The following is a 121,996-nucleotide window of genomic DNA, read 5'->3' on the forward strand; positions in this document are numbered from 1 at the left end:
GGAGGGGGGGACCCTTTGAGTGCTGCATGCAATGAAATTTCATTTTAATGTTTGTCGATTAGTGTACATTCAAAGTGACAATAAAGCTATTGTATTGTACTGTATTGTATTCTATTGTGTTCCCTATTCCCTATTCCCTTTTCTGTTCTGTTCTGTTCTGTTCTGTTCTGTTCTGTTCTACTCTACTCTACTCTACTCTACTCTACTCTACTCTACTCTACTCTATTCTATTTTATTCCCTATTCTATTCTATTCTATTCTATTCTATTCTATTCTTCTCTTCTCTTCTCTTCTCTTCTCTTCTCTTCTCTTCTCTTCTCTTCTCTTCTCTTCTCTTCTCTTCTCTTCTATGAAATTTTGACATTTGGGAGAGCAATGTTCAATCCAGTGCTGTTTCCAAACAGTGTATGTCAAAATAATCTCCTACAAGCCCTTTAGCAGTAGAAATAGATTTAACAGAATAACAGAGTTGGAAGGGACCTGGTAGGTCATCTAGTCCAACCCCCCACCCAAGCAGGAGACCCTCCACCATTTCTGACAGATTGATAGTCCAGTCTCTTCTGGAAAGCCTCTAGGGATGAAGGTCCCAAAACTTCTGAAGGCAACTTCTGTTCCATGGGTTGATTGCTGTCACTGTCAGAAAATTCCTCCTTATTTCCAGGTTGAATCTCTCCTTGATCAATTTCCATCCATTATTCCTTGTCTGGCCTTTAGGTGCTTTGGAGAATAGCTTGCCTTCCTCTTCTTTGTGGCAGCCCCTCAGATATTGGAAGTCTGCTATCATGTCTCCCCTGGTCCTTCTCTTCCCTAGACTAGCCAGGCCCAGTTCCTGAAACCATTAATCGTACATTTTAGCCTCCAGTCTCCTAACCATCCTGGTTGCTCTTCTCTGCACTCTTTCTAGAGTCTCAACACCTTTTTTATAGTGATGTCTGGATGCAAATAGAGACTTGTTTCTATAACTGACATTGGTTTTTTGGGATATCTTCTAAGTAGCCAACCTCAAGCAAGAAGTGGTTGAGGTCTCAGGGGGCCTCTGGAAAGAGGCTGATGAAAACCTTTGAAAGTCACCTCAGGTTCCCTTCCCTGGTTGACCATCTGAGTGACCATCATTCCATCCTTGTGTCCACCTTCTTCCTTCTCCAATCCTGTAACGATACTATAAACATTTGGTAGAACACATAAGACTTTCCTGAAATGTTTGTTATTTCCAGAGGTTTACCGGTGAGTCACTGTGGGGCACACTAACTTTTTTGTTACCTGGTGTGTACCTGGGGCCAGCTCCAAGTTTCTGTGGGCCCACCATGAGAGGCGTCTCTCCACGAAAGCTCACCACTTGTGCCCTTACTTTGATGTTTTCCCACTCTCCCTTGCGGATCCCCAATTTCTGTAGAAACAGCTGGCCGGGTGGGCAAAAGCCTTGCTAGAAGGAAAGCAAGCTGAGAGATGGTGAATGGACTCACAACTCAGACAGGATCAGGCATCCAGCCTTCAACATCTAAACAGAACAAACAGAGTTCAGTTCTCTCCTCACCTATTTGATTGGGCAATTCATTCATTCATTCATTCATTCATTCATTCATTCATGTCTACCTCTCTTTTCTTCAGAATCTTCTTTGCCACTGTTGTTCAATGAATCACTGCAGTTGTTCAGTTAGTAACATGGTTGTTAAGTGAATCTGGCTTTCCATTTAAATTGCTTCTCAGAAGGTCACAAAGAGTGATTGCATTACAACATATTTAGCTGGGCAATTCATTCATTCATTCATTCATTCATTCAATTGTTCATCCATCCATCCATTAATTTATCCATCTATTCATTTAATTGTTCATCTGTCCATCCATCCATCCACCAATTCATCCATCCATTCAATCATTCATCCATCTGTCCATCTATTCATCCATCCATCCATCCATCAATTTTTCATCCATCCATCAATTCATTCTTCCATCTATCCATTCATTCAATTGTTCATCTATCCATCCATCCATCCATCCATCCATCCACCCATCAATTTTTCATCCATCCACCCATCAATTCATTCATTTATCCATTCATTCAATCGCTCATCCATCCATCCATCCATCCATCCATCCATCCATCCACCCATCAATTTTTCTTCCACCCACCCATCAATTCATTCATCCATATATCCATTCATTCAATCATTCCATCCATCTATTCATTTAATCGTTCAATTCATTCATTCATATATCCATTCATTCAATCGTTCATCCATCCATCCATCTACCCATCCAGAATAGAGCTGGAAGGTGATCTTGTAAAAAAGGCTCAGGAGTTCTGGTATAAAATTTGGACATGGCTTGAGGGAATAACGGGGCTAAAAATTTTTCACAAACCAGAGATGTTCTTCCTGGGAATAATGGAAGAGAAATTTAGCAAAGCTGATACCTATCTAATTATACATGTAATCACTGCAGCAAGGATGATATTCACCCCAAATCGGAAAACAAGTGAAATCCCTAGTGAGGAAATTACAATTGGTAAGATATTACAATGCGCCGAAATGGATAGGTTGACTTTAGAATTGAAGGGTCAGGATGAGTCAGAATACCATAAAATAGGGAATAAATTTTACTACTGGAGGGACGCAAGAGAGAGTTCATAAAATTGAAATATGAATTTAAGGTGAAATAAGCAAGAGATGAGGGACCTCCTATTTGAGGATTAATGAGAAAAAATTAAAAACTACAACATCTAAATGTATATATGTATATAAATCTACATAACTTCTGTATCTTTCTAAATGCAAAATGTACTGATGGAAATGTGTGTCAAAGAAGACGACCACGTTCAATGTTTTTCATATTTAATACTCAATAAAATTTATTTATTTTTTTAAAAAAGAACAGAACTAGAAGGGACCTTGGAGATCTTTTAGTCTAGCCCCTATATACCTATATATACCATAGATCCTATATACCATAGATGCAATCCTAAAGCCATTTCTGCAAAGCAGAGATATTGGAAAAGGGAACAGGCAGAAGGGAAAAAAAAAACGGAAAAAACCACGGTCCAAAATTTCTCTGAAAGAATTGCCGGTGGACAGCTGTGAGAGCTCGTCATTTTGCAAGGTCTGAGGACCTTCCAGAAAAATCCTTGGCTTGAAAGCTTGAATTCTACTGCCATCGTGTGGGAGGAAAAAAAAAAAAAGGTTTCGTGGGCATCGCTTCACAACTTTTGGTCGCTGCTTGGCTCGCGTTTGGTGGCTGGCAGGTTTCATTGGGTGAATTTAGGGAAACTACCTAAAACCCTTCCACGCTATTTAAGGTTGGCTTCCCAAGCCAACAGCTGCGTAGGGACGGCTGGAAGGAAACCAGCGAGACGATCCAAATGGTTGCAGGACTTTGTCGGTGTTAAGGCTAGGCCAGCATGTGTGTGGGGATGGTTGTCTGTCTCTCTCTCTCTCTCTCTCTCGGTGTGTGTGTGTGTGTATGGGTGTGATGGAGAAACAACTTGCCTATGGCTTCCTGGGAAAGAGGAATCCAACTTCCTGCTTGGGGAATTTCCCAGTCTCTTAGAAAGGGTCTCACGATTGCACAGAAATGGACAAACTTACCCTAAAATTAAAAGATAAGGAAGAGCCTCCAGCCTCCCGGGGCTCCGAAGGCTCTCTGGAAGCTGGAAACGGGCCCATTTCCGGCCATCCGGGAAGGCCTGTGTTTTGTCCTACCGAGCCTCCGTGTGCCGTGCACTTACCTGCATCCAAAACGGGTCACCTGGGGACTCCTGGGAGGGGAGGGGAGGGGTGGGCAGGGCCAGAGAGGAATGGGATTTGGGGGTTCCCCACACTGCACAGAATCTTAGTGACGGGGCTCTCCTGAACCCCTGCGAACTCCCAACATCCCACCTAGGATCATAGAGCCGGATGGAGTGGAATTTCCCCCTTGCCAGTTTGGGCTCAGGAGATCCAGATGGGAAGGTTTCTCTGACATCCTCGGTTCACTTTTACAACACAGGCAGTCCTCGACTTACAACAGTTCACTCAGTGACCGTTCAAAGTTACAACGTCACTGGGGAAAAAAAGGGACTTATGGCCGTTTTTCACACCGACGGCCATTGCAACTGTGCATTTTTCACACTTACGACCTAGGTTCGTGGGATTTACCTTCGGACGCTCGACAGCCGACTCATATTTATGACAGTTGTTGCATCCCGGGGTCCTACGTTCCCCTTTTGCGACCTTCTGACGAGCTGGATTTGCTTAAGAACTGTGTTACTAATGTAACCATGGTGGTGATTCGCTTAACAACCATGGTGAGAAAGGTTGTAAAATGGGGCAAAACTCCCTCAACCATTGTCTCACTTAGCAATGGAAATTTTGGGTTCGGTTGTAGTCGTAAATCCAGGATTATCTGTAATCCTTGCATGGTTAGGTAAGCACGGAAAATACAGGGAACGTCCAGGTTGTCCTCTGCTGCCCCGTCTTCCAAAAATGGAACTCCCAAAAACTGGACAATGTTTAACTTAACATTCCTTAGTAGGATAGCTAATGGAAAGGCAATTTTGTTTTTTGAGAAGGTAATTTTAAAGAGTTCCTCTGTATTCTTTGATTTAATTAAATAATTGCCATCGAGTCAAACAGATCCGGAATTAAACATTTGAAGGAATTTATGAAGCATTCAAATGTTTAAGTTTTTAAATTTTTAGCAAAAAAAAAAAAGTTTAGGACAATGTAAGGGTATAATATATTTCTTTACACCTTTATAATAAGGTGCTTTTCTCTTCACAGTTGCAGTAATATCCTAGGAAATATTTTCTTTAGGTTGAGGTGCTTGCCTATTACCATAAGTAACAGTGCAAAATATCATCAATATTTGAGCTGCAGTGGTGCAGGGATTATAACGCTGCACTGCAGGCTACTTCTGCTGCCTGCCGACTGCCTGCAATTTTGCAGTTCGAATCTCACCAGGCTCAAGGTCGACTCAGCCTTCCATCCTTCCGAGGTCGGTAAAATGAGAACCCAGATTGTCTAAATGTAATGCAATGCAATTAAGCCTCTGAAGGAATGACACAGTGGCTCAGTGGCTAAGACGCTGAGCTTGTTGGTCAGCAGGTCGGCGGTTCAAATCCCCAGCGCTGCTTAATGGAGTGAGCTCCCATCACTTGTCCCAGCTTCTGCCAACCTAGCAGTTCGAAAGAAACTGTAAAAAATGCCGGTAGAAAAATAGGGATCCCTTTTGGTGGGAAGGTAACAGCATTCCTCTGTGCACCTTTGGTGTTTGGTCATGCCAGCCACTTGACCATAGAGACGTCTTCCGACAGCGCTGGCTCTCAAAAAGGCTCTGTCACAGAGATGAGCACCGCCCCCTAGAGCCAGAAATGATAAGCACGTATGTGTGAAGGGAATCTTTACCTTTTACCTTATTTTTCTTAAAATAAAAATAAAATAAATAAACCATGTTACCTTTTTTATAGACTCCTCCTTTATGCAGATATTTCATCTAACCTGTGGTGTGTGTGTGTGTGTTTTTAAATCTGGGATATTATAAATCATTACAATTCTGCACTTAGCGAAATTGTTTTTTTTTCAGGCAATTAATAGAAGTCAGGCACGTCAACGTTTCAGCCGACAGGTGTAAATATTCATTCCGTTTTGACAATGGGGCTGACGGAGAACAAGAGGGGGAAAAGAAAAAAAAAAGAGAATAATATCAAGGAACAAGGTAATCAATCTTGACGTGCTTATATAAACAAAACAAATGACCTAATTTGTTTTGGGTTAGAAAAAGCGGGCCTCTAACAGGAGGGGATTTGCGAATTTATATAAGAAAACATTGCAGCACCGACACCAAATTACATCTCAATCAATGTTAAAAGGCAACTGACATTTTCATTTTGATTTATGGATTAACCTTTACATCTAATGCAATCTTAGAATTTATTTCCCCCACCTCCCCATCAGCAGCTGGTAGTACAGCAACTTACAGTTCATTGTGAGGAAATTCACTAATTTAATAACTTCCAGCCACACTGCAAACACCGTGGTGAAGCAGCTCACACCGAGATTCAGATAGTCTGTAGACTCTCTCTCTCTCTCTCCACACACACACAGTGGTGCAGTGGTTAGAGTGCAGTACTGCAGATTACTTCTGCTGACTGCTGGCTGACTGCAATTTGGCAGTTCGAATCTCACCAGGCTCAAGGTTGACTCGGCCTTCCGTCCTTTCAGGGTGGGTAAAATGAGGACCCAAATTGTTGGGGGCAAGAGGCTGACTCTGTAAACCACTTAAAGAGGGCTGTAAAGCTCTGTGAAGTGGTATATAAGTGCTATTGCTATCTATCTATCTATCTATCTTCCATCCACTCACCTATTTATCTAAATTTTATTCTTTTCCCATCCATCCTTCCGTCCATCCGTCCATCCTTCCATCCTTATCGTCTGTCTGTCTGTCTGTCTGTCTCTCTCTCTCTCTCTCTCTCTCTCCCTCTATCATCTATCTATCTATCTATCTATCTATCTATCTATCTATCTATCTTCCATCCATTCACCTATTTATCTAAATTTTATTCTTTTCCCATCCATCCATCCGTCCATCCTTCCATCCTTATCATCTGTCTGTCTGTCTGTCTGTCTGTCTGTCTGTCTGTCTCTCTCTATTATCTATCTATCTATCTATCTATCTATCTATCTATCTATCTATCTATCTATCTATCTAATCTATCTATCTACAGCATAGAAAATGTTCATCAGGTTTAGTAAAACCAGCAGATCTGAAACTTTTCCTTTAGCAGGAGATATGCCTGAAAAAATCTTGATTTTATTCATTTCTATACGAATAAAAGGACGTCTGCGGGTCAAATTAAAGTTACATTTGTTTTACTCCAGATAGATAGACCAATGGGCACACTAGGAGATGCTTAGATATAACAAGACACACATTTTTAATGGCCTGGTAAAATGACTTCCCCTTGTTTGTTATTAATCTCTTATAACATAAATTTTAACTGAGTGAGTTCCCAGTTAATTTTGTTTTATTTTATTGTTTCTTTGTAGTTTGGCTTTTTTTTTTGTAGATGTAGCCTAAAGCTTAAAGCAGAAAATAGTTCAGGAGAGAGAGAGAGAGAGAGAGAGAGAGAGAGAGTGAGAGGTATATGAGAACATCTAATTTATAAGCTGTGGTTATCAACACACTGCAGAGGTTTCATTTTGTTCAAAGGAAAAATAGTTACTTAAAACAACAAAGCCATTGCCTTGTTTTTGTAATTTACACATACCATGTTTGGTATTTAGAGGGATATAAAAATATGTAAGTTTGCAAATATTTGGCCTTCATTTAATTTCATCTGCAGCAAAACAAGGCTGTAGGTAATATGCAAAGGCCCCTATATTAGTATTTACTAAAAAAAAAATCATTCCCTTTTGGATTTATTATTTAAAGAGAAATTAGGCACTGTACACGGAAAACCGAATCTGGTTGAAACTGCAACTTCTCTGATTTTTCACTCCATTTGAAAAGGAAAATGAGATTGTTTATCTGAATAAATAGGGAGGGAAGGAGATGGGTGGTTAAGAAATAGTAAGCATAAATAAGTAAATAAGTGGATTTTGGATCCTCCCAAATATAGATAGATAGATAGATAGATAGATAGATAGATAGATAGATAGATAGATAGATAGATAGATAAAAGAGTCGGCAAGCAATATGAACATGGCATGGAACTTGGAAGTATATTTTATTATGGGACAATCCATGCCCCATGGGATCATCGCTTCAGAGATATTTTCATACCTAAACAGAGAAACAGAATAACCACAGGTAGCAAAAAAAACCCCAAAACCCCAAAACAATAGGTGCAGGAATGACTTTAGACTTTCTGTGGGCTTCCACATTGAGTTTTCTTGTTAGAATCTGGCAGGGAACATAAAAAACCCTTCCTTCCTTCCTCCCTCCCTCCTTCCTGCTCTCTTCTCTTTTCCTTCCTTCCTTCCTTCCTTTCTTCCTCCCTCCCTCCCTTCTTTTCTCCCTCTTTCCCTCCCTCCCTCCTTCCCTCCATCCTTTGTTCCTCCCTCCTTTTTTCTTTCTCCTCCTTCCTTCCTTCCTTCCTTCCTTCCTTCCTTCCTTCCTTCCTTCCTTCCTTCCTTCCTTCCTTCCTTCCCTCCCTCCCTCCCTCCCTCACTTCTTCCCTCCCCTCCTGGAAGTCTAAAGGTCTCCTGGAAAACAAGGGTGAAACTAGAAGCTTTTACTTGACTTTTCAGCAAAGCACTTTCCCATCAGTCTCTGTTTTGCATTCAAAGATGCCTTCCAAAACTCAAGTGGGATGCATTACGAGCACCTGGGGACACAATCCTACCTTTGCAGTGCCACATTGCTGATCCCAGATCTGAATTAACACCCATTGAACGATCCCAGGTTTTAACATTATGAAAGACAATAACAGAAAAGTTGGCAGGGTCCTTGGAGGTCTTCTAGTCCAACCATTGGTTATTCTTAAGAATAGATTGGTTGTCCAATATTTTCTTAAGAATAAAACAGAGGGGGGAGAGGGAGGGAGGGAGGGAGAGAGGTGGAGAGAAGGAGGGATGGAGGCAGAGAGGGAGGGAGGGAGAGAGAGGGAGAGAGGAAGGAGAGAGAGAGGGAGAGAGAGAGAGAGAGGGAGGGAGGGAGAGAGAGGGAAGGAGAGGGAAGGGGAGGGAGAATGAGGGAGGGGAGAGAGAGGGAGGGAGGGGGGAGAGAGGGAAGGGGAGAGAGAGAGGGAGAGAGATGGAGAGAGGGAGGGAACTAGAGAGAGGGAAGGAGAGGGAGGGAGAATGAGGGAGAGGGAGAGGGAGGGAGGGAGAAGGAGCGGGAGAGATTTTATGTCCTTGGGCTGAAGCATAGCAACTAGGAATGGAAGGATAACTCCTGAGTCCTGAAAAAAAAAATAATAATCTGGAAGTTTCTTCTCTCCTCCTTCATCTTTATTCTGACGTCAAGGCCACTTACTAACGGCTTGTCCATGACGTGCTCCCCCACGGTGCCTCGCATCCTCCTTAATGGAAACCCGCTGATCCGTAAACCCTTCTGAGGGAGCCTGGCGCTCAGGGGCAGTGTGATATTAATGTTCATATCAGTGATTGATCAAAAAAGGATTTGCAAGGAAAGCATAAAGTATTTAATTATAATTAGACCAGGAACAGCTCCGTAATGGTGCCGGCATTTCAATAAGGTCACGTTTTGCCCAATACACCTTTCATATTAAATGCCATTCGTTTCAAGGGCCTGAATTCGTTTTGGAAATCGTCAGCGTGCAACACACCAGGTAAATTAAAAAATGTCCCTGGTTTGGGGTTTTTTTTTCTTTCTTTCTTTCTTTCTTCTTCTTTTTTTCCCCCTTCCTGGGTTGGAAAGATGATTGATGTCCTTTGAAAAGCAAACACGGCAGCATCCGGTGGTCCCTGAATGCCTTTGAGAAGAGTGTCAGGGATGTAAGAACTTTCCCTCACCTTTTGGACATAAATCGGGTCAAACAATAGCAATACCTCAACGTAGATTAGATTCATTTCTTCAGAATGGAGATGGATGTCTCCGCTGAATGTTAACCTTTTCCTTTTGTGTTGTTTACTCCCCAACCCAAATCAATGAATAAAATAAAATAACCAGAGACTGATCTCACCAAGGTAAGGGAGCCAAAGAAAATTACGTGCAAAAAAAGGAGACAGTAATTTGGAAGGGTCAAAGAGAATCAAAACTCCAGAGTCTGGAGATAATTTTAATCCTCGTTTTCCTTCCGATGTTTCTGCATTTGCGTAATAATTGTGCATCAGGTAATTATGACACGAGTGAGCTGGGAATAATAACCACAAGCAAATAATGTTGTGGTTTGCCAGCAGCTTGTGTAGACGGCAGCGGAATTGGACGGTGGGGAAGAACGGGGACCAGTCAGGGAGTCTGAGGAGGATTCGGGTCCTGCATTCAAAGCAGAGATGGGGCCAGGACCATCTGAGAGTTGTGTGCTGACTCTGGAGCCTCCAGAATCTGGCAGCAGCAAGGCAGAGGAACAAAGGGAGCCTGTTCCCAGTGGGCGTGTGCACAGAGCTGCTAGAAGGCAGGAGCAGCTGAGACAAAAGGGGAGACTCAAGAGTAAGGCTGGGAGACGATTGCCCCTCCCCTAAGGGATAAAGGACAGGCAAAGGTAGAGAAACCTTTGTAGGAAGCAACATTGTTCGCTCTGTTCAGATTAACCCTTGAAGCTCTGTGTGGACTTTGTACTTCAGTTGTTTTTTTTACACTTTATTTGGCACTCTAGTTGTCGGCAGCAATTCAAAGGAGAGAAAGGTGGGTGCTTATCTCGAGGGACTGTTTGGGACTCATTACTGGCTGGGAATGCACATAATTCCCAGCGCTGAAATAAAACAAGAGTTGTTTGGACGAAGAGTGTGTTTAATTACAATCTCAGGAAGCCTTGGTCAGAACAAATAACTGAAGCATTGCGTGTGTGGTGTAGAACAGCACAACGATAAAGTTGGAGTAGAGATGTGTGGCCGTTTAGTAAAACAAGAATTTACCCCAGGAAAATTGGAGAGGGTGCCAAAGAAAATCAAGAAGGTCTTGCCTTGATTCTCTTTGGCATATCCTACAGCTAGTCCTTGACTTAAGCCATCATGGAACCTGACATTTCTGCTTCTAAGTGAGATGTTTGTTGAATTTTGCCTCAATTTAGGACCTTTCTTGCCACCGTTGTTGAGTGAATCACTGCAACTGTTAAACTACAAAACACTGTGGTTGAGTGAATCTGGCTTCCCCGTTGACTTTGCTTGTCAGAACATCGCAAAAGGGGATCAAGTGACACTGCAACCATCATAAATAGGAGACAGTGGCCAAGGATCTGAATTTTGGTCATTGCGGGGATTCTGCCCATGGTCGTAAGTGCCATTGAAACTTTGAATGGTCACTCAATTAACTCTTATAAGTCAAGGACCAACTGAATGGAGAGGAGGGGAAAAGATTCCCCTTCAAAAATGCCTACTCATGTTTGAACCTGCTGTCATTTGGGAACAGATACAATCCGGTTGCTGAATCCTGCTATAAAGCAATATTTTCCCATTTTTTTACAAACAGAGGAAATGGAGTTTTCCCATTTTAGTTTTTAGCTCGTAAACTGATCTTCCAAGGAAGCAGAAAAGTATGGTACAACTCCCACGTTATCTTCTGAGCTGGGATGCCCTTGCAAACTCCCTCCGTGCATTTCAATAAATTTTAAAGTGTATAATTTTAATATATAGCTTTATTTATTCACAATCCATAAGTCAATGGGATGGGATTACCAATAAATTAGAGGTGGGGAGAGCAATCTGCCTGTCCCAAACTCATTTCTAGAACTGGGCCCACAGACATACTCTCCTAAAATTAATACTTACGTTAGGTTTAAAAAAAATATCAAAGAAGCAAAAAGGGAAAGCGTTTTTTTAAAAAAACTGGGGTAAAATGCCTACAAAACCCTCATTGCGTTGAAGATACTGGTTATTCTGCAATGAGGGAGAAGTTGCAAAAATGTACAAAAAATGCATATTTGAAGAAAAAGTGCACACGTACACACCAATACGAAACATTCGGGTTGACTTAAGCACACTGGGAAAAGGGACATCGACTTGCTGAAACCTCAAACTTTAATCAGTTAACCATTTAAACTTTTGTCCCTGATTCAACTTAATGGTGTTTTTTTTCTTTTCTCGAGTCAGATTGTTATATTGGCTGATCATTCTGGAGTTTGAGGAAGGGAAGCCATTAAAATGAGACTCTTGTCAAATTGGAAGCACAGCAACCTTGTGGCTCCCACAGGAAACGCCACACATCCTGGAATTTCCATGGAAGAAGGGTCTACAAAGTCAAGATGGCAGACAAGGGGCATTATAAACATTGGTATTTGTTTTGGGGGCCGTGTCTAATTTAGAGCCATGGTTGAAGGAGAAGATTCTTTAGAAAACATAAGCAGGCCATTTCAGGCATGAAGAAAAACACGTGAAGGAAGGAAGGAGAAGGGGATGGAAAAGAGGATGGAGGGAGGGAGAGAGGGAGGGAGGAAGGGAGAAGGGGATGAAAAAGAGAGATTGAAGGAAAGGAAGGAAATAAAAGAAGGGGAAGGGAGGGAAGAGGAAGAAAGAAAGGAAAGACGAAAGGAAGGAGAAGGGAAGGAAAAAAAAGAGAAGGAGGGAAGAATGGATGGAAAAAAGGGAAGGAAGGAAGGCATCTAGCTTTATTCAAGAAGGAAGGAAGGAAAGAAAATAAGGAAAGAAGAGGAAAGGGGAGGAGGAAGGAAGAATGGATGGAAGGAAGAAAGAAGGAAGGATCTTACTATATGTAGGAAGGGAAGGGAGGCATCTAGCTAGATGTATTTAAGGAAGGAAGGAAATAAAATAAGGAAAAAAGAGGAAGTTGGGAAGAGGAAGGAAGGATGGAAGGAAGGAAGGCATCTAGGTAGATGTATTCAAGGAAGGAAGAAAACAGGAAGGCATCTAGCTATATGTATTCAAGGAAGAATCTTGCTATATATATTCAAGGAAGAAGGAAGGGAGGCATCTAGCTAGATGCATTCAAGGAAGGAAGGAAGGAAATAACATAAGAAAAGAAGAGGAAGGGAGGGAAGAGGAAGGATGGATGGATGGAAGGAAGGCATCTAGCTAGATGTATTCAAGGAAGGAAGGAAGGAAGGAAGGAAGGAAGGAAGGAAGGAAGGAAGGAAGGAAGGAAGGAAGGAAGGAAGGAAGGAAGGAAGGCTTATATTCTAATGTTCCAAGTCAATATTAGGACAGCATCTGGTCTCCTTGATAACATTTTGGACCCCATTATCTGTGTAGGGTTTACCATTACTGTTCCATTCACCTTTAAGAATTTCATTCCCTCCCAGAATTCAAGCAGTGTTAGGCAGTTGGATGCCCCCGTGTCACCAGACATCATGAAGCAAGACCATCCAGAGTACTACTGTCTTCTCCAACAAGCCCCAACCCCAATAGATGGTTTAAACCCCGGGGTGGAAGGTGCAGGTCCCCACAAAACTGAAATTCGCCTTATTGCAAGTCATTTTGTGTTTTTTTTGTCTGTCCCGGCTGCTTCACAATGTCCAAAACTGAACCTGTTGAACATCCAAGAGGTGGTATTTATTATCTTGCACATGGTATGGGGATCGCAGGACTGGCAGTGGGTCTGGAGATGAAAGAATGTAATCAATGCTAAATTTAATTTCGGAGTCAGATTTTCCGATGTTTGGGCTCTGTCGGCTGGCGGCAGCTCTTGGAAAAAACTCACCGGGCTCTGAAGATTGGAGCGGTTGGGATTCCAAACTCTCCCCAGGGCAGGAGATTTCGGGAAAGACGGCATCGGCGGAAGACAAAGTGGGCAAGACAGCTCTTTCTCCAGCCATCCTTTGATCCCTTTTCACACTCCGCCTCCTTCGCCTCCTGTAATTCCCATTTTCAAACAAATCCAGCATGGATTCACACCCGGTGGCAAAACTCCAGTAATTTCCTTTGCCTTTGTCGTTGCCTTCGGCTCGGGGAACCTGCGTTCGTTCAACCAAAAACAGCAATACTGTCAATTAAAAAGGATCTATCCACCCTGTCTGGAAACTCTCACGGTTTGAGATCTTCAAACATGAAAGATCTGAAGAAGGTTGGGCTCTACAATGGGTTTCCGTAGGGAAGCTCCTTTGGACACGCGCTGGAGCTTGGAGGAGGTTAGGCCACCATGAGGATGGTGACCTCTGAAGGTTAATGGCCAGCTGTACAGAAACAGGTTGTCCACCACTGCTGCCCATTTAGCTTTGTGGCCCTGACCTCTCAGCACGTATGCTGTGAATGTTGCGTTCTCCACATCTGCCTTCACTTAGATGTGAGGCTCTTATAAACAGCTATGACACATTGCTGAAATCCAGGCTCTCTAATTATAGAAATTGGAGGTAAATATACCCTTCAGTCTGCTACAGAGTCTCTCTCTCTCTCTCCCTCTCTCTCCCTCTTCTTCCTTCCTTCCTTCTCTCTCTCCCTCTTTCCTTCTTTCTTTTTCTCCCTTCCTTTTCTTTTTTCTTTCTTTCTTTCTTTTTTTCCCTTCCTTCCTTTTCCTTCCTTCCTTCTCTTTCTCTGTCTCTTTCTTTCCCTCTCTTTTTCTTTCCTTCTCTTTTCCAGCAAAATGGCTGAACTTATATTTTAAAACATCTCCACTTAATGGCCCTTCCTTCCTTCCACCTCTTCTTCAAATGAGGACAGTGGTTTTCTCCAAAATTACCATAGTTTAGTTTTGTTTAGCTTTTTTTTTTTTAAAATGCCATAACCAGGATTGGAATGTTCAAATTCATCATCTCTTGCTTATCATCTCTAATGTGGTTTTTCTTTGGTCTGTTTTATGATTTCCTTACTTCTTCACTTGCAAGCTACTCAGGGTAGTTTGGAGTTGAGGGACCTCTTAATTTAATCAACCAATCCACTAATATTGCACCGATGATGTTCCCTACTTGGGTCATGGAACGTTTGCGAGAAAACCACCAAGCTCAGAGATCACCAAGGACCCCACACTCCTCCTCTTCCTCCTGCACTTTGCAAACCCAACTCCCTTCTAAGCACTGATGGTGTTACCTAGTTGGGTCATGAAACGTCTGCAAGAAAATCACCAAGCTCAGAGAGCACCAAGGACTCCACAGTTCAGCCCTGAGCTACAACTATTCTCTTCCATCAATCCAATAATAACTTCACCGAAAGTAATTTGAAAGACTTTCTCAGACAACCAAGGCTGAGCCAACGCATGTCCGCAACTGCAAATTGTAGGAATGACCCAACCCAGAACAGGATGAGTACATGGATGGAGAGCACATGTTTGCAAAGGTGTGTCTTGAAGGCTTACCTTGACAAAACAGCTGTTGAGAGACAGGTTGTGACGAATGGAATTCTGCCATGCACGTTGATTCGTCCGATAGTATGGGAACTTCTTCATAATGAAATCGTAGATGCCAGAAAGAGTCACCTTGTTGGAAGGGCTCTGCTGAATGGCCATGGCGATTAAAGCTATGTAGCTGCCCAGAGAAAGATGAACAAATGAAGAACATCAGGACCTCATTGGGTGCAAAGGGGAAGACAGAGAGAGACATTGAAAATGGGATAATTCAGTAGACTTTGTAGCGCAGAGGCTGCTATCTTCAACGTGTTCAGTGAAGACTTAGGAAGTCTCTTCAAACATAAGGCACTGAACATTTTGCAGCAAACCGTTATTACTTTTAAGTTTGATCTGCTGATTAAAACACAACTGTGACCATATAAATAGATGATAGATAGATAAGGATGGATGGCTAGATAGATAGATAGATAGATAGATAGATAGATAGATAATAACAGTATAGAAACTAAACAAATTACATTCTACCTTTCTAACACAATGTGTGAAAACTATCAGTGGTGTGTCTATATCTATATATATCTATTACATCCACCATCTATCCATATCTATCCATCTATCCATCTCTATCAAGTATCTATCTCTATCTATCTATCTATCTATCTATCTATCTATCTATCTATCTATCTATCTATCTATCTATTATTGGATTGATGGAAGCAAATATTTGTAGCTCAGGGTTGAACTGCCATCAGTGCCATATTATTGGATAGATTGACAACCCCAAACTACCCTGGGTAGCTTGCACATGAAAAAAAAAACAATTGAGGAAGAACCATGTATCATTATACCCAGAAAAATGTACCTTGTAAGAAATGTGCAAAGGCAGCCATTCTCTTGCTTGGTGTCAGTGCCCTGTATCTAGGTAGAAATCTGATTTTTAAGTTTTATCCCTAATACAGGTGTCTTGCGTTCTCTCTCAGTCCACATTGCAAGCATGATTAGTCAGGAATATTGGCCAAATGGAAGCAACAGCTCTGAAATAATTTAATTTTTTTTTAAATAAGAAGCAAATATCCTGCTTATATTTTCCACAGATATAAAGTGACCACGATCACCCTCTTCGTTCTGTTATAGAATCTGTATTTTCTTCTCCGTAGGGAAGGGGAAAAAAATGATTATTTTAAAATGCTTAGACACAGTCACTTCATCAACTCAAAGTTTCTGAGAGCTGTAACTTCTGTGAGCTGCAGCAGATTGTGACTTTTAGCCTGAGAAGTAATTATTTGGTGGCTATTTTGCAAGGATTAAATGCATTTTTTTGGTGGGGGGGGCAGAATTTGGGTCAGATTCTGCACCCATGACTTCTATGGGAGTTATTTGCATAGAAAGCAAAAGTGAGTTACAAATAAGCTAAATTCACTCCTTGGGTATTTTTAATCAGGGTCAGGATGAATAAATCCATTTAATGCAAATATCTCACCTGGTGGAACTTAACAACCAAGGGCACCCTTTCTTTCATTGTTTTTTTAAAATTTATTATTATTTTGTTTTCTTCTTAGGGCGTTCATCCAAGAGGAAGTTTAATCATAAAAGCAACATCTAAAGAGTTAGAACAGTGGGTGCAGCTCATTTTTGTCTGGAGAAAAATCAGAAAATCCCTCTTTCTTCTCCAAAATGAAAGACGGGGCAAATTTAACTCAGGGTGCAAATTTAACCCATCAGAATTCATTGGAGGGGACCTATCAGTTGCAAAAGTCTAAAAGTAACTGAACAAAATGGGATTTAAGAGATATAATTAAGATACCGGTTTTCAGACTCAACATCCACAACCCCATTTAGATTTGGGGGTGCACATCAGCATGAAATTCACTCTTTTTTGACCTAACGGAATGAGAAGCTTCGTCTAAGGTTTCCTATCATTTTCTTTTTCCTACCAAAGAGCTATTTTAAAAATATTCAGGGACTGGTTATTCCTCTACGGAAAGAAAAATCTAAAACCCGATCAACTTTCTAATCTTGCCTCCTACTCCTTGCTGAGATCTTTATGAAGGGCAGGGGAAGAAAGAGAGAGAAGAAAGAAAGAAAGAAAGAAAGAAAGAAAGAAAGAAAGAAAGAAAGAAAGAAAGAAAGAAAGAAAGAAAGAGGGAAAAAAGAGACAAGAAAGAAAGAAAGAAAGAAAGAGAAAGAAGGAAGGAGGGAGAAAAAAGAAAGAAAAGAGGAAAGAAATAAAAAAGAAAGGAAGAAGGAGGAAAAGAAGGAAGGAAGGAAGGAAGGAAAGAAAGATCGAAAGAAAGAAAGAGGGAGGGAGGAAGAAAAAGGAAAGAGAGAGAAGAAAGAAAGAGGGAGGGGGAAAAGAGAGAGAAGAAAGAAAGAAGAAGGAAGGAGGGAGAAAAAAGAAAGAAAAAAAAATAAAGGAATAAAAAAAGAAAAGAAGAAAGAAGGAAAGGAAGGGGAAAGGGAAGGAAGGAAGGAAGGAAATATTTTCCCAGGCTCCAAAATTACGCACATCCAGCTTAAAAAGTTCAGCTTACCTGTAAGCAGGTCTGGTGAATCTTTTTTCTTCATCTGAGGTGCAGGCTGGGTAATCCTCTCCATCATAATTAAAGCAGTTATAAGGGTATTGTGTGTTATCAAACATTCTTTTTTTCCCCTTGGATTTCTTTTAGCTCCTGAGAAGGAGGGAAGAGGTGGGAGAGCGATGTTTCTTTATGAATGCTCCACTCCTCCCTTGCTCCCTCTCTTTCCTTCCAACCCTCTCCCCCCACCCTCTTCTCTCTCTCTCTCTCTCTCTCTCACACACACACACACCGAGGACAATTCTACCCCCACTCTCTCACTTTCCTTAGGAGTCTCCAGTCCCAGGCAAAATTATTCCCCATAGGTTGGTTTCGTTCCATCCTCCCTGGCGTTCAACAACGTGCCAGTAGAAAGGCACCTTTCTCACCCAAGTCAGAGGCGGGTGAGAATCTATCTTGAACCTTTCAAGAAGGTTCAAAGCTTTTCGGAAAGCTTTCAACTTAGCGACTTTTTACCCTGGTAAACCAGGCACGGGGGGGGGGGTCGCAGGGGGTGGGGGGGAATCTGCTTGGGTGGTCCCAAGCGAGCAAGGCACTCTCAGGCGTCGCCTGTGTGGAGCAGGCAAGGTTAATAGGCTCGAAAAGATGGGGTTGCCTCTTCTACCTTGGCTGCTTCTTCTGGGTTTTCGGTCCTTGAAGCGGAATGGCCCAGGAGGGGTGGGCCTTGAGTTCCTTCAAGGGTCTCCCTCCCTCCCTCTCTATTTCTCTCTTTGTCTCTTACTGTTTCTCTCTTTCCGTTTGTTTACTTCTTTCTCTTTCAGTCTTTCTCTCTCTCTCCCCCCTCTCTCTCTCTCTTTCTATTTCTCTCTCTCTCTATTTCTTTACTTCTTTCTCTTTCAGTCCTTCTTTTTCTCTTTCCCTCCCTCCCTCTTTTTCTCTCTTTCTTACTATTTCTCTCTCTCTATTTGTTTACTTCTTTCTCTTTCAGTCTTTCTCTCTCTCTCTCTCTCTCTCTCTTTCTATTTCTCTCTCTCTCTATTTCTTTCCTTCTTTCTCTTTCAGTCCTTCTTTTTCTCTTTCCCTCCCTCCCTCTTTTTCTCTCTTAATCTCTCTCTCTTCCTTTATTTCTCTCTCTCTCTATTTCTTTCCTTCTTTCTCTTTCAGTCCTTCTCTCTCCCTCTCTCTCCCCCTCCCTCTCTCTTTATTTCTCTCTTTCTTACTATTTCTCTCTATTTGTTTACTTCTTTCTCTTTCAGTCTTTCTCTCTCTCTCCCCCCTCTCTCTTTCTATTTCTCTCTCTCTCTCTCTATTTCTTTACTTCTTTCTTTTTCAGTCCTTCTCTCTCCCTCTCTCTCCCCCTTCCTCTCTCTTTATTTCTCTCTTTCTTACTATTTCTCTCTCTCTATTTCTTTACTTCTTTCTCTTTCAGTCTTTCTCTCTCTCTCTCTCTCTCTCTTTCTATTTCTCTCTCTCTCTCTCTATTTCTTTACTTCTTTCTTTTTCAGTCCTTCTCTCTCCCTCTCTCTCCCCCTTCCTCTCTCTTTATTTCTCTCTTTCTTACTATTTCTCTCTCTCTATTTCTTTACTTCTTTCTCTTTCAGTCTTTCTCTCTCTCTCCTCTCTCTCTCTTTCTTTATTTCTCTCTCTCTTTCTTTACTTCTTTCTCTTTCAGTCCTTCTTTTTCTCTTTCCCTCCCTCCCTCTTTTTCTCTCTTTCTTACTATTTCTTTCTCTTTCTTTACTTCTTTCTCTTTCAGTTCTTCTCTTTCTCTCTTACTACTTCTCTCTATTTCTTTCCTTCTTTCTCTTTCAGTCCTTCTCTCTCCCTCTCTCTCCCCCTTCCTCTCTCTTTATTTCTCTCTTTTTACTATTTCTCTTTCTCTCTTTCTATTTCTATACTTCTTTCTCTTTCAGTCTTTCTCTCTGTCTCTCCCTCTCTTTCCCCCATCTCTTTCTCTCTTACTATTTCTCTCCCTCCCTATTTCTTTACTTCTTTCTCGTTCAGTCCTTCTCTGTCTTTCCCCCTTTTTCTCTCTTTATCTCTCTCTCTCTATTTCTCTCTCTCTCTATTTCTTTACTTCTTTCTCTTTCAGTCCTTCTCTGTCTCCCCCCTCCCTCTTTTTCTTTCTTTATCTCTCTCTCTCACTATTTCTCTCTCTCTCTATCTCTTTACTTTCTTTCAGTCCTTCTCTCTCTCCCTCCCTCTTTCGTTCTCTCTTTCTCTCTTACTATTTCTCTCTCTCTCTCTATTTTTTTTACTTCTTTCTCTTTCAGTCCTTGTGTGTAAGCGTGTGTGTGTGTCTGTCTGTCTGTCTGTCCTCTCCTCTCCTCTCCTCTCTCCCCCCCTCCCTCCCTGCCTCCTTCTTTCTCGCTTTTTAAGAACTTAAAATCCTGGGTCACCATCAAAAACTCTTGTGACAATTCTGTATACGGTGCACCTATGGTTTAAAACAAATTGGGGATGACAATTGAACGGAGGGTGGGGCGGGGCGGGTGCTTTCAAAAGGAACCACTGTCAGAGAGGGAAAAGGGTTTTTTCCCCCCAAAAAAAAGAAAGAAAGAAAAAAAGAAATTCAAAGCATAATAGCTGGAGGCAAGAGAGCTCCATGTGTGGGCTTTGATCTAGAGGATGAATTAGCTAATAACTGTGTGTGCTGGCATCAAGTCCTGTAACAATTTTGATCGTTTTCCTTCTTGTTCTCGGTTTCATTTCTCTCTCTCTCTCTGTGTGTCTCTCTCCTTCCATTTCTAATTCTATCCTATCCTATCCTATCCTATCCTATCCTATTCATTTCTGATTTCTCTTCTCTTCTCTTCTCTTCTCTTCTCTTCTCTTCTCTTCTCTTCTCTTCTCTTCTCCCTCTTTCTCTTCCTCTTCCTCTCTCCTTCCATTTCTAATTCTATCCTATCCTATCCTATCCTATCCTATCCTAACCTATCCTATCCTATCCTATCCTATTTATTTCTGATTCTCTTCTCTTCTCTTCTCTTCTCTTCTCTTCTCTTCTGTTCTTTTCTCTTCTCGTCTTTCTCTTCTCCTCTCCTTTCTTCCCCTCCCAATTTGGATACCAGGATTGCCACTTGCCCTCTCTAGAAAACAGGTTAAAAATGGCAATTCAATAATTATTTATGGTCTCTGAGACCCACACAAGGCTTGTAAGAATTGCAGGAAATTTTGCCCCATACATATTTGAAATAAGTGAAGAGAAGCATTGATAGAATCTTATCAAACTATTACCAAAATCCATAATGTCTTGAATTCTACCACCGGAAGACCTGAAGTCTCTTTCTGCTGTGCTGGCTATTTAAGGTAACACCCCTTCACCCCCCCAAATAAAGAAATAACTTTAATACTTCAATTGCACTTAGCAGATTTCAAGTGTTTTGCAGAAAAAAACCTGACTCATTGTATTCCTTTAGCATTCTGTTTGGCTGTTATAATTTTATCAATGTCACTGTAACCCAGCCAGGCTGTGATGGTAAAATTAAGATTTTCTTTTCTAGGCTGTTTCACCTTCCCTTTCCTCCTTCTCTCCTTGCCTTTTTAGAATGCATATCTCCGGAATGCAAAGCTATAAAAACCATTTGATCTGGGCGATTAAGCCAATGATAAAAATGTCGTGGAAGATTTGTTTTTAATATTTTTTTGTTAAAACAACATGAACCCAAATGGAAGGAAAAGCTTCACGTGAAATTGGGATGTTTAATCATGATGGCAGCTTTGGAAAGGACTTTTCAACCTGCCGCTGTTATCTGTTCACAAAGTTGGATTTATGTGTATGTGGGCATCATTTCATAATTGTTAGCAAAAGGGAGAGGAAAGAAAGAGAGAAGAGAGAGAGAGGAAAATAAGGAAGGAGGGAGGGAGGGGAAGCAAGAAAAAAGGAAGGGAGGAAAGAAGAAAGAAAAAGAGGAAAGGACGATGGAAGGAAGGAAGGAAGGAGAGAGGGAGGGAGGGAGGGAGGCAGAAAAAGGATGGAAGGAACGAAGCAAAGAAGGGAGGGAGGAGGGAGGGAGTTTGGATGAGGGGGAAGAGAGGGAGGAAGAAAGGAAGAAAGCAAAAAGAGGAAGGAAAGATGGAAGGAAGGAAGGAGAGAGGGAGAGAGGGAGGCAGAAAAAGGATGGAAGAAAGGAAGCAAAGAAGGAAGGGAGGAGGGAGGGAGGGAGTTTGGATGAGGGGGAAGAGAGGGAGGAAGAAAGGAAGAAAGCAAAAAGAGGAAGGAAAGATGGAAGGAAGGAGAGAGGGAGGGAGGGAGGCAGAAAAAGGATGGAAGAAAGGAAGCAAAGAAAGAAGGGAGGAGGGAGGGAATGTGGAGGAGGGGGAAGAGAAGGAGGGAGGAAGAAAGGAAAAAGAGGAAGGATGGAGGGAGGGGGAAGAAAAAAGAAGGGAGGCAGCTTTGCTATGAAACCCAAAACACATGTTATGTCAGGGATCCTATATTACATATTCCCAAAGTCAGCCCAGTATCCTGTCTCTCTGTGAGCTAGGAAATGTTGGTTACTACATTATAAAAAAGATGTAGAGACTCTGGAAAGAGTGCAGAAAAGAGCAACAAAGAGGATTAGGGGGGTGGAGTTTAAAAAACTCATGAAAAACCATTGCAAGAATTGGGTATGGCTAGTCCAGAGAAAAGGACTAGGAGCAACAAGATAGCAGCCTTCCAATATTTGAGGAGCTGCCACAGAGAAGGTGGGGTGTCAACTTATTCTCCAAAGCACCAGAAGGCAGGAGGAGAAGCGACGGACGGAAATCAGTCAAGGAGAGAACCAATTTAGAAATAAGAAGAAATTTCTTGACAGTTCGAACAATGAATCATTGGAACTCAAGTTGCCTTCAGAAGTTGTGGTGCTCCAACACTGGAGGCTTTCAAGAAGAGATTGGTCAGCCAATTGTCTGGAATATTATAGGGTTTTCTGAACAGGGGGTTGGACTAGAAGACCTCCAAGGTCCCTCCGCACTCTTGTTATTCTGTATATTCTGTGAAAATGCAAACCTCTCCCATGGCCCTGGCTGGAAAAAATAAATAGGAATCCTTTTTTTCTCCTGTATCTCTGCATCTCCTGTAACCTTGTTTATTCCTAAATTTCTGTCACTGCAAGCCAGCCAGGATCCTGCATTTCCCACAAGGGCCCTAAAGTAGCATTTGCTAGCCTTTTGCTCCCGGGAGGGGAACCGCAGTAGAAGCATCACTCCAAAAACCCAGAAACAAATATTTCGAGAGAAGCTCAGCTTACATTCACTTGCTTTCCTGTAGAGGGTGCAATCTGATAAGAATTTGGTTTAGCAAAGCCTCGCCTTGTTTCTAGCAGGATCCCCCTCAATCACAGCCCAAGAGAAGGGGACTCCTTTATAAGGATGGGCAGAATACTAACATAACTTTTGAAGAGAAAAGGGGGAGAAAAGATAGAATCAAGAACAAAGAAAGTGAGAGAATCGCTGCTGCTGGGGTTGCTCATAATAAAACTCTATTCCCTCCCACCCGCCATCTCAAGAAACTACTGGAAAACGTCTTCTTTCCTTGAAGGGAAAAAATGGGGTCCTTCAGACAGTCATTCGTGCCCTGGTCAACTCTCAGCTTGACTACTGCAATGTGCTTTATGTGGGGTTGCACTTAGAGACCATCCGGAAAATTCAACCAGTCCAAAATGCAGCGGTGCAGATAATCCCTTTTCTTTGTTTTTTTTGTTCCAATCTGGATTCTTTCTTTCTTTCTTTCTTTCTTTCTTTCTTTCTTTCTTTCTTTCTTTCTTTCTTTCTTTCTTTCTTTCTTTCTTTCTCTCTCTCTCTCTCTCTCTCCCTTTCTCTCTCTCTCTTTTCCCTTCCTTCCTTTCCCTTCCTTCTTTCTTCCTTTCCCTTCTCCTTTCCTTTCTTTTCCTTTCTTGTTTTCAATATATTTATATCGATATTGCCCTCAACAGTCTGCGTCCTAATTTTACCAACTTCGGAAGGATGGTAGGCTGAGAATCAACCTTGAACTAATGAGACTTGAACTGCCAAATGGTTGGCCGTCAGCCGTCAGAAGAATGAGCCTGCAATACCGCATTCTAACCACTGGGCCACCACCATTAAATAATATATATTTAACATTTTGTAATCTGCCCAGAATCCCTGGGAGTTGGGCCACCTATTAATTGACTAAATAAATAATGAAATAAGAGGGTGAATGAAGTCCCTCCATTTCTCTCCATCCATGTCCCCGGTCAACGATAAAAACGCAAACCGCAACATCGCAAGACAAATTCTCTCCTTTCTGCCCAGCGGTGCAACATCCCAGTATAACTTGGGATAAGACCTTAAGCTTAGTGCACAGAATTGTCTGCTACAACGTCCTACCTGTCAATGACTTCTTCAGCTTCAGCCACAATAACATACAGGCAAACAGTAGATACAAACTCAAAGTAAACTGTTCCAAACTCGATTGCAGAAAATACGACTTCAGCAACAGAGTGGTCAATGCCTGGAACTCACTACCTGACTCTGTGGTTACATCCTCAAACCCACAAAACTTTAACCTTAAACTGTTTACCACGGACCTCACTCCATTCCTAAGAGGTCTGTAAGGGGCAGTGTACAAGCGCACCAGCACCGCCTACCATCCCTGTCCTACTGTCCCACTTATTTGTACTCATTTATTATGTATATACTTAGACCTGTTTATGCTTATGTGTTGGTATGTTATGTTCATACTTACACTTGTTTTCTCTTACATGCTTGACAAACTAAACCAAATCAAAAATAAATAAACCCAGCCTTGCAAATTTGAAATGGGACCTTCATCCCATGAAGTCACAGTGCCCATTTCATTGATCAGCCACCTCTGCAGTTAGTAACGGACGCCAGTGTGTCCCTTTCCCTGTCACTCATCATTTTCCAAAAATCTGTTTCCAGGGATAGGAGAGTGAACGTCTCAAGCCAACGATGTTCTAGGTTAATCACTAGGAGGAGCTGCAGCCTAGTTGGAACCATGGTGTGTTCCATGGGTGGGTATGAAACCAAAGAGCACATCAACACCCTGAGGTCTGAAACAGAAACCCAGGAAGGGTGCCGTTTTTGCACCCTTTCGCTAGAGACAAGAGATGGGGAAACGGGCTTCATCCAAAGAGGGAGACTTTCAAAAGTTTAAAGGTTCGATTTTATAATTGCCTGCCTTGCGAGGTACTCCAGGGAAGAAGCACACCCAGGAGTAGTAGCTGTGACTATGTTGTAACGTTGCATTAATAGAGTCTTGCAAATCTGAAAGTACATCTCCTCTCCTGATCTTTACTGTCCAAGAAACTAGGGAGGGCCTTTTCTGAGATGTTTACAGTGTCCATTTGCTTCTGAAGGCTCAGCTGCCTCTTATCTGACCATTGTCTGGCCTGTGTCTTTTCCTTCTGTCTCCAAACAGTGATTCCCACATACCATTACATTATTAGTATAACATGGCTAGGTCCCTTGTGAGTGGTGCAGTGGCCGAGAGGTGGAGCTCTCACCTCACAATCAGGAAGCTGTGAGTTCAATCCTAGGTGGAGGCAGATATATATCCGCTGAACAAAACTCCACCTTGGCGACAGGAAGGGCATCCGGCCAGTAAACGCTCGGCTCTATTCAGTTGCCCAGACTCCACCCCATAAGGGATTATGGGGTCATTAAAAGGAGATGAGGATGGCTAGGTCCCTTGTGACCACCAGCCACAGAAGAAAAGGTCCTGGGCTCCTGAGAACATTCATATATGAGTCACTCATTAAAGAAAACATTTCAGTTCTTCTGCTAGGACTTCAAACCTTTAACCACCAGTATTGCAAACAGATGGAAGGGAGCTGGAATTTCTCAACCCATTGCTCAAGCTAGGACTGCAGTGGTTTTCGGTCCCTCCTGGAAAATTCGGAGAGGCTGCAAGACAGCAGCGTTCAAAGATACATCTGGAAACATCCTCTGATGGAGAAACTCGGCATATGTTCAATTCTTCTTTTCCCTCTCTTGCAATTGAAGGCAGTCTGCCCTTGGAGGGCTGAAAACATCACAATCAGAAATGGGAAGTTGCTTTTAAAAAATGTATAAGCAGGGGACTGAAGGGCTGCTAGCCTTCATTCATAATTCACCAATGTTTAAGTAGAAAGATTTGATGCAAGGAGGGGTTATTTGTGTGTTTGCATACCAGGTAAGTGGACCTCAAACCCTTTTTATATTCACCATGAATATATGATGATCTCAAGTGGACCAGAGCTCAGAAAGCACAGTTAACGTGGAATTTCTCCTTCCTCTTCCTCTTCCTTCTCTCTCTCTTTTTTTTAAATTTTATTGGTTTTTAAAAACAAACATAAACAAACAAAACATAAAAATATCAAGCTATCTTCCATAGATGTACATACAGTGTGCCGGTTGGTTTACAAATTGTTTTGTGCTTCCATTTCGTAGTCTTCAATTACAATTACATTACATATCATCTCATATTGTCAATCAAAAATTAAATACCTTAGTATTGTTATTAATCAATCATTTGACTATACTTTTATTCATTCATGTTTTACAAGATAACCAGAATTTACTTTATTTTATAACAGTTCATATTATCTTCCCAAATCTATCCTAAAATCATTTTTGTAGATATAAGAAAGAAGTACATCTTTATATATTGGTTATTTTCTAAAAGTCTACCTATTTCATTACTGTACTTTATTGTCTAACCATTGATAGAAAAGATCCCAAATTTTATAAAATTGTTTATCCCCTTGTTCTCTAATTTCAAATGTCAATCTACTCATTTCAGCACATTCCAATATTTTCTTAATGATTTCCTCCTGTGATGGTATTTTCTCATTTTTCCAGTTTTTAGCAAATAAAATCCTAGCCTCTGTTAATACATTTACAATCAGGTATTTCAAGTCTTTACTGTATATTTCAGGTAAAATTCCCAATAAAAATATCCCTGGTTTCAAGTCTATATGTTTTTTGTCATTTTTTCCAACCACATGTGGATTTTAGTCCAGTATTTTTTACCATCCGCACAAGTCCACTACATATGATAATATGAACCAGGTGTCGGATTTATTCTTGAACATTTTTGCTATTCTTGTCAGGGGAAAATGCCACCTGTAAAACAACTTATACAAATTCTCTTTATATGCTGTTGACATTGTCATTTTATAATTTTGAGACCACAATTTTTGCCTTTTCTCTAAATCGATCCCATATCCAAAATTCTTCCCCCAAGCAATCATAGTTTCTTTAACTTGTTCTTCTAGTTTAATTTCTAATAAATATCCATACAATTTTTTAATCACCTTTTCATCAGTACCTGTCAAAATCTTATCTAAGTCAGTCAGTTTATCATAGAAACCTTCTGTTTTAGAATCTTTATCATATCTTGAATGTATTTGCGCATATGAGAACCAATTCATCTTTATACCTTGTTCCTCTAGTTTTTGCATAGATTTAAGTTCACCCCTTTCATTCAATATTTCACCATATTTAACTGTTTGTTCCTTTTTGTATATTATAGGATACGAAAATGCTTCAATAGTCGATAACCAGACTGGAATTTTCAAATAACATTGTCTTTTAATCTTCTCCCAGTTTAACCACAGAGACTCCTGTATATAATGTTTTTGAAAATACCCCTGTGTTTTAGTTCCTTTGTACCATAAAAAAGCATGCCACCCCAACAACAGATCACATCATTCTAATGTCAACAATCTAGCATTTCTTAGTGTTATCCATTCCTTAACCCACATCAGATTTGTAGCTTGGTAGTACAATTCCCAATTAGGCAAACCAAATCCTCCTCTAATTCTAGCAACTTGCAAAAGTTTTAACTTTATTCTCGCTTTCTTACCTTGCCATATATATTTCAACACAATTTTATTTAAATCTTCAAAGTAGTCTTTTCCAAGCTTAATTGGAATTGTTTGAAACAAATATAAAATTCTGGGTAATATATTCATCTTGATTGTTGAAATTCTCCCTATTAGTGACACTTGTAAATTTTCCCATTTCACCAAATCTAGCGCTATCTGCTGTTTAAGTTTAATATAATTATTCTCTTTTAATGTACTACGTCTTGCTGTCAAATATATCCCCAAGTAGTTGATCTTATTCATGACCTGAATTTTCAATAGATCTGCCGGTTCTTCCTTTTGTCTTAATAGCATATTCTTTGTCAAAATCTTTGCCTTATCTTTATTTATTTTCAAACCAGCCACCTTTCCATATGTCTCTATCTTTTCTATCAATTTTGATGCTGTTTCTAAAGGGTCTTCTAAGATGAAAACCAGATCATCCGCAAATGCTTGCAGCTTAAATTCTTCCTTTTTGATTTTCATTCCTTTTATATTCTTTTCATCTCTAATATTTCTGTTTAGCACTTCCAAAGTTAACACAAACAACAAAGGTGATAGTGGGCACCCTTGTCTTGTTCCTTTTCTTATATTAATAGAGTCTGTCAGTTCTCCCTCTATCATTATCTTTGCCATTTGCTTATAGTATATAGCTTCTATTGCTTGAATAAATTTTCTAGCAAAACCCACCTGTTCCAACAGTAATAACATGAATCGCCAATTCACATTATCAAATGCCTTCTGTGCGTCTAAAAATATCAGAGCCATTTGTTTTTCAGGATGTGCCTCGTAGTATTCCAAAGTATCCAAGATTACTCTCATATTGTCTTTAATTTGTCTCTTTGGCAGAAATCCATTTTGATCAGGATGGATAAAATTATTTAAATATTTTTTAAGTCTTTCTGTCAATATTTGGCCCTTCTTCAGTCCATGACTAGCACTTTTCCTAATTCAGCAACCAAACAGAGCTAATACAGCATTTCTCAAGCTTTAACGGGTGTAAGGCTGCAACTCCCAGAATTCCCCAGCCTCCCATCTTAAAATTTCCCTGACATGCTGGCTGGGGAACCCTGGGAGTCGAAGTCCAAATTTCTTGAAGTTTGAGAGGTCTCTAGCAGAAGACGGGAGAGACAAATGGGCAGGCAGAAATAGAGAAAGGAGAGAGGTGTGGGATCTTTCCATTCTTAAGCCATTGCTGAATAGAATTTCAGCTGCGTTGCCTCACCTCCTTGGAATCAATATCGCATGTATTGCAAAAAGTTCTAATGCTTGTGTTAATGAGTTTACCAGTCCCTGGAGGCAGAGGTGGTATTCAGCAGGTTTTGGCTGGTTCTGGAGAACCGGTAGTGGAAATTTTGAGTAGTTTGGAGAACTGGCAAATCCTGCCTCTGACTGGCCCCGCCAACCCCATCTCTTCTCTGCTTCCCATTGAGTCCCAGCTGGGTCTCCTTTTAATGCCCTGCCCAGGAGAACGGAGCTGGAAAGCGGGTTAGTGGGGTGGGGGAGGGAAGTGAGGATTTTGCAGTATCCTTCCCCTGCCACGCCCACCAAGCCACGCCCACAGAACCAGTATTAAAAAAAAAATTGAATCCTACCACTCCTCTGGAGGTTTGTGTTGCAATGAACACTGGATCGTGATTTCTTTTTCTTTTTCTTTTTGCATACCTTGGGCTGTTTCTGTCATTCCATCTTTTGCAGGTCTGGAAAGACTTACATATTTGCGTCAAAGCGAGGGAATACCTGGCATTTAACGAGCAAAAGCCCTATCCTTAAAACTAAATGAAAGAAAACAAAACTGCTCGGTCTTAAGACTCAACCCCCCCTTCCTATCTCCCTTCTCAAGGATCTGCATCCACAAAACTGCGGGGATGGTGGGTGGAATTAATCTGCCTTACTGGTTTTTCAAACCCTTCGAGCGCTTTTGCCCCTTGTGACTTCAAAACTCTCCCTTTACAAACTTGGCAGGCAGGGTGTGTGTGTGTGTGTGTGTGTGTGTGTGTGTGTGTGTGTGTGTGTGTGTGTGTGGCAGGAGCGAGGGGATCCCCAGGAAGAGAAAGAGGGCATTGATACAGACGCTGATGCAGCTTGGCTCAGCAGGTTCCTCCCATATCTGTTCCCCTGCACGTATCCAACCGAAACCTGTCACTCACCACTTGTAATTAGAAGGGCTCTTGCAGCTGGCAGCCCATTCAGGTCAGCTTCTGCACCCACACCTTCCTGGGCTTTGCTTCTCTGTTTCATTTTTAAATACAGGCAGTGCTTGACTTATGACCATCAGTCTTCCGTCCTTCCGAGGTGGGTAAAAGGAGGACCCAGATTGTTGGGGGCAAGAGGCTGGCTCTGTAAACCGCTTAGAGAGGGCTGTGAAGCACTATATAAGTCTGAATGCTATTGCCCTTCCTTCCTTCCTTCCTTCCTTCCTTCCTTCCTTCCTTCCTTCCTTCCTTCCTTCCTTCCTTCCTTCCTTCCTTCCTTCCTTCCATTGCTTATTGCTGATTGCTTATTGTACCTTATGACTATCATTAAGTGTTGCACCTTATGATTCTTGACTCTTGATGAATGTATCTTTTCTTTTATGTACACTGAGAGTATTTACACCAAGACAAATTCCTTGTGTGACCAGTCAATAAAGAATTCTATTCTATTCTATTCTATTCTATTCTATTCTATTCTATTCTATTCTATTCTATTCTATTCTATTCACAGTGCTTAGAATACAGTATTTCACGCTAACTCTGCCCATATACCAGGAGTTTGATCCTGACCAGCTCAAGGTTGACTCAGCCTTCCATCATTCCGAGGTCAATAAAATGAGGACCCAGATTGTTGGGGGCAAAAGGCTGTTGCTGAGAGGGCTGTAAAAGCACTGTGAAGCGGTATATAAGTCTAAGCGCTACTGCTATCCTTCCTTCCTTCCTTCCTTCGTTCCTTCCTTCCTTCCTTCTTTCCCTCCTTCCCTTCCTTCCCTCTATTCCCTTTCTCATTCTCCTTCCTGGTGGTGCAGTGGTTAGAATGAAGTATTGCAGGCTAACTCTGCCCACTGTCAGCAGTTCGAATCTCACCAGGCTCAAAGGTTGACTCAACCTTCCATCCTTCCGAGGTGGGTCAAAGGAGGACCCAGATTGTTGGGAGCAAGAGGCTGACTCTGTAAACCGCTTAGAGAGGGGCGGGACCAGCCAGGAGTGGGATTTGGGTGGGTTCTCCAAAATGCACAGAATCTGAGTTAGGAGCTCTCCTGAACCCCTGCGAACCCTCAGCAGCCCATCCCGGGTGATGCAGCGAATTTGGCCCCCAAAGTTGTAGGCTTCAGCCCCAGGAAAGAATACGAGGGTGTTAAAGAGCGATCAATTCTCACGTGAACCTGGAAAAAAAAACGAGTGACAAGGGAAGGAACGCAAGGGACAGACCTGACCAAGCAGGGCAAAAAAGAAAGATTTCTATAGTCAGAGAGGCGCCGTGGAAAAGGCCATCTGTACAAGCCAGAGGCATCTGGGAGAATTAATGGGACTTAAGAGGCTCCTTCTGAGGCAGGTTTAGGCAGGTCAAGGTGGAATGAGCTCCAACTCATGCTTCAGAAAGAGAGAGAGAGAGAGGGAGAGAGAGAAACAGCCCTGGGCCTTGAGACGGTGCAGGTTTTTCTGCCGGAATAGGTGGAATCATGGAATCATGGAGGCCACGTATTTGCCATATCTTTATTGCACTGGGACCACACTGCAAACAAATCCACGGAAAGGAGGAGAAAGAAAGAAAAAGAAAGAAAAAGAAAGAAAAAGAAAGAAGGAAAGAGGCAGGGAGGGGGGAAAGGGAGGGAGAAAGAAGAAAGGAGGATGGAAAGAAAAGAGGGACGGAGAAAGAAGGAAAGAAGGGAAGAGAGATGGAAGGAAAAGAGGGAGGGACAGAGGGATGGAGGGAGGGAGAAGGAAGGGAGGAGGGAGGGAGGGAGAAAGGAAGGAGAGAGGATGGAGAGTGGGAGGAAGAAAGGAAGGAGACAGCATGGAAGGACGAGGGAGGGAGGGAGGAAGAAGAAAGGAAGGAAGGAAGGAAGGAAGGAAGCCATAAAATTCTACTGCTGCTGAAAGCAGCTTCTTGTTTTTTTCCCCTTTAATCTGTGTGTGTTTTTTTTTTAAACTGGGATGTGTATATATTTACATAAAAGTAAACTATCAAAAGCAGACTTGAGAAAAAAGCAGCAGCTCAGCTTCAGCAGTCCAGGAAGAGAAGAAAGAACTGCTACCTTTCGGATGGATAAATAGTACAATTTATCTGTGGCTGTTTCTTTTTGTTTTTTTTTTAAACATCACTCTGTAAAACCGCATTCAAGTATTCTCGCCGGTGCACGGATTGTCCCGCTCTCCTTTTTTAACGAAGCTGCTGCAGAGGGTTGTCCTTTCTGGGGTGGGGTTTGTTTGGGTTTTTTTCTTTTTGCTTTTGCCTTAGCCGTAGATGGATCAGTCTTGGAAATGTTGGGGAGCAAGTGGGGGGCCTTTGGCAGCCCTGAAGGAGCAAGAGAAAAGGAGGATACCGCCTTCAAAGTAGACACAAGGAAGTATGATTTCACCGCCACGTTGAAGGAAACATCCGTAAGCGTGGCCTTCTCCATTTCTGACCCTTCCTTCTCTCCCTTAGTTAGGGAGAATATATATATAATTATATATTATATTTTATATATATATATATATATAGTTTAACCTTCCCCATAAAGCTCTTTCGGTGCGCAGGGTTCCAAAATTCCTAATCCCTTCACCTCTTTCGCTACTCCGACCACCCACAAACCCAGGTTCAGATCTAGGATAGCTTCAAGGTGGGATTTCTCTTCTTTGGATTCCTCTTGGAGACCACCTCGAGAGTGGTAAACCTCAGTCAATCCCTTCCTCGTCCAAAGGTAGCGTTTTCCGTTTATTAAAAAAAAAGAAGGAAGAACAACACAACACAACCGTCTCCTCTATAAATACAAAATATTAAATAAAGACCGGCTTTCTGTACAAAGGAAAAGGAGGGAAGGAATGAAGAGGGTTGCTCCAACCAGTGAGACGATCCCGTTTCACAATCTTCCATATATATATATTTTTTTCTCTCTCCTCGTTTGATAGGATCAGTTTGGAAAACTGCGATGAGGACAAGTGGATGTCTTTTTCCTCCAGATGCAGTCGGCGTCCAGGATAGGTGGACGGGCTTTTTGGCATTTCCTACACGAGATCTTTTCAGCAGGGTGTCGCGCTGAAGGATTGGGGCGGAGAAAGAAGGGGTGGGGGCACGAAATCACTTGCCGCTCAGAGAAATGAAAGCTCAGACAGGGGAGAGAGAAGGTGGGGCTTGCCAGAAGCTCCGCCCACAGGTGGACTCCAAAGCCCTCGTTGATGAAGATGGGGAATAATTTAGAAGCTAAGGCAAGCGAGGCTGGATGGAAAAAAAAAAAAACCATGGCAGGTGGATGGACCACGTCCACTTGAGAACACGTGGATTGCCCCGAGGGCTGTTGGCGGCCGAGCTTCCTGTTATTCTCAGTCTAATCTGTTGCAGAGTCTACACCTTAGCTACTTGGAGAACAATTAGAAGAGCAATTTCTGAATTCACTGAATTCAAATGTGGCCTACACACAGTCTTTCGCGAGACTGTTGGGATGGTGGCTTGGTTGACGTGTCGGTCTTCTTCCGTGGCGTTGAAGGAAGTCTGCCCATTTCACTACCTCTCAGTCGTGACGGTGCTCCTAGGGGAGGCAAAGTCATTCTCCACCACCTTGTTGTAACTTTCTTTTTCTATACAGTCCCTGACGGCCTGGAGGACTATCCGGAGCCTCCGATCCATCGCTTCGAGGTGTAGTTTGTACAAGATGGGGGCGATTTTGTCCTCCAGCAAGGATTCTTCCATCAGCTGGCTCAGTTTGTACTCCTCTTTGGCCAGGAGCTGCAAACGCAGGTAGGTGGACTTCCGTATTCTATGAAGAAGCAAAAATTGGAAGGTGAGAGGTGGAGCGTGTTTGGGCTATGTTAGTTTTTTTTTAAAAAAAAAATAATCCTGTGTTTAGCAGAATTGGTTTCTGGAAGGACTAATTCTGGATTCCAACTACATGGGCTACCATGATTCAACTCTGAGCCGCTGGTTTAATCCATACAGAAAATTCTGTCTGTCTATCTCCCATCTATCTATCTATTATCTATCCATCTGAATATCATCTCTCTCTCCTTCCCTCCCTCACTTCCTCTCTCTCTCTCTCTCCATCCCTGTCTGTCTGTCTGTCTATCTATCTATCTATCTATCTATCTATCTATCTATCTATCTATTTATCTATGTATCTATCTATCTATCATCTATCTATCTCTGCATATCTATTTATCTATCTATCTTTTTATCTATCATCTATCTATCCCTATTTATATCTATCTATCTATCTATCTATCTATCTATCTATCTATCTACCCATCCACCCATCCATCCACCCATCCATCCATCCATCCATCCACCCATCCACCCACCCACCCATCCATCCATCCATCCATCCATCCATCTATCTATCTATCATCTATCTATCTATCTATCTATCTTTTTATCTATCATCTATCTATCTATCTATCTATCTATCTATCTATCTATCTATCTATCTATCATCTATCAATTTATCCACCCATCCACCCACCCACCCACCCACCCACCCATCCATCCATCCATCCACCCACCCACCCACCCACCCACCCACCCACCCACCCACCCATCCATCCATCCATCCATCCATCCATCCATCCATCCATCCATCCATCCATCTATCTATCTATCTATCTATCTATCTATCTATCTATCTATCTATCTATCTATCTATCTAATCTAAATATCTATCTTCCTTCCCTCCCCTTCTCTCTCTCCCATCTATCATTTATAATCCTCCCCATATAATCCTCCCCATGAAGAGAAGAAGAAGAAGAATAAATAAATGCCAAACATACCGGCAACACTGATTTAAAGGCACCAAGATAGACAGTTCGTCGTGAGAATATTTCCCAAACCTACAGGAAAGAAGAACACAAGAACCATTCACTAGAAATATACTTTCTGTCTCAAATTCTTGGCGAAAAGTCAGGGCAGAAGCTGAATGCGCTCTTTATTGCAATGGTTTGAGCCATGGGCTGAGCCAAAGAGGTGTTTTTGTAGGAAACGTGGGCAGCTGTCCCGAAGCCTCGCCACAAGTCTTCAAAGAAAATATCGTGTTTTTTTTCTTGACAATCTTCACAGGTCTATAAAGCAATGGAAAGTTGAACTGCACTCCTAAGCAGAGTGTCAGGGCTCTGACAATCTACCCCCATTCAGATCACGAGTCTCTAGCTGCATCTTTCAGAGTTTAAAAAATAATAATAATTTATTAGGTGTGAACATGCCGGTGCTACCTGGGTTTAGCTGACTGTGAGACACATCATTCATCTCACCCTTGACCCTGGTCTTCCCCCACCCCCTGGATGTATATTCTCCAATGGGACACATCCATAGCCAAGAGTCATCAATCATGCTCTCCAGTAATAATCTGGTGTGCCAGAAGCTTCGGCTGCCTAGCAATTATCTATGAAAAATATTTAAGATATGCATTACTCCCCGACTCCCTTTCTGCTGTCAACTCTAAAAGACCAGAGAAGTATTTTTGAGTTGACACACGGTCATGGTTTCACTTCGCTTAATGACCGAGTTGCCGGTCCCAACTGTGGTCACTAAATGAGGATGACCTCTATAGGTTGCCGGTCTCTGAGCTAGAAAAAAAAACTAGTGCTCTGGTTAAGTGACCTATGGGCAAATTTATGCCTTTTTTCAAGCAAAAGAAAAGTGGTGAAGAATAACCCAGAATAAAAAGGAAAGGTGTAAGTTATGATCAACTGAACCCTCCCATAATTACCCTCTTCCATTGTCTAAGTGGATAATAAAAGTATTATTTCCAAACTTCTCAAAGGTCTCGTAATGGTGTCGATCCATATTACCTGGAAAGAAGAGGAAAAATAAGAAGAAAAAAAAGGTTTAGCAGAATGTCCGATTGGAGATCTTAAGCAAATTATAGTATACGAACACAGAACATAGAATAATAGGTTTGGGAGGGCCCTGCTCCTTGCTCAAGCACCATTCTGGCTGCCCGATGTCTTTCAAGAAGAAACAGGGTTACCTTATGATCCTTCATCCCATGATCAAAATCAACCTAGAACTAAGAAGGAATTTCCTGGCAGAGGAATAGATTAGGGGAAGCCTTCAGAAGTTGTGGGTGCTCCAATCCTGGAGGCTTTCAAGAAGAGACTGGACAGCCATTGGTCTCAAATGGTGAAGGGTCTCCTTCTTAGAGCAAGGGGGTTGGACTAGAAGACCTCCAAGGTACCTTCCAACTCTGATATTCTGCTATTTGTGTCACCTAAGAAGGTCATTAATGTTGTGCCACTGCCAAATAAGCCAAGGCAACAACAAGCAGCAAAAAAAAATATGTTCCACAAATTCTACATGTTCTACCACGAAAGGTAAAAGGTAAAGGTTCCCCTTGCACATATGTGCTAGTCGTTTCTGGCCTCTAGAGGGCACTGCTCAGCTCCGTTACAAAGCCGAAGAGCCAGCGCTGTCCGAAGACGTCTCCGTGGTCATGTGGCGGGGCAGGACTACCAAAGGAGTCCCTATTTTTCTATTTGCATTATTTACATGCTTTCGAACTTCTAGGTTGGCAGAAGCTGCTGGGGTGAGTAACGGGAGCTCACTCCATTACGCAATGCTAGGGATTCGAACCGCCGCACTGCTGACCTTCCTGATCGACAAGCTCAGCGTCTTAGCCACTGAGCCACTGCGTCCTACCACTAAAACTGCCCAAATTCTAAGTTTCAGAAGGTGACGAACATACCCATCAGGAAATCAAATATGGTCATGTCCATTATATCCAAGATCCTGGTTCCCCGATCGTAAGGCGGCGTTTGCTTAACCTCTTCACAATATTCAGGGTCAACTTCCCACCTGGATGAGACAGAGAAGAAAAAAAATACAGATTGGGAAGGTTAGCCACCAACAGTGCTCTACGTTTTGATTGAGTGGGTGAGTGTGAGTTTAAAAGAGGAAATATGCCCATCTATATTTTAAAGATGTCACCCTCCTCCCACTTATGATCTTGTAGAAGGAGCAGAAGGTTGCTGAACTCCCACAGGGGAAAATAAATTTTTAAAAATGCCTTGATAATGAATAAGAGTATCTTGAAAGGGCTCAGAAAAAAAAAAGTCTATATTCCTATCCCACTATCTGGGCTGGACTATAACGATACACAAAGAGGGGGAGGGGGCTTCCTTCCTTGCCCCTTCTGTTAATTCTTAAGTCAATTTTAGCATTCATATTTGCTATTTGAACACATTAATGTTTTCTCCGGTTGTTTTATCGGTGGTTAGCTGCCCAGAATCCTCCCTACGCAAGACAGACGGCCGATAAGTTTAATGAACAAATAAATAAATTTATGACCTAGGGTTGGTTAACCGGCTAGAGTGGCCTTCAACCAGGAGATGGTCAGCAAATAAAGTTGATAATATTAATAGAAGGAATGAATAAATGAATGAATGAGAAACTTCTTAACAGTGAGGACAATTAACCAGTGGAACAGCTTGCCATCAGAAATTGTGAATGCTCCATTACTGATGGATTAGCATCTACTAATTGTGGATGCTACATTTTAAAGAAGAGATTGGAAAGTCACTTGTCTCAAATAGTACAGATTCTCCTGCTTGAGCAGGGGGCTGGACTAGAAGACCTCAAAGGCCCCTTCCAACTATTCTATTACTTAAATTCAATTATTAAGTCTCTCTCTCTCTCTCCCTCTCTCCCTCCCCCCCCCCTCTCTCACACCGCAGGTTTGAATAATCCTGCAGAACCAAATAGATTAGACTTAGAGGCAAACACTTTCTGAAGTTGACGTATGTATACGGGAAACAAACCCTATTTGCTTCTTTACTTATTTTCTATTCTTCCATATTCTATTCTATTCTATTCTATTCTATTCTATTCTATTCTATTCTATTCTATTCTACTCTACTCTAGAAACAATGAATGAATGAATGAATGAATGAATGAATGAATGAATGAATGAATGACAGGAGAAAAAAATGCAGGAAAATTATTATTTCTCCCATACTTGCAAAATAAGTGCAAAATAAGTTGGATTCGAGTTTAATTAGAGAAAAAGCTTTAGTCCTACTGCATGAAAACCCAGAAGTTCTGCTGTTTTGGTTTTAGAGTTTAGAACAAACCCGACATCTGGGTTGAATGATGGCGCGGGCCATGCAGATAAAGCTCAGCCTCTGCTCTTCATCTTCCCACTGTGTCTCTTCTACACGCTTTGGCACGCTGATGACTTCGCTCTGCTCAGCGGTGGTGGGATTAAAAGTCTGGCTAGGCAACAATGGTGAACTGACAGCTTGCTGCGTGGGGGTTGCAGCGGAAGCAGCAGGACCCCTTTTAGCCACAAACACTTACTCGGCTTTCTTGCGTTTATGGTAGGAACGTCGCCATGGGTTTCTCCAGGTTTTCCGTTTGGCTAAAGACAAGTCGGGCAAAAAGGCAGCCATGGAGCCTTCAATCTGGTCCGGTTTGCCACAAAGGGCGTGCTCTGTTGAACAGTAGTAGGAGCATTCTCCGTAGAAGCAGATGTTATTGGCTGCAGAAAGAAGGAGAGACATGATGGACAACTGATACGGGTGGAAGAGAACATCTGTGGTTCAAGGGGTCCTGGGTGCTCTTTGAGTTGGGTTGTTTTTTATGGATGCTTCATGACCCAACTAGGTAACATCGTCAGGGTTGGAAGGGGATAGAGACAGGGAAAGGAGGAAGAGGAGAGCTGCGAGGTCTTTGGTGCTCTCTGAGCTTAGTGGTTTTCTTGCAGATCTTTCATTACCAAACTAGATAACATCATCAGAATCCTCCCTACGCAAGACCGATGGCTGATAAGTTTAATTAACAAATAAATAAATTTATGACCTAGGGTTGGTTAACTGGTTAGAGTGGCCTTGCTTCCAGCAAGGTGCTGTGTGCAAACACCCTTTTTAAATCCTGTTTTCCCAGCTGCAGCTAATGAAGGGAATCAGGGCCCTTTTCTCCCCCGTAACCCACATTGCTCCCTTCTCCATTCCTCCCTGCATGCCCTAGGATGAAGAAGGGGTGGGCCTGGGCCTTCCTCTGAATGCCCAGCTGGACTGTGCCCTTCCCCAGTTTCCTGCCCAGCCACCGGAGCTACACTCCCACTCCCTGTCAGCTACTCAACTTCCACGTCGGAATCAGGTTCCAACAGGGGCATGACAGCGGGCCAGGGAGCGAGTAGAACAAGGAGAACCTCTGAAACAGTTGCTACAGATCACAGAAATATCCTTGGACCTATCGAAATAAGAGCTTTCGATCTGATCGTTAAAGAACGAAAACCATCTTCCCGTTGTCCCCTTGCCAAGGTCATTTTTCTGGGCTCGAGGGGATGATTTTGTGACTTGCTGAGAACTGGCTGACATGCCTAAGCCGACTGTTTGATTTCACTTTTTTATATTTGCCCAAATCAGCTTTTTCAACAGTTGCTGACTCAGACAAGCAAGTGTGAACTCAGTCCGCTTTCAAGCTGGCACCGGATGGTGAGAAAACTCTGCCAGCAGCGCGAAATCTGTGAATGAGGGCGAGTTGTGAACCAACTGTCATTATTTCAGCTCCTGCACGCTGGCGTTTCTCAACCGCCAAGTGTGGTTCCAGTCACTGTAAGTGCTGACACTGGTAGCACTGGATTTACGACCACAAAGGAGCCCCCAGATTTCTGTGGTTAAGTGGGACATTTGTGAAGCGAGTTTCACCCCATTTTATGACCCTTTCTTGCCACAGTTGCTGCAGTTTGATTAGTGAGTCACCCAGTGAATCTGGCTTCCTCCCACCCATGGACTTCGCTTGTCGGGAGGCCGTGAAAAGGGATCACGTGGCCCCGGGAACTGTGCCCGTCATAAACAGGAGTCTTGACTTCACTTGTTTGAAGTTGGTTGGCGCGACCTTGGGACACGGCAATGGTCGTAAGCACGAACCAGGTTGCCGAACGTCTGAATTCGGATCGCACAATCAGGCTCCAAAGGTGGTAACTGTGAAAAAGGGGCGCAGGTCACATTGTTCAGTGCTGTTGTAAGTGTGAACGGTCGCTAAATGAAATGTTGTCAGTCTAGGACTGCCTGTATATGTATGATTAAAAACGGGAAATTTATATGGTGAATGGTGTGGTGGCCTAGAGGCAGAGCTCTCACCTCACAATCAGGGGGCTGTGAGTTCGGTCGTAGGTAGAGGCAGACATTTCTCTCTCTGGGCACTCTGCTGAAAAAAAACCTCTGCATTGGTGACAGGAAGGGCATCCGGCCAGTAAAAACTTAGCTCCATTCATTTGCCCAAGACTCCACCCTCCAACCAAGGGATTATGGGGTCATTAAAAGAAGATGAGAAACCTGATAATTTCTGAATTTAAATTCCCCTAAGGGCCAGTCAATCTCTCCTTTATGTCTATTTTACACTTAAGACACATCTCCTCAGGGGAAGGATTCAAATTTCTTAACCACCGGTTCTGTGGGCATGGCCTAATTTGTGGGCGTGGCTTGCTGGTCAGGTGACTGGCTGGGCGTGGCTTGTATGTAAATATTGTAAATATTTATGTAAATATTTATTTATTTCATTAAGAAAAGAGCAACTTTTACCCAAAATCAGGCAAAGCAGGCAGGCAGATTGAGTTGCTCATAGAATCACAGATTCATTCAGAGATCTATCTATCTGCCATCGGCTACCTGAGTCTGCACTGAAAAATAGAAACTTCGGTCCTAAGGAAGGTTCAGCTCTGCTTTTAGATTAGCTAGAAAGCTAATCTAGGTAGAATCCCACCCCTGCATCTCCTTCAAATAACATCTCTGGGGCCTAAATACAGGCAGTCCTTGAGTTGCAACTGTTCATTTCCAAGTTACCCACCCCCACCCCCAAAAGACTTCCGACCATTCCTTGTATTTACAATCATTGGAGCAGCATCTCACTCACACGATCAAAATTTGGACACTCGGCAACTGGTGTGTATTTATCGACAATTGCACTGTTCCTGGGGTCACGTGGTCGCCATTTGCAACCTTCCCATCCAGCCTCTGACAAGCGAAGTAAACCAGGGGGGACAGACGGGACCTGGATTCACTTAACGGCTGAGTGATTCACTTAACATTGTAACATTTCACGCAACTCACTTCACAAACAATGGCTGCAAGTCGAGAACGACCGGTTTGACTGACGTCAATTCCCAGAAACAATCGTTTCTCTGACGTCAATTCCCATACCATTTGAAACAATCGTTTCTCTCTCTTGGTGATAAGGACAATTTAACAGCTTGTCGCCTATTCTTCCCTTTCCAGCGTCAGAACCTGGGGAATGCGAATAATCCTGAGCACGTTCTTTAAAAAAAATTTAAAAGAAAATTTTAAAAAGGTGGGAAAGATTCTAATCTCCCTTTTTTCTTTCAAGCCAGTGAAGCAGAGCTGCTATTGTCAATTTCCCAGAGGGTGGGTGGGGGGAATGGGGGAGGGGGAACGACAGGGGTGGAAATCCATAAACCTCTGTGATTGGTCAAGAGGAACAAAAGTCCCCAGAACTCGCATTGATTTTCGGCAAATGATTATTTCGAAAATTACAGCCGGAGTTATTGAAGTTTTCTCTCCCACCTGAGTGCTAACAAATCATTCCTTTGCGCCATTCTTTCAGGCAAGCGGAGAGCTAGCAAGATGTAGAAATGCATTTCAAGGAATGACTGGTCTATTTCCATTCATTGCACTGGGTGCAATGTTTTCTTTCCTTCCCTCTCTCCCTCCCTCTCTCCCTTTTCCTTCCTTCCTTCCCTCCCTTCCTCCTCTCTTCCTTCCTTCCTTCCTTCCTTCCTTCCTTCCTTCCCCCTTCCTTCTCCAACATCTCTCTCTTCCCTCCTCTTTTCTTTCCTCTCTGCTCTCCCACTCCTCCTTCCCTCCCTCTCTTCCTTCCTTCCTTCCCTCCCTCTCTCCCTTTTCCTTCCTTCCTTCCTCCCTCTCTCCCTCCCTCCCCTCCCTCCTTTCTTCTCTATCTCTCTTCCTTCCCTCTTTTTCTTCCCTCTCTGCTCTCCCCACTCCTCCTTCCCTCCCTCTCTTCCTTCCCTCCCTCTCCTTTTTCTTCCTTCCTTCCCCTCCCTCCATTCCTCTCTCCTTTCTTCTCCAACATTTCTCTCTTCCCTCCCTCTTTTTCTTCCCTCTCTGCTCTCCCCACTCCTCCTTCCCTCCCTCCTTCCCCCATTTAAACATTTAAATCCATTTTAAAAGTTCATTTATCAGTGGACTTTTTCTTGTTTTGACGGGGAACAAGAATTATGCTTCCCCGATTCTTGTCTTTATCACGAGAACTTTCCAGCAAGGTCTCCTGGATATAGTACCGAGAGATTTGAGCTCAGCAGCATCAACCAAGCAGCAACCTTGCTACTAAAACGGAGTGAAAGGTTCCAGCCTCTTGGGAGACGCAAAACGCACTCCGAGGTCTACCTGGAATGGTTTCCAAGACAGAACATCACCAAAGCAACTGTGGATTTTCAGAGGCATGAAATGCCACGCTGGGGTTTAAGATCCCTTTCCTCTCCAGAAGCTGACATAATTCAGGTTTTGCACACACACACACACACACAACACTATCTCCTTTTGGACCATGAGAGGCAGCCAATCAAGCCTTTCGCCTGGCTGTAAATTGGGATTTGATTCAAATGTTTACACCGGCACCACCATCTTCTGGGTTTAATTTCTGGGGTTGCTGCTGTTGCCGTTATTAACTAAAGTCAACGGGGTTGTCCTTGCCAAAGCCCCCAAGCAGATGAACGTAACCAGAGTAAGGAACGTTGCTTTTCGGTAGCAGCAATTCAGACGCAACCACAAAGCGACAAAACAAAGCAGAAGTGCAGGAACAGGAAGGTTAGGATCCAGTGGGAAGCCAACATTTCCAGTTGGATCCTGCCCACTGGATCCCTGGCTTCCCTCTGGATGGAAATTATTCCTCGATTTTGCTGAATGCATCGGAGAGACTCAATCATGAGGCTGACAAATTGATAAGACCAGGATGGCCACAAACTTTTTTGGTGGACCTGAACATTGATAGGTGAGATAGTTGATGTTCTTCGTTTTAATTGCTGCCTGTCACCTGGAACCTATTTTGATGCCGGGGATATTATCTAAGTCTTCCCATACCTGGTGAGATAAAAAATGTCCTCCATAGTTTCTTGTCGCGAGTAACGTCCCTTATTTCTCTGGTCATGTTAACCAGTCTGCCTGCAACTGGTGGGACACGACGGAAATCCAGGATCCTGGAAGAAAAAACAGGAAGAGATGGTTTTAATCTGCTAAATCCCACAAAACAAAATCTTCTGCAGGATGGGCTTTAAATATCGTAATGGGTTAGTCGGTTAGACCTCATAATAATGAGCCAAAAAATAATGCAAAAAAGAGCGGGGTTGGAATAAGTCAAGATTAAAACCTGGCTTGTTCATTCTGCTTGTTGGATTTATTGAGATTTGAACACATGGGGGCCTTAAAGAACTTGAGAAATGGTCTAGTGGGAACCACTCCTAGGATGTACCAGTTCAGTCCTTCAGACTTTGGGACAAGGTTTTCTTTTGAGTGCTACAGATAGAGACAATTTATAGGGGATTGTTCACCACAAGGATAGGTCTCCCCAGTGCTAATATTCACATGGTGGAACTCTCTACCTTTGAAGGTATATCAGAAATCACCATCAATTCTACTTCACTGTGGACTTCCATGTGAACTCACATGGAGGAGGAAGAGGAGGAGGAGAAGGAGGAGGAAGAAGAAGGAGGAGAAGAAGGAGGAGGAGGAGAAGGAGGAGGAAGAAGAAGGAGGAGAAGAAGGAGGAGGAGGAGAAGGAGGAGGAAGAAGAAGAAGGAGGAGGAGAAGGAGGAGGAGGAGAAGGAGGAGGAAGAAGAAGAAGGAGGAGGAGAAGGAGGAAGAGGAGAAGGAAGAGAAGAAGGAGGAGGAGGAGAAGGAAGAGGAGGAGGAGGAGAAGGAGGAGGAGGAGGAAGAGAAGAAGGAAGAGGAGGAGGAGGGGGGAAGAGAAGAAGAAGGAGGAGAAGAAGGAAGAGAAGGGGAAGGAGGAGGAGAAGAAGAAAGAGGAGGAGGAGGAGGAGAACAACAACAGCAGAATGACCTCCTACACAATTGTGTTGCAAAATACTGAAAATCTGACTCAATTATTTGGACGTCCAAACACTGCATTCAGCTCACTCCCCTGCCCCCATTTTACCCCTCTCCCCCTCCTACCATTTACCTGTCCAGGTGAAATGCTGCAATCTCAGCATTGTGTCTCTCGTAGTCGGAAAAATAAAAGAAATCAGGGGGTGTTTCCTGCTCTCTCGTTTGCCTACAAAGGAAAGAGAAAAACAAAACGCTCGGGTGACATAAAATGGCAAAGAGGGCATCCCTGATTTATATCCGTCCCTAAAAATGGGCGCAACTTGTATTACTGTGGAGATTTTTGGGGAAAAAAACTGTACAAAACATAGCCTTGCCACGTTAATTTGGGAGATCCTTTTGCTCCCTATTATCACCTCCGGGTTGGGGTGCAGAAGTCAGAGGGTCACCCAGATGCCCCCAACCAGAAACTGAGTTAGAGAGAGGCACAGAGAAAAAGAAGAAGAAAAAGATTTAATTTACATTTTTCAATACACGCTGGCTTAATTCATCCTTTCCCCCATCAAATATGCAACCCACAACCGAATTTTCCTTCGGTTCTCGCACACCCGCTGAATTTCCCTCTTGCTTTTCTGAACAATTAGCCCGCCTAGGGCTGGCTTTGTGAATAAAAATTCTCCGCTAGGAAAACAGCACACAACAAGGAAGACATTCAGGAAAATTGCTTACACGGTGGGGAAATTGTGAGAAAACACGTGGTTTTAAGCATGCAGGCTTTTTATAAAGCCTTGCACATTGGCGTAAAAACAAGAGAGGGCCAGGGTGTGTTTGGAAAACAAACAAACCAGGGGGGAAAAAAAAAAGAGAAAGCAAAATATTTTAAAGTCACAAGATGGAGGGTGTGTAAGTTTTTCCTGGCTGAAGGCAGACACACAGCCTTGAGGCTAACCAAAGTAAGTAGGATTAGGACAAACATCAATATCGTCGGATTTTGTTGAACTTGAACATGACTTAAAATCAGCTTCGATGCATACCACCGTCGCAAAATTTGTTGTATGGTCTTTTGTTTTTTAAAAGAGGCATTTATGTTCACAGCGATTTAATCTCAGTGCACCGATTAGCTAGCTTTATGTGAAGGGACAGGCTGTATACACACAATAACTTTCTGACCTACAATGGGATGAAAGCCAGATTTGAAGGAAAACCCACGTTTGGAATGCATGTGAGTGGTGTTGGAAACATTAGATGTTAGTGTAATGGGTACAAGAGAATAGTTGTAGCTCAGGGTTGAATTATGGGGTCCTTGGTGCTCTCTGAGCTTGGTGGTTTTCTTGCAGACGTTTCCTGACCCAACTAGGTAACATCATCAGTGCTAGAAGGGAGTGCGGTTTGCAGGAAGGAGGAGGAAGAGAAGGAGGAGGGCCTAAAACTCAGAGTAGTCCCTTCTACTCCCTTCTAACACTGATGATGTTGCCTAGTTGGGTCATGAAACGTCTGCAAGAGAGCGACCAAGTTTAGAGAGCACCAAGGACCCCACAGTAGCCTTTCTCCTCCTCCCCCTCCTCCTCCACAAACCCTACTCCCTTCTAACACTGATGATGTTGCCTAGTTGGGTCATGAAACATCTGCAAGAGAACGACCCAGTTCAGAGAGCACCAAGGACCCCACAATTAGTGCAATCATCGAGTCACAGCCTTGTCAGATTTCTGGAGATTTTTTTATGAACATTTATTTGCAAGTTTCTCTGCTATTGATGAAAAGAACGGCTTCTTCGCTGGTTCCCAGACAGTGGTGCAAAGAAATGAAATTCCCCTTTCAAATATATCCAGGGATGAAGTTCTAACTTGGAAATCAGCTCCTTGGCTAACATTTCTGCAAAAAGCTTAACCCTTCCACCTTGGGAAATCTTAAGGAAAATGTCATAAGAACCTTGTTTGGGAAAACTTCCTCTTTGCTGAGTCAGCTGCCCACACAAACACAGGCTCCATAACCGAGTTAACTCATTTCCTGGGATTGCACAATGCACCAAACCACCATCATTCACCCCAGGGGTGAGGCTTCCCAGCATGCTAAGCTCTAAAGATGAATGTTTAGCCAAACATTACATGTTTTGGGATTTGTGGAAGGAGACTGAAACTCCATTGTAAATCCACGTAAAGCCTTGGGTTGTTGTTTCAGTGCTGCTCCTAGAAGTACACAACCACAATCTGGTTTTCCCACAGACAGTCACATTCGTGTCTTGCAAGCCAGGGTTACTTCTTCTTAGAAAACTGGCCCCACCGAATGACGAATATTTGGGACGCGCTTGGCTTGAAGCCGGTCTAAAAAAGTGTTTGGGTTTTATACCAATGTGTGCAGCAACACAAGGGTTGGGGACAGGGGAGGGATTTGATTGGTTTGGACCGGTTCAAGCGAACTGGATGTTAAATTTGGCAAAAACTGGTATCGAACCAAAACAGCTAGCCCAGCCCAGCCCTCCCCTCCACTTCCAGGAGCCCAGGGTCTGTACGGAGGTTCTGGGAGGGAGGAAAATGGGCCTCCCAGAAGTACTGGAAGTCCAGAAATGGGCCTGTTTCCAGTTTCTGGAAGGCTTCCAGAGCTTCCGGTAGGCCACACCCACCATGGCCACGCCCACTCAGCAACTGGTTGCTGGGATTTTTGAATCCCACCTCTGGTGGGGGGGTTTAATCTCCTTCGTGTGTCAAACTTTGTGTGTGCATGTGTGTTTAGTCTAGAGAGAAATAGTTTCAGTGAAATTTTTTTCACTTAGCCACATAAATTCTGGGCTCAATTGTGGTCATAAGTCCACGACCACCTGTACTGTCATTTGGACTTATTTTCTGCTACAAAACACACATACACACACACACACACACACACACACACGGATGCACAATCCAACCATCCCATTCTTCTCCACGACCTTAGCATCTCGTTTGATATTGTTGGGTCAATTGGCTTGGCTTTGTTTTTAATCTTCTCTGTCAAAAGAACCCCGCAGACTGATAGCTTTGACAAAAGCTACGCTGGCATCCTTTCCTCAGCTCCCTTAGAGGGTAAACTTATCTGCAACGAAAGAAGGCCGGGGGGGGGGGGCTTAAAAAAAGACATTTTGGAGGGGAGGGGGGAACTCTTGCTTCAAGGGCACAGCTTTTCTCTGGAAAGCAACCGTTAGTCCTTCTCGCTATACACGAAGTGCTCATTATATCTCCACGGGAAGGGTGCATTGTCAGAAATTTAACTTTTTCTATTAATTCCCTGCTGAACCTAGCCAGCCACAGATTACAATTCTCTGCAGTAAATGTGGTTTGGCGTTCCTACCCTGCTGTTGCTCTGGTTGATTGGATTTAAGTTCATTACATTTCCATGCAATCATCTGTCTATCTATCTATCTATCTATCTATCTATCTATCTATCTATCTATCTATCTATCTATCTATCTATCTATCCACACTCACACACATTCATCTGGATGGCTGGGCTTACGTTCATTGCATTTTTATAGATTCACATCCATTTATTTAAATAAATAAATAACAATAAACATCCATCCATCTGGTTGGTTGGGCTTAAATTCATTATAATTTCATGCATTCAACTCTCTCTCTCTCTCTCTCTCTCTCTCTCTCTCTCTCTCTCTCTCTCTCACACACACACACACACACACACACACACACACACACACACACATCCATCCATCCACTTACCTATCATTCATTGCATTTTTATAGATTCACGTCCATTTATATAAATAAATAAATAACAATAAACATCCATCCATCTGGTTGGTTGGGCTTAAATTCATTATAATTTCATGCATTCAACTCTCTCCCTCTCCCCCCCCCTCTCACACACACACACACATACACACACCATCCATCCATCCATCCATCTATTTCCCACATAATCACATTGTACTCACCTGGTTGGTTTGGCTTATCTTCCTTGAACTTTCTTAGATTCATATTCATTGATATAATTAAGAAGAAATAAAAGTTCATCCATCCATCTATCCAGTCATCTGGACATCTAGTTGGCCTTCAGTTTATTACTTCCCTTATGTTCACATTCACCCTATCCATTCCTTCACCTCCCAACTCCCTACTTATCTACCTATTCATCAGTGTATTCCTTTAGAAATTACATCCTTCAAGCTGCCACTTCCTTTATCAGCCTTTCTACCCATGAGGCCAACCAACTTCAGATAATATCCTATAGCAGAAGCAAAGAAGAAGACCCAACAATGACAAACAATCTTCCCAAGACCACTGACAGCTTTTGGAGGTATAAATAATAATTTCTCTATCCCAAACCACTTCTGCTTAGTTACAGTTACTCAGAAAAACCTAAGGGACAATTCTTACTATAGCGGGTCTCTGCATCAAAGACTTGTTTCTTTCATTTTTCCTTCTGAATGACCTGAATGGAAAGTCCTAAGTGACATCAATCATTATAGCAAACCTGATAACAAGCTGATGTCTAGGGTGATCTAATCATACAGTCCTCAAAGCTAAAAGGCACCTCGCTGCTTATAAACTTAGAATATTCAATCCAACAAACAAGGACATACATTCAATTTTGCAGCTACTAAGACTGTCGAACGAGCAGGTACAAAAACAGCCAGGGAAGCGATTGAAGCCTGGGAAATGGGCCCCTTGTCAGTCAACAGGAGTGCTGATTTACCACCAGCTTATCAAGTACTTAGGAGCCAAGGATGTGACAGCAAAACACAACCAAACACCATATATAAATACCACAAACAGAATTAGGCCAAAGCACACACTCTGCTAGACAGAAGTTCCCTGAGGATGGACTCCAAAAAGCTCAGAAGACAGAGCCTCTGTTCCATTGACTGGCTCAGGCTGGATATCCTGCAATATTATCCATTATTTGCCTTCATTCGTTATGTGCAGTACAAATGCAGTGAGCCATGTGCAGACCTGTACATTGGGAAAACAAAACAGCCACTTCCTAAACGCATGGCACAACACAGGAAAACAAACCCATCGTGACAAGAATCAGTGGTCCAGTTGCATTCAAAAGACAAAGGTCACTCTTGTTCTGACCAAAGCTTCCTGAGACCGTAATTAAGCACACGCTTACTCCAAACAACTCCTGTTTTATTTCAACGGTGGGAATTATGTTTATTCCCAGTCTGTAATGAGTCCCAAACAGTTCCTTGAGATAAGCACCCACCTTTCTCTCCTTTGAATGGCTGCCAACAACTAAAGTGCCAAATTAACAGTAAAAAGCCAACCAAAGTATAAAGTCCACACAGAGCTTCAAGGTTTAATCGAGAGTGAACAACTTTGCTTCCTGCAAAGGTTTCATCACCTTGACCTGTCCTTTATACCTTATGGGAGGGGCAATCACCTCCAAGCTTTCCTCCCGAGTCGTCCCTTTTGTCTTAGCTGGCTCTTGCCTTCTGGCACCTCTGCGCACATGCGCACTGGGAACAGGCTCCCCTGAGTCCTCTGCCTTGCTTCTTCCAGACTCTGGAGGCTCCGGAGTCAGCACCCCACTCCCAGATGGTCCTGGCCTCATCTCTGCATCGGACGCAGGACCCTCGTCCGAGTCCTCTCCAGAGTCCCAGATTGGTCCCTGTTCTTCCCCACTGTCCGATTCCGCTGCTGTTTGCACAGGCTGCTGGTGAACCGCAACAACTGTTTCGAAGACAGCAAAGTCCACCTTTTGGACAGAGAGGCCTCCTGGTTTGGAAGAGGGGTCAAAGTGGCCATCTATGCCAAATTTGAACAGTCCTCTCTCAACGGAGGGGGAGGGATACAACATCATCTATCTCCAATCTACAACACAGTCCTTTCAACAATTCCAAGAAGGCTCCACACACATTTGCACCACTCAGGTAACCCTGAGGACACAGACAAACCTCCAGGCGGCCTCAACAACCTTCTAAATGGATGCAAATGACCAGCTGTCCGCAAGGAACACAGATCCTTCCATTCCCCACCATCCAGCCAGAGGTGAAACTTCTCTGAACGTCTTCAAAGAAAAGAAAAGGAAAACCAGAAAATCCAGTTGTCTCTTGAAAAAGCACCTTTTCATACTTTTGAACTTGGTGCTTGAAGTGGAAAAGAATGAAAATTTGATTTGGGGTTTCACCAAGTAGATTGACAGATCTTTACAGAAATGGCTGGTTCATATTAATACAAAAATAAGAAATGTTGTGATTTGATTTAATGCCTTATTTTACTGCAACAGAGACATTTCTTTTTTCTTCGTCTTATCCTTCCTCACTTCTCTTCCCCCTTTTTTCTCCCCACTGCTTTTCTATTTACTTTTGTATTTTATAATAGTTTATAACTCAATTAAAAAAAAAAACACCGTTAAACAGAAAAAGCACCTTTGGGACAGCCATGACGTGGATGATGGACAATCTCCACAGATTGCATTCGCTAGAATATTCACATTTCTATTATGTCCCAAAATCTCCAGCAAGAGATTGAAAATGTGTGGGGCGATCCGAAAGATGCTCTCAGTGGCCTGACCCACTTTGGCTGAGCTAAGAATGGAAGTGATAAACTAGAACTGAAACTGACATAAGCCACGAACTTTTGCATTGTGGCAAATTATTTTAAGACCGATCGGCCCATCGCTAATAAAAATAGGGGTGTTGATTCTTTAAAAGGAAACAATACACTTCTGAGCAAATCTGTTTTATGCAGGTGAGGAGAAATGGCTGATTTAGGGAAACGGAATCTAATTAGTTTCTGAGATTTTGAGCTTGGCAACCCATAAATTAACCTGAAGTCCATTTTTCACAAAATGAAATATAGGTTTCCTTTGACTTTCAACCAGAATGGAGCCCGACCGTTTCCATTGCTAAGTGAGACAGGGGTTCAGGGAGTTTCCCCCCCCCCCCTTGGACCACTTTTCTAGCCACCGTTGTTAACTGGATCACTGCAGCTGTGAAATTAGTAACCCATTGGTAAGTGAATCCGGGGATTACATGACCCCTGGATGGGGCAACCGTCATAATGTGAGTCAGTGGCCAAGAATTTGGCCATGTGACCTTGGGGGTGCTACAATGGTCATAAGTGTGAAACAGCCCTAAGTCACTTTGTTCAATGACTTTGAACTGTCACGAAATGAATGGTTATAAGTTGAGAATTCACTATACTACCTGGGTCTACCATTGACTCCAACTATCCCATGAATGGAAGAAGGAGGTCAACTTATTCTCCAAACTTATTCTCCATCTGAAGGCAAGAAGTGGAACAGTTGCTCCATCACTAGAGGTTTTTAAGAAGAGATTGTATAGTCACTTGTCTGAAATGGTACAGGGTTTCCATGCTTGAAGAGGGGGTTGGACTAGAAGACCTCCAAGGTCCCTTCCAACACAGTCATTCTGGGTCAACCTATTCTCCAAAGCACCAGAAGGCAAGAAACATTGGATGGAAACTGATCAAGGAGAGAAGCAACCTGGAATTAAGGAGGAACTTCCTATCAGGGGGGACAATTAACCAGTGGAACCAATTGCCCCATCACTGGAGGCTTTTAAGAAGAGTCTGGATACCAATGGATCAGAAACAGGATTAGGTCTCCTGCGAGAGCAAAGGGTTAGGCTAGATGACCTCTTTCCAGCTCTGTTACTGAATGAAAGGAAGTTCCTATTTTCTACGGAGAATTGCATGAAATGCCTAAAGACTGCATGAAATTGGCTAGAAACTGCATGAAATCAGTCAAGAACTGCATGAAATTAGAGGCAATGTCTCTTGGCGCCGGAAGGTAAGCACTGTGTCCATCTTTGTGGTCAGAAATGCCTTCATCAGGAAGACAAAATGCTGTTGATTTCCATGGGCCTGCTTGTCCTCAAATGTCCTCCCCAACGGTTTTCTCCAAAACATCTATTTCAGCAACTGTAAATTGGCGGTGCGATCATTTGCTATTATCCTGCTCCTAGCTTGACCGTCAAGGAAAATCTTTCATTTCTCTCTCTTTTTCCATCCCTAGGTGCCTGCATGGCCAGGAACCTTTGGAAAAAAAGAGAAGAAAGCTTTGTGGGGAAAAAAAAAACATTAGGCAGGATGAAAACGCACACTCGCGTGTACACCCATGCAACAAAACACACAGGATTATTTATGTGGCAAGTGTTCAAAAATATTGTTGCCTTCTTGGTTGATAAATAAGTTCATTATGCAGATGACATTCCCAAAATGCTGGGCATGTCACTGCAGGAATTTAATCACCACCTGTAAAATATATGTCTGCTCCTGGATGTTTTGCTGGGGGAGCAAAAGGACAGGATGATGAGATGCTTCCTCCGAATATACCCAACTCATCCAACAATCTTTGACGTGTTATGAATTATAGAAGCCCCAATGAAAGACCATGATGGGTGTCATCAAAGATAGTTAATCAAAGGAGAATTCTCAGATGGTGCTTCATAACATGAAGATTTTGGAACACAACTTCATGAATCAGAGACAACAGGACGCCTTAATGAGTAGGCGTGCAAAAGTTTTGAGTTAACAGAAGAGCAGAACTGGCAGGCCTTCTACTAACCCGATCCCCTACACAAACTGTGAAAAGATTTAATTCTCCCCAGTGGAACTTTACATATATTCCCTTCCTTCTCTTCTCTTCTCTTCTCTTCTCTTCTCTTCTCTTCTCTTCTCTTCTCTTCTCTTCTCTTCTCTTCTCTTCTCTTCTCTTTCTATATTCAGAATTACAGAGTTGGAAGATCTTTGAGATCTTCTTGTCCAATCCCTGCTCAAGCAGGAGAACCTATGTTATCCTGGACAAATAGTTGTTTCCGATTTCTTCTTCAAAACCTCCAGGGATGGAACACCCACCATTTCTGGAGGCAAGTTGATTTATTGTTCTAACTGTCAGGAATTTGTTTCTTTATTTCTAGGTTGCTTCTCTCCTTGATTAGCTTCCATCGGTTGCTTCTTGTCTTGCCTTCAATGGCTTTGGAGAATAGGTTGATAGTCAAGGATAGTCTTTGAATAGTCAAGACCTTGTTGATGACCCCAACCATGTCAAGGACCTTGGAGTTCTCATCTCTAATGTGCTAGAGCCCACTGTAACTACATAGCCAAAAAGGCATTAGGAGTTGTTAACCTAATCCTACGTAGCTTCTTCTCTGGTAATATCACACTACTAACTAGAGCATACAAAACATTTGCAAGACCAAACTTGAATACAGCTCATCAGTCTGGAACCCGCATTACATAACTGATGTTAACACAGTTGACAAAGTCCAGAAATATTTCACATGAAGAGTTCTCCACTCCTCTACTCGTTGCAGAATACCATGCCACCAGACTCGAAATTTTAGACCTAGAAAACCTAGAACTACGCCGCCTTTGGTCCAATCTAAGTATAGTATATAAAACCATACATTTCAATGTCCTACCTGTCAAGGAATACTTCAGCTTCAACCACAACAATACAAGAGCACACAATAGATACAAACTCAAGATTAATTGTACCAAACTTGACTGCAGGAAATACTCCTTCAGCAACAGAGTGGTCAATGTCTGGAATATTCTACCTGACTCTGTGGCTTCTTCCCCAAACCCCAAAAACTTTAACCTTAGACTGTCTACTATTGACCTCACCCCTTTCCTAAGAGGTCTGTAGGGGGCGTGCATAAGTGCACCAATCGTGCCTACCGTCCCTGTCCCATTGTTTCTTTTTATTTTTCTGATATGTATCCATTTCATGTATTCATAATTATGTCTATACTTATACCTGTAATCTTATAATTGCTTGACAAATCAAAATAAATAAAATAAAAATAAATAAAAATAAATCCTCTCTTCATTGTGGCAACCACTGAGATATTTGAACACTGCTTGAGTTGGTCAATCTCTACATTTTTTATTGTTCTTGACTTTTACACATAACCTGCTCAAAGACGTTTGGAGTTGAGTCGTCTCTGCAGCTAATAAATACATGGGTTAAAAAGGAATTGAAGAGAAATAAGAGGTGCTGCCAGCTCTTGTTCACAGATATATTTTGGCTAGTTAATACTCGAGACCTTCAGCTAAGGTTAATATATAAAAATGATCAATCATCTCTTGAATTTGATCTTCCTTGTTTATATGACCTTTTTATCTCCCCTGCCCCCGCAAGGTAGCTCATGTTGTATTATAGATACTTTACTTCCTCCTGGTAGATTTTTTACTATAGATATATACTTTACACCGGTTGTTACCTTTTCAAATTATATCCATTGCTTTTTTGAGGAAGAGGTTGTAGACAAGCTACAACCTCCTAACTCATTTTGATAGAGTGTCCAGAACTGCTTTCTTCAGAGCTCCTAGTTAACCACAGCTATAACAATCAGTATATTTCAAATATTTCCTTTGTGAGGTCTCTTTAATCAAACTGACTTAATTGCTCCCTGGTGCCATTAAAATTCTGCCGTTGCATTCCTTCGAATTTGGAGATACAGAGCAGGAAAAAGAAACTCTCCAAAAACATTTGCACAAGGGTACTGCAATGTATACAAAGAAGCCTCTTTCAAACAAAGACGCATTTAAAAACACATGAATTTTTGAGCATTTCTTTAAAAGCTCCACAAATCCTTGCACAAATGAAATGGGATGGGCTTGTAAAAAGAGGTCAAATATATGCAGACTTCGACTTAGACAAAGCCAACATTGTATTTGTTTGTTTTGCTGAACAGCAGGTGAAATCGTGAAGGCTTTTCATGCTTTGAAAAATAATTCAGAAAAAAAGATAAGAGAAGCACAAACAGGCCTTTCTTTGAAGGTTGTTTTTCTTTTAATGAGCAAATTGGAAAAGTGAAGTGGCTGCTTTAACGGCCACATTCGAGAAGGAGATGCTTTAAGGAGCCAACTCTTCAAAACATCTGCCCTACAAGGAAGCCTGAGAGAGGTTGTGCTGGGCTTTGCGCTCTTGCACAATTCTGAAAGATCTCTTTTGTGCTATCCGGTCATTAGGTGAGGATGATAGATTGATGACAGAAAGACCGACGGACGGACGGATGGATAGACAAACAGATGATAGACAGAGAGATAGATAAATGAAGATAGATAGATAGATAGATAGATAGATAGATGATAGATAGATAGAGTAGGTAGGTAGATGATTGGATGGATGGATGGATAGATATGATAGGTGGGTTGAAGGAGAGATAGCTAGATATAGATACAATCGCTAGCTAGCTATGGATAGAAAAGAAAAGAAAAGAAAAGAAAAGAAAAGAAAAGAAAAGAAAAGAAAGAAAGGAAGGAAGGAAGGAAGGAAGGAAGGAAGGAAGGAAGGAAGGAAGGAAGGAAGGAAGGAAGGAAGGAAGGAAGGAAGGAAGATAGGAAGGGTGGGGGATGGATGGAAAGATAGATGGATAGAGATACATACATATACATACATAACTTTTATTTAAGTGATAGGTGGGTGGATGGATAAATAGATGATAGATTGGATAAATGGAGAGATAGATTTTTTTTCTCTCTCTCTCCTGAAAATGCCCTTCCCTAAGATTTTGTAAATTTAGCCTCCCCTGTTTGAGAGAGTCTGGGCCCAGGACTTTGTTAGGAGCTGCCAAGCAATCTTTTCTTCTCAGTCCACAACACCCTGTAATTTCTGCCTTTGCTTTTTCTCGCTTTCAGTGGAGCTCAGCCACAATTGCAGGGTGCACCTCAGGCTGCAAACAGACTCGAGACAACACCCCAGTTCCTCTTCTTTCGACCCAGGGAAGGAGGCATTTCTTGGTAGGAACGTGGTTGACCTTCAACTGGTTGACCCTTTTGAAGACAGCAACCTCAACACTCAACGTCTGGCAGGCGTGCGCCTAACTTTCTCGACTCCGCTTCCAGGATTAACCCGCCATCTATGTTTGCTGTTGGGTTACACCTCGATTGTGGCCAGAGTCGCGGGCATCTTAAATAAGCAACGGAAATGAGGGGATAGTCAAGAGCTTGAAGGGAGGAAATGTGGGCTGAGAGTAAATAATGTCCTAAAGAGGCAAGAAGCAGACGGGTCCAATGTGGGCGAGGCCATGGAGAAGGACCAGGAGAATTGAATAACAGAATGCATAACAGCTGGAAGGGACATCGAACGTCTTCTAGGCAGGGGTGGGATTCTACAGGTTTGCACCTATTTGCTAGAACCGGTTGTTAACATTCTAAGCAGTTCGGAGAACCGGTTGTTAGAAGAAATTACTGGCCTAATCCTGTGAGGAAGGCAGGAAGGAAACATTCTGGTGTTGCTTACAGAAACTGCCTCTCCATTAACCCTTATTACATTCTTGGCAGGACTAGACTTCCTGTCTCAGGAACTTCTCTGGAGTTTTCTTTCCTTCTTTTGCTGGTACTTTGCTTGTGTGGAGGGACCATTTAAAGTTACAATGGCACTGAAAAAAGTGACTTATGACCCTTTTTCACACTTACGACTGTTGCAGCATCCCCCCAGTCATGAGAGGCCAGGCGAGGAGATGCGTGCCTCGATGTGAGTGATGTTGAGTTGGCCAAGCCCAGCCAGTCACATGACCAGCAAGCCATGCCCACCAATTAAACCACACCCATAGAACCGGTTCTTAAAATATTTGAATTCCACTCCTGCTTCTAGGCCAACCCCCTGCTTGAGCAAGAGATCCTATACCAGTGGTGGAGATCCTATAGGAGATCCTATACCAGATCCTATACCCTTTTGGGCTCTTGTGCCAAAAACTGTGCATGCACTTGCACGCTTGCACTCACGTGCCAGCACCCAGAAGCCAATGCACACACACCCAATGCCTCCTTCGCACGCATACGCAATCACCACCCCACCCACCCCGCCACCCCCTTACCTGCACTTTGCCTCCCAGCCGATTTTTGGGCGTTTGAGGCCTTTTTCGGCCTCCCAGAGGCTTGAGGAAGGCTTCTGCAGGCTTTGTAGGCCGAAAACTAGCCCGTTTCGTCACGTCTGGTATTTTCGGAAAAACAGGAAGTGACAAAACAGGCCTAGTTTTCATCCTGCAAATCCTGCAGAAGCCTTCCTCAAGCCTTCAGGAGGCCGAAAAAGGCCTCAAACCATCCAAAAATCAGCTGGGAGGTGCACGCATGTGCGGTGAGGTAAGTTTTCCTGCAGATCGTGTGCTGGCACAAATGGCTCTGTGTGCCACCTGTGGTATGTGTGCCATAGGTTCACCATCGTGGTCCTACACCATTTCAGGCAAATTTCAGTATAGGCTTTCCTACTCGAGCAGGGGTTGGACTAGAAGACCTCCAAGGTCCCTTCCAAAGTTCTTATTCTGTTAAATGGTATAGGGTTTCCTGCTTGAGTAGAGGGATGGATTAGAAGGCCTCTGAGAATCCCTTCCAACTCTGTTATTCTGGTAAAAAAAACAACCAAGAGGCCATCACCCAATGGCTGTTAGCATTTGACTACAGTTCCCTTTTTGGTTTGTGTTAAGTTAAGGCTGTTCTTGTTGGTTGAAAATAATTCATGGAACCTGGTAGAAGGACCACACACACAAACACACACACACACACACACACTACTCTCCTGGGTGGCCATAAACGAGACCTTAGACAGGAGATACTTCCTCCAACATCCGTAGTCCAACCAATTAAACCCCTAATGTGATAATTATTGTGCCATCAGCTATTTGTGGGAAAAAAAAAACATTTCCACCCCATCAAGGCCCACAAAACCCATCAAGCAGATAGCTAAACGGTTGTTTGGAGCCTCCAAGGAAGGAACAATGTGGTTGTTCTCAACAACAAACCCCAAAGGCTGTTCTTCCCAACCAGGAGAGGCATAAAGAAAGGCCCAAGCATTCACGTCATCGCAATGAAATCTAGAATTGCCCAGTGGCCAAGAGATGAAATTAATTCGAGCAGCATGGATGCACAAAGCGAGAAGAACGACAGTCTTGGGTTTCATACAGCCCCAACTTCGGTGTCCAGGTGTCTCCCGAGCCCAGAAGAACATCAACTGAAGTCTTCAAAACAATAGGAACCTAGCACTTTTCAGCCTGTTCAGTGTGGGCGGACTCCATCTCCCCCCTGGAGGAAAGTTGGTGGAAAGGAACGGAAGCTTATAAATAAACTTGGCGTGTTATTAAGATGACCATTCCCTGGGCTGTGGTTGAAAGGATGCACGTCTCAACCTCCATGCAATAATTTGTTTGTCTTTTCTTGGCTTTGTGTGGGAGAGATGCTGCCCAGAAGATGTGAAGGAGCAGAAAATAATATATCTGGTTTGGAGAAAGCTTGGGAGTGATGAGATGGAACAGCATCCTTTTCCTTTACTTTTGGGGACAAAGGATGACCAAACCGTCATTCCAAATCCCAGATGTTTCTGGGATCTATTTGCAGGTTGAAATAGTATAAGTTCTCCTCAGGGGTGGGATACAAATTTTTTAACAACCAGTTCTGTGGGCGTGGCTTAGTTGGTGGGCGTGGCTTGGTGGTCATGTTATTGGCTGGGCATGGCCAACTCGACATCACTCACATCGAGGCACGCATCTCCTCCCCTGGCCTCTCATGACTGTGGGGATGCTGCAACAGCCGTAAGTGTGAAAAAGGATCATAAGTCACTTTTTTCAGTGCCATTGTAACTTTAAATGGTCCCTCCACACAAGCAAAGTACCACCAAAGGAGGGGGGGAAAACTCCAGAGAAGTTGCTGAGACAGGAAGTCCAGTCCTGCCAAGAATGTAATAAGGGTTAACGGAGAGGCAGTTTCTGTAAGCAACACCAGAATGTTTCCTTCCTGCCTTCCTTACAGGATTAGCCCAGTAGTTTCTTCTAACAACCGGTTCTCCCAACTGCTTAGAATGTTAACAGCCAGTTCTAGCGAATAGGTGCGAACTGGTAGAATTAAAAATAATTTAATGAGGGCAATTGCCAGAACCCTGACACCCCCTTGTGCAACCTTCTGGCAAGCCAAAAGTGAAAGAGAAACCAACTTGCTTGCTTGCTGAAAACTAGAACTCTGCTCTGAACCTGAAACATGTCTGCTTCTGTTTGAGTTCGGTCCATGTTGGAGAAATCTACAACTGGTATTGTAAAATTTACTTGATCTGTTTATAAAGAAGTTAAATGAAGCCTCAGCCATCTGTGTTTACTTTTCTGGTGCTGAATTTATGCTGCAATACTCTGAACATGCTTTGCAACTGTATTACTAACTTAATCGCCGCGGGGGGGGGGGTCTTCACTTAGGAACCATGGTGCAAAGAGTCGTAAAACAGGGGGCAAAACTCCAACGTCTCACTTGGCAAGATAAATTTTGGGCTCAGTCGTGGTTGTACCTTGAAGTCATACCTGGATGGATTCTGGGAATTATTTTGTAATAAGTGGTTCTATAACCTGGGGGCTGGTGAGAGAGGGGTGTAAAAGGCAGGCTACGATCTATTAAAAGCAACCATTAACAAACCAGATCATTATTATTTTTTTTTTTAAAAAAATTCTTCATAGGATCACACTTCCAAGGATGGGCTCAACTAGCATCCTGGCCTGCTGATATTGCTGTACTACAAAACCCAGCAACCCCAGCCAGTTAAGGAATGGGCCGGAAGGGTTCCACATACCTGCTCTGGCTAGTTGTACGATTTTTATTTTTTCATTTTTTGAGTTTTCCAGTGGTCTTGCTAGGGACAAGGAAAATACATTCACCTGTTATTTGGCAGGGGAGATGGAATATTAAGTAGGTGCTCAAAAGTCACTTCTCTTCCTCCCTCCTGAGTTCTGCAGAAGCACTTAAAAGGAAATAATAATTTTGCTCTCCCGCAGCAGAAACAAAGCGAGGGAACAAGCTTATTATTCGGGCGATGACTAATGCCAGTTCTGAATGGCTCGGTTAAGCCTCCGGGAGCCTGAAGTGACTTTGCTAAAATGCGGCTCAAACACCGCTTTTCTTTCTTTCTTTCTTTCTTTCTTTCTTTCTTTCTTTCTTTCTTTCTTTCTTTCTTTCTTTCTCTCTCTCTCTCTCTCTCTCTCTCTCTCTTTCTTTCTTTCTTTCCCTTTATTTATTTATTTATTTTTCTTCCTCTCTCTCTCTCTCCTCCTTCCCTCCCTCATTTCTCTATCTTTTCCTCCCTCCCTCCTTTCTTTCTCATCTTCTCTTCTGTCTCTCCCTCCTTTTGAATCTTTTTCCCCCCCATCTTTTCTCTATCTTTTCCTTCCTTCCTTCCTCCCTCTCTCCCTCCCTCCCTCCTGTTTCTATCTTCCCCTCCCTCCTTTTGCTTTTTCCTTCCCTCCTTCTTCCTTCCCTCCCTCCTGTTTCTATTTTCCCCGCCCTCCCTCCTTCCATTCTTTCTCTATCTTACCCTCCCTCCTTTCACTTTTTCCTTCCTTCCTTCCTTGCTTCCTTCCTTCCTTCCTCTTCCTTCCTTCCCTCCCCTCTTCCCTCCTTTTTCTATCTTTCCCTCTCCCTCCCTCTCTTCTCCCTCCCTCCCTTCCTTCCCTCCTTTTTCTATCTTTCCCTCTCCCTCCCACTCTTCTCCTCCCTCCCTCCTTTTTTCCTTCCTCTTCCTTCCTTCCCTCCCTCCCTCCCTCCTGTTTCTATCTTCCCCTCCCTCCTTTTGCTTTTTCCTTCCCTCCTTCTTCCTTCCCTCCCTCCTGTTTCTATTTTCCCCGCCCTCCCTCCTTCCATTCTTTCTCTATCTTACCCTCCCTCCTTTCACTTTTTCCTTCCTTCCTTCCTTGCTTCCTTCCTTCCTTCCTCTTCCTTCCTTCCCTCCCCTCTTCCCTCCTTTTTCTATCTTTCCCCTCTCCCTCCCTCTCTTCTCCTCCCTCCCTTCCTTCCCTCCTTTTTCCATCTTTCCCCACCTCCCTCTCTCTCTTCTCCTCCCTCCCTCCTTTCTTCCTTCCTCTTCCTTCCTTCCCTCCCCTTCCCTCCTTTTTCTATCATTCCCCCTCTCCCTCCCTCTCTTCTCCTCCCTCCCTTCCTTCCCTCCTTTTTCTATCTTTCCCTCTCCCTCTCTCTCTTCTCCTCCCTCCCTCCTTTTTTCCTTCCTCTTCCTTCCTTCCCTCCCTCCCTTCCCTCCTTTTTCCATCTTTCCCCTCTCCCTCCCTCTCTTCTCCTCCCTCCCTTCCTTCCCTCCTTTTTCCATCTTTCCCCACCTCCCTCCCTCTCTTCTCCTCCCTCCCCCTTTCCTCCCTCCGTCCCTCTGTCCCTCCCTTCCCTGCTAAGCCTACCTCGATGCACCAGGCCTTCATCCCACCCTCCCTCCCTGCCCTTTGATTGCTATTCTAACCCTCTGATTTGGAAGGACAATGTCCCCCTGGGAGCAGTCAGAACAGAGGGCAGCCCACCGCCTTTGTTGCCCAGCAGGCTTCTTCCTCCTGGCCCCCCTACATTTCCAGGAATGCCTGCTTTACGCAGAATCTAATCCAGATTTGCTCATTCAAAGCTTGAATTCACGCCTTTCCTTCCATCGAGAGCAAACAAGCCATCTCACAGCCCAGAATTGTGTGTGAATCCAGACCCAATGAACATCTAATGTTCTTCCTAAGCAGAAACTGGATCCTGGTTCCCTAGTCCAGAGGTTGGCAACTCGTGACTCTGGAGCCGTATGTGGCTCTTTCATCCCTCTGCTGTGGCTCCCTACCGCGTCTGTCAGGGCTCCGGTAGTTACCCCCTCTAGCCAGATTTTCAAACTTAAAGATTTATTAGGAGTAAACCTGCCGGCGCTGCCAGGATGTAGCCAACTCTGAGACACATCATTCATTGTCACCCTTGACCATGGTTTTTCTCCCACCCCCTGGGTGTATCATAATTCATATTCTCCAATGGGACATGTCCATAGCCCAGAGTCATCAATCATACTCTCCAGTTAGAATTTTGGAAGTTTGGCTCGAGACTCATGATTTAAATGGGGGTAACTGCCAGAATCCTGATAGCTAGCTAGCCACCGCCGAGACACATAATTCATTGAGACACATATATTTCGTTGTTTGGTGGATCCCGACTCATGGTAGTCCACCATTGGTTATTTTCATAGCCAGAGAGGCTGCTCAAGGAATTTCATAAGGCAGGCAGGCAGACAGACAGACAGACAGACAGATTCCCAACTTACTTCATTGGCTTGAACAAGGCCTGTCCATAATTCTGGAATGTCATGATGAGTTTGAGCTGGGTTCCTCCCGACTTCATGGCTAGGGAAAGAAAACAGGAGGAAAAGTTTCAGGGGAAAACAAAAACCCATAAAACTGCACCATATGGTTTGGCTGACACCTAGTAACGTTAACGGAGAAATTACCCATCTGTGGAGATACGTTTATTTATGTTGCAATCAGTATAAAAGGAGAAAAAGGAAGAATGGACGGAAACTGAACCAGGAGAGACGCGGCCTGAAAATAAGGAGAAATTTTCTGACAGTGAGAACAATCCACTGATGGAACAGAAGTTGCCTTTGGAAGTTGTGGGAGCTTCATCCCTGGAAGCTTTCAAGAAGAAACTGGACTGCCATCTGTCAGAAATGGTGTAGGGCCGTGATGGCGAGCCCACATTTGTGTGGACGTGCAAGCCCCAGACTAACTTACCTGCACTGCAGTCTCAGGAGGCCAAAAAACGGACCTTCCGGAAATACCAGAACTGCCGAAACGGGCCCGTTTTTCGGCCTCCAAAGACTGCAGAGGCTTCCCTTGAGCCCCCGGGAGGGCGAAAATGGCCTCAAATGGGCCAAAAATCAGCTGGGAGGTATGTGCATGTGCAGCATAGGTAAAAGGGTGGGGTGGAAAGGGGGGTGTTGCGTGCGCATGCTCAGGGGGGCGCATTGTATTGCGGGTACTGACACGCAGGTGCTTTCAGCACACCCCAACAAAAAAGGTTTGCCATCATTGGTGTCATGTCTCCTGCTTGGGCAGGGGGTTAGACTAGAGGACCTACAAGGCCCCTTCCAACTCTGTTCATCTATTAAAGGTCTTCGAGGTTGCAAAATGTCTTCCAAGGAAAACCAAGTCCAGTTGCCTTTGGAAAAAGCGCTTTCGGGCCTTCTCTGTGACAGCCCCTCAAGTCCTGGAGGACAGCTATCCTGTCCCCCCACCCAGGGGAGGGGATTAAAATTGATTTACCGCTGGTTCGGCATGGCTCGGTGGGCATGTTTTGCCTGATGCGCACAAGCAGCTTTTCCGCCTCTCAGCTGATCGTCGGCTGTTTTTTAGCCAAACCGGTCCAAACCAGTAGCATACCATCACTGCCCCACCTCACCCCAATCCTTCTGGGATGTTCATAGCAAGAGACAAAAATGTCAAGACAGCATCTGTGACCAATATCTGATTACCATAATACAGGTTAAAAAAAAAAAAGGTGTGGAACACGAATCACACACACACACATGCACAAACACACCCCAAAAAAGGAAAGAAAGGCTTAAAATCTGAAATCCGGCCAGTTTATTTTGCATCCTGATTTGCTTTAGACTTCACCCCCTTTCCTTTTGCCCATTTTATCTCACCCTCAAACTGCAGCTATTAGCTATACATTCCTTTAATTACTCCTTCTGGTGTAATCTTTTTTTTTTTTCCCATGCTATAAAATGTTATGCAAATTTGGTCCATTTAATTACTCTTCAGCTCCGGGGGGAAAAAAAAAAGAGAGAGAGAGAGCAAAAGAAAGAACTTCCAGCTTTGGGGGGTTTTTTTTCTTTTTTTTTTTGCTGATCCCAGCTTTCTCTCACATTTTACTCAACTTCTCCTACGGGAAAAAAAAAAACGAAATTAGAAATTAAAGGCCGTCCAGCAATCTGTGCTGAAAACGGCCTGGACGGAGCATGGAGATTTCCTATATTAGATTAAGCTGATGTGCCGAGTAGGCTAATTTTTTGGGTGCGGGGAAGGCTAGACAAACGCACCATCAATCTTTTCCTTTCTTTTTTTTTTCTTTTTGAAAGAAAACAACAACTCCAGGAGTTTGCTAGGTTTGACTCTTAGCTCTCTGGCAAATTCACAGTCGCTTGGAGCACTGGCTCAGTTCTGCCTTCATCCCTGAGACATGCACAAAAAATAGATTAGACATTAAAAAAACATGATAGAGCACACTCGGCGGGTGGAGTTGCTAGAACATGTTTCCAGCCTTCTCGGAAAATGTAAGAGGTGGCCTCGTTTTTCAACCGGAGTTGACTGAACAGGCAGCAAAGTTTGGGAGAGGTGGAGGAGAGAGGCGGGGGAGGGGTCCACCCCAGGGGCAGCTCCAAGTAGCTGCCAAAGCTCCCTGAGAACCCAACACAGATGGCCAACATCAACCTTAGGGCTTCTGTCCCCGCCCCCCAAGTCTGAATCAGCCAAGGGACAACTGAGGTCGTCTTGGAAGCAACTTGGAGAGGGAAGCGGGAACGGCCTTGCGGAAAAGATAGAAGAGTTACTACATGAGAAAACTTCTTAGACAAGAGCAATGACGATAGCAATAACATTTAGGCTTATATGCCACCCCATAGCACTTTCAACAGAGGTGGTCTTCAGCCGGTTCTGACCAGTTCTGGAGAACCGGTAGTGGAAATTTTGAGTCGTTCAGAGAACCGGTAAATCCCACCTCTGACTGGCCCCACCCTCATCTCTTCTCTGCTTCCCGAGTCCCAGCTGATCGGCTGGGTCTTCTTTGGTTGCCCTGCACAGGAGAACGGAGCTGGAAAGCAGGTTAGTGGGCTGGGGAGGGAATGGGGATTTTGCAGTATATCCTTCCCCTGGAGTGGGGTGGAATAGAGATTTTGCAGTATCCTTCCCCTGCCATGCCCACCAAGCCACACCCGCCAAGCTATGCCACACCCACCAAGCCAACAGGTAGCAAAAAAAAAAAAATTGAATGCCACCACTGAGTTTAAAGCAATCCCTGGGTAGTTTACAACATAGAAGCATCTTTCTCCCAACAATCTGGTTCCTCATTTTACCAACATCGGAAAGACGGAAGGTTGAGTCAATCTTCAGTTCCGTCAGGATCAAACTCCAGGCTGTGGCCAGAGTTTGCCTGCGATGCTGGACTTTAACTATTGTACCACCACAGCTCTTCTAGGAAGACGGGCACCAAGAGTCCCTACGGGTCACTAAAAAAAAAACCTTAATTTTCATGAAGATAAAGGGAGGAAGGACGCACATTCAGACTTGCAAGATTCGCTACTGGTACACCTTGATGTACAACTGTTTGCTTTACAGTTGTTCCAAGTTAGCCTGGAACTCCCTAGAGACATTTTTAGACTTACAACGACCACAGAACCCCGAAGTTCACATGATCACTGGGCTCGAACCAGCTCACCTTTACAGCTATTTGCAACATCTGCAGTTGCGTGATCACAATCTGTGACTTTTTTTTTTGCTGGTTTCTGGCTGTGACTTCCTGTTTCCAGCAAAAAAAGAAAATAAGAAAAAGCCCAATGGGGAAAATTTGTTTAACAACTGCAGCATTCACTTAACAAGCATTGTAAAAACAGCTGTAAATTCAAATCTGGTCGTCCGAATGCTTCGAATTATGATGTCTTACGGCTGTCATTCCAGGCCGAATGAGGGTTGTAAGTCAAGGCGGACATGCGTTGTTGTACCGTAAAAGCGATTTGACCTTCATGACATTGAATTCCAAGTTTGATCTCCCTGAAGGGTTGAATGGCCATTTAGAGGATTTCCGCCAAGATCCAGGAATGGTGGTAAACTGGCACATTCTGGGATGACTGACACTTCCACAGCCGAGCTGTTATTAGAGATGTTTTCATGCCTGCAGCCAACCGGGATCATATATTCTGATTTATTTTTATTTGCTATGTTAAGCACTTTGAGGTCATCCATCAAACGGGGCCTCCTAATGAGTTAGGCCCATTATCATTCACCCAGTAACCAATCCTCTCTCTTTCTCCTGGAAGTTAATGGGTTGCTTGTGCTACCATCTACCCAAGTAACTCAGAAACCCTCTGGGGATACTTAAAAAGAGAAAAACCCAAACGAGAGGCGAATCTGAATGGAAAGCCGAGTTGAAATCGCTAAGCTTGAAATCCAAAAATAAAGAGAGAAGAAAACCAACTTAAGGCACAAATTACGGTCATAAATTAGCATCAAAAACTCCTTCAGTTGCTCATGTGCAACCTAATAAAACTAGGAATGCTGATGTCAACTTATGTAAAAGGTGGAAATTTTTCTAGGTCAAAAAGGGGATATATAGAGTGGTGGGATTCAGCCAGTTTGCACCTCTCCAGGAGAACCGGTTGTTGAGTTTCTGAGCAGTTTGGTGAACTGATCGTTGGAACAAATCATTAGGGCAGAGAACTTTAATTAAAAGAGAACTTTTAATTGTTAAATTATTTGAATCCCACTGCTGGGTATATAGCTAAGATAAACACAGAATAATAGAGTTGGAAGGGACTTTGGAGGTCTTCAGGTCCAACCCCAGGGACATCCTAGACCATTTCGGACAACTGGCTGTCCAGCCTCTTATTAAAAGCCTCCAGTGTTGGAGCATAGTACAACTTCTGGAGACAAGTTGTTCCACTGGTTAATTGTCCTCACCGTTAAGAAATTTCTCCTCCGTTCCAAGTTGGATCTCTCCATTGAACCTGCACGATCTGGGAAGTGTGAGATGACTCAAAGAAGAATGCAAGGGCAGGGTAGCAGAATATAATTAAAGGCTTGGCTCATAACCGGGGAGAGTCGTGGAAAACACTCCACCGTGCAATGCTGAAACTCTTCCAGCATTCTTTTCAGCCGAAAGGAGCAAAAGAGGTAAAAAGTCAGCTGAAATTCAGATTCCTTCTTCTTAATGAGCTTTTCCTCTGCAGAACTTGATCTCGCCTGATCTTGGTGGAAGTTTGTCATTTGCTTGGGTTAATCATCGTGTAAGATGGCCTCACCTCATTTCTGTTTTCCATTCACTTGGCACGGGGGGGGGGGCTGCTGAGATGCCTACAGATTAAAAGGATCATTTGCATCTTTATGGGATTTCAGGATGGCGTAAACAGTCCTGGATAATCTTTAGCCTGAGTTAATCATACATACCGGGGCCCTCTAAAGTTATGTGGTGTGTGTGTGTGTGTGTGTGTGTGTGTAGAGAGAGGGAGGGAGGGAGAGAGAGAGGGAGAGAGGGGAGGCACCCAGATTAGCCTAAAGTTCAAGATTTAAATTCAAATGAATAGACAACAGAATAACCGAAGGGACTTGGTGATCAGGAAAGTATAGGCAGGAAAGCCTGTACTATTTCAGGTAACCAGCTATCCAGGTGTGCTTAAAAACCGACAGTGATGGAGAACCCACAACTTCTGGTTTCTTGCTTTCACCATCCGGAAATTTCTCCTTGGTTCTAGGTTGGATCCCTCCTTGATCAGTTTCTATTCTAATCTCAAAAATAGGCCCTGTCCAATTGAGTTTTATATCCAGATGTTTATCAGCCATTTCGAGACCCTTCCACTTCTTTCGTAATCTAAAGAAAGTGGAGTCAATCAGTAAATCCATCCATCCATCCATCAATAATATTTATTCAGTCAATGACCCGCAAAATGTAACATTTATTCGGCTAGTGGTCAGCATGTTATTGTATTTATTTGCTTCGCTCCGTTTTTGCTTTTTCAAATGTTGCCCTCCATCCAATGGGCTTCGCCTTTTTAAAGGGAAATAGTTAACATCATATGGTTTTGCTTTTCTGACAGTGGTGGGATGGATGATGAACCTCTAATTCCTGTGCTGATAAGACATTAGATTCCAGAATGTGCAACGTTTCAACTCGAAGATGTGACTCCAAGCCAATTTCCTTGATTCGCTGCATCAAATCAGCTTTTCTAACAGTAACATCTAATCAACAGGTTGGGATAAATGCCTTTCAATCAATCTGACAGTCCCGAAGATCGCTTTACTTCTCTCTCTCTCTCATCAAGTTTTCAAATCAAATCAAAGCTCTGACTTGACTTATGAACTGATGTGAAAATACTAGAGTGGCGCTGAGCTACATCTTTCGATCGGGATTCTAGCTCAAATCTCAGGAAAGACTTGGGTGGAAAAGAGTAAGCAAGAGGTGTGTGTAAAATGCCTACTTTATCTGCCTATGGAGGTTCTCAGACATCCAGTTTTAAAGGTGCTTTTTCAACAAGCAACTGGGCTTTGTTTTTCCTTGAAGACTATTCCAAGAAGGTTCCACACCTATTTTGTACTATCCAGCTGATCCTGAGGGCCCAGATAAACCTCCAAGTGGCCTCAATGATTCTCAGAGAGAGTGCTAAAGACCAGATGACTACAAAAAATATAAATCCTTCCATCCTTCACCGTTCGGTCAGAATTGAAGAAGTTTCTGGGATAAGAAACGAGATGTCTTTCAAGGAAAAGCAAAGAAAGTCCAGTTGCCTCTTGGAAAAAAAAAAACACCTTTGGGACATGCCTAGTTTATCATTCAGAAAATCTCAACTTCGTATCTGAACATCAGAAGCAGAAACAAATCATATTTCTCTACTTCCACCGCCAAACGTTTTCTGCATCTAGAAAAGACGAACACCAAGGACAGAATTACAATCAGACTCTTCTTATTTAAGAACTGTTAGAGTGCTATAAAAGGGAGAAATCAATGTAGAATTCTTACTTGAAACACAAATGACCAGGCTCACACAATCTTACTTTCGGCACATTATGCAATGACCCAGATCTCTGAAGAAAGATCTGATGCTAAGAAAGATGGAAGGAAGAAGAAGGGAAAAAAAGATCAACAGCACGGTGGGTGGACACAGCTACAGCTGCCATGAGTGAACTGTTGGAAGATCCGAAGGACCAAGTTAGGGAAGATTGTAATCAAGAGAATCCATTGATGTGGTTGCTAAGAGTTGACCACAACTTAATGACACCTAATCAATACAACAAGAGGAAAAAGAAAGGAATAGTAGAAGAAACCACCTCCAAAAGGATAATTAATCTAGTTAGCTCAATGCTGATGAAGCACATGGTGCTAAGTTATCACATGGTATGTCTAGTTTTGGTTTAGTAAAATGTGAGAACGTGGGACTTTTGGCCTGCAAAGGCCTAAGTTCTAGTCTCTCCGCTAGCAATAGCAATAGCCCTTAGACTTATATACCGCTTTACAGTGCTTTTACAGTCCTCTCTAAGCGGTTTACAGAGTCGGCCTCTTGTCCCCAACAGTCTGGATCTTCATCTTATCCACCTCGGAAGGACGGAAGGCTGAGTCAACCTTGAGCCTGGTGAGATTTGAACTGCCAAATTGCAGGCAGCCATCACAAGCAATACTGTACCACCACACTGCGCTACCACGGCTGAAGATTCTAGTCCTTGTGATTCTGAATCAAAGATTAAAACAAGAACATGGATAATTCCCTTCTCCTAGGTCAACCTCTTTCTTCATTTTGCCCATAATTACCAGCCAATATTAGCAACTGTTCTGCAGGATTTCAGACAGGACTTTTCTCCAGCCTTGGACCAAATTGTAGGACTACTTCATGAGAAGAAGCTGGATGACCTAAACATTCATCATGTCACCTGTAGAACATTTAAGTCATCCAACCTTTTCTGGACTCATTTTCTGGATGTTCTCCCAGATAATATCCAATATTTGAGCGGCTGCCACAGAGAGAAGGAGGGGGTCAAGCTATTCTCCGAAGCCCCTGAAAGCCAGACAAGGAACAATGGATGCAAACTGATCAAGGAGAGATTCAACCTGAAAATAAGGAGGAATTTCCTAACAGTGAGAACAATCAATCCATAGGACAGAAGTTGCCTTCAGAAGTTGTGGAAGCTTCATCCCTGGAAGCTTTCAAGAAGAGACTAGACTGCCATCTGTCAGAAATAGTGTAGAGTCTCCTGCTTGGGCAGTGGGGGTTGGACTAGATGACCTACAAGGTCTGCATAATGGTCTATGCAAAGTCCTCATCCTTCCCATAACTCTACAGTACCTTTTTAAAAAAAATTACACGACCCACCCAAGCGGAAAGTGCTTGAGATGTTAGAAATGAACTGATTCCATTTATGGGCTCATTCTGGCCAGGTAGGACGATAAAAGAAGACTTGCAGACAATGCCATTCCTTAGGAATCAAGGGTGATCCTCCTAATTTTAATAAGGAAAAAGGAGCGCCTGGAATTATTAACATGTTGCGTCTTGATGCTGTGTACCATGCAGAGCTTCTAATTAAGGAGCTTGTTGGCTCACGCAGGTGGCATTATTAGAGATGCAAATTTTCAACTGCACAAAGAAAATGGCTAATTATGGTCACTTCTGTACTTTAGTTCTGTAATTAGAGGCACAAAACGCCCCTCACCTTTCCTTGAGCCAAGTCCTGCTTGCCTTTGGTTGAAACCTTGAAGAGATAATTAAACCTCTGAAGAGAGTCGTGCCGAGTGAAACAAAAAAATAATAAAAAAAAATGGAAAAATGGGTTTTACAAGGGACAGAAACATGTTCTAATCCTTCCAAAGTTCAATCTACTACAGGTTTGAGACGTGCTGTAGGGACGCGGTGGGTCAGTGGCTAAGACGCTGAGCTTGTCGATCAGAAAGGTCGGCAGTTCGGCAGTTCGAATCCCTAGCGCCGCATGACGGAGTGGGCTTCCGTCACTGGTCCCAGCTTCTGCCAACCTAACAGTTCGAAAGCACATTAAAAATGCAAGTAGAAAAATAGGGACCCCTTTGGTGGGAAGGTAACAGCAGGTGCCTTTGGCGTTCAGTCATACCGGCCACATGACCACGGAGACGTCTCTGGACAGCGCTGGCTCTTCGGCTTTGTTATAGAGATGAGCACCGCCCCCCTGGAGCCAGAAACGACTAGCATGTATGCGCGAAGGGAACCTTTACCTTCAACCTTACAGGATGGGGAGAATTTAGATTTAGACTAACTTCATTGTCACTTTGAATGTACACTCACCGGCGTACATTAAAAATGAAATTTCATTGCATGCAGCTCTCAAAAGGCTCGCCGCCTCCAATATACACTACATCAGGGGTCTCTAGCCTTGGCCGCTTGTGGACTTCAACTCCCAGAATTCTGTGGGTATGTGGAGAAACAAAACAACTCCACAAGGAGCAGCCAAAAATGTTGGAAATATTAAAAGACACCAGGCACCTTCTTTCATATGTGGTGGTTGTGCTCTAAAGCAAGGAAATTTTGGAACAAAATAAGGATTTGGCTGCAAGAAATAACTGGGGTAGGGGGTGGGGAATAGAACTTAAGCCTGAAATATTCCTATTAGGGATAATTCGAGGTGATGACAAGAAAGAAATTGAATATATAATAATACACATATTGACAGCAGCTAGAACAATGTATGCTCAAAACTGGAAATCAGAGACTAGTTCTATATGAATATGGAAAAGCCGATGCCACAACGTACTGCAAAAATTGTAAATATGATTTGTTTTTAAAATTGTAAAACTTTAATAAAATTATTTTTTTAAAAAAAAGAAGTGTAGACTTCAAGTCCCAGAATTCTGTGGGTACAAAACAACTCCACAAGGAGCAGCCAAAGGCATAGCGCTAAATAAAGAAGGCAGAATACCTGTTATATCCTGGAGATAAAGTGGAACATAGTTTAATGTGTTTGGCTTAGCCTTGAATGAAAACATGGGCGGGGCGAACTGCATTCTGCCAACTTCCATTTTAACTGAGACAGAAGCCCAGTAAACTTCATTCAGACACAGAGTTGACCTATAACTTATGGGTTGGCCTAATTAACCTCTGGTCACTCACCTTCACCTGCTTTCAGATGGGAATGTCACAATTCTGCAGGCCATGAGCTTAATGGCATTGAGAAATAGCACTGTTGGTCTAAGACAGGAGTCTCCAATTTTAAGACTTCTGGACTTCAACTCCCAGCATTCCTCAGCCAGGCTGACTGAGGAATTCTGGGAGCTGAAGTCCACAAGTTTTAAAGTGGCCAAATTTGGTAACCCGCCCCTCGTAGGTCAACTCTGTATCTGTATGAGGTTCTAAGACCAGAAGGAGAAACTCAACAGTTGCATTGCAAAGGGGGTGTGGCCAGAGGACCTAGGTGGAGCTAAGGGCCAAGGTGGGTGGGACAATGCATTAAAAAAAGACTCTAAATATCATAACTATAAATATAAACGTCACCGACGGTCAAATTCAACTCCTGCAAAAGAAGCATCTCCCAAGCCAGCCATAGAAGACACAGTTGCACCGACACACAGATGGCAACGGTAGTTGAAGCGGCAACCTACCAACACTGGTGATTTTCTGGGTAGCCAAATCGTGCAGCAAGGTGCCAATCGCTGGGTTGTGCCTGGAATACAGCTCGTACCGGTTAATGCTAATGTGGAATTTGAGCCAGTTTGGGTAGGAATCGACGGATGTTTCACCCGTGGGTAGGAAGTCCTCATCTTCGTTTTGCCTGCCAAAAACAAACAAGAAAGATACAATAGAGAAGGTTAGGTTTTGTTCACGGGCCAGCAACTGATTTTGTAATCCTTTGGGGACATGGATGCCAACCTAGTAAGATGTTCCAAATAGGTCAAGTGGCATTCTTCTCTACATTAGGAATCCAAGCGATAGACTGGGTTCAAGAGAGACCATGGTCAATCTCACTGTTTCTCATCCTTGGCAACCTTGGAAGATGGGTGGATGTCAATTCCCAGAATTTCTCAGTCAACCATGGTCTGTCTCACTGTTTCTCAACTTTGGAAGATGGGTGGATGTCAATTCCCAGAATTTCTGTCAACCATGGTCTGTCTCACTGTTTCTCAACCTTAGAAGATAGGTGGATGTCAATTCCCACAAGTCCTCAGCCAACCATGGTCTATCACCCTGTTTCTCAACCTTGGAAGATGGGTGGACATCAATCCCCAGAATTCCTCAGCCAATCTATCTCAACCTTGGCAACTTGAGGATGGATAGATGTCCAAAATTGAATTCTCTGAGTTAATGTCCCCACCATCTTCAAGTTGCCAAGATTGAGAAATGTTGGTCTGTCTGACCTAAGTGGCTCATGCTGATTGTTTGTTCATTATGGACCACCGCTTCTTCTACACTGCAACCACTACGTAGGGCTTTCCACCAACTGCACAAGGCAGCCCACCAGTCTCCTAGCAGATGTAGGAGGTAGTCACGCTACTATGAAGGCTTCTCCATCTCTCGAGTTTTTAAGAACACAGCCACTTCTCATGGGTGGTTGGACATGGTTTTGATGACCATCTAGGCTGAAGGCTGGCTAGTTGACCTTTAGCAACCGTCCAGCACCATAATTTTATGTCTCTATTTCTTCTCAACATACAGGAAGAACATTGCTCACTTATTTACAACTTACTCCATTCCCATTTGCAGTCTAATGAAGCTCAGCCCACTTCAGAAGAAGTTGTACGCCTGGACACCACCTTAAAATGTCAAGGAATACTTGCTAGAGGACCTGCAGGAAATGACCTCTTGCTAAACCTAGATGGGATTGTCTTGTAAGGGATTAAACTGGCATTAAGAAAAGGAACACAAGGAAGAAATAAGCAGCTGCCCCCAGACTAAGGTCCTTTCACCCGCAAGGAGCTGGAAGTCCTTGTGAAATCATTTCAGAGCCTCATGGTTTGCATTTCTCTTTAAAAAAAAAAAGATTAACAACCATCTCACCATTTCAGCTGCTTCGTGCCCTGCCAAGAGACTGTAAGCATGTTGGAAACAGAAGAGTCTCAGTTTCTTAGGAAGAGTAAACGATTATGTCAAAAACATTCATATTTGACAGCAGGCCAAGTACAGAGCAATCCAAATCTTTCTCTCTCTGTGTGCGTATGTTTACACTGAGACAGAAGCTCCTAACAACCCAACCCCAAACCTCAACCGTACCCTGGAGAACTCTGGTGGTCAGGAATCCTGAGAGGAACCCCTTTCAGGCAAGCGAGCAGCAGATGCGTTCACACGACAGGTCAAGTTGAGTGAGGGGTCCTTGGTGCTCTCTGAGCTTGGTTGCCAGGACTAGCCCTGATGATGTTACTTAGGTTGGGTGATGGAATGCTTGCAAGAAAATCACCAAGCTCAGAGAGCACCAAGGACCTCACAATTCTCCTTCTCTTTCTGCACTCCACAAATCCCACTCCATTTTAGCATCGATGAGGTTCCCTAGTTGGGTAATGAAACGTCTGCAAGAAAACACCAAGCTCAAGGACCACCAAGGACCCCACAACCATATTACTCCTCCTCCTCCTCCTCCTCCTCCTCCTCCTCCTCCTCCTCCTCCTCCTCCTCCTCCTCCTCCTCCTCCTCCTCCTCCTTCTAGCACTAATGTTGTTCCCTAGTTGGGTAATGAAACCACCAAGCTCAGAGAGCACCAAGGATATCTTATTTCAGCCTTTATTGGTAAGTTGGGTGAGATTTCATGTTGGTTAAGTTTCTCATCATCTTCTTCAGTGGTTTAAGATACTCTTTACAAAGACCTGCTCTTCTAGTTGAAGACGCAGCACATTTTGCAAAACCAGAAAATTGGTTTCTTTAGGGTGTGATAAGAATTTAGCCACAAACTTAAGCAATCCCTGTGCTTTTTTTTTTTTTTAAAGTGACCTTTGATACCTAACTTCCTATTTGCAAGGGGGAGTTAATATTTGACTGTTCTCTCCTTCCACCGGCTATTTTTTTACCTATGTCTATTTAACTTGGGAACAAGAGTTCACTTGGTTAGTTCTGGAATTTTAATGGCATTGTGTTGGAAAACTCCAAAGTATCTGTAGGAACCGACATACACCACAACCGGATGTGTAGTGTCATCCACATTACGGAGAGTGGGATGAAACAACTTACAAATATCACAAGAGATATTTGGAGGTGACTTGGAAGTTATATCAGGTAGAGAATGTGGTGGCCACATTGCCTGAGGCAACCCCAGTTTGACATCACTGGATTGACTGCTATCCTGCTTCTGAGTCCAGCTCAAAGAGTTGGTTAGGTACCCATTAAGGCCATAGACACCACAGCAATAAGTTATATCAAAAACCACCTTGCCAAATGTGACTCAGCTCCTCCAGTCTGAACATCTAGAGAAGATCTTCTGAGGGTTCCACCTCACAGGAGCTACATGGTCTCTGACTCAGGGTTCGGTCTTTTCAGTGGAATCCTCCACACTGTGGAATATACCCTGCCCCATGGAGACATGCTCAGTTCTGATGCTCCCCGTATTTCAGAGGGAAGTGATGCTCACGCATCACTTTAACCTATGAGGCTGGTAGACAACCATCAATTTATTGCATTGGGTTGTATCTGTGTCAGCTTTATCAGATAGACCAGACAGGAAACAGGACCAGATAAGCTAATTCTAATTTATTGTAAAGCTATGTTAACAGAACCTTGCAAGTCTGAAAACACAATTTCCCCCTCCACACCAGTGGTGGGATTCAGATTTTTTTTTGCTACCGGTTCTGTGGGCGTGGCAGGGGAAGGATACTGTAAAATCTCCAGTCAGAGGTGGGATTTACTGGTTCTCTGAACTACTCAAAATTCCCTCTACTGGTTCTCCAGAACTGGTCAGAACCTGCTGAAGACCACCTCTGTTGTTGTAGTGACGAGGCAGTCAAGTTGTCTGATCATGAACAACTGAATCATGATCATCTTTATTGGAGTCTAGTCTTGCATTTATACACATTTTTAATTATCCTCCATCATTGGTTAACTTTTGTTACTGCTTAACTTTCATTACTGTTTAGCACAGTAATTAATTATCTCTAGTTAAAGTCTAACATGTGTTTACTTCCTCTCTCTAATCCTCCTTTAGATTAGTGACTTTGTTTACCTGAGTTGTATTTGCTTGGAAACATTCTTTATCTGAGGTTGGCCATCCGAGATTGGAACGTTCCTGCAATTACAACTCTACACTCTGTCCCACTCCCTTTACAGCACAGGAAACTAGTTTCTCTACCCATTATGCAGCTTGGGCTATGCTGTCTCTTCTTTCATCAGTCCTTGGGCAGCATCTCCTTATCTTCCAAGACTTTCTCGGACACCATTATAATCTGGAAGATGTTGAATTTACATTTTACCAACAAAGAAAGAAAGGGAGACTAGGATAGATCGATTACAAGCTATTTAGCTCTCGTCAACTAGCCATAACCTTTCTGGGATTCAAACCCAGGCAGAAACAGGATGCTCCATCCCATATTTGGTTGCCCTGATAGACCGGTCTCACCGGAAAAAAGCACTTAATCTGGAAGGTGGATTTTTTGCTTCTGATATTGTTTGGGATTTGATTCTATCGGTATCCATCATCCAAATTGGGAGAGATTAAAAATACAGGTAGCCCTTGGTTTATGACCACAATTGAGCCCAACATTTCCGCTGTTATGTGAGAGCTTTGCTTCATTTTATGCCCTTCTTTGCCATCATTGTTAAGTGAATCACCGCAGTCGTTAAGTTAGTAACATGGTTGTGGAGTGAATCTGGCTTCCCCATGGATTTTGCTTGTCAGAAAGTATCAAAAAGGGGAGAATTGCATGGCCTGGGGACACTGCAACCGTCATAAATATGAACCCAGTGCCTGAATTTTGATCCCGTGACCGTGGGAATGCTGCAACGGACGTATGTGTGAAAACTGGCTGCGAGTCAATGTTTCGGTGCCAATGTAACTTCAAACGGTCACTCGAGGACTGGCTGAAAGCTGAGGAGTATCTATACTACACCAATCAGGGGTGTCAAACTCAAGGCCCATGGAGTGCTTAGATCTGGCCCATGAGGCTTCCCCCAAAACAGTGAAGGACCGGCCCATAGTAACTCCATAAGCAAAAATGGAGACCGAGAGGCCCTCCCAATAGAGGTGGTATTCAGCCGGTTCTGACCAGTTCTGGAGAACCAATAGCAGAAATTTGGAATAGTTTGGCGAACCGGCCAATACCACCTAGGACTGGCTCTGCCCCCATCTCTCCTCTCCCTCCCAAGTCCCAGCAGATTGGCTGGGTCTTCTTTTGTTGCCCCACACAGGAGAATGGAACTGGAAAGCAGGCTAGTGAGGAAATGGAGATTTTGCAGTATCCTTCCCCTGCCATGCCCACCAAGCTATGCTCATCAAGCCACACCCACCACACCCACCAAGCCACGCCCACAGAACCGGTAGTAAAAAAAAAAATGAATCCCACCACTGTCTCCTGAGCTCCGTTTTCAGCTGCCATGGCCTGCAATTATCTGCCAGCGAAAACAGATGTTGATTTTCGCTGGCAGAGCACCTGGGTCACCACAGGTGCCTCGGACATGAGTGACGTCGAGATGGCCATGCTCATCTGTCCGTTCCCCCCCCATCTTCCTCGAGGTCAAACACAACCCTGACGCGGCCCTCAATGAAATCGAGTTGGACACCCCTGACACAAGTGAACTAACTAAATAAAACGCCACCTGTTGTTTCCGAACATTTACCAAATCGCCAAAGGAATTGCGCCATTGACCCACGGTTCATCGCTCCGTTGTTTTCCTCTGTCACTTTGCTGTGTCCAATTGGACACCAAATTGCCTGCGGGGATCAGCACAACAGCATAACAGCTAACAGGCCCCATTTGGCAAACGGATTCAAACGCAAGGCGGCATTGGGTTTGTCAAAGCTGCCTGCTTCATTTAAAGGAAATAAGGTTATCTGTGCGCTTCCTTTTGGAATTCACGTTGAATTTGGTGGAAAGAGACAGCATGTCCTCCGCCTTTTAACCAAGTCAGGTTTGAAGACTAATCAACTCAGCAGGGTGAACGCCAAACCTGACGACTAGAGTCAACGGTAAGGATCGGTGGTGGTATTCAAATTTTTTTACGACAGGTTTTGTGGGCCCGATGAGGGTGGTGTGGCTTGGTGGGCATGGCAGAGGAAGGTTACTGCAAAATTCCCATTCCCTCCCCCACCCCACTAACCTGCTTTCCAGCTCCGTTCTCCTGTGCAGGACAACCAAAGAACACCCAACCGATCAGCTGGGACTCAATGGGAGGCAGAGAAGAGATGGGGCGGGCAGTGGTGGTATTCAATTTTTTTTAACTGTGTATGGCTTGGTGGGCATGGTGTGGCTTGATGGACCGTGGCCAGGGGAAGGATATATGGTAAAATCCCCATTCCCTCCGCACCCCACTAACCTGCTTTCCAGCTCCTTTCTCCTGTGCCCAAATGATAACGAAAACTATGGTTTCCACCATGATTTATTTCTAAAGGTGGTAGCACCTGGTTGGCTACATCTGAAGCTAGGAAAAGGTTGGTCCTGATAGAGTAACAGAAACTGGAAGGGACCTTGCAGGTGTTCTAGTCCAACCCTCTCCTTGAGCTGGAGGCCCATTTCAGATCCTATACCATTGCCTCCAGAAGTTGTTAATGCCCCCAACATTGGATGTTTTTAAGAAGAGATTGGACAATGGTATGTCTGAAATGGTAGAGGGTTTCCTGCCCAGGGAGGGGGGTTGGGCTAGAGGACCTCCAAGGTCCCTTCCAACTCTGATATTCTATTCTATTCTATTCTATTCTATTCTATTCTATTCTATTCTATTCTATTCTATTCTATTCCTCAATTAGTTCGTTCATTCATTCAATCATTCATTTTCTCCAGCTGCCTATGTCAATGGATGACTCTGGAGAGCTTACAGTTAACGGTTTACAAACTTGCAAAAGCTTCTACCACCCAACAGTAAAACTAACCCAAATCCATCGTGGCTTAATGCTGGAATATCAACCCACCGGTAGGCTGATGCCACCAACGGAGAAGTAAATTTCCATCTCCTCGATCTATTCTAATGCTCTAAATTAGATGAATTTCCTTTCAGCGCGGACCTCTTAGTAAGAAATGAATCTGCTTTGGAGTTTTCTGGAACCCAGCCTTGTCAGAGACAGCGAGAAAAGCGAGTCTGCTGTTTTTTTTCTGCTGGTTTTAGGAAAAAGCCAAAGGCCTAAAATAAACAGCAGACAATGGCCGGTCAGCTGATCTTAAACTAGGCAGAGTTATTATCGCTTTAACGCCGAGGCTGCCCCAGGGAAGGGCTGGGACTCTCTTGCCCAAAGGCATCCAATGAGATTTGGAAGCAAGGAACAAAGGAGAGATTGACAAGCCGCTGAAAGAACAGAGCCAAAGGAATGGTCAATGCCGGCTATCTTTTCTTCAAAGAAGCTCAGTGACGGGGAAGTAAGCTAAACATTAATCTCTTCTGGCTTTCTTTTTCTGCTATTTGGAGGTACCTTGCCTCAGAATAGGGAGGCTCGACTTAAGGATAAGAATATAAGCCTGGAGTGCTTCAGGCAGGCCCTTTAGCACCTCACCCACTCCTCATTGGTGTGGTCACCTTCCTTCCTTCCTTCCTTCCTTCCTCCCTCCCTCCCTCCCTCCCTTCCTTCCCTGTTCCTTTCTTCCTTCATCCCTACCCTATCTTTTTTTCATCACTCCCTCCTTCCTTCCTTCCTTCCATTCCTTCCTTCCTTCCTCCCTCCCTCCCTTCCTTCCTCAATCCCTCCTTCCCTGTTCCTTTCTTCCTTCATCCCTACCCTGTCTTTTTTCATCACTCCCTCTTTCCTTCCTTCCTTCCTTCCTTCCTTCCTTCCTTCCTTCCTTCCTTCCTTCCTTCCTTCCTTCCTTCCTTCCTCCCTCCCTCCCTTCCTTCCCTGTTCCTTTCTTCCTTCATCCCTACCCTATCTTTTTTTCATCACTCCCTCTTTCCTTCCTTCCTTCCATTCCTTCCTTCCTCCCTCCCTCCCTCCCTTCCTTCCTCAATCCCTCCTTCCCTGTTCCTTTCTTCCTTCATCCCTACCCTATCTTTTTTCATCACTCCCTCTTTCCTTCCTTCCTTCCATTCCTTCCTTCCTTCCTCCCTCCCTCCCTTCCTTCCTCAATCCCTCCTTCCCTGTTCCTTTCTTCCTTCATCCCTACCCTATCTTTTTTTCATCACTCCCTCTTTCCTTCCTTCCATTCCTTCCTTCCTCCCTCCCTCCCTTCCTTCCTCAATCCCTCCTTCCCTGTTCCTTTCTTCCTTCATCCCTACCCTATCTTTTTTCATCACTCCCTCTTTCCTTCCTTCCATTCCTTCCTTCCTCCCTCCCTCCCTTCCTTCCTCAATCCCTCCTTCCCTGTTCCTTTCTTCCTTCATCCCTACCCTGTCTTTTTTCATCACTCCCTCTCTCCTTCCTTCCTTCCTTCCTTCCTTCCTTCCTTCCTTCCTTCCTTCCTTCCTCAATCCCTCCCTCCCTGATCCTTTCTTCCTTCATCCCTACCCTATCTTTTTCATCCCTCCCTCCCTCCCTCCCTCCCTCATTCCTTCCTTCCTTCCTCCCTCCCTCCCTCCCTCCCTCCCTCCCTCCCTCCCCCCTCCCTCCCTCCCTCCCTTCCTTCCTTCCTTCCTTCCTTCCTTCCTTCCTTCCTCAATCCCTTCCTCCTTGTTCCTTTCTTCCCTCATCCCTACCCTATCTTTTTCATCACTCCCTCTCCCTTCCTTCCTTCCCCCTCCCTTTCCTTTCTTCCATCACCCCTCCCTCCCTTCCTTCCTCCCTCCCTTCCTCCCTCCCCTTTTTCCTTCCTTCCTCTCTTCATCCCTCCCCTCCCTCTCTCTCTTCCTTCCTTCCTCCCTCCCCTTCCCTGGCACTCCTCACTAAATAACCACCTTGTTTGATAACAGAAATTCTGGTCCTAATGCTCATAAGCCAAGGACTATCTGTAAATCTTTGCCAGCCGCATTTATCTCAACATTTATTATTTAGGATGCGGCCTTAGGAAATGAGAACCAGTTTCTCTAGTGGTTACAGATGCTGGGTTAAGAACAGGGAGACCCAAATTCTAATCCTGCCTTAAGCAGGAAGCCAGCTGGTGGATTATGGGCCAATCTTCTTCTCTCTCAGCCCTGGGAAGAAGGCAAGCAAAGCGCTTCTCTTCTGAACATCTTCGCCAAGGAAATGTCATCATGAATCAAGATAAACCCGAAGGAACGTATCAACAACAGCCTCAAGAAACAGCCACCAAGAGGCATAAACAAAATACAATTTTGTTCTCCAAAGTTCAGGGGAAACGAAAAATCTGCCGGGCCTCCCATAAATCCAAAGGCTTCATCTTCGATTCAATTTTATTCCACCGGCTGCCTATCAATACAGAATGATGGATAGGTCTCCAACAGACACACACTCTGCTAATCCATTTACATATGATTAGAGTATTAGGATTCTGAAATAAAACAGAAAAATTCACTACCTCCACCATTATGCTCCTAGGATTCTGGTCGCTGTCCTATTTTCACACTGCAGCCCAGCAGCTACGAATCTCAAGGTTGCAACGGATTTGCCTGAATCAGTAAATAACATGAATAGACTCTCTCTTTTTTTTTTCCATCTCTTTTTTTCCGAGACTAAACTTCCAATAGAATTAACTTCAGAGGAAAAATGGGGAGAACTGTCCCTCTGGGGTTGCAATATTTCTGCATGGCAATATTTCAAGAGAGGGGTGGGGGGAAATAGAGAGAATTACCAAAAAAACAACAACCCAGCATTGAACTGGCTGGAATTGCTAGAAGCTAGAGACCCCAGGTTCATCAGTTTAAGTAATCCTTGATTTATGACCACAAATCACCTTCTTTTAACAACAGGGACGGTAGGCACAATGCACGCCCCTTACAAGGTTATATACTTATAAGTCAAGGGCTTATATACTTATATACTTAGAACAGGGGTGTCCAACAGGCAACTTTAAGGTGTGTGGACTTCAACTCCCAGAATTCCCCAGCCAGCACGTGCTGGCTGGGAATTCTGGGAGTTGAAGTCCACACACCTTAAAGTTGCCAAGGTTGGACACCCCTGACTTAGAATAACAAAGTTGAAAGGAACCTTGGAGGTCATTTAGTCCAGGGGGTCACCAACCGTTTGGACCTCAGGGACCACCAAACTCATACTTTTTCATCTTGTGGACCATTAATATGAATTTTGACTGACGGTGGCTTGCTGACGTGGGTGGGAAAGTCGGTCCCCTATTCCAGAGCTGCAGGAGTCACAGGACTGACCCTTTGGTCATCCCAGAGCAGCTGCTCCTCCACCCGGGTGCACCGGCCTGCCATGGACTGGAGGAGCTGCTCTGGGATGACTGAAGGGTCAGTCCTGTGACTACTGTGCATCCTAGATTAATTGCTTTGGGGGAGGGACATTTTTCTGCAGGCCACCAACATTTTCTCATGGACCACCAGTGATCCCTGGCCCACTGGTTGGCGACCACTGTTCTAATCCAACCCCCTGCTCCAAGAAGAACCCTGATATATCGGACAAATGGTTGTCCGATGTCTCTTTTTGAAACGACTTATTTCTTTCCTTCTCTTCAGGTTATCTTCCACACCCACTGAACGTATTCCATCCATTCCTCCTTTCACCCCCATCACCCCCATTCAAAGTCTGTGACGAGGAAGGAAGTTACGAGGGAGTCTTGCAACAGCGACACCTTTGTAATGTCTCCAAAATTGTCCGTTCTTCCCTTGGATATCGGGTAACACACTTTTGTGTGCATAAATGCTCACCGGGGAGAAAAGGACTTTGCGAATGGTATCTAGAACGTTTTGGCATCCTGATCCAAAAACACTTGAAACAGATATTTTCGGGATAAGTGATGGCAATTATTATAACCAGTTGTGAAGGAATTGTCTTACAAGCTGGACAATTGTCAGCATTCCAGTGAAACTCCCCATTTCCATTCAGCACTCAGAGACAAAGTCAGTGGTGGGATTCAAATAATTTAACAACCGGTTCTCTGTCCTAATGATTTCTTCCAACAACCAGTTCACCAAACTGCTCAGAAAGTTAACAACCAGTTTTCTAGAACTGGTGCAAACTGGCTGAATCCCACCACTGGACAAAGTCCATCCAAGTAAGAACTTATTAAAGAGGTCATATTGGCACATCTGGGAAAACCCGAATCAGAGAGTTCCAGGTTTTCTCTTCCCCAAGAAAAATTCAAAATCCATCCCCTATACCCATCAGTCCATCACATGGCCCAATCAAATCTTAGTCGCAACTGGAGACATCCCTTCAGTCTCTCCCCTCCAGGTGCAGGGCAACATGTCCTTGACTCTCTGAGAAAGAATGTTGTTGAGTCTAATCTACTACTCACTCAGAATTCCCCCCTCCCAAATTCCCAGGCACTAAACCACGGCAGCCTCGAAGCTTCTAAGTAAAATATGACTTCCATGCCTGACACAATTCCTTCTCTTGTACCACCAGCTAAAATCAGAGAGCTGTCTTCAGTAGGTGGCCACCTGTACTATACCTGTGAACTCTGGAGACAATGAATTATTTTTTTAAGCAGATGCATCTTCCCTTTAGAGACCTTTTAGAAAGTTGTGGAAGCAGGAAGGCATCTTTGGCCTGCTTTCTGAAAGAGCTTTTCATAAAGTGGAATATTTGAGTCCCTGACCCACCAACTTCATTTCCATCCTAGCTGAAAAACATGAGACCTATAATCAAACAACGTCAGTGGGGCCAAGCTCAGAGGACAAGACCAAGAGAAATATATTTCAGCTCTGGTTCTGAAGTTTACAAAAGTGGGACGAAGTCCACCTGGGGTGGTTAAGATAACTAGCATGAAGTTGGATTAGTTGAAAAGTTTTTAAAGAAGGCATTTTTTCTTTCCAATAAGATTTATTTCGCTGTTTTCCAAAGTCAACATTTCGGACATTGGAACAAAATACAAAAAAACAAAACAGCCCTGAAAAAGAACCGCTTGGCTGCTTAACCAAGACAAAAATATTCTTCATTTTTATGAATGAAAAAACCTTCTGGGCCAAGACAGAGATCAAGGAGACTATTCTTCCTTTGGCTTTTTAATTATTATTTTTGGTTCCCCTGTAGTTGGGGAGGAAAAGCGTTTAAATATTTTAAATGCTGAGATAAAGTTTTGTAGGCTGCTTTGTGGAGTCTCTCGTTCAAAAGGCCAGCTATGCATTTCCATTCATAAATAATAAGAGACGGTTGGCCCCCAGCAAGAAGGAGAAATTGACTTATACAGTCCTGTTGTTATTAATGTTATCGAAGGAAGGGGGCAGCCTTGGATGGACAATCACATCGGAGGTGCCTTTGAACCCGAAACACCTGAAAATCCATCCACCCATAAATGGAAAGATGCGAGTCACTCTTGGTGTCAAGATTTCAAGATGGACTCAACTCTGGAAGAGGTCACAGGTTTTGGAAGTCTACCTGGGGTGGTTGAGATGTTTAGCATGAAGTTGGATTAGTTGAAAAGTTTTTAAAGAGGGCATTTTCTCTTTCCAATAAGATTTATTTCGCTCTTTTCCAAAGTCAACATTTCAGACATTGGAACAAAATACAAAATACAAAAACAAAACAGCCTTGAAAAAGAACAGCTTGGCTGCTTAACCAAGACAAAAATATTCTCCATTTTAATGAATGAATGGGCCTTTGGGGCCAAGATAGATATCAAGGATTTTTTTATTTTTTTTTGCCAATACTAAGAAATGATTTTCAATCTTCTAGTCTAGTTTACAGGCTAGAGAGATCCTAGTGATTCCATCCAGGAATTAAGAATATCCAACCCCGATTTCCTTTCCAAGCTCAACTAAGGTTTTTGGACTTCTGCCTTATGGCCTACGTAGACAACTGCCATGGTCTGGTTTTAATAGGATCACAGATTGTTCAGCCCCATTTGAATAAACCACAGCTGGTTGAGTTCAGACAACACCAAAAGTGTTGTTTACAAGTCACAAAGGCTGGATTCACACAGCATGGCAAAAAACCAACGTATCTCAGCAGGTTGCGTGAATCCAAGTCAAATGTAGCTCTTCAGAAGCTCATGAGATATTTTTAAGAAGTCAAATTCATGGGCTATACCTTCAGATCAGGGTTGCTGGTGTTTTTACGGAAGTTTTGGGAGAACATAAGAAAAGTCATAACATGGTTTCTCTCTCTCTCTCTCTCTCTCCCATTTTATCTTGGAAGCTGACGTCAACAAGATCCTGTCATAAAAACCATGGTCATTTAATGAGATGTTTGTACTTTTAGAAACGGTGGGGTGGAGATTATACAACCACAAGGATCGTAAGAGAGAACCTGGGATGGGCTAAAAAGAAATGCTTTATCACATTGTTTTTATTCCTGCTTTTGGGGTGGAAGATTTAGAGAAAAACTAAGATGAGAAAGGACTCACCATCTGTCTACCTCTTCTAGGAATTAAGTGTCTTGCCTTATCTACAATAGCTCTATCTTTGCAGAGGTGGGAGGGGCAAACTATTCCTTCTTATTCTTCCCTGATTTCATCTTTCTTTTTTTACTTCCCACCCCATTCAAGGATTTCATTCGTCAATTTCATTCGCCAATTTCATTCGTCAATTTCATTTGTCAATTTCATTCATTGTCCTGCTTCTCATATTATTCCACTACAATTCTACCACGATGCTTGGAAGACTAACCAGCCCAAAGTCAGCCAATGAGTTCAGTGGATTGCAGTCCAATTCTTTTAACCTACCAAAAACACAGCAGCTTTTTTTTCCTTTCTTTTGGTTGAATTCACTTCTCCAGCTACCTCAAAATAAAATCAATCTCTCTAACAATCTTTTCCAGGTTCTTTCTTGGGTAATGTCCTGTTTGACAATTACCAAAATTTCCTTGCCTTCCTAACGTGGCGCTTTCTTCAATGACCAAGGCTATCATGTCTGTATACCCTGGACAGCTTGGCTGAGGATGATGGGGTTTGCAATCTGGAAGGCACTGAGAGGAAGAGAGAGCGAGAAAGAGAGCGCGAGAGAGGTAATGGGAAAGGGAGAGAGAAAGAGAGGGAGAGAAAGGGAGGGAGGGAGGGAGGGGGAAGGGATGGAGATCTTCCTCTTGTATATCAATCAAAAAGAGCTGATTATGTTTTCAAACACCATTTTTGGGAGACCAGTGCAAGACCAAGAAAGTAACCCAGTCTTTGATGGAGGGGAGGCTAACCGGTCACAATAAACCCTTCTGTTTAAATTTTGGACAAGGGGGTGCTTAATTCATTCAACTTTTTTTTTTTTTTTTAAAAAGGCAAAACCAGAAAGAGAAGCAAAACGGGAGCAAAAGTCACCCAGGGTTAGCTGAGTCTCAATCGAAGCACATTTTGCAGGCGTTTTTTTTTTAACTTAAGGTGAGGAGACAATTGGCTTGAAAGCAGATAGAGAACGTTCTGACAACCTTTGTTATTGCAAAGGTTGCGGGGAAATGGGTGTCAGCCAACAAGAAGCAATCCTTTCTCGTTCAGGGAAGGGGAGCAAGGACTGAGAGCCCATTTTCCTGTATAAAGCAACCCACCCCCCTGGTTTTATAAGGTGGGATGGGGGTGGGATAGGACGATCGATCCAGGCAGAGCTTCTGCTATTTTTTAAAAAAACATCTTAAATGCAGCAGGAATTGGAGAGAAGTGATTTGCCTTCTTCCTAGCCTTCTCTCCTCTGGTTTTCAGTAGGGGCTGTTTTTTGGTTTTTTTAAGGAGAGGGGTGTTCCCAGCTCATCCGTGCCTCTGTTCTGTCTCTTCCACAGGAGGAAGGGGGGAAAGGAGAGGTAGAAAAAGAAGAACATTTTAATTTGATAATCCTTCCGGGCTAATGGAAGAGCACTCAACGCCAATTAGTCTGCATTCATGGTGTATTTTTTGTTTTTTTTTAAGGCCGACTGTCCACCCAGCACCAATGTCAGCCGTTCAACATCAGCCACGCTTCGTCCTTCAGAAGGAACATCTCCATTATGTGAGGAAGGAGAGTTGGGTGGGGGTGGGTGGAAGGTTCCTGCTTCCCCCCTCCCTTGAGCTGAATTTGGCTTTAAGGTTAAGGATCTGACTTGGACATCCCTCAAAGGCCAAAGACCACGGCTTAGTGAATCAATTGCAGTTGGCTTGTGAACCTCCCAAAGACATCAACCTGGCCATAACTAGGTCACTCTATATGCCGGTGTTGGGTTCCTGCAGGACCACAGATGTCTTCAGCCCTAAGGGACTGAACCATCATGGTGTGAGGGATGGACTCCAGGCAAAGATTGGATTGGAAATCTCAACCCGTTTGGGTTGAGATTGGGTTGGGTATTTCAACCCATTTGGGTTGAGATTGGGTTGGGTAGCTCAACCCATTTGGGCTGAGATTGGGTTGGGTATCTCAACCCATTCGGGTTGAGATTGGGTGGGGTATCTCAACCCATTCGGGTTGAGATTGGATTGGATATCTCAACTCATTTGGGTTGAGATACATAAACTTGGGCTGATCAATCACATGTCTTGGCTTCACACACCCAACAGCATCCATCTTGGTGGACAAGCCACAATTTTCTAGGTGCTCATCACATTAAAGTCCAGCATGGCCAACCGGCTCATCATCTGGGAGCCTTCAAACCTCGGTGGGCGACTCCCAACAGCTTGCATTCCCCAGACCACACCTGAAGGACAACAACACAACAACTTGGGGATGATGAAGAACCCTCAAGTGTGCTCTCCCACCGCCCAGCAACCCCTGGATTCTCTACTCTGGGCTTATGCAAGCCCTACAAAACCCCCATCGAGGTTGAGCCGGTCGTGTGAAGCCGAGCTCACGGCCCGGATGCCAAGTAGGGCGTGCCATGCCCGTCTTTGCAATGCTAACCCCCACCTCCCTCGTCCTTCCCTTTCCCCAACCTTATCTTTGCCCCCCACTCACTCACTCACTCACCACTCGGGATTCTCCACCGCCTTGGGGTTAAATCGGATGTCGCTGTTGACGTTGAACAAGAGGTCGGCCTCGTCCAGCGGCGGCGAGGCCAGCTGGTAGAGCGGGTGGGCGAAGAGCGAGGCCAGGCGGGAGCCGGTGCCCGCGGGCCCCGCCGCCCCCGCCGCCCCCGCCGCTTCTTCCTCCTCCTCCTCCCGGTAAACCGGCAGCAAAGGAGGCGAGTGGGGCTCGTTCTGCAACCGGCCGGCTCCTCTCGTTTTCCCCTTCGCGTGGAGCGCCGCGGTGCTGAAGGTTCGCCGCGGCGCCGCCTCTCCTCCTCCTCCTCCCGGCTCGGCGTTGGCGTGGCTCGGCCCTTTCTCTCCGGAGCGCGAGCTGAGGTTGGAGCTGGGCTCGCTGCTGAAATCCTGCAAGAGCCGCAGCGTGTGCTTGCTAGGCCAGCCCGCGGCTGCCGCGGCCGCCTCCGAGGCGCCGGGTTTGGATCGGGACGGCTCCTCTTGCGCTCCAGCCGCCGCCGCCGCCGCCGCCGCCGGAGGAGGCTCCGGCTCCAAGGAAGACGGCGGCGGCGGAGGTTCCTTGGGCCAGCCGCGCCGCTCTTCCCCCGGCTGGGCTACAGCGGCGGCGGCGGCGGCGTGCGAACAAGAGCAGCCCGGCTTGGCATCCGCCGCTCCAGCTTCGGCCCCCGAGGCTCGCTTCTCCAGCTTGGGCAAGAGGTCGATGAGGATGTGCAGAGTGCACGCCACTAGGAAAACCAGCAGGATGAGAACGCGGAATTTGCGCACCAGGATTAGCTTCATGGCTCCGGGAGAATTGAGGGAAGGGGGTTCCTCCCCAAGGCAAGCTGGAAAAGCGACCGGCGAGGTGGGCGGCTCAATTCAGCAGCCTGGGCTCGGAGAGCGGGAGAAGCGAGGCTGGGAAGGGGGTGGGTGGGTGGGTGGTGTCTTTGGGGCAAGCGTTGGTTCTTGTTTTTTATTTTTTTCTTCTTCTTCCCTTCCCTTCCCTCCTCTCTTCTTTTATTCACAATCCAGTCGTCTTCCACTCCGACTGCCACGTTCCGTCCATCTCGCGAGAAAGGCCTGGGTAGTTCCTCCCGGCCTTCTTTGGCCGCCGTTGTCTCCAAAAGGTTCCTCCCCGGCTTTGGGCCGAAAAATCAAATCAAATCAAAACCAAAATCGAAAGAAGGAAGGAGAGAAAAGGGGGCTCCTGAGCCAACCCCCCCCTCGCCGGAGCTAACCAGCCAGCCAGCCAGCCAGCCAGAGATCAGCTAGGCGAGCCTTTCCAAATGGGACGCCGCCGCTTCCAAGCTGGCCAACGCAGCATCGATCGCCTTTGGTCCGGGGGGGAGGGGGGTGAGGGGAGGAGGAGGAGGTGGGGGGCTCAAGAACAAGCCCCCCAAAGTAGAAAAAGGTCCTCGGAGCGCCCCAGGGTGGGGTGGGGGGTGGGGGGCTTTAATTCCCGGAGGAAGGGGGTCGGCGGGAGGTCAAAGCAGCTGCGGCACTTCTGCGCCCCTTCCCCGACGTGGCACCCCCCAAAGCGCCCCGTCTCCCGGAGAAGCAGTTGGGCATTCGGTACCGGGGGCTCCTCCAGAACTAGCCAGCCCGGTTTGTTGCCGGAGCCTTCCTTGCCACAAGCCAAAGAGGGGAGCCGCAAAGCCCATCCGCCGGCCGCTTGGCTTGCTCCCTCACCACCGCCGGCACGAAAGGAGAACCGCCACTACCCGGAGAAGCTGCTGAGGCCCGGTTGGGAGGTCCTCGCCTCCGGCTCGCCTCGTCTCCAAACGCGAACCGGCCCGCCTGCTCCCTCTCTCTCTCTCTCTCTCCAGCCCTTTCCGGAGGCTGCAGCTGCTGCGAAGGCTGGAGCGCAAGAGCCGCCGCTTGACAGCTAGGAAAAGCGGGGGGTGGGTGGGAGGAGGAGAGAGGGAGGAGGAAGAGGAGGAGAGGGAGGAGCGGCGGAGAAGCAAAATTTCAACTCCCCCCACTCCCCGCCAGCCCGGGGGAGGAGAGAGGGGGGGCGAGAAGGAAAGAGAAGAATCAGCGCCCTGCAGTTCCCATCCTTTCTTTCTCTCTCTTTTTCCTTTCCAGAAAGAAATGTTCGCGCGCCTCCTCCCTCTTCTCGGGGCAGCCCCGAGCCGCCGAGGTGACCCCAAACCCGAATGCAAAAAAAAAAGGGGGGAGAGGAGGGATAAAGGAAAGGAGCCCACCCACCCACCTATTCCCTCCCCCTCCCCTTTCAAAGGTCAGTTCCTGACAAGGCAGGCGGCCAGCAGCCAGCGGCTGCAGCTCAGCTGGCTCCGATCGGGTTTCGCTGGAAGGATGGGGGGAAGGAGGGAAGGTGGGGCGCTGGCAGGTGCAGCGGGGCTCCCCCTCCCCTCCGTTTGCAGCCTCGGTGAAGGCGGCGGCGGCGGCGGCTCGCGCGTTGGTAGGCAGAGAGAGAGAGAGAGAGAGAGAGAGAGAGAGAGAGAGACAGAGAGAAAGAGAGAGAGACGTTCCTGCCTCGCGGTGGGTGTTAAATATGAGGAGGCAGCAGTTCGCCCACACGTCACTGATAAAGACATTGGCTGGAGGCTACCGGGAGAGTAAGAGGAAAAGCTGGCGCTGTCCCCCCCACCCTCCCCATTTCACTCCCTCCTTTCTCCTTTCATCCTCCCTTCCTCCGGTCTCTTTCCTCTTAATTCTGCTGCTGAAGAGAAGAGAAGAGGTTGAGAGTTGGTGATTCCCCTGTGGGTGGACAAGAAGGGGGCAGAAAGAGCCCCCACCCCACCCCAACTCTGGGAAACAGCTGGTGGTGGGCTCAGGAAAATAACAGGACAGCAAACCTCATGGCTAGCTTGGAAACTCTCTCTCTCTCTCTCTCTCTCTCTCTCTCTGTGTGTGTGTGTGTGTGTGTGTTTGCTAGGTCTTTATTTATTAGCTTTGAAAGGCTTAAGCTGGTGCTGGGGAAGACTCCGGTGAGTCCCTTGGACTGCAAGGCCATCCAAACGGTCAGTCCTAGAGGGGATCAACCCTGGCTGCTCTTTAGAAGCAGAAGATAAAACTCAAAGACTTTGGCCACCTCATGAGAAGGAAGGACTCCCTGGAGAAGAGCCAAATGCTGGGAACGATAGAGGGAAAAAGAAGGAGGAGGAGGAGGAGGAGGAGGAGGAGGAGGAGGAGGAGGAGGAGGAGGAGGAGGAGTGGGGGACGTCAGAGGAGGGGGCTGGATGGAGTCACAGAAGCAGTGAGCTTCAAGGGACCCCAGAAGATGGTAGAGGACAGGAGGACTTGGAGGAACGTTGTCCATGGGGTCACGATGGGGTCGGATATGACTTCGCCACTAACAACAACCAAAGGTTAAGTGGTGTAGGAACTTGCACTTCCTCTCTTAGTGCCCAATGGATTTTGGGGTAGGGGTAGGGAAAGCGGAGCTTAACTTTCGGCCCCTCCCGTGCAGTTTTTGTGGTGGGGTCACAGAAGTGAAGGGCTGCCGCTGGCATCTTTCTCCAGCTTCCCAGTCTGCCCTGGGATTTCACTGTGGTCTCCATTCTGAGTGTTATCCAGGTCTCCTCGGCTTTGCCCCAAGAGATAAACCAGGGTTGGCCAAGTGCTGCCATCTGCTGGGCAACGTGTTTTTAAAAGATCTATTGATGTCTACATCTATAGCCTCTTTGGATAGTGAGAAGAGCAGCATATAAATTAAATAAAAGTGTCCATCCATCCATCCTGTATATTGGTCAACTCGACGCAAACGTAGCTAATAAACTCCCTTTTTTTATGACCCTGTCATTCCTTAATTCGGCGTAGAGTCGCCCCGGGGGCGACTGAATAGAGCTGAGCATTTACTGGCCGGATGCCCTTCCTGACATCACATGGAGTTCGCAGCAGATATATTTTTTTTCTTTGCATCCTAGGAGAGAAAATTTTGCGGCTACCTAGGATTGAATTCTCAACCTTCCAAAGGGGAGGCAAGCATTTTCGACAGGAGGCCGCTAGAATACCTAACAATTCCCCTGCTTTTTCCCCCAACAACAACCTCATGAGTTGATTGGGCTGAGAGAGAACGAACAGCCTAAAGTCACCCACCCTGTCTTCATGCTTACGGTGGAACTAGAACTCACAATCACCTAGTTTCTACTCCCGCACCTTCACCGCTCTACCAAACTGATTCCATATGCAGAAGTCCTTTACATCGGAGTAATAATAGTCCTGACAATTTCACTAGATGCCCCTCGCTGCTCCAGAGAGGAGGAAGACCAAAGCAATTGTGTTACCCAAGGCCACATGAGTGGGAACAGGGATGTGCTGGATAAATCACTTTCTGACATCACACCCACATTAGCATCCTGAATAGCTTTTGCACATCTGGCTGCACATTCATCAGCCTCCACAGAAGCGGGGACTCTGGTTTCATGGTTTCCCTTAGTAGGAAAATTGTAAACAGATCTAAGGAAGTCAAAGCAGGACCAACTATCTACTCCAATCTTGCAGAGGTCAATGTGGATCTCTGTTCAGTTGGCCATTTTGCTGGAAACAGAAGAATAGGAGGGCGTAAGATAAATTGAGGCTCTCTCCTTTTATCACTTGCATATTCACGTGGACGGGTTAAATTGTGCCCAGAGAAGAAATTCATCTTGGGGAAATTGACACATTTCCTGAAGAGGAAATTCATCTCGGTGAAATTGACCCATTTCCTGAAGAGGAAATTCATCTCGGTGAAATTGACACATTTCCTGAAGAGGAAATTCATCTCGGTGAAATTGACACTTTTCTGACGGAACATGTTGCCTTCTGCTGGTACAGAACAGAACAGAGTGGGAAGGGACATTTGAGGTCTTCTAGTCCAACCCCCTGCTCAAGCAAGAGACCGTATACCAATTCAGACAAATGGCTGTCCCATCTCTTCTCCAAAACCTCCAGTGATGACACACCCACAACTTCTGAAAGCCACGTCTGTTCCACTGGTTAATTGTCCTCTCTGTTAGGATGTTCCTCCTTAATTCCAGGTTGGATCTCTCGTTGCTTAGTTTCCATCCATTGCTTCTTGTCCTGCCCTGAGGTCCTTAGGAGAATAGGTCGACCCCCTCTTCTCTGTGGCAGCCCCTCAAATATTAGAAGACCGCTATCACGTCCCCCCAATCCTTCTTTCCACTGCTCATTTGTCAAGAAATTTCTCCTTTAGGTTGCTCCTCTTCTTGATTATTCCCATCTATTACTTCTTATCCTGCATTCAGGGGCTTTGGAGCAGGAGTCACCAACCGTTTGGACTTCAGGGACCACCAAACTCATAATTTTAAATCCTGTGGACCGCTAATGTGAATTTTGACTGACGGTGGCTTGCTGACGTTGGTGGGAAAGTCGGTCCCCTATTCCAGAGCTGCAGGAGTCACAGGACTGGCCCTTTGGTCATCCCGGAGCAGCTCCTCCAGTCCACGGCAGGCAGGTGCACCAGGGTGGAGGAGTAGCTGCTCCGGGATGACCGAAGGGCCAGTCCTGTGACTGCTGCAGCTCTGGAATAGGGGACCGACTTTCCTACCAAGCCAACCTGGGGCGGATTTCCCTCCCCCACCATTGGTCTTACCTTCTAGTTCCAGCTTGCATGGTTCTACTCAAGGTAAGGTTTGTGCTCGGCCGAAGGGTGGGGGCCAGCGGGTGGGCGGAACCATGTGGGTGGCGCAGCCTTGTATTCCTGTGCAGCCTGGCTTAATTGCTTGGGGGGGGATGACATTTCTCTGTGGACCACCAAAATTTTCTCGTGGACCACCAGTGGTTCCTGGCCCACCGGTGGTCCCTGATGGTCCCTGGTGGTCCCTGGGCCACCGGTGGTCCCTGGTGATCCCTGGTGGTCCCTGGCCCACCGGTGGTCCCTGGTGGTCCCTGGGCCACCGGTGGTCCCTGGTGATCCTTCGTGGTCCCTGGTGGTCCCTGGCCCACCGGTGGTCCCTGGTGGTCCCTGGTGGCCCCTGGCCCACCAGTTGGCAACCACTGCTTTGGGGAATAGATTGACCCCCTCTTTTTTGTGGCAGACCCTCAAATAATGGGAGACCACTAAGAGATGAAGTAAGAGATGGGAAGCACACTTGTGCATGCTACTTTCCTGGGAAGGGAAGGGGGTGTTGCACCCCTTTTAGATGTTAGCAATAGGTAGCCTATACTGCAGCAGCTGTAAACTGAGCTTAATGTGTTGCTTATTTTAACAGAGTCTAGGCGTATGTTTTCTTCTTAACATTTTCCCAAGGGTAATGCTTCCAAGATAAAACAACTCTGATTTTTTTTTTTTTTTTGGTAAAGTAAGAGGAGCAAAGAGATAAGCAGAAAGAAGCGTAGCTATTAAGGAGACAAATCCTGAGCCTTCAACCCATCGTGGTTGAAACACTGAGACAATTCTGGGTTGGTTCAAAGGCAGCATCATTGACAGTGACGGTCACCTGCTTGGATTATTGATACATCCGCTATTCATCCTATTGATAGATTTCACCTTTTTGAGGATATGTGGCCTATTGGCGACCGGCCCCTCTAGCAGCTGAATCAGAGGAGGAGGAGGAGGTGTGGGTCAGCATCCAGGCAACAGAGAGAGGGGATGAGAGGGAGTGGGAGAGGGAGAGAGGGAGCCTGGGCCGTCCGTCAGACCTCAGATGGAGAGTTGACAGTCCCTGGGTCTGGAGGTGGCTGATGAAGAAGTGGAGGAACAGCTGGGTACAGTGCCTGACACGCAGAAGACAGAGGAGAGGAGAGCAGTGGAAATCTATGGGCTGGTCCTTGGGACGGAAGAGCCACCGCTGCTAGCAAACCCCACCCTAGTTCTGGGGATAAAAGGCAGGGGCCTGAGATGAATAGATGTGACAGACAACTATTTATCTTCCTGCTGGATGGACTTGTTAGTCTGGTGAGTCAGACTTTTACAGTTGTTTACAGTTTTAAATTTGGGGCTAACTTACTGCTGTGCCAGAATGGTTTTTTTTTCATCCTGATTGGTTGGGAGTCTTGGTCTGTGTTTATTGGTCTTGGAGTTTGCTGTGTTCTGCTTGATTGGTATTTCTAATATCTATTTTTCTGTTTTGTGGGTTTTTTTGTCTTGGTTGGCTGGCAACATTGTGTTCCTGTATTGGAGGCTTTTAGTGCAGCTTGGCTCTGAGTAAATGGACAGCTATCATTTGTTAGGAAGCTAGGTTTCATCTGGGTGCCTGGTTGGGGTGTGTTTGAGCTGGAGGTATCAGGGGGGATCTGTTTGTGCCCAGGTGTTTGCCTGGCTTGTGGTGTGGAGATTTGTTTGTGAGCGCAGGCTTCCAAATAATAGACAGTCTTGTGGAATCATCTCTTCTATTCATGCTTTCAGGTCTTTTTTCAATGAATAAGAATATATCTTGGTGACGTTTTGGTGAGGTCTTGTGCTGTAATCTCCTGGGTCGTTTGTTTTGTAGTGATCTTTTTTCATTAGCCTCCCGTGTTTTAACGGCTTGGGTAATAAGTTGTGTGATGGGCTTGCGAGTTCTTTTGTTGTGGTATCCTGGGTCCTGCATGGTAATCTCTTCGGTCATTTGTGTTTTGATCTCTTTTTTTGTGGAGATATCCTGGATTTTGTGCTGTAAAGTCCTGGAGATTACAGCACAAGATCCAGGATATCTCCATAACAAAACTCACAAGGCCATCACACAGCCCATTATACCAACATTAACTCTATCAACCAATCAAGAGGCAGCAGCGCAGCCAACCAGCCCAACACACCAGCTTCCACCACCAGTATTTATAGAGAGACGGCAGCTCCGATCACACACTGCTTGCACTGGCATGAAGCCGAAAGCACCAGCCTGAGGATGGCAGGTGGGACCTTGCTGAAATGTCACCAAGATACTCTTAATCTTACATGGGAAAAGACCCGAACACACCTATACATATATATATATGTACTAATGCTATTCAAAGGGAGTGGGTTTCCACCATCCTGTGAAGCATACCGAAGGCAAATCAACATGAAAATAGAACTAAAGTCAGGATGTTCTGTGAAGACAGATGCTGTGTGCCTTTAATTGAACTAGTAACCCCTCTTGTGTAAAAACATTCTGTGCGTAAGTTCACCGGTTTATGCAGCTTTAGGGTGGTTGTACTTCCGCTCCTGTGGTTTTTAGATATATCCAAAGCAAAGCAGTGATTCACTGCTTGGAACCCAAACCTTCTGAGTCACGGGTCAGAGGAAAAGGAGAAAGAGACAGACAGACAGTCAGAAAGACAAGGACGGAGGGAAGAATGGATAAATAAATAGAAAGAAAGAATGAAAGAAAAAAAGAAAGAAAGAAAGAAAGAAAGAAGAAAGAAAGAAAGAAAGAAAGAAAGAAAGAAAGAAAGAAAGAAAGAAAGAAAGAAAGAAGGAGGGAGGAAGAAAGGAAGAAGAAAGAAAAAAGAAAGAGAATAGAGTAGAGTAGAGTAGAGTAGAATAAATAATAGAGTAGAATAGGATGCAGAATAGGATGCAGAATAGAATAGAATAGAATAGAATAGAATAGAATAGAATAGAATAGAATAGAATAGAATAGAATAGAAATACAGAATAGGATAGAATAGAATAGAATAAAAATACAGAATAGAACAGAATAGAAATATAGAATAGAATAGAATAGAAATACATAATAGAATAGAAATACAGAATAGAACAGAATAGAAATATAGAATAGAATAGAATAGAATAGAATAGAATAGAATAGAATAGAATAGAATAGAATAGAACAGAATTCTTTATTGACCCAGTGTGATTGGACACACAAGGAATTTGTCTTGGTGCAAATGCTCTCAGAATCATCAGGTACAACACTTAATAATAGTCATAGGGTACAATAAGCAATCAAATCCTACTAGGAAACAGTCCATATAAATCGTAAGGATACAAGTGACAAAGTTACAGTCCTACAGTCACAAGTGGGAGGGGATGAGTGATAAGAGGTGATGGGAAGATTAACAGTAATAGTAGTGCAGACTTTTTTTTTGAGAACATCTTTTTCTTTCTTTCTTCCTCCTTTATCTCTCTCCTTTCTCCTTCCTTCTTCCTTCCTTCCTTCTTTCTCTTTCTTTCTTTTTCCCTCCTTCCTTTCTTTGTCTCTCCTTTCTTTTCTTTCTTTCTTTCTTTCTTTCTTTCTTTCTTTCTTTCTTTCTTTCTTTCTTTCTTTCTTTCTTTCTTTCTTTCTTTCTTTCTTTCTTTCTTTTTCTCTTTCCTGACTCCTGTCCTACTAAGTTCTCTCCTTGATCCTCATCGGCAAACCAGCCTGACCACACGGTCCGTTCTTCCCAGCTGGCCAAAAATGAACCAGTCATGTGAGTCACACAAGATCTGATGACAGGCTGTTGGCAAACTTGGATCAGTGAAGAACGGAAATGTGGACGCGTGGAAGACACCTTGTGGGTGGGAAGCATCCGCTTGCAAAAGCCCAGATGAGGTCATCTTCTCTGCCACATGCAGCTGTCTTCCTCTGAGCAGTGGGGGAGACTTCCTTAGCAGACGGGGTTGCAAGCTGCCGAGCCACAAGTTACCTCCTTCTGTAAATATTCACCTCTCTGGCTTTGATTCTGGCTCAGGATACTTAAGATCCCTGGGCAACTGTGCTGGATTTGGGGGAAGGTGGACAGCTTGATAATTTCCCATCTGACCTCACTGCTTGAGCTTCTGCCGTGAGAAAGTTGGCAGGCCAACGGAGAAAGGGAGGAGGATAGGATAGGATAGGATAGGATAGGATAGGATAGGATAGGAAAGGAAAGAAGGGAGGGAGGGAGGGAGGGAGGGAGGGAGGGAGGAAGGAAGGAAGGAAGGAAGGAAGGAAGGAAGGAAGGAAGGATTCTAATATGTTGGAAGGAAGGAAGGAGGAAGGAAGGAAGGAAGGAAGGAAGGAGGGAAAGAAAGAAAGATAGAAAGGAAGGAAGGAAGGAAGGAAGGAAGGAAGGAAGGAAGGAAGGAAGGAAGGAAGGAAGGAAGCAGAAATCTAATATGTTGGAAGGAAGGAGAAGGGAGGAAGGAAAGAAAGAAGGAATCTAATATGTTGGAAGGAAGGAAGAGAAAGGAGGGAGGGAAAGAAAAGGAAAAGGAAGGAAAGGGAAGAAGGAAGAGAGAGAGGAAGGGAGGAATCTAGTTATATGTTGGAAGGGAGGGAGGGAGGGAAGGAGGGAAAGAAATAAGAGAAGGGAGGGAGGGAGGGAGGGAGAAAGGGAAATGGAAGCAAGTGAAGAAAGGAAGAGAAGAGAAGAGAAGAGAAGAGAAGAGAAGAGAAGAGAAGAGAGGGGAAGGGAAGAAGGAAGGAAGGAAGGATTCTAATATGTTGGAAGGAAGGAAGGAGAAGAGAGGAAGGAAGGAAGGAAGGAAGGAAGGAAGGAAGGAAGGAAGGAAGGAAGGAAAGAAAGAAAGAAAAAGGAAGGAAGGAAGGAAGGAAGGATTGATTCTAATATGTTGGAAGGAAGGAAGGAGAAGAGAGGAAGGAAGGAAGGAAGGAAGGAAGGAAGGAAGGAAGGAAGGAAGGAAGGAACTACTACAGCTGGGTGAAATAAAAGAGCTGAACCAAAACTATTTGATGCATAATTGATGTTTCTCTTCCACAGAGGGTCCGGACAAAACTTCCTTCGCTAAATGTCGACTTTTCACTGGAGGTACAAACTTCAGCAACTTACTACGCCGCTTCTCTTCCTTTCCAGTTTCAGGGAGTTCAAGAACAGTTGCCTGTGATTCAATCCCTTCCCTTTTGGGGGATTCTTTGTAAAGCCTTAATTAAAGGCCAAAAACACTCTCAGGAGGTTGAGCTTGACTGCCAATGACGTACGCGCAGACTTCGCAGCAGTGGTTTGTGGTGTCTTCGGGGATCTTAGTTGTGATTTCTTAGTCTAGCCTGAAGACCTAAAAGACCATCTGATGGTCTCTCACCCAAGTGCTAGCAGGGACCAATCCTCTTTGGTTTCCAACCTCAGCCAAGTTTGGCCAGATACTGCCAAGTTCCAAAGCCAATTCTTTACTGGAAGGAAAAGAAAAAAGGCTCAACGACTTACGGAATAGAGAATAACAGAACTGGAAGGGTCCTCGGAGATCTTCTAGTCTAATGCCCTGCTCAGGCAGGAGCCCGATCCAGTCTCTTCTTGAAAACCTCCAGTGATGAAAGACCCACAACTTCTGAAGGCAACTTCCATTCCACTGATTAATTGTTCTCCCTGTCAGGAAATTCCTCCTTAGTTCTAGGTTGCTTCTCCCCTCCCTTCGTTTTCATCCATTGCTCCTTGTCCTGTCCTCAGGTGCTTTGGAGAATAGCTTGACTCCCTCTTCTTTGGGGCAGCCCCTGAGATATTGGAACACTGCTATTGTGCCTCCCCTAGTCCTTCTTTTCATTAGACTAGACAGACCCAGTTTCAGCAACCATTCTTCGTATGTTATAACCTCCAGCTTCTTAATCATCTTGGTTGCTCTTCTCTGCCAGGAACACAGATCAACCACGATGATACAAGATAAAGTCAAGTTTGCTCCCAACAACTTGCTGTGCGCAGCTTCCTCTTTTATACACTGTGTTCCCAGCTGCAGCTAATGAAGGGAATCAGGGCCCTTTCCTCCCACGTAAGCCATGCAACTCACATTGCTCCCTTCTCCATTCCTCCCTGCATGCCCTAGGATGAAAAGAGGGTGGGCTTGGGTCTTCCTCCGAATTCCTTCTGCCTTGCTCTACCTCTCCCCTGCTCTGCCCAGCCAAACTTTGCCCTTCCCCAGTTTCCTCCACAGCCAATGGAGCCACACTCCCACTCCCTGTCAGCTGTTCAGCTTCCCCCTCCGAGTCAGATTCCAACAGGGGCATGACAGTAACTTCTTCTAAGTTATTTCCTGAAAGGATGTGGAAGATTTTAGGATTCGGGCCATTTATGGTCATAAGTCGTGACAGTTGTAAAACAGGTCATCCTGTGGCCAATTGATATTTATTTATTAATGTATTTATTTATTGGATTTCTATAGACACCCAACTCAGCAAACGATTCTGGGTGGTTCACAATTCAAAAACGTACATTACGTTTTTGAATGGTGGGGATGTATTTGCTTTCTTCTCTCCAAGAGCCTGTTTCTCCATTCCTCATCTAGAGAAATATAATATTCTGAAATACATTTTTTTAAATATTCCTCAAAACATTTCCTTCTTCTAGGGGGTTGGGTGCTGACTTTCTACTCATCTTATCTGCTTTTCGTTTCTTATTTTCGTAAATCTAAAATAACGCCGAGTCTCTGTTCCACATTTGAGTCTAGTTCTCTTTTTTTCCCTCTTTTGAGGAACTGAAAGGCTGAAATAAATGTGCTGGGAGGCACACTGTCTTAAGACAGAGTGGTGCAATTTTTTTTCCCCCCCACTTGAAATCTGCATTTCACCTTTCAACAGTCTGTCAGAGGTGACACTTTAGAGAAGAACTGGGCGGGACCAGGACAAGAAGCTGAATTTGCCTTGCTGTCATTTTCTGTTAAAACTGAATTCAGATGATGTTTAAACCAACAGGGATGGAAGACTGCATCCAGTTTTGCTCACCATGATATTAAAAAAAGGATGTTTAAACTCTAGAAAGAGGGTAGAGAAAAGCAACGAAGACGATTAAAGGCCCTGGGGATGAAAACGTATGAAGAACGGTTGCAGAAATTGGGGAGTATGTCTAGTCTAGTGAAAAGAAAGACATGATAGGAGTATTCCAGTATTTGAGGGGCTGCCCCAAAGAAGAGGGAGTCAAGCTATTCTCCAAAGCACCTGAGGGCAGGACAAGAAGCAATGGGTGGAAACTCATCAAGGAGAGAAGCAACTTAGAACTAAGGAGAAATTTCCTGACATTTCCAACCATTAATCGGTGGAAGGGCTTGTTTTTAGAAATTGCGGGTGCTCCAACACTGGAGGATTTTAAGAAGAGATTGGACAACTGGACAACTGGAATGGTATCAGGTCTTCTGCTTAGGCAGGCGGTTGGACAAGAAGATCTCCAACATCCCTTCCAACCCTGTTATTCTATTCACTGTTCCTATAGCTAAGGGCCTTCCATAAAGAAGGGGCGGGGTCAACTTATTCTCCAACGCATCAGAAAGCAAGACAAGAAGCAACAAATGGAAACTAATCAAGGAGAGAAGCAACCTGGAACTAAGGAGAAACTTTCTGACAGTGAGAACCATCAACCCGTGGAACAGAAGTTGCCTTCAGAAGTTGTGGGAGCTTCATCCCTGGAGGCTTTCAAGAAGAGACTGGGCTGCCCTCTGTCAGAAATGGTATAGGGTCTCCTGCTTGGATGGGGGTGGTGGTGGACTAAATGACCTACAAGGTCCCTTCCAACTCTGATTATCTGTCATCTGTAATCTTTGCATTGGGGCAAGGGTGTGTGTGAGTTGCTCAAAGTTCCGCTGAACGTCCCTTTCGAAGAGTCCGCCCATCCAGTTTTCTTTGGGCTGAAATGGATGCTCTATTTAGCATATCTGCAACTTGCGATAAACAAAATTATAGTCTGTGCTACAGACGAAGCAGTATTGCTAATGTCCCTTTGGGGAACAGAATCCATTAGCAGTGTATAATATGGCCTGATACATAGATTTGTCTCATTAAATTCTTCCTCCTCCTACTCACCCTCCTTCTCCTCCTCCTTCTCTTCCACCACCATTCCTTCTCCTTCTCCTCCCCCTTCTCCCTCTCCTCCTTCTCCCTCCTTCCCTTCTCCTCCTTCTCCTCCCCTTCTCCCTCCTTCCCTTCTCCTCCTTCCCCTTCTCCCTCCTTCTTCTTTCCTCCTCCTCTCTGCTTCTTCTCTTCCTTCTCCCCCTCCTCATGCTCCTTCTCTTTTTGCTTTCGAAAGTAGATAATGCGAAGATTATACTGTTTATAAAGGCTATAATAGCAAAACCAACGCTTAGGCAGCGTACGTCGCTCTGTGTGTGTGTGTGTGTGTGTGTGTGTGTGTGTGTGTGCATGTGCACGCGCGCCTGGCATAGCGATCTGTATTTAATAGATTGTTTTGCATTGCATTTGCACGTACCACGTATGTGCTGGTTTGCACAGCAGTACCTTAACGCATTTGGGTTAATGTGTATACACCATTGCACCAATGAGGACGACAACAACAGTCACCGCCACCCTGGTGGCCCAGATACAAATGGGAGGAATCCGGTGCCATCTCCAGAATAAAATCCCAACGCATAAAGGATCAAGATTTGCTCCCACAGATACAGCTGCAGATTTTGGAGATGTGCCGATGAACTGCCTAACAAACTGCAAATGAGATGCTGAAAGCTGGTCGCTTTGAAGTCAGTGACAGTTTTGCAGATCGGTGCCAATGCTGCTGTCAGGATTTAAATCTCAGAGAGAGAGAGAGAGAGAAAGAGAGAGAGAGAGAAAGAGAGAGAGAGAGAGAGAGAGGGAGAGAGAGAGGGAAGCCTTCCCCATCTGGCAACTTTCTGCTCTCTGAAAAAGGGGTGTGGGCAGCAGGGGATTGGCGTATGCCACAAAGCGGGTACACTAGCCTGCCTCCCCCCATATGGAGTGAAGGTTGGTGTAACGAGGAACAGAAAACGGACAGAAGAGAATACTTGTAGGTCAGGGTTGGTGCTCCCTGAGCTTGGTTGGTTTCTTCCAGATGTTTCATGACCCAACTGGGGAATTCATCTGGGCTGGAAGGGAGGGGAGTGTGCAGAGAAGAGGAGGAGGAGGAGGAGGAGAACAATGACTGTGGGGTCCTTGGTGCTCATGGAGCTTGGTTTGGGTTTTTTTTTGCAGAAGTTTTATTATCCAATTAGGTGACATCTTCATGCTAGAAGGGAGTGGGGTGTGTGGAGAGGAGGGGGAGGAGGAAGAGGAGGAGGAGGAGATGGCATGATTCATGTCACAACGGCTTAACCACCATGACAAAAAAAAGATTGCAAAATCGGACAAGGCTTGCTCAACAACCAACTTCTTTAGCAATGGCAATTCTGGTCCCCGATTATAGTCACAAGTCGAGGACTACTTGACCGCTGGTTTAATATGTTGCATCAAGTATAATATGTGTGTGTGTGTGTGTGTGTGTGTGTGTGTGTGTGGCCATATCAACACACAGGTTCAAACACATGTTACCAATAAAATTCTAAACAAACCATTTAAAATGAGAGAGTAGGGTAAAAGTACAATCGCTATAGGATCAAATACAACAATCGAATACACAAATACGTCAAATAGAATGAAGTGACATAAGATCAGGGGTGGGCTTCAAAAATTTCTGGCTGGGTGGGCGTGGCCAGGGTGGGCGTGGCCTAGTCAGCCTCCTGCACCACAGCAGAGGGAGGGGGGCGTTTTTGCCCTCCCCGGGCTCCTGAGGCCTTCTTTGACCCTCCGGGAGGACAAAAACAGCCTCCCCAGGCTCCGGAGGCTCGAGGAAAGCCGGAAACAGGCCCATTTCCAGACTTCAGGAATTTCCAGGAGGGCCATTTTTCACCTCCCTCCCCAGAGTCTGGAGGCTTCCCTCGGGCCTCTGGAAGGATGAAAACGGCTTCTGCCAGGCTCCGGAGGCCCTCCGGAAACAGGCCCGTTTCTGGCCTTCCTGAAATTCCGGGAGGCCCGTTTTTTGCCCTTCCTGAGCCTCTTTGCATGCCCTGCGCTTACCTGCATCCAAAATAGGCCACATTCCTGGTAGGGAAGGGGCAGGCGGAACCAGCTAAGAGTGGGATTTTGGCAGTTTTCTGAACTGCCTAGAATCTTAGGTAGGGCCTCTCCCGAACCTCTGAAAACCCCCAGCAGTCCACCCTTGCATAAGATTATATTTCCGTATTACCCCTGCAATCTACCCCAATCAGGCCCACATATGCCAATCTCAGTTGGTCTACGTCAGTCAGAAATTGTGCTTGTGTATTAAAATGTCGTTTTCAGATTCTTGGCCACAGGTGAGGTATATGTCGTTTTAATACGGCAAGATTTGAGCAGCTGGATCCAACGGTTAGATTTGGGAGATCCCATTCCATTCCATCCCATACAACGAACGTACATGTTTCCCTGGAGCAAGAAGAGAAAAAAAATATATAATATGCTTATGAAATGAGCAATCTCAAGAACATTGCCATCTCTCAAGCTTCAAACCCCGGAGCGCAGAGATCCTGTATTATTAGAGGAACCAGGAATTGTACAAATGACAGCTGCAATTTCTCGTTGAGTTTTTATCCCGAGCCGAAATCAGATCACGGGGTTTTTAATGAAAACATTTGATGTTCGATAGAGTTTATCTCTTTGCTAACTCAGAAAATCTGTGGCAAATTCAAGAAACAAGTGTGTGTGTGTGTGTGTGTGTGTGTGTAGAGGGAGGTGTTTCTCCAATGCTGATGAAATGCTCTGGGTAATTTGAGGAGGCTTTCATAATTTACTTCTCTGTCATTTTTATTGCCTTTTTTTTTAAAAAAAAGAAAAGAAAAGAAAGAAAGAAAGAAAAAAAAAGGCTAGAATTATTGTGCCACCATGCAAATTAAGAAGCTGTCTCTGCAACCCAAATAAAGAAAGAGAATGAGAGGAGACACTACAACGACAAAAGACTCATTTAGACAAAGAACAATAACCAATCAAACCTGGAGAAGTGGAATGAAGCTGCATTTCTCACAGGCAGACTGTAAAAAGAAAATGCCACAATGCGCCGTGAGAAAATTAGGGTTAGAGGGATGGAAAGGAGATGACAAATTGCTGAGAGAGGTCCTGTCTTCCACTCTCCCGCTAAGCTGAGGCTCAGCTTCCAGAATCAGCTCTCAGGACTAAGGGTGACATGACAGCAGTCTTCCAATATCTCAGGGGCTTCCCCAAAGAAGAGGGAGTCAAGCTATTCTCCAAAGCACCTGGGAAGCAGGACAAGAAGCGATGGGTGGAAATGAATCAAGGAGAGAAGCAACTTTGAACTAAGGAAGAATTTCCTGACAATGAGGACAATTAACCAGTGGAACAACTTTCCTCCAGAAGTGGTGGATGCTCCATCACTGGAAGTTCTTAAGAAGAGACCAGACATCCATTGATCTAGACTGGTGCAGGGTCTTCTGCGTGAGTACTAGTTGGGTGAGAAGAACTCCAAGATCTCTTCCAACTCTATTGGAAGACTGCAAGAGAAGTCAGAGTAGGAAGGCACCTTGGAGGTCTTCTGATCCAACCCTCTGCCCATGCAGGAGACTCTATGTCATTTCAGACAAATGGCTGTCCAATCTCTTCTTGAAAACCTCCTTCCACCCACAACTTCTGAAGATAAAGCCATTCCAATGATTAATTGTTCTGACTGTCAGGAAATTTCTCCTTAGTTCTAAGTTGCTTCTCTCCTTGATTAGTTTCCACCCGTTGCTCTTCAATGCTTCTCTCTCTCTCTCTCTCTTTCTTTTTCCTTCCTTCCTTCCTTCCTTCCTTCCTTCCTTCCTTCCTTCCTTCCTTCCTTCCTTCCTTCCTTCCTTCCTTCCTTCCTTCGCTTTTCCACTATTTTCACCTCTAATTATGTTCTGATCAGTTAATAAAAAAAATATTTTTGATAAACATAAAATAAAACTTCATATATTGTTATCAACATCAACACCTCTTTTTACATCTCCTTACATTTCTCAATATGTGTAGTTACGTATTCCGTTACCATTACATCTTACTCTTGCTATAAATGTTTTTAAAATTTGAAAACTTACTAAAATGTATTTAAAATAAAAAAAATATTTTAAAAAAAACAGATGAAAAGAATCCCTTGGAGGTGGATGGCTAATAAAGTGAGATAAATAATAAAAAAATAATGATTGTTTAAAAGAAAATATCATTTAGGATCCTATTGAATTCCTCCAGCGCTTTTCCAATGGAGCTGAATTTCAGACACGCCTTAGGCTATTCCTCTCTCCTCTCTCCTGCCCAGTTATTTGCACACTATTTGCACGTTATTGTCTCGCTTTCAGGAGTGAGTCTCCTTTGCCAAAGGTTAGGACCCCTACTCTTTCATTCTTCCTGAGGGTCTTTCAATTATATTTTCTCCTAATGCCTGTGTATTTAATTCCACTTATCCCCGGCTAATAGTTCAGCTCATTGTCAAATACCCATTAACATAAAATCAACATAGCAATTTTGATCAAGTCCTTCTATCATTAACCCATTTAAAGGGGAGCTGTAGCTCCCATTTCAAATACACTTAATTATTGACTTAATAATAGTAGAAGACTCTTTGGTTCTATACAAAACAAGAGAGGAAAAATTAACCATTCGCACGCTACCACAAACTTTCTTCTCAATGTCATGATGAATTCTGAATTTGGCCAAACTTGTTCTTTGCGCAAATGTAGCCTATCAGGCATCATGTAGGACTTAGGTTGTTTTCCTAGCCAATCAGAGACCGCTACGGGGCTGATGAAAATCAAGACTTGGAATTTGAGTAAGAAAATAGAAGGAGGTTGTGTTCTATTAAAACGGTGAGGCAGATATTTTTGGGAAATGAAATCCAGTACAAAAGAAAGAAAGAAAGAAAGAAAGAAAGAAAGAAAGAAAGAAAGAAAGAAAGAAAGAAAGAAAGATATAGAGAGATGATAGATAGATAGATAAATAGACAGAAGATAAATAATAGATAGATTTGGTAGATAGATGGTCTAGGGTCTCCTACTTGAGCTGGGGGTTGGACTAGAAGACCTCCAAGGTCCCTTTCTACTCTATTCTGATTGATTTGACATTACTAACTTCACTAGTGTAGCGATCGACTTAACAATTGCGGCAAGAAAGCTCGTGAAAATGGTGCAAAATTCACTAAGCAGTAATCTCACTTTGCAGTGGAAATTTGGGGCTTGATTGTGGCTGTAAATCAAGAACTACCTGTAGATGGGAATAAAACTGGAAGCTTTGTCTTTGAAAAAAAAGAAAAGAAAAGCCGTGAATGACATTTAAATTTCTTACTCTAGGGGAAGAAGGAAAGCTGTTTTTTTTTTCTTTTGAAAACCTCTCCTGTGCTGTCAATCACCCTCAGCCAGATCTGACCTTGAAGCACAGTGACACCGGTCAGAATTAAATTACTACAATGTGGTTCTGTTTAGTTTATCTTTGGGACTGGTGAAAATAAGATGAGAGGGTGGTAGAAGTTCATCTCTAAAGGGCTTCATGCTACCAACGATGTTCGGATCCAGCATTTGGCTAAAGGCAGGACCTTCCAAGGGGGAGAGAGAGATGTGGGGGAGATATAAATGTTTTTATATTTATATTTTCCCAAAGGCCCAGGAATGAGAAGAGGGAGAGGTTCTGTTATGGGTGCTTCTTTTAATTTCCTCTGGGGGAAATCAATCAAGCTAATGCAGGCTTTGCCCTGCAAAAAAATAAATAAATGCAAATATCCAGGTGGCTTTTCCAGACACGAACCGTTGGGGTTATATCCTTGCCCCTCTTCTCATAATAAAGAACAGGGGAGATCAGTTGGCTCCCAATTTCTGCATCGATTTTGGGTGGGTTCTGAATGAATGTAGAAAACGAGGGGTGGGTGGGGAAATCCTCCAATTTGCATAGTTGCCATGGAGAACAAGACAGCTGCCGGCAGATGCCCACGTGGTAAATCCCCTATAAATCTCACACCCTGGGAGGAGGGTGTTGCACTTAAGGTATCAGGTAGCCCAAGAAATATGCGCTCTGTGCTCGATTCAACTGTGAGAAAATATTTTCTATGGGGGTCTTTCTTCCTGCAGGCTGACAATACTGATGCTTTGGAGCAGATGGTCCTAGAAATGACAGATATAAATGCAATCTCAAACACCAATGCACAATAAATCAGAATTAGCCATTAAGAAATACACAGATGGGCTTTCGTCTTTTTGAATACAGGAGCCACAGGACTCTTCCTGTTCCTCCCTTCCACACTGATGACATTACCCAGCTGGGTCAAGAAAACCACCAGCCAACAAGGACTTGACAGTCCCTTCCTCCCTCCCTCCCTCCCTCCCTCCCTCCCTCCCTCCCTCCCTTCCTTCCTTCCTTCCTTCCTTGCTACCATCCTACCTTCCTACCTTCCTTCCTTCCTTCCTTCCTTCCAACACTGATGACATTGCCAAGCTGGGTCAAGAAAACCACCAACCAACAAGGACTTGACAGTCCCTTCCTCCCTCCCTCCCTCCCTCCCTCCCTCCCTCCCTCCCTTCCTTCCTTCCTTCCTTCCTACCTTCCTTCCTTCCTTCCTTCCAACACTGATGACATTGCCGAGCTGGGTTATGAAATGTCTGCAAGAAAACCATCAACCAAGGACCCCACACTCGTCATCCTCCTCCTCCTCCTTTTCCTAAGTGTTCCTACAAAAGGGCTTCAGAAATATCAGAAAGACAATAAAATAATAAAATGAAATAGTAAAGAAAGATGAATCCAATCCAAATGCCGTTCTCCTTTTCAAGGCCCAGGTGATGGTATCCAATCAACCTTGACTGATCTTTTCTTGATTTGACATGGAATTCCATGGCCAACTGAAGTCAACTTTTCCACCCCATTCCTTTCTTACTGCTACCATCATCGTCGTCATTATCATGGACTCCTTTTCCTCCACATCAGCTAAAGACAAAACAAATCACCCATCTTCAAATTAACTGACAAGCTCAAGGAAAATCAAAAGAGCAGCCTTGTTTTTGCCTACTTCTCAGGCCATTTTCAAGGGCAAAGTAAACCCTACAGCTGTTTTCGTTTAGGCAAATGTTTGTGCAGCCTAGGTCCGCAAAAGCAGATGTTAAGTATCTGGAAAGCTCCCTGACTGTCAGGTTTGAATTCTCGGGAATCCAGAGATGGTTTGCAAATCTAAATCATGAGAACAGACCAAGGGGTTCTATCCTGTCATATTTTGATGCTTCATTACTTTATAAGCAATTTGATGTGGCAAACATGCCAAATACTCTTTCTTCGTGCTCTTTTCCCCACAACAACAACAACCCTGTGAGGTGGGTTGGGCTGAGAGTGACTAACCTCAGGTTATGCAGTTAAGGCAGGACTAGAACTCACAGTCTCCTGGTAATTGGTCCAAAATCACCCAGCTAGCTTTCGTTTCTAATGCAGAACTAGAACTCACAGTCTCCTGGTTTCCAGGCCGGCACCTTAACCATTACACCAAACTGGCTCCCTTCTGATATAAGCTTATGCAATATTCCACCCAGAGTACAATCCCCAATTCTTAACTTTGCAAAACCAAATTCCATGCCTTCACAGCAGCAACCACTTGCAATCTATTTTACGGGGCAAAACCAGGTGCAAAAACTGGATGCCTTAGGGGGAAAGGGGAGAAAACCAGAAATGTGTGTGATTTTTTTTTTTTTTAAATGAAGCTCAGAGGTGGCAATGGGACCAGTGTGAAGACAGAAGCAACCAGAAACTCGAGACAAACTGAACTTGCCTGTTTATCCTTAGCCACTGGAGCCTCTTCCAACATTTAACCCAAACCACTATCAGATGGAGCCTTCAAATTCATCTTTTGAAATTCATCATGCTGATGGGTAAATTTCTACCTGCCAGTGATTTCTCTGCACAAGAGCCAGGATCCCTGTTTTGTATTAATCCTGACAGTCTGCAATCCCTGCTTGGAATTGGATATGGCTGGGTTAGAGGTAGAAAAACGATCACCATAGCAACACAAACATCTCCTCAAATCCTCCCACTTGGGGTCCTAGGCAGAATTGGAGGCCCATCTATTCCTGCTTTCCCTAGCAGTGGTGTTCTCTTTTCAAGCTTCTTTTAGGCTAATTAAATACCACTTGACATTGTGTAAATAATAAACAGAGACAGTGTTCTCCGCGGGCCTCACCGAAACCATTTCAGAGGGCCTCTTGTGCCAGCTAGGATGTTGACATCCCAAAGAATAAGAAACCTAATTAGTATCACCTAGGAGGCGCATTCTGGCATAATCGTGGCTGCAGACTCTGAACAATTAATCATTTAGCTCAGATAGGTCACCTAGTTCATTTTTCAATTTCTTTTTCGATCCCACATGGGTTCCAACTGGAGAGGGGATTCGTGAAGCAAAAACAAGGGTCGGTGATTGGGGGTGTGTGCAACTCCCTCCACCACCACCTCAAAATAAAAATAGAGACAAATGGTTAAACAGAGAGAAATCGAGACCTGAGATTTGGCTAGTTAGTTGGGTGTTTCTATTCCAAGCCCTTCGGTCAACCTGAACTTCACTGCAATTCAGTTTGGGTCGGCCCTGTGGAATCAGACACTTTTAAAGCATTGCCTTCATCTCGAAAATTGGGGCACGGGGAGAACAGAATTCTTATAAAACTTCTGCAATTGAGACGTTGAGAAAGGATCTTCTGGATTACCAGACCAAGGGACATTCAAGGGAGCTCTTCAAACCCTTGAAAATGAAGATTCAACTGAACTTCTGTGGTGATTCTCAGTCATTCAAGTCACGCTTGGCCCAAAGATGCTTTTTCAAGACTTTGTTTCTTCTTGAAGATGTTTTGCTTCTCATCCAAGAAGCAGAAGTGAAGAAGCTTCTTGGATGAGAAGCAAAATGTCTTCAAGGAAAGTCCAGCTGCCTTCTGAAAAAGCACCTTTGGGATTCAACTGGATTGACTGATTGAGTTGACTGACGTGAGTTGACTGAACTGGTTGATTGAGCAACTTGAATGAACAGCATCTTCGGACTGAATTACAACCTTGATTCAATGTTTCCGATGGAACTGAAGTCAAATCAAATTAAATCACAACGTTACGTTGGAGGTTGGCTGATCTTCCCATCTCTGCACCTTGTTCAGAATCAGGTGTCCTACCACCACATGAAAGCCAGCCGGATGACTTTGGGCCAATTTCCAGGAGACCATGAGTTCTAGTTCCACCTTAGGCATGAAAGCCTACTGGGTTACTTTGGGCCAACCCAAGGACTAGAACTCACAGTTGGTGAGGAGATGGTGAGTTTTAGTCCTGCCTTAGGCATGAAAGCTGGCTGGGTGCCTTTGGGCCACTGTCTCTTTCTCAGTCCAACCCACTTCACAGGGTTGTTGTTGTGGGGAAAATAAGAGGAGGATGGATTATTAGGTATGTCCCAAAGGTGTGTTTTCCAGAAGCAACTGGACTTTGTCGTTTTTCTTGGAAGACCTTTCATTTCTCATCCAAGAAACTTCTTCAGTTCTGATTGGTGGTAGGGAATGGATAACCATGATCTGGATGACTAAGAATCTCCATGGAGTATTCGGTATATTTGCTGCCTTGAATTACTCACAATAAAATAAATAAAGGCAGGATATAAAAAGAAATCTAATAAAATGTAGGGTACAAAATAAGTAAATAAGGGATTTAACAAACATTAGAGGCCACAATTTCAATTTCATCACTAATTGCTTGGGAATAGCTGTACGGATAGTTTCGAATCTGAATATTATTTTTAAGCAATAAGCAAAGCATAAGCATCAGGAACTATGTTTAGCACAGTATAAATTCCAAAATAAAATCATGAACCACAATAAATTCTATGCATACCAATAAAAGTCTATTCGAATGCAGAAATCCTAGTATGCTGAAATATAGACTTGGGGCAGACAGAAAGCCAGTTTTTTGGGGGAGCCCAAAAGAACCCACTGCCAGCCTTTTTGTAAGGGTTGTTGTGGGGCCTTCTTGGAAACTTTTCCTTTTGGAAGCACTGAGACACTTTGTGCTTCTTTTATTCAGAAGCTGTCCTTGGATGGCCTTCCATAAATTAGCACACATGGCTATGGTACCCTAAAGACAAATGGGTGGGAAGACCTTTGCCAGCCAAATGTCTCTGCATTCAATTCCTGCTGAAGGCAGGAGAACAAGGCTAAAAATAGAGGGAGTGACAACTCTTCCAGTCAGCTTCAAACTATCAAGTGAACTGTCTTCAAATTGGTATTCAGAGTCATCTTAAAACAGTTGCAGATGTGATGGGCCCTTTTTGCCAGGTCAAACTCCAGAAAAATCTGGAAGGGTATTGCATTCTTCCTGAGAGTCCTATGTTCTTTGATGAGAAGAGCTGGCCTCAAAAATCCTTCCTTCCATCCATCCCCTCGACCTTTCTTTCTTTCTTTCTTTCTTTCTTTCTTTCTTTCTTTCTTTCTTTCTTTCCTTCCTTCCTTCCTTCCTTCCTTCCTTCCTTCCTTCCTTCCTTCCTTCCTTCCTTTCTTCCTTCCTTCCTTCACCGTCAAAGTCCACCTTTTTTATCCCTTGTTTTGGCCTCCTCAAGACTGTGCTTTTCTTGAAAAAAAAAAAAGGATTTTTACAGCACATAAATCCATTTCCACCTCTACAGGTGAGAAAGTCTCAACTCTTTACCTGTCAGGAACTAATTCTGATCTACAAGTAGCTTGATGTAAATGAGTCACAGCACAATCTCTTCCTGCTAATGAGAAACCAAGCGCAGAAACCAATAGAAGGGCAGTTCAGTACCATGGAGAGCTCTCCAGGGGCAGCTCACTTTAAGAAGCCTGTGGCCATATAAGTAGGAGTCCTTCCTCCCTCCCTCCCTCTCTCTCCTCTCCCCTTGTCCTTCCTTCCTTCCTTCCTTCCTTCCTTCCTTCCTTCCTTCCTTCCTCCTCCCTTCCTCCCTTCCTTCCTCCCTCCCTTCCTCCCCCTCCCTCTCTCTCCTCTCCCCTTATCCTTCCTTCCTTCCTTCCTTCCTTCCTTCCTTCCTTCCTTCCTTCCTTCCTCCCTTCCTCCCTTCCTTCCTTCCTTCCTCCCTCCCGCAACTTTAAGAAAGATTTGTGACCATCCCCAATGCCTTTGCAAATGGGATTCGCCAATATTTTTCCCTTCGCATTTTCAGGTATCAATCCAGACATTGGAAGATATCAAATTGATCAAGACAAAACCAGAAAGCATCTTGCATTCCTGAAATCTAATTTCACCCCTGGTTAAGTCGATGTTGGTAGCTTTCGTTCCTGTCTGTAACAGGCAAGAATATACTGTAGTTGACATTTACCTTTGTTCCAATCCAACCTATTCTCATTCTTGTTTGTTTGTTGTTTGTTTGTTTTTAAAAGCCGGTGAAGAGCGTCGGAGACTTTTGTTTGGACTGCATGATTAAATAAGCTGGCCTAATTGTAAATATGCAAATCAGAACCGCGATGCTCCAGATTGCACACGAGTCTAAATTTTGCAGCACAACCTGAAACACGCACAATAAAATGTCTGTGTAAGGAATAATCACCTGGAAGAAAACATGCCTATCCACTAGAGGTAGTAGGGACAGTTGTTCGCAACAAGAAATGCAAATGGTTTGCAGGGGGTGGTGGAGGGAGGGGGTTTAAGTCCAACTGCTGTGAAATTTCTGTCAAACCTGTTGTGTTAGTTCTTTCATCGTTGTATCCCTTTTCATTTTCGCCCTGAGATCACTGGGTAAAAATAATCATTCTTGAGAAGAGGTCCTTTCAACATTTCTTCCCCCGATGACTGGATCTCTGCCCAGACTTATTTTGGATTATTTATTTATTTTTAGATTCAATGGACTTTGTCAGAATTCCAGCTGAGGAGGTGGACAAGCTCTTGAAAATTCAGAGGTATGGGCAGCCGGAATGAAAAATGAGAAGACTCGAATTCACCGTGTTGGCCTAAAGATTGATGTCAGATCAATTGTGGGTCCTTCAGAATTGGTGGAAGCTCTTCAAATTCTGTTGGCTTTTACTCAACCTTTCTGAGTTTGGTCACTCTCTTTTTCCTTAATTTTGAGCAAGAAAAAGAGTCCACTACTACTACCACAATCACAAGTCTTATACATTTCACCCCTACCCCCCAAAAATGGGTTAATCTTACTGTATCTCAGAAACGAAGTGGAAAATGACACAGGCGGGTGGACTGCCAGGCATCAGTTTTGGAAAAGACAATGGAAGGAGAGAAACGAAGAAGAAAAGTTATGATTTATTTTGAGTCAAGGCAGATTGAAAGAAAGGCAAGTTAGGTTCTTGGAAATGGTTGGCAAACTTAGAATGATTCCCATTCGCATTTCAGTCCCTCATTTGTGGGGTACCTGGTGCTCTCTGATTGGACGAGAAGTGAAACATCTTCAAAGAAAAACCAGAAAGTCCAGTTGCCTCTTGGAAAAGCACCGTTGGGACAACCTTGACCTGGATGATGGAGAATCTCCATAGACATTCTCCTGCTACTCCTCCATCTTGTTGAAATCATGGTCTCCACGATAGCAGAAACGGGGAGAAAAAGTGATATCAAGAGATGAAGAACTTCTGCTGCTGGGATAACTCAAGGATCCTTGTCCGGAATATAAATGAATGCATTAAAGCCCAAATGCAACAATCTCTGCTTTAAGACGGGAGGCCAAAACAAATAAATACATAAATAAATAAAATCAGAAAGGCAGCTCCATCAAAGGACATTCATTGTGTCAGCTACTCAGGAAACATCGGACTTTATGTTCATCGGGGGGAAATTGTCAACGTGCTCTTAAAATAGTCATAAAATTGGTAGGTTGCTACCCAAGTGTACACAGCACAATGGGGAGTCCGAATGGTACTGTTGGGTGATTCAGTGGAGACAAAGGAACTTCAGGGCCCCTTCCTTTCCCGAGGACCCAGACAGACACCTGGCTGTATGAATAGATGTTGACATTCAAAGGATAGCAGGCTTTGAAAGGAGAACACAGACAGACAGAGAGAGGCAAGCAACCATTAAGATCTGCCACGGAGTACATTGGCGAGGGCACCTGAAGAAAAGGAAGTTTGAAAGAGCTTCTCATCTAGCTATATTTGGAGATATTGATGTTCCGAAATGAAAGAGGGATGATTTCAGAGGTGGTATTCAGCTGGTTCAGACCAGTTCTGGAGAACCTGTAGTGGAAATTTTGAGTAGCTCAGAGAACTGGCAAATAGCCTCTCTGACTGGCCCTGCCCCCATCTCTTCGTTGCTTCCCATCAAGACCCAGCTGATCGGCTGGGTCTTCTTTGGTTGCTCTGCACAGGAGAACGGAGCTGGAAAGCAGGTTAGTGGGGTCGGGAGGGAATAAGCATTTTGCAGTATCCTTCTCCCAGGGTTGGGGAGGGAATGGAGATTTTGCAGTATATCCTTCCCCTGCCATGCGCACCAAGCCACACCACACCCACCAAGCCATGCCCACAGAACCGGTAGTAAAAAAATGTGAATACCACCACTGGATGATTTGGCTGGCTATGATTTGAAAGTTCTTGGGTGATCCCCTACAGTAGCATTTCTCAACCTTAGCCACTTTAAGACGTGTGGACTTCAATTCCCAGAATTCCAGTGCAAGAGAGATCACATCTATTTATTCTTCTATCTGTGTTGTTCAACCTTGGCTACTTTAAGATGCATGGACTTCGACTCCCAGAATTCCAACGTCAGAGAGAACATATCTATTTCATCTTCTAGATCAGTGTTTCTGAACCTCCAGACAACTTTAAGAGGTGTGGACTTCAACTCCCAGAACTCCCCAGACACTATGGGGAAAACGTCAACCAGCTGGGGAACTCTGGGAGTTGAAGTCCACACCTCTTAAAGTTGTCTGGAGGTTAAGAAGCGCTATCCTATACCCCTGGCTTCTGCATAACGAATAGCAATAGCTTCCATGGAACAAGAGAGCTAAAGCTACACCCAAATGGCCTTTCTGAATTTCTAGGGCTGAGAAAAGAAGATTTCACAGGAATTGGATGAAGGATTTCCCTTGTTGTTAAGTAAATGTAAGAGCACTCTAATTCACCCAGGAGAATTTTATTGATAGTCTTCTTGGAGAGGCATTTCAAAAGTCCATTCTCTTTCATCAACTTGGATGAAAACAGGGAGCATTAACCTACATTTTGCAATATCACAACGGAGTGTTCTTCTGTGGCTCTTGATGTGTATCGCTCTTCTAGTCTGGGGACTCATTTCCCCCCTGCTGGGGTATCTCAGCTTTAGAGCTAAGACAAGGAGCAGAAGTGGGAGGATGTCACATGTAAACCAACAAGTGGTGAATTGTGGAGGTTGAAGTGAAGAACATCTAAGGAGGTTCACCCCCAAGAAGTGACCTGCATTTTGAACCAGCACAACTTGTCAAGGTTGTTCCATCAGACAAGAAGGCATCACGATTAGGTTTTTACATCCCTCGCTTTTCGGGATCCTGCTGGGTTTTTCTGCTCAAACCTGGTGACAGATTTGTGATAGCCGAGTGTCCCTGGGCTCCCACTGCACATGGCAACACGTAGAATGAAATTAATCAGACCTCGTTTCTGATCAGATGCAAACGAAATTAGAATTCATTCCAGGCTCCCACTTCATATAACTTTTTTATTATAATGTGACAAAAACCTGGAGACATCCTCTCTGGGAGTCAAACTGATTGTGATTGAGGGCTGAACAGAAAAGCGGAAGGTCACCTCACCCCGAGTTCAAGATTGGCTCTTGGCTACTCCTAAAATGACCCCTTTGGATGGAGGATTGCTCTCTGTAAAGCTGGACAGGAGGTCACCCCACAAGTGACTTATCCAGGGCTTCCTCTTGATTCTGTTGAACAGGACTTCTAATTGCTTAAGCCACAAAGACTTCCTCTGAGATTATGAATCGGGGTTCATCATTCAGAAGAACTATTACTTCTAAAGTGAGATGCACTGAACCACCACAGTGGAATTAAAATGCCAATCTCAGTGGTTCTATCTAGTTTTTTCCCCCATTTGTACCCTACCCGACTTGATCTCCATATCATTCCATCATCTGGATGGATTCTGTTGGATGAATGTCCTCTTAGTTTGACATCTAGGGCCAGACTTGACCACTGCAAGCAGATCAGGAGGCTCAACATTATTTACACGGATGATCTCACTGACCTTGGGAACAATATTAACCATCCCTTGAGCAAAGATAACCAGCTTTCTTTCATGTTTCCAGATGCAACCCTTTGTTAATGTATCTCTTCTTCTTACGGAGGAGCCGGGAGTGATCTAGTTGCCCAAGGGCAGATGTTCACATCATAGCAAACCAACAGAATGATTGACGTTAATTGTGAGAGCGCTTGGCAGTTTTCCACAAAACGGCTAAACAGAGAATAATTTGCGAGCTGTCCAGATAGATCCCTTGAAGGACTGGATGGGGAAAGATAGTTACCATAATCCAAGCAAGAGCAAGCTGTGGTTCATATTCCTGCAGATGCTCCTTGCGAGCCTGGCATTGATCAAGTGGCTCTTAAAAGGAGTTGTGTTAAAAGTGAGACAATTGGGAGCTGAAGTATTGTAACCCCGTCTTCTAGGTTAGAGGTAGCCCATGTAGGTAGCGGAGTTAAATGGGTCATCGGCCTAGAGTCTTTACGTTACCACAAATAGTCTAAGTCTAACTTCTAATGAATTTAATTGATTCTTAGTTGGTGCCAATTTATTAATTAACCAAATAACAGTGATGGAAGGGACCTTGGAGGTCTTCTAGTCCAATCCCTAACTCAAAAAGGAAATCCTATATCATTTTGGACAAATGGCTGTCCAATCTCTTCTGAAAACGTCCAGTGTGGAGCACCCACCACTTCCGAAGGCAAGCCGTTCTTCTGATTAGTTGTTGTCACTGTCAGGAAATTTCTCCTTCTCCATATAGTAAACTTCTCCATATTGCAAACTTCTCCATCTAGTAAACATGATTGCACCCCGCATAGTTAATCCTTCTTTTTTTTTCTTGTTCTGCCACAATGACAATGGGAATATTTTGAAGGGATTCTCGTGGAAGCATTTTGCTCCACGGTGCGTTTTCAAGTTGGCCCGGTCTATTTTATGGAGATGTTTTAATTAACCACCCTGGGGGGACAGCTTTCTAGGAGAAGCCAATATTTCCAACAAGATCATATTTGATGCTGAAGAAGAAATTATTCCAAGATGATGGGAAGACACCAAGAGAGCAAGACAATGACAGCGTGAAGATAGAAGGAGGAAATTACGCTACGGGGAGCTTTATGTTTGATATAAAACTTGTGAGACAAGGCAGTGATTAGAACCAGAAAAATAAGCTTTGTTCAACAGGGGATTAATAGCAGACTACAGAGTGGGTGGCCAAGCTGTAGCAAAGATGCCAGAAGCAACAGAGGCAAGGGAATTCTGGGAAAGTCTCCAGCTGGCCTTCTTTCCCTCCCCCAATTGCTGTCATGTCATGTCAACTCTTGAGGCGATCACATAGCAAAACCTTTTGGGGTAATGTTCTGTCTCCAGTCTGGGTCTTAACTGTTATTTTCTGGAAGTTGAAGTCCACAACTCTTAAAGGTGTCAAGGTTGGATACCCATGTTTAAAAAGGTTTTATGATTTTTCTTTGGGTTTTTTTTTTAGGCTAATACAAAGGAGGAGGAGGAGGAGGAGGAGGAGGAGGAGGAGGAGGAGGAGGAAAAGGAGGAGAAGAGGAAGAGGAGGAAAAGGAGGAGGAGGAAGAGTAAGGAGGAGGAGAAAGAGGAGGAGGAGGAAGAGGAGACAGTAGAGGAGGAGGAGGAAGAAGAGGAAAAGGAAAAGGAGGAAGAAGAGGAGGAAGAGTAAGGAGGAGGAGGAGGAGGAGAAGGAGGAAGAGTAAGGAGGAGGAGGAGGAGGAAGAGGAGACAGTAGAGGAGGAGGAGGAGGAAGAGGAAGAGGAAAAGGAGGAAGAAGAGGAGGAAGAGTAAGGAGAAGGAGGAGGAAGAAGAGGAGGAGGAGGAAGAGGAAGAGTAAGGAGGGGGAGGAAGAGGAGGAGGAGGAAGAGACAGTAGAGGAGGAGGAGGAAGAGGAGAAGGAGGGGGAGGAGGAAGAGGAAGAGGAGGAAGTGGAAGAGTAAGGAGGAGGAAGAGGAGATTATAATTAATTGTAATTTGTGTAAATTACAACTTACAAACCACTATGGATGGATGGAATCACAATTCAGGTAGTCTTTGTAACAGTTCATTTAAAAAAAGGCATTGATTAGAACCAGAAAAATAGGCTTTGTTCAATAGGGGATTAACAGCAGACCACAGATTGGGTGGCCAAGCTGTAGCAAAGATGCCAGAAGCAGCAGAGGCAAGGGAATTCTGGGAAAGTCTCCAGCTGGCCTCCTTTCCCACCCCCAATTGCTGTCATAAGTTGAGGACCAGCTCTATCTGGTTTTCTTCTTTTCCCCAGTTTCCATTCCTCACTTTTTTTAAAAAAAGAGAGAGATGAATTAACGGGTGAGGGCTACCGAAGAGAAGATTGTGGAGGAATGTGCTATAAATATTTACATAAGCACATCTCTAGGGTTACATTACACAGTTCTATATCGCGGCGAACATGTGGGCCATTCTCCTAAAACTGCTTGCAAAACGGCATGATTTTTCACACGCCAGATGAAAGTATGAAAAAGTGGGGGGGGGAAGGAAATTCTCCACCTGTTTAAGATTTGCCTTATTTCACCAGGATGTTTTTTTTGCCAGAGCACAATAAAACATGCCGAGAGTATAGCTCGAATAGCTCACCCGTGAGGGCTTTACTCCCGCCACCCATGAAATTCAGACAGGTAGTCCACATTTAATGATGGTTCAAAGACACGGTAGCTGCGGAGAACGTGATTTGCAACCTGTCCCCACAGGTACAGCTGTCGCGTCATCCACAGGGCCATGGGATCGCAATTCGGGTGCTTGGCACCCGCCTTGCATTTACAACAGTGGGAGCAACATGCAGAGGTGGGATTCAGCCGGTTCTGACCGGTTCTAAAGAACTGGTAGTGGAAATTTTGAATTGTTCGGAGAACCGGCCAATCCCACCTCTGACTGGCCCCGCCAACCCCATCTATTCTCTGCCTCCCATTGAGTCCCAGCTGATCGGCTGGATCTCCTTTGGTTGCCCTGCACAGGAGAACAGAGCTGGAAAGCAGGCTAGTGGGGTGGGGAGAGAATGGGGGTTTTGCAGTAACCTTCCCCTACCATGGCCACCAAGTCATGCCCACCAAGCCATGGCCACAAAATTGGTAGTAAAAAAGTTTGAGTCCCACTACTGGTCACATGATCACAATTTGTTACCTTCCCAGCTGTTCTGTCTCATCTATCTCAAACCCCTCTCCACCACCCATGGAAGAATCGATCAACTTAAGACTACAGGTAATCCTTGACTTACAACCACAATTGAGTCCAAAGTTTATGTTGCTAAATGAGGGTACAACTTTTTTTGTCACAGTAATCACAGTGTAGAGCAGGGGTGTCAAACTCATGTTGTCATGGTGGCATCACGTGATGTAATGGGACTTTTTTCTCCTTTGCTAAACTGTAGGCCAGGAGTTTGACAGCCCTGGTGTTGAGTGTAGAGAGTAAGAGAGTAGAGTAGAGTAGAGTAGAGTAGAGTAGAGTAGAGTAGAGTAGAGTAGAGTAGAGTAGAGTAGAGTAGAATAGAATAGAAGTAGAGTAGAGTAGAGTAGAGTAGAGTAGAGTGGAGTGGAGTGGAGTGGAGTGGAGTGGAGTGGAGTGGAGTGGAGTGAAATGGAATGAAATGGAATAGAATTAGAGTAGAGTAGAGTAGACTTTATTTTCACTTTAAATGTATATTAATCAGCATACTTTAACATGATATTTTGTTGCAGTCAGCTCTTGAAAGATAACCCTTATGCATATACTCACTTACACACACATATATGACACAGAAAAACATTACAGTCTAGTTCAAATATATACATATACATGGCAGAAAAAAAAGAATCCTATGAATTTATGGGACAGATGGCACAGAATCTACTACTCCTGCAATAGATAGGTACTACTTAGACGGGAAGGCAACAGCAGACCATGTGCCTTTGGCATAGAGCCATGCTGGCCACATGATCACGGAAAACGTCTTCGGACAACACTGGCTGCCTCGGCCAAGAAATGGAGATGAGCACCACAGCCTAGAGTCAGACGTGACTGGACTGATAAATCTTCACCTTTTGCTTCTCTGGTCAATAATTCCACAGATGGTCTAACAAAGAATCAATGACCCAGCCCAGATCTCCAGTTTCAAAGCCTGGGAGGATCCTGGAACCAGCAGATCCTGGAGAAAATGACTGTGATCCAAAAGTTATGTAGAGACTTCAACTGCTCCTGCCAAACTTTTCAGTTTGATGTCTGCTTGTTTGCTCAGAGAACTTATTTTTTTTGAGGGTGGGGGGAGTGGAAGAATCCATGCTTCACTACAACTCGTCAAGTTACCTAATTTGACGTGACGTGTCCTAATGTAGTATGATCGGGCCTAATTTGATCTTATTAACTCCCATCGTAATCTATTAGCCAAACATCAGATTCCATTTGAGGAATATGCACGTGCCATACACAAGAGGCACCTTCAAATCCTGGACATTAATGGAATTCATCAGAGGTGCACCAAATTTAAACCCTTCTCTGTACAGTAAGGCAGGAAATCAGGATCGGAGGCAAATTTCTTTTTCTTTCTTTTTTTTAAAGGAGACATTGATGTCCCTCATGTCATTAGGTGAAAATGGAGGCTGTTTGATAGGGGTATAATTAGAGGAATTCTACAGCAACCTGAAACACCTTGATAAGATTAGCAAAAGACAAAAAACTCTCAAAGGGTTTTTGCCAATCTCTAAGTCATTACCCAGTGGAACGTGATGTGAACCTCAAGTAGACATTGGATGGTTGAAAACATGGATGACCTTAGTGAAATTTCCCAGAGGCCAGAAAGGGAGTCCATCCAAGGAGTATAAAACTACTGTATCCACTTTATATATTCTTGTGGAAAACTTTCAAAATCCTTCTGATGTTGCAAGGACACAAGAGCTGATATTTAGGATTTAGCGAATGGAATGCCTTAGCGTCATCTATTCTATGTTCATTCTTTTTGGACCCAAGTGACATAAAAACGCAAAGGTTAGGCACGTTCTTCAACTTGTGAACATGTTTTCCATTTCCTATTTGGTTCCTTTTGAATAGTGGGAGCCTAGAATAAAATATATATATATATATATATATATGAGTGTACTTGTTGAAGGAGGGTTGAAGTACAAGCCATGTTACATCTTTGCTTTTGCATCTAATTTGCAAGGATCTTTTGACTCGTAAAAAGGCAGGGGTGGCATGGGGTACAATGAGATGGCTTCTAATTTGTTTGCACCAATAGCAGAATTTCCTCCTGTTTCAAATAAGTTAACACTGGAAAGAACCCTCCTTCAACATGTTGACCACCAATTGGGTCAGGACTACAGTTCTCAAGGTTTTGAGAGTTGTGATTTTTTTCCCCCACACATTTGGAGTCATCGGGCTCAAGTCATTGGAGCCTGATTGACGAGCATATTGAGATTAGTAGCAGCTCCCCCAGGCTGTTTCTCCACCTTCTGGCTTTCCTTCAAGTGTGATGGTGATGAAAAATGCCAAGTCAAGAAGTGTTGCAATGAGTCAGGATTCATGTGCAATGTGATTGCTTCACAATAGCCAAGAACTGATCACACCCACAGCAGAAAAAATGCTGTGTTACAGGGGAAAATGTTATTTTAGAGCAGGGATGGGAAATACGTAGGACTAGACTTCAGGTGATTATGTCCCATGACTTTTCTGTCAACTCTTGAGACGATCACATAAATAGATCTTTTGGCGGGGGGAATGTTCTGTACTCAGTCTGGGTCTCAACTGTTGTTTTCTGGAAGTGCACAACTCTTAAAGTTGCTAAGGTTGGATACCCATGTTTTAAAGGGTTTTATGATTTTTCCTGGGGGGTTTTGGAGGAGGAGGAAGAAAAGGAAGAGGAAGAGGAGGAAGAGGAAGAAGAAGAACAAGAGAAGGAGAAGGAGAAGGAGAAAGAGGAGGAGGAAGAGGAGGACAAAGAGGAGGAAGAGGAGGAGGAGATTATAATTAATCTTAATTATAAATAATTATAATTAAGGTAGTCCTTGCAACAGTTCATTTAGTGACCATTCAAAATTATAATGCACCTCCAGCCATTTATCTGATAAATTAATAAATAATTTTATATTTTGAAAAACCAATAAAAGTCACACCATGTTTCCTCGAAAATAAGACCCTGTCTTATTTTTTTTTAGCCACCAAAAAAGGCACTGGGTCTTATTTTGGGGAGATGCCATCCACTGACTAACCTCACTTGTGCGTGTCTCGCTCCCGGCCTCCTTTTCACTGTCAGAGGCCTTAAGGAACTTCTTCTGCGTCCGGCAAGGCTTTCCTGAAGGCCTCTGCAGCCAATAACAGAGCTCTGGATCGATCCAGAGCTATGTTATCAGATAGAAGCCTTCAGGAAAATCTTGCCAGCCTTGCCGGCTGTAGAAGAAATGGGCCAACAAGACAGGTGTCGGGATACGCGAGGCCTGGCTACAACTGTCCAAAAGTAAGTAGTAGGGCAGCTCCACCACTCCTCAACCCAACTCTAGCTTAATTTTTACCTGTGCACTCTGGAATGGTGGGGATCTTAATTAGGGCTTATTTTGGGGGCAGGGCTTAT

At 44.2% G+C, this 121,996-nt stretch overlaps 2 protein-coding genes across 2 annotated transcripts; both read right to left on the reverse strand.

The window, feature by feature from the left end:
* Positions 1-12,725: 12,725 nt before the first annotated feature.
* On the reverse strand, positions 12,726-17,464 carry FOXL3 (forkhead box L3). Its single transcript, XM_087912736.1, has 3 exons — positions 17,358-17,464; positions 14,836-15,004; positions 12,726-13,501 (listed from the first exon to the last, which is right to left on the reverse strand). The coding sequence occupies exons 1-3, from the start codon at positions 17,462-17,464 to the stop codon at positions 13,055-13,057; spliced, it is 723 nt and encodes a 240-aa protein (XP_087768862.1). The 3' UTR covers positions 12,726-13,054.
* A 14,568-nt stretch (positions 17,465-32,032) lies between these two features.
* Positions 32,033-87,981, reverse strand: FAM20C (FAM20C golgi associated secretory pathway kinase). Its single transcript, XM_087942019.1, has 10 exons — positions 86,770-87,981; positions 71,391-71,560; positions 61,336-61,414; positions 43,472-43,564; positions 42,376-42,491; positions 37,616-37,796; positions 36,006-36,115; positions 35,031-35,112; positions 34,096-34,155; positions 32,033-33,092 (listed from the first exon to the last, which is right to left on the reverse strand). Exons 1-10 carry the CDS (start codon positions 87,558-87,560, stop codon positions 32,840-32,842), a joined length of 1,935 nt encoding a protein of 644 aa, XP_087798145.1. The 5' UTR covers positions 87,561-87,981; the 3' UTR covers positions 32,033-32,839.
* Between the last annotated feature and the right edge of the window lie 34,015 nt (positions 87,982-121,996).

This window comes from Pseudonaja textilis, chromosome 14 (genome assembly GCF_049901715.1).
Source record: "Pseudonaja textilis isolate UNSWEBS1 chromosome 14, rPseTex1.2, whole genome shotgun sequence".
NCBI lineage: Eukaryota > Metazoa > Chordata > Lepidosauria > Squamata > Elapidae > Pseudonaja > Pseudonaja textilis.

What these genes read in the sequence shown, in the direction of transcription:
- FAM20C (XM_087942019.1), bottom strand. Translation starts at nt 87,560, where the DNA reads ATGAAGCTAATCCTGGTGCGCAAATTCCGCGTTCTCATCCTGCTGGTT. An exon ending in GCGGTGGAGAATCCCGAGTG is followed by an intron (nt 71,561 to 86,769) that starts GTGAGTGAGTGA and finishes TGTTTTTGGCAG; the next exon opens with GCAAAACGAAGATGAGGACT. An exon ending in CATAAACGCAAGAAAGCCGA is followed by an intron (nt 36,116 to 37,615) that starts GTAAGTGTTTGT and finishes TGTCTCATCCAG; the next exon opens with GTGGGAAGTTGACCCTGAAT.
- FOXL3 (XM_087912736.1), bottom strand. Translation starts at nt 17,464, where the DNA reads ATGTTTGATAACACACAATACCCTTATAACTGCTTTAATTATGATGGA. An exon ending in TTCACCAGACCTGCTTACAG is followed by an intron (nt 15,005 to 17,357) that starts GTAAGCTGAACT and finishes TTCTCTGGGCAG; the next exon opens with CTACATAGCTTTAATCGCCA. An exon ending in TCAACAGCTGTTTTGTCAAG is followed by an intron (nt 13,502 to 14,835) that starts GTAAGCCTTCAA and finishes GAACGAACGCAG; the next exon opens with GTTCCCCGAGCCGAAGGCAA.